Source organism: Bubalus kerabau, chromosome 3 (assembly GCF_029407905.1).
Source record: "Bubalus kerabau isolate K-KA32 ecotype Philippines breed swamp buffalo chromosome 3, PCC_UOA_SB_1v2, whole genome shotgun sequence".
In the NCBI taxonomy this organism is placed as follows: Eukaryota; Metazoa; Chordata; class Mammalia; order Artiodactyla; family Bovidae; genus Bubalus; species Bubalus kerabau.
This window is the reverse complement of record NC_073626.1, coordinates 43,810,554-43,951,718: the sequence shown is the minus strand read 5'-3', so window position 1 is coordinate 43,951,718 and position 141,165 is coordinate 43,810,554. Positions and strand designations below refer to the sequence as shown.

The following is a 141,165-nucleotide window of genomic DNA, read 5'->3' as shown; positions in this document are numbered from 1 at the left end:
GATGATCTGAACATGGAAGTAGAGGAACCCAGCGGGGGTGGTGATATCTAGGTTGCCGTACTTCTGGACTGCCTCTGTGAGGCGTGCCAAGAGTAAGGCTGGATTTCTGTCCGCCCCTTGGGTGATTTCCCTGGCTTTATCATAATTGACATGGATATGAGTATTTTTCTGCATTCCTTCTAGAAGGCAGGTAATCATATGATTGAGTCTCCTGATACCTGGGTCACCAGGCTGGTACGTCCATTGGGGATCTAACTGAGGCACCGCCTCATCAGCAACTGGGCTATCCCGGTCTTGGTTATGTAAGTGATCGGCATGGGCTTTCGCTGCTTGCCAGATACGGTCCTTTTCATCTGGGGTGAGAGTGGCATTTAGGATATAATACACGTCACTCCATGTGAGGTTATAGGCCTGGGAGAGTATCAGGAATTCTCTTCTGTATCTGGTAGGATTTTCAGAAAACGATTCTAACTTTTCTTCTATCTGGCTCATGTCTGACAATGAAAATGGTACATGGACTCGGGTGGGGCCCTCTGGTCCCACCACCTCTCTTAGGGAAACATGTGTTGGGGACGTGATCGCAGGGGGAGACAGAATGGGGGAAGGGGAGTTGGGGAGATGGGGTGGCGGGGTTGAGGGGGAGTCAGAGGCTTCAGGGTCAGTAGGTGAGTTGGATGAGGGGGAAGGAGAGGGTTGGTGGGGTGGCGGGTAGGGAGGGGGCTCGTCTGCGGGGTCGAACTCCGGGGGTGCGGAAGGTCGCCATGGGCGGTTAGTCGAAGAAGAAGAGCCCTTTTGCTTGGGAGGCAAGGTGCAGAGAAGGACCTCGTGGGTGGAGCAGGCCTTGCATAGGGAGGGCCTGCTCCAAAGGGCCCAAAAGGCTTGGGCATAGGGGACCTCCGACCACTTGCCATTCCATTCAAGGAAGTTGGTGAGATTTTGAAGAATGTTAAACTCAAATGTGCTGACTGCAGGCCAGCAGTCTTGACTGTCCAATTGGTATTGAGGCCAGATCTGTATACAGAGTTGTTTTAAGTGGTTAGCTTTGAGTTCAGTGAGTAAGAGCGGTTTGAGATTTTTGAGAACACAGGCCGGGGGCAATCTTTTGGGACAGATTGGCCAGACCCCATAGTTGAAAGGCAAACTCCTATTGGGAGCTCGAGTCGTCACCCATAGTCGCAACAGGAGTTATGAGAAGAGGGCTCTGTGTCAAGGTGGAGCGTCTCCTACCATCGCCTACAGAGTGGCCCTGGGCCGGGGCTCCCCGGGACCCGGAGAGGGCTGGGTTCTAGGGCGCCTCTAGAACACCGTCCGGATCTTACCTTAATCTAGGGGCCTGCTTGAGTGCGGGGTTGTATGTAGAGTGGTTGAATGGCAAGAGTTCCCTGTTCCGGAGGTTGTCAGAGAGAGAGAGAGGGAAAGGGGGTAGAGCTGAGGCCTGGGGATACGCAAAGCACCAATAAAGCCTTAGGACAAGGCTTGCACCTCTCCCAAAGGCACTAGGCGTCTGGAGAGGAACTTATGAGCCCTAGCAGAAAGGGAGCTCAGCAGCAGGGCGGGTGTTCAGGCTCCCAGACTCCGGGAAAAGGGAAAACAATGAGAGGGAGGGGGAGTGAGAGAGAGAGACGAGTGCCTCGCCCCTCCCGGGTCTCAGCACCAAGAATGTAAGGTGTAGTTCAGGCCCAGGCAGAAAAGAAGGAGAGAAGACCTCAACGGAGGTAGGTTACCTTTATTCAGGCAAGGAGGGGCGACAGGCGGCCTAACGACCAGGCTGAGTGCGGAGAGGGATCAGGGAGGCTTCATATTTAAAGGGAGGTTTGTGGAAGTGACTTCCCCGGTGACTCAGACGGTAAAGCATCTGTCTACAATGTGGGAGACCTGGGTTTGATCCCTGGGTTGGGAAGATCTCCTGGAGAAGGAAATGGCAACCCACTCCAGTATTCTTGCCTGGAAAATCCCATGGACAGAGGAATCTGGTAGGCTACAGTCCACGGGGTCGCGGACATGACTGAGCGACATTTATTTTACTTTACTTTTACTTGTGGAAGTGATAAGGGAAACATTAGTCAGGTGGGATGTTTTGGGTAATCTTTAGTTGAGGTGGCATTTGTAGTTGAACGAGGGGCGGTGGGGGGAGGTTTTGGGCAGGGGGTGATAAATCACGGGCAGATGTAGGGGGTGGGAGGTTTCTGGGCAGAGGGTGACAAGTCCCAGGTAGATGCAACCAGCTGGGAGCATCAGGACAGGACTTAAAGTTCAGTTTTGTTTTCCCTGAAGTTAGATGACTCCGCAAGGGCCTTTGAGACCATTTTCTTTTCTAGGCCCAAGGACTCCTTCACCATGCATACCAGAGACTGGATGGATGGAAGGAAGGAATGCAAGTGAATTGAAAGAATAAACAGTCTAGTGGTAACAAGAGGAGTAAAAAGTTAGTATCAGGACTTCCCTGGTGGTCCAGTGGCTAAGAAGCTACACTCCCAACACAGGGGGCCTGGGTTCAATAGAAGCCCTGCTGCTGCTGCTAAGTCGCTTCAGTCGTGTCCAACTCTGTGCAATCCCATAGACAGCAGCCCACCAGGCTCCCCCATCTCTGGGATTCTCCAGGCAAGAACACTGGAGTAGGTTGCCATTTCCTTCTCCAATGCATGAAAATGAAAAGTGAAAGTGAAGTCGCTCAGTCGTGTCCGACTCTTAGCAACCCCATGGACGGCAGCCTACCAGGCTCCTCTGTCCAAGGGATTTTCCAGGCAAGAGTACTGGAGTGGGGTGCCATTGCCTTCTCCATAGAAGCCCTAAGCCCCCACTAAAGGATCAAAGATCCCACATACCACAGCTAAGTGAAGGTGAAAGTGAAGTCGCTCAGTTGTGTCCGACTCTTTGCGACCCGTGGACTGTAGCCCACCAAGCTCCTCCGTCCATGGGATTCTCCAGGCAAGAATACTGGAGTGGGTTGCCATTTCCTTCTCCAATACCACAGCTAATAGCCAAATAAAAAGTCTTCAAGCTACTTGAACCAGGCCTCCCACACTAGTCAAACTTTCTGCACACATATCATCTTTCTTTTTCCATCTCTTTGATTACTAAGGCACACTCTCAGTTTGTCCTTAAAAGGGAAAAAAAAGCACCACTGGAGGGAGGTGGTCATGAGCCTGGTCCTTTCTGGTTCTGTGTCCACATTGGTGGCATCGGTCTTCCCTTGAGGGCAGAAACAAACACCAATATGATTTCTCAAGTACCTAATAAGTGCAATACATAATCTTCACTCCTCACGTCTGCTGTCTCACAGAGACAACACTCCCATTTCACAGATAGGAAAACTGAAATGAAGTGCTCGGGAAAGTGCTGAGCTTGGAGACTTCCCACAGAGCAGGGGGGTGTCCAGGGGTCAGGACTGAGGCCGGGGTCCCAGGTGCCCCCTTCCCTCCTTAGATCTCTCTACCCCACCCTCTCCTTCTCCCAGGACCTCGTCCGCCCCTGGGTTTCTCTCTGAAGAGCTGCAACAAGACGACAAACTCCCTTCAAGCAACAGCAGTCACAGGGATGGGAGTTAATTTCCACCAAGTGCCAGAATGCAGTGGGGTTTAAAACAGAAAGCAGAATGCCGAGAGAAATTTAGGAAGACATTCGTAAATGGAGAGCTACACCGTGTTCCTGGACTAGATGACTCAATATTGATAGTGTCAATTCTCCCCAAAATGATCTGTAGATTCAGCACAACCCCAGTCAAAGTTCCAGCAAGTTTTTTGTGGAAATTGATGAGGCTATTCTAAAATGTGTATGAAAATGCAAAAGACCCAAAACAGTCAAGATGGATTCCCAGGTGGCACAGTGGTAAAAGAATCTGCCTGCCAATGCAGGAGACCCAAGAGATGTAGGTTCGATCCCTGGATCGGGAAGATTCCCTAGAGAAGGAAATGGCAACCCACTCCGGTATTCTTGCCTGAAAAACTCCATGGACAGAGGAGCCTGGAGGGCTACAGTTCATGGGGTCGCAGAGAGTCGGACAGGACTGGGCGTGAGCGTGCATGCCGAGTATGAAGAACAAAAATGGATGACTTAAACTACCTGATTTTAAAACTTTCTATAGAGCTACAGCAATTAAGACATTGTGATAACGGTTTAAGGGTAAACAGACCAACAGAAGAGAACAGAGAAAACCCAAAAATAGACCCACCCATATACGGTCAATTGAGTCAGGACAAAGACACCAGTGCAATTCAGCAGAGGCAGGATTTTCTCTGTGCCCCCAACCAGCCTGGCCCCATGTCGGGCACCAGAGGTGGGGAGGAAGCTGAGAAAGATAATGGGGGGAGGGGACCCCCTGCTTTTGGTGAGAGGGGCTGGTCTTATGCTGTGTGTGTGAGTGTGTGTAAGAGGCTGACCTTCCTGTTGAGAGACAGCTTGGGAGCTCTGGCCAGCTTGGGGAGACCCTGAGAACTGAACAGCTTCCTGCGACTTCAAAGCCCATTTTTTCCGCAGAGGGATACTGCACTGTTGCATTGCTGGGCCGAGCCACACAGAACCAAAGGTGCATGCTAATGAGGAGCCGCTGCCAGGAGGGGTGTAGCCTGGGCCCCCTGGTCCCTCCAGCTCCAGAGTCTGCTTCATCCAGAAGCCAGGCCAGGCCAATTATTCCCCACCCCACCCCGTGTCCACTAAGGATCTCTCTGGAGACCAGAGCAAAGGCAAGAGGCTTCAGAGGCAGCTGGAGGGCTTGAAGACAAAACCAAGGGGCGCCGGGGCCAGAGGATGGCAGTCGGAGAGGCCAGAGAGTGGTCAGGGAATGGTGGTGAGAGGCGACCTCTCTGCCCACACGGGTGTCCTGTTTCACAAAGGCTGGAGCACAGAAGGAAAACATGAGCGAGGTTTGCCCTGCCCCTGCTTCTGGCGAGATCTGGAGGGACCAGGAGCTCCTGGGCTGCACTGCTCTCAGAGTGAAAAGGAGAGACAGGCCTGGGAGGCCCCCCCCTCCATAAAGACAGCGGCAGAAGGCTTGAGACAGAAGAGCTGGCACTTCGGGAGGACGCCCTGTGCGCCACTCCTTGCATGCCACCCCTCCCCCTGCACTTGAATCACTTAATCTCCAGGACCGAGGTCAGCACAATTACTAGCCCCACTTTAGATGAGATAACCGAGGCACAGAGATGCTAACCAGCCTGCCCAAGACCACACAGTACTGAATGGTGGAGACAGGATTCAGACCCAAGTAGCCAAGCTGACCGCGACGGCCGGGATGGGGCGTGGGGGAAGCGCTGGAAGGGTGTTGGGGAGCAGAAGGCCCCCCACCCCGCACCCCGCAGATCCGCCGGAGTCGAGTTGGGCGTGGTGCCTTCCGCGGTCACCATGGCAACCCGAGCAGGGTGGGAAAGAGGGGAGACAGTGGGGGAGGAGAGCGGGCTCTGCGCATTGATCTCGCTTCAGTCAGATTCAATCTCGAGTGAAAATGGATTTTTTAATGCGTCTATTAGCTGCTTTGAAAACGCAAATTGAGTTCAGGAGAGACGGAGGCCGCCATCAGAAAACAATTTGGCGTCTGAGGTTCTGGGGGGCAGGGGCGCCCCAGAACGAGGTACCCACCCCTCAAGCGGGAGCTTAAGTCTTGACGAGAGGAAAGGGAGGAGGTACCCTGCGGCTGTTACCCCTCCCCAACCCGCAGGGTAAGGGGTTCTAGCGGGAGACAAGGGGCAGCTCTTCCACAGAAAAGAACAAATTGCGGGCTCTAGAAAGAAGCTAGTTCTCATGAAGGGCACAATCCCGGAAGGCTTCCTGGATGAGGCAGGATTCTGAGGGGCCTTTGAAAATTCACCTTCAGCAGATCCCAGGCTCAGGCGAAAAATAAGGCCCAGCAAGCGTTGGCCCAGCGCTTTAGAATGTATAAAAGGCTCCTTCGCTAGCTCTTCCTTACTTGAGTCATGCTAAGGGCTACGGAGAGTAGATTGCGAACCCATTTCACAGTTAAGAAAATCGATGCGGGGCAGGTGTGTTGCCAGTATCTCTCAGGAAGGGCCCAGGCTGGCTAGAATTCCCCCTCCTTGTTTTGTGAGACCCACATCTCGGGGAGGGAAAGGAGCTGCAGGAGCAAGCCTGGGTCGAGGGCCTTGGGGAGCAGGGATTGCTGGCTGCAGGTGGGGAACGCCGGCCTCTCCACCAGAGTTCAAGAGAGGTGAGGAGGGGGCTGACGGGGCAGGAAGTGAAAGGGAGGGAAGAGGGGTGCGGGTCAGATACCCCATTACTTCTTTCCGTTGTCCTTGCTGTGTGTGGAGGCTTCTTTGCATATGCAAATGAATCCATCCTCCCACAATTATAGCAGTAATCAGGAGCAAATTACCTTCTTGCTGTTTACTTTCAGTGTCCTTAATTAATCTGGTTATTAGACGATTAATGAAGCTTGTTTGGTGAGAAATTCATAGCAAGAATGGAAAAGGGGATGTGTGTGTATGAGGTGTGTGTGAAGTGGGTGGGAGATGGTGCACTTAGCCAGAAATAGAGGCAGTTCCCAGGAGTCCCCTCAGCCTCCCCGCCTCTGTCTCCCTCCCTCGGCACACACCCTCCTCTCCTTCCCCCAAACTACCATTCTCAGCTTCCTCATGCAGCCCATCACCTCCTCCAGGAAGCCTTTGTGGATTGGAAAAGTGGCCCCTCACCTCCTCCAGATAAAGGCCGTGGCTGCACACAGGGTGGGAGGTCCAGAGGTAGTTCCCTGGCCATCTCTATTGCCCCCAGAGCCCACTCCAGGCCCCCTCATTCTCACACTGCCTCATGTTCACTGCCCACCCCCCAGACGGTGTCCAGAAAGTGTTCCAAAGATGGCTCTCTGCCTGCCAGCGGAAAAAGTAGCCTCTCATAGTCTGTGGGCTGTCCAGAGGGTACTGTGTCCACTCCACCCCTACACAACACGCTGGGCTGAGAAACCACCACTCGGCTTGGGAGAACACTAAGATCATATTTCTTTTAATAATTTACTAGTAACAGTCTGAGGCTCAACCTGCTCATGCAGTAGTCAGGATTTCTCCTGAGGTACCCTTTCCCTAGGTAATATCTGGGGTTCCCAAGGACAAGTGTTCGTGTTTCACAGTTTTATCCTGGAGTCATTTGTAATATTTTTTTTTTCTCTCCAGTTTCTTTTAACGTCTCTGGACTTCTACAGTTCTGCCTCAGCGTTTGTCTGGGTTTCTCTTTAGTTACTCTGCTTGAATTCTTCATGCTTCCTTCCCAGGATTTGTCTTTTTTTTTTTTACAATTTCTGGAAAATTCCTAATCAACATTATTAAGTGTTACTTCGCTCAATCCCCTCAATTATCTCCTCTGAAATTCCTAGAAGGCATGTGCTAAATTCCTTATTCTATATCCCATGTCTTTTTTTCCTCTTGTTCATATTTTTCTCTCTGTGCTGTGTTATGGCTAATGATTTCTTCAAATCTATTTTCCAGTTCACTAACTATCTCTTCAATTGTATTTAATCTGCTATTAAACCTGTCCATTAGGTTTTACATTTCAACATTATCATTTTCATTTCTGAGTCTATGTCACTTTCATATTTGCCTGCTTTTCCTGGCCACATTTTTATTTCTTTAAATAGTTTAAACAATTCTTTTTTTTTTTTAATATTCTGGATCTGACCATTCCAGTATCTTAAATCTCGAAGGTCTAGTTTGGCCATTTGTTGTTTTACTGACTCACTCATGAGCAGTTTTTTTCCTCATGTACTTTGTAATTTTGCAGATTCAAGCTTGGCTGGGTTCTACCCATACAAAACCTGCACAGCAGGAGTTGAGGGAGACTGTGTCCTTCCCAAGAGAATTTGCTTTTGCCTTTGCTTTAGCCAGGTGCCTCAGGGGCTACCAATGTACTTGGAGTTAATTTCACTACTGGGAGTTTCCTTGAAGGTACAAATGTTTCCCCTAAACCTCTGCATGGGCAAGCCTGTGGTTATAAACCAAAGGCTTTTCTTTCTACCTAGAACGCAAGCTGAAATAGACAAATGCTCTTATCATTTCTCTTTGCCACTGGTGAATTTTTTTCTCTATCCTTTCACAAGAGGTGTAGCTTTGAGAGCCTTGTTTTATGTTTTGTTTTGTTTTTATAAAGGTCTCAATTATGACTCCCTACCATGACTGCTCATAACCTCTCTCTTTCTTCCTCATGAAGCCTTCAACACCCAAGCCTCTAGGCCTTTATTTCTGGGCCTGGACAACTGTGTCCTCCAGGAGACATTTCTGGTTGTCACAACTGGGGAAGGGAGTTGCTTTGGCATCTAGTGAGTAGAGGCCAAGGTTGCTGCCAAATATCCTACAAAGCACAGGACAGCTCCTCCTCAACCCAAAATAATCTGGCCCAAAATGTCAACAGTGCTGCTATTGAGAAACTCTGATCTCGGTCATGGAAATGTATGTGCAAAGGACCCGAGGTCTCCCCAAAGCTTCAGGGCTCCCTGACACTCAGGCTTCCAGCACCCCCCTTTTTTTTTATTTTATTTTTTAACTTTACAATATTGTATTGGTTGACAGCCTAAAGATTTTCCTTGCATTCATTCATTCTGAAAACAGACATGCATTTAAAAAATAGTTGTGTCTTAAAAAATCATTCTCTTACAGAGCACCCCTGGGTATTCTGTGGTGGGAGACACCTCAGGATGTCCGCTGGTCACTCCCGTCGGCGTCCACCTCTCTACCGTTTGCTGCTCCCGCTCACCTCTTACCTTCTCTGTTTCATCCCTTCTCCCTGCACCAGTGCACACCTGGAACCCCCAAGAACGTTACTGAAGGTTTGGGAGACAACTGAAAGAGCCCTGAGAGGTTATGATATGTCCCCACCAGCAGCAGTTACTGTTCCACAACTTCCCTCCTGCTCAAATCTCCAGGTCTCCCATCACCCTCACCCACAACCTCAGAAAGAATGTCATTTCCTCCCTTCAAGCCAAGACTCAAGCCGTTCCTGCAGCAAGAATATGCATCTCATCCCTTGGAGTCTGCATCACGCTTGTCTACTCTGGAATCCAGAGCTGGGCCTACAGGAGGTGCTCAGTATTGACTAGTTGAATGAATGGATGAGGCCCTGCTTCCGGGTCTGGCAAGGCACTCATACTAAGTGTACGCATATTTCCTGGCTTCTGGGTTATTCAGCTTCAAAGTGACAGCATGTTGGGACAGCCACAGCTTTGGTCTAAATGTGCATTTAGGAGAAGCATTTCTCTAATGCTTCAAGGGCACAGCCAGGCTAGAGGAGCTCCTGATCTCCATAACTAAATAGCACACTTAACCTTGCAAACTGCAGCATCTGTGCTCCAATTTGTAGTGACTTTACAGTTTCCTCCAAGAACAAATAGGGTGGATTTTTGCTTGTTTGTAACTACAAGGCCCAGCCTGGGATGGAGGAAAAGCCAAGGCAGCCTGTTCCAAAGCCTTAGTTCTCCACCTTCAGAAACCCAAACTGCTGCCACCCCCAACTGGCCTCACCCTGGAAAGAGCAAGGCAAGGTCTTTGTGACCCAAGCGGCCCCTGGAATTCCAAGGTCATTCACTCCATTCATTTGTTTCAATAAATATTTGCAGGATAACTCCATGTGCACTGTTTCAAGCTTTGAAATTTAGTAGAAAATAAAGTCCCTGCCCACTCAGCACTTTTGTTCTCCTGGGAGAGACACAATCAATATACTATGGGATGGGAAGGGGAGGGGGTGTAAGATCTGTGAAGGAGAATGAGGTGAGTCAGTGGCTGGAGTGATGCAGGGTGGCGAATGGGGGTTTCTATTTGAGGAGCGGTCAGGAAATGCCTCTCTGGGAAGGCTTTGTTCGTTGAAAGTTAAGTCAGCCAGAATTGGGGGAGGGGAGAGAGGATTGGGAAGAGAAAGGGAAAGGAAGGAAAGGGGACCGGACAAACATCAGAAGGCTGCCCCATTGAGTCTCACAGTCCTTGGCTAGAGATCTGACGGGAAACCTGGAGGGTTTAAAGCAGGGACCTGAAAGATTGTAATTTACATGTTCACAAGGTCCCTCTGGCTGAAGCATCAGACCTATATGAGGGAGTGGGGGCAGGAGGGGGGTTCTAAATAACCCAGGTTAAGTGAAATAGGAGGGAAGGGGCCAGGGCACAACTCTAAGAATGACACAGCCGTCACGGATATGACATAAACTGGTTAGAACCAACGAGGTCCAAGATGGCGGAAGATTCGCCTTCCAGTAGACCTCGAGGCTCATTATACACTGATTGTAACACAATTAGCTAAATGACACACCCACAAGCACCAGGACAGTTCCAAGGCGGGCCATAAAAGGCCAAAAAGCAGGCAGTGGCCCAATTCATGGAAGTTCCACCCTTTCCTTGAAATAGTTGGAATAATCCTCCCACTCATTAGCCTATGAAATTACCCAGCCCATAACAACTAACCACACCATGTTTCAGGGCCTCCTGCCTTCTAAGATAGCCCACATTCTGTCTATGGAGCATGTTTCTCCCAGAACCTCTCTCACCTTCCTAAATGGACTGCTTTCTGCCTATGGGATGTATATCTCTCTAAATAAATCTGCTTACCTATCCCTTTGCCTCTCACTGAATTCCTTCTGCGCTGAGACATAAAGAACCTGAGCGTCATTAAGTTAACCATTAACCTCCTGAGACCAGGTGTACAATCTCAATTAAAAGACAGTAGGTTCGTGTCCCAGCCCATGAGTTCAAATCTGGTTTTTGGCTGGGTTCGAGACCTATCTGAGCTGTGCAGGTTTATAAGGATAATGGTGGTTTGCACCAGGTGGGAAGAAGTGGTTGGATTTTGAAACTCCTACAGGAAAGTCATCAAGGACTGGCTGGCACATTCGATGTAGGGTGGCAATTAGGGATCAGATTTGATCCCATGGTTTCTGACCTTGAGGCTGATGGGGCCTCTTATTGAGAGGAGAGAGGGGCAGGTTAGGGGGTGGTCAAACGTCTGGATCTGCACACGCTAAGGTGGAGCTGCCTGGTGATGGGGTCCAGAATGTGCTACCCCAAAATATGGCACCTTGGATAGTAAATATTTTAAGCTGAGCATGTTTAAAAATAGCAGAAGCAGGACGGTCACCCGGAGGAAAGGAGCTTCCTCATCTCCAAAGACAAAATGATGATAAGGTGGAATCTAAGAAACGGGCCTTGCCAAGTTCCCCTAGTTAATTACATTTACCTTTCACTCTAACCTGTCACATTTCTATGCAACTGGCTACTCTTCATCAAACCTAGCACAAAAACACTCAGGTCTAACTGTCTCTTCTGTTTTTTGTTCCTTATGAAGGCTCCTGTGTCATCATGTAAAACTTATGTGAATTAAATGTGTATACTTTTCTCCTGGGAATCTGTCAGCTTAATTGTCAGACCCAGTCAGGGTCCTAAGAGGGTCACGGAAAACTTTTCCTTTCCCTCTCCTGGCAAAACTGGGGACTGGGGAGGGGGCCACACAAGTCAAGTTCAGGTGCAAGAGCAGAAAGCTGGAGATGCACGACTGGGAACCAAAGCCACAGAAGAAGCCTCTAGGGAGAGGGTACAGCCGGAGAAGTAAGGGAGTCTGTGGTCTGAGCCCTGGACACACAAACATCCAGAGGTCATTAGCTGGGGCCCCATCCTGCTTAAAGCTTCCCAGTGGCCCTCTGGCTGCATGCTGCCAGGTCCTGGGTGATCTCTGCTTGGGGTCTCTGACTAAATGCTGCTCTGGTCTCGTTTAACAAAGCCTAAAAGCAACACAAAAAGATTGAACCATTTCCAAGTAACTTGACCACGTTCTAGACCAACCTCAAGAATATTTCTACGTATACAAAAATTACCAGCACCCTAGGAGGTAAAATTCACAATATCTGGCATCCAATGAGAAATTACCAGGTATACAAAGACAGAGGAAAATGCGATGCATAATAAGAAAATAAATCAATTGGTTGAAACCAATACAAAATGACACAATGACAGGATTAGTAGACAAGGATATTCAAATAGTTCTTATAATGCACAAGTCATTTGGGGGGCTTGTTCTACCTCAAGGACACTGGTGCTGGGAAGCACCATTTTGGACTCTTCCATCTAGTCTATTAGTGCCAGGAGCTTACCTACCAACCAGCTGGCCAGTGCTAGTTCCAGGGCCCCCTGAACCAAAGAGACAGCCACACGGGGACCTGCCCACCTCATCCCATCAGTGGGCTGGCCCCACCCACCAGCAGGCAGCAGTCAACCAGGCCGGGGGTCGGCCCCACCCACTTGTGCACCCACAATAACCAGCTCTGCCACAGGAGAAGGTCCACATAGGGGGCACCCCTTGAGCATATAGGTCTGGTGACCAGAGGGGACGTGCGCTGCTGGGCCTCACTGGACATTTCCTACATAAAGCCACTTTTCCAAGATTAGGAAGTTTAACTGACCTACCTAATACACAAACACAGAAAACTAGGCAAAATGAAGAAACAGAGGAATATGTTCCAAATGAAGAATCAAGACAAAATCCTGGAAGAACTAAGCAAAGTGGAGATAAGCAATTCACCTGATAAAGAGTTCAAGGTAATTATCACAAAGATGCTCAAAAGGGACTTCCCAGGTGGTCCAGGCATTAGGACTCGGCACTTCCACTGCAGGGGACACAGGTTCAGTCCCTGGTGAGGGAACTAAGATCCCACATGCCACACAGCACGACCAATAATAAATAAATAAAGATGCTCAAAGAACCCAGGAGAAGAATGGATGAATACAATGAGAAACTTAACAAAGAGTTAAAAAATATAAAGTAGAACCAAGCAGAGGTGAAGAATACAATAACTGAAATAAAAAATACATTAGAAGGAATGGGTTAGATGGTAAAGAATCTGCCTGCAGTGCAGGAAACCCAGGTTCCATCCCTGGGTTGGGAAGATCCTCTGGAGAAGGGAATGGCAACCCACTTCAGTGTTCTTGCCTGGGAAATCCCATGGTCAGAGGAGCCCGGTGGGCTACAGTCTATGGAGTCACAGAGTCGGAAATGACTGATCGACTAACACTTTTTTCAATGAGCATAGCTTAGGAGATCTCTGGGACAACATGAAGTATACTAACATTTGAATTATAGGGGTCCCAGAAGGAGAAAAGAGTAAGAAAGGGGCAAAGAATTTATTCAAAGAAATAGCTGAAAACTTCCCTAGCCTGGAGAAGGAAACAGACATCCAGGTCTAGGAATCACAGAGTCCCAAACAAGATTAGCCTTCAGAAGTCTATACCAAGACACACTGTTATTAAAATAGCAAAAAAAAAATTAAAAAGAGACACTTGTGAAAGCAGAGAGAAAAGGGAACCCTCGTGCATTACTGGTGTGTATGCCAGTTGGTGCAACCACTATGGAAGACAGTATGGAGGTTCCTCAAAAAATTAAAAATCGAGCTACTGTCAGTTCAGTTCAGTTCAGTCGCTCAGTCATGTCTGAGTCTTTGCGACCCCATGAATCGCAGCACGCCAGGCCTCCCTGTCCATCACCAACTCCCTGAGTTCACTCAGACTCACGTCCATCAAGTTGGTGATGCCATCCAGCCATCTCATCCTCTGTCATCCCCTTCTCCTCCTGCCCCCAATCCCTCCTAGCATAAGAGTCTTTTCTGATGAGTCAGCTCTTCGCATGAGGTGGCCAAAGTATTGGAGTTTCAGCTTTAGCATCAGTCCTTCCAGTGAACATACAATCTAGTAATTCCACTTCTGGGTATTTCTCCAAAGAAGACAAAAACATTAATATGAAAATGTATATGCACTCATGTATCATTGCAGTATGTGCACTAAAGCCAAGACTTAGAAGCAACTGAAGTGCCCATCAAGGGATGAATGGATAAAGAAGATGTGGTATATATATAATGGAACATTACTTAGCCATAAAAAGGAATGAACTCCTGCCATCTGAGACAAGTGGATGGACCTAGAATGTATTAAACTAAATAAGGTAAGTCAGACAGAAAGACAAATACTGTATCATTTCACATGTATGTGGGGTCTAAAAATATAAAACAAATGAATGCTCATAACAGAGCCACACTCACAGATACAGAGAGCAGACTGGTGATTGCCAGACGGGAGAGGGACCAGGGGATGAGTGAAACAGGTAAAGATGAGTGAAACAGGAAGATTAAGAGGTACAAACTTCCAGTTATAGAATAACTAAGCCATAGGGATATAACATACAGCATACAGAGTATAGTTAATAATAATTATAACTTTGTATGGTGACAGATGGTAACTAGACATATCATGGTGATCAGTTTGTTATGTATAAAAATATCAACTCACTATGTTCTATGCCTGAAACTAAAAAATATTGTAAGTCAGTTTTACTTAAATAAATAATTTTAAGTTAAAAAAAATAGAAACTATACAAAATGAAACACAGAGAGAAAAAAGATTGGAAAAAAAAAGAATAGAGCATCCCTGAGTTACTGGAACAAGGTCTCACATACATGTAATAGAAGTCCCCCAAGGAGGACAGAAACAGTTTTGAAGAAATAATGACCAAAATCTTTCCAAAAAAGACTATTAACCTACAGATCCAAGAATCTCAACAAAATGCAAGCACAAGAAATGCAAAGAAAACCACATCGGGGCACATCATAATCAAACAGCTTAAAACCAGTGATAAAGAGAAAAAGTAAAAGCAGCCAGAGGAAAGTGACATTACATACAAAGGGACAAAGATAAGGATGACGGCACATTCCTCCTTGAAAACAACAGAAACCAGAAGACAGGGAGCAACATCTTTAAAGAACAAAGATGAAGGCTGAAAGCTGGGAGAGGAGCTGGGAGACTGTGCTCGCCACCCAGGGGTGACAGGTGGTGAGGAAGTGAGCTCCAGAGGTGGCGGTGGGCGCGGAGGAGAGGGCGGAGAGGGTGGTGAGGACTCAGCCACAGATGAAAGGTGGGAAGCGGAAGTCTAGGGGAAGGTGCCGGCTGCTGATCACCAAAATGGGGAGCAAGGAAGCAGACCACGTTTAGGAGAAGACTGAGTTCCACTGTGGACCACTCACAAAGAGAGAACCCTGTACAGCTGCAGCTAGTGGGGTGCTCAGAAGGTTTGGAAGCTAAAAGAGAAATTTGGCATTTATTTGATGATCTATTAGGCAGGATAGGAAAAGCTACAACTTAAAAAATGATCTTGGGACTTCTCTGGGAGTCTAGTGGTTAAGACTGCATGCTTCCAATGCAGGGGGCACAGATTCGATCCCCAGTTGGGGAACTAAGATCTCACATGAGGCATGGCCAAAAAAAAAAGAAAAAGAAAAGGAAAGAAACCAATCTTGATATCCCAGCATCCTAGCAAAAAAGGATATTTATCTCCTGTGCAAACGAAGTTCACCATGGGACGGCAGAAGCTCTCCCCCAACCAGTGACTCAGAGAGCTAGGTGACCTCCATGTTACGGGCCACCACCTCAACCCCAACTTCTAAGGTTGCCACAGGAAGAGAAGGAAGGCCCTATGGAGGAGGTAGACCTGTGAGCTTCCGGAAGCAACAGGCACAGCTGCTGCCCACAGTTCACTGACCAGAACAGGTCACGTGGCCTCAACCCAACTGCAAGGGCGGCTGGGGTGTGTCCGGGAGGACACGGAGTGTTGGGAAAGTGCTGAAGAAGAAAGGAGCAAATGGGCCCGGCCTGGAGCCCCAGAGGAAGCCCTAGCATATGAGGAGCGGGGGTGGAAGGAAAGAAGCCCCAGAGGAGGGTGGGCGGGTGGGCAGAGAAGGAGAGGAGGGCATGTTGTCCTGGAGGGTGAGGCAGTGGAGGCTCCAGGGTGGGCCCGTGTCCCCTCCTGACCGCCCGTGCTTTCCCGATGCTTTTGTTGTCCTGAAATCACCTTCAGGAGACATTCTCTCCATTCACAGGTGCAGACACTAAAGTTGGGAGAACTGAGTGCCTTGGGCGCCTGTGTCACAGAGGCCAAAGCCGGGGTTCTAGCTCCAGACCCCTCAGTAGGCCTGTGTTCACCCCCTGCCCCTGCCAGGGCTGGGTACAGCTGTCCACCTCCCTGGATGGTGTGCACAGACTGCCCCTGCCCTCCAAGCTCAGACCACCCCCCCCCACCACCCCAACTTTCCCAAGTACAAGCTCAGAAGGAACAGTGTTTACCAGGGAGATGGTTTACAGGGCTCTTGGAAAAGCACACCTCCCCTAAATTCTTAGATTGACCAGGATGGTGGTTCAAATCTTGACAAACTTCTTGACTCTCCAGGCCTCAGTTTCCTCCTCGGCTACTGTATGCATGAGGGGGCAGAGAAGATTGTTGTTGGGGTCCTGCCCTACTTACATATCAGTTCTATACCTGCTTCACCAGTGAGTCCATCTCCCACCCTGTGACAGAGGGCAGGGCTGGCAGGCCCACCCAGGACTGGCCCCTGGCTCCCCAGCCACCCCCATCGTTTCTCCATCCCCTTCCACTGCCCCACAACACCAATAAAATCTCTTCCTCCAATCACACACAGGCCCGCAGGGGCTGGGGATGCCAACCAAGGGCCTGATTTGCATACTCATGCCCCTCCCCCACCCTTAGTGTGTGCACAGTTGCCATAGCAACCAGCCCCAAAAGATTCTCCTTTGCAGTTGCCTCCCCTTTCTGTACCGCTGGAATGCTGGCTGCCTACCCAGGCTCTGGGGGCTCAGAGCTCAGTACTTCCGTACTTCGTTAATGAATGAAGAAACTAGGGCCCAGAGAGGGAAAGCAACTTGCCCGATGGTACACATCGAGTTAGCAGCCAAGCCTGCACTTAGAACCCAGGTCTCCCAGTTCCAAATCCAAGCTGTCCATCATCCTGGGGTGGGGGGGCGGCGGGTAATGGGGCAGATGGGGGCTGTCCCCTATCCAATGACCAGAACACTACATCCATGCTCCCCTTGGTCCTCCAGGGAAGACCTTGAGAAACTGCAACAAAGAAAGGAGCCATTGGACTTTGGGCAGAGACTCGGTGATAGAACTGAGCGCTGGGGTTGGGGGTGAGGCTGTGGAGGTGGCGATTCAGCTATCTAGGTCCCTCTGGGTCTCTGGTCCAACCCCCTCCCCCTAGTCCAGTCATTCAACAATATTCATTATATGCTGTGTGCTGGGGACTGTTCTAGATTCAGCTTAAAGTGACATTTGTGATTTGTGATCAAGCTAACAAAAAATCCCTGCCCTGGTGGGGCTGACCTTCTGGCGGGAGGATGAAGACAAGGAACAGGCCACAGGCACGTTAGGGTGATGTCCGAGATAAAGCAGTGGGGGGAATGCTTGCTACGTGACTGAGGGTAATCTGGGAAGTTCTTTCAAAACCTACCTGTCCCCATTCCACACCTTCAGAGCAGCTGATGTCTTGAAACATGACTCCTATATGATGACCAAACATTGCCGTGTTTCGGGAGAACGTGCTTTGACCCAGAAGCCTGAGGCTTTAGCGGTAGACTTTGAGGTAGCACAGATGACAGTTTGGAAGACGTTTGGGGGCGGGGGCCCCCCTGAAACGACCTGAGCAGCCTGTTTCCAGCACGGCCTGCAGGCTCCAGAGTCTGATTTCAGATTCCTAGAAAGGATCGCCCCACCACCACTCACGGGCACCAAAATCATGACTAAAGTGCAGTAAATGGGAGATAAAGAGCTCAGAGCTAGAGAGAACACCAAGTCACAAGTTCCTGAGCGAGCACCAGGTGCCCAGCTTGGCTGGCAGACCCCTTTCTGGGGAAGAAATTTTGTTGATTTATTAAGGACATTTTCAAACATACGTAGCAGGAGAATAGTATCATGAACTCTCAGATGCCTGAGCACAGCTCAAGAATCATCAACTCGGGATCTGGTGGTCCAGTGGTTAAGAATCTGCTTTCCAATGCAAGGGACACAGAGGTTTGATACCTGGTTAGGGAATTAAGGGGCTTCCCAGGTGGCGCTGTGGTAAAGAATCTGCCTTCCAATGAAGGAGATGCAAGAGACAGGTTCAATCCCTGGATAGGGAAGATCCCCTGGAGTAGGAAATGGCAGCCCACTCCAGTATTTTTGCCTGGAAAATTCCATGGACAGAGGAGCCTGGTGGGCTACAGTCCATGGGGTCGCAAAGAGTCGGACACGACTGATCACAGAAAGAGCCCACGCGTGCAGCAATGAAGACCCAGAGCAGCCCTCCCCAAAATTATCAACTCAGGGTCACTCTGGTTTCAGCTCCATGCCCTTTCTGCCCACGGGAAACCTCTAGTTTTTCTGGAATACTGGGACTGGTTTTATAAGGAAAGAACTGGAAGAACAGAAGCTCCCCTTCCCCAAACCTAACCTGAAAGAGGAGGACTCCAGAAGCGGAGGTGTGGGGCAGCCAACAAGGGGGGAGTCTTGGGCAAAGTAGTCAGGGCAGACCATGAAGTTAGGGGGGCCCCTGGGGTACCTGCCCTGAGGATAGGGCTCCTAGTCCAGCTGATGGAGCAGAGGGTCCTGACTGAGGGAGCCAAGTCCCGTTTCCTGCCCCAACCTCATCTCTTTGTTTTCTTTCCCTCCTCTTCCCCCCCTCACTCACAATAAAAACATAATTATGGGCTTTATAAAAAAAAAAAAGGCAAATTATGGTGACATGCTTTAATTATCTGCCAAGCAATGGCGGCTGAATTACACAGGCAGGGCCCTGGAGGTTACCTAAAAATAAAGCAAGAAGCCTCATTAGATGCTAATTGCTGCTTTTGCCAACTGAAGTGAGATCTTGGCACCGTGCACCATTCAGCCCTGGGGTGTCTGTAGAGAAGTCTAAGCCCTGGAAAGCTCAGAGTGCCAGGGCCAAGGCCTGTGGGGCATTGGGGCAGGGCAGGGCAGGCACAGGGGGCGGGGGTGGGGCTCTCATGCCAGGGACAACCCCTCAGTCTCCCCTCAATGCTCAGTGGCTGGATGGAAACCCCAGGCTGGGGCAAGGGCACCCAAAAAAGAAAAGGGCCTATAGGACTTCCCTGGTGGTCCAGTGGTTAAGATTTTGCTTTCTGATGCAGGGGGTGCAGGTTTGATCCCTGGTCAGGGAACTAAGATCTCACATGCCTCATGGCCCCCCAAAACACAAACAATATTGTAACAAATTCAATTCAGTTCAGTTCAGTCACTCAGTCATATCTGACTCTGCAATCCCATGGACTGCAGCAAGCCAGGCTTCCCTGTCCATCACCAACTTCCAGAGCTTGCTCAAACTCATGTCCATTGAGTTGGTGATGCCATCCAACCATCTCATCCTCTGTCATCCCCTTCTCCCGCCTTCAATCTTTCCCAGCATCAGGGTCTTTTCAAAGGAGTCAGCTCTTCGCATCAGGTGGCCAAAGTATTGAAGTTTCAGCTTCAGCATCAGTCCTTCCAATGAATATTCAGGACTGATTTCCTTTAAGATGGACTGATTGGATCTCCTTTAAGTCCAAGGGACTCAAGAGTCTTCTCCAACACCACAGTTCAAAAGCATCAATTCTTTGGTGCTCAGCTTTCTTTATAGTCTAACTCTTACATCCATACATGACTGCTGGAAAAACCATAGCTTTGACTAGACGGACCTTTGTCTGCAAAGACATGTCTCTGCTTTTTAATATGCTGTCCAGGTTGGTCAAAGACCAAAGATTTTTTGGTCTTCATTGGTCCATGCATGCTAAGTCACTTCAGTCATGTCCAAGTCTTTATGACCCCATGGACTGTAGTCCTCCAGGCTCCTCTGTCCACGAGATTCTCCAGGCAAGAATACTGGAGTGGGTTCCCATGCCCTCCTTCAGGGGATCTTCCTAACCCAGGGATTGAACCTGCATCTCCTGTGGATCCTGCAGGTGGATTCTTTACCACTGAGCCACCCAGGAAGCCCCAAAATGGTCCACATCAAAAAAAAGAAAAAATCTTTTTTTTTTTTTTTAAAGGGCCCATATTCTGACCTCTGGCTGGGGAGGGGTCTCACAGCCCCCTAGAAGATAAGCATCCTCCTGTGGCCTTCCAAGGACCCTTCCCTGGGCCTGGAGGCTGAAGTAGGGCAGTGCTCCCGGAGTGGGGCTAAGAGACAACTGTCTGGGTCCCCTACCTCTGCTTCCAGGGACCAAGAAGGCAGGATGGGAGAAACAGACCCTAGCACATTGGAACTCAGAACCAGCCCATCTGAGCTGGAAGGGATCCAAGCTTGGATACTGCTCCTGAAGCTTAGCCCCCAGGGTCCTGGGAATTCCACAGAGGTGGCCTGTGTGCCCAGCTAGCCTGGGAGCCCAGTGAACTCCTGTTCAGGACAGTTAGCAGCTTAGTCTTCGTTTTGAGCCTCAAAAAGCTTTTTAGTGGCATTGTTCCCACCCTGACTACAGAAACCCCGAGGGCTGGTACCACCCCTGGCTTGCTCACTACTGCATACCAGGGCCTGGCTTGTACATGCATGAGTGCACGCATGCCCAGTCGCCTCAGTCGTGTCCGACTCTTTACTACTGCCCTATGGACTGTAGCCTACCAGGATCCTCTGTTCATGGGATTCTCCAGGCAAGAATACTGGAGTGGGTTGCCATGCTCTCCTCCAGGGGATCTGCCCAACCCAGGATCGAACCCTGGTCTCTCCCATTGCAGGAGGATTCTTTACTGTCTGAGCCACCAGGGAAGCCCACACAGTACACAGTAGGTACTTAATATCTGTTGAATGAAAAAGGAAAGTGTTCTTACCAGATTTGTCTAGTTTTCCCCAGACTTTCTTGGTTTTAGGACTGAAAGTCCAGCAGCCCAGGAACTCCCTGAGACCCCAGAGACCCTAGGTCTGAACTCCACCGTCCATCTGCCCCACATAAGCATATTTCAATCCCACATGTTGGCCTTTTAATACACAGCTAGTGTTAGGTAGCTTGGCCCTGCACTGGACTGAACTACAGGGCCTGTAAATGGACTTAAGGACCCTACCCCCAGAGCTTCTGGTCCAGCCAGCCTGGGGTGGGGAGAAACCCATAATTTGATTTCCTCCTTTTTTTCTGCCCATGGCCATGCCATGCAGCAGGCAGGATCTTAGTTCCCCGATCAGGGATCAAACCCATGCCCCCTGTATTGGGAGCACAGAGTCTTAGCCACTGGACTACCAGGGAAGTCCCCCATAATTTGATTTTCTAACAAGTTCTCAGAGATGCCGATGTTGATTTAAGATTCTTCTGCCAGAACACTGATTTACCTGGCCCACTGAGCTGTCCCTGATCCCCTGGGGAGCTTGTAAAACAGACCTGTGCCAGCCCCACCCATGGGACCTCAGATCCAGTCCTTCTGAATGACCATCCACCATCTCCATGGTCTAAAGTTCTGATGGGGGTAGAACCTCCACTAGGTAATTTTGTTACCTTGCCCTGGGCAGGGCAGGGGCTGCCTCTGACCTCACCCTGGGGCCTCTCAGAGGCTGAGGCCCTAGGGGAGGGCTGAGCACAGAGCAGAGAAAAGGTTTCCAGGGGGTCAAGGACACTGCAAATCCCCCCATCTTATTGAAATAGAAAATTCTGAAGATACAAATATCTGTCCACATTTCGTGCATGTCCCTTGAGCCTGGGAGTTAATAATATGGGATGGAGAGCAAAGATGAGCAGCCAGCTGGCCCTGGAAGTTCTCCCCACCACGTGTGTCAGGGCCAGCCCCATCTGCAGCACCTGGGGGACCCCAGCCCCAGCCTCACGGGCCTAGGCCTCCATCGTGATGGGCCCCTGGGATGCCCGCCATCCCACAAGCTGCAGCAGGCTTGCCTTCCAAAAGTCCTGCTGGGAGCGGGTCCTTCCTCCTCATCTCTGGACCACAGAGCCTACTCACCTCTCCTCTGTACACCAGACCCCTGCTGGGAATGCACACCCCACCCAAGGCTTCCCCACTTAGCCCACTCACCCCCATTGTCGTGTTTCTTTGGGTCATCAGCATTTCTAGAGCCCCAGGCAGGCCGGCCTAAGGCCCATGCAGAGCCCACCCGGCTCTGACCCTCAGCCTCCTCCTCCCTCGAGGAGGCCTTGAACTGCCCTTGGGCCCCACTGCCCTCTCCTGAGTGCTAGGGGGACAGAGGGGGCAGCACCCACCTTGGAAGGAACATGACTCTGCCTGGATCCTAGAAGGGGGCTCCACAGATACGGGGGGCACCTGGGGAAGTCCTGGGCTCAGTGTCAAGCCCTTGGGTTCCAGGCCAGGCCCTCTGTCCAGACCCAGCCCAGCAATCACCATAGAGGGACCCGGACCACTGAGGGGACAAGGTGCCCAGGCAGGGGGTGCGGTCAGAGAGCTGCCCCTGCCCCTCAAATCCAGCTCCCTCACTCCACACCTGCCTACACTACCCTGGGTACTGAGTAGACTCTATTCTGGGTGGCAGCCTCAGGGACCACCCTGCAAAAGCAAGATGATGGGTGTGAGAGCTCCTTCTCCACTCCCTCCCTTACATACATATTTACTGAGCACATAGTAGGCGCTGTACACACACACACAGTCTCACACGGACCCCCAGGAGAACAGACTCCCGAGCCTGGCCCCCAGGAGTAGCCCCCCAGGCGGATAGAGGGGCCTGACACGTGATTGAACACCCCACCTCACCTCTCACACACACCCACACCTGCTTCACACCTGGGCCCCGCCAGCCCCCTGTCAGATATCAGAGGAAGTGGGGCGGGGGGAGCCGGCAGGAAGGGGCGGCTCAGGCAGCTGCCGCCTGGGGCCTCGCTGTGTCTCTGGCTCTGTAATTTACCCCTGGCAGGGCCCAGCCCCTGAGCAGCTCGCTTCCCACCTCCCAACCTGCCACGGACGCCAGCTGCTGTGAACACACACTCCCACTTGCCGGGGACAGCATCCTCGTGACATGGGTGTGATGTGGACGCATACCCACTGGAGCCTAAGCAGACAGACACTCCCACAAGACAAATAAGCTTGCCTGTGGAGGCACAGGAGTGCGCGCGCACACACACACACACACCCCCACACAGACAAAATGGACAGATGCACAGGGCTGGGGGGGAGACACACACATACACAGAGATACACCTGTGCCACACACCTGGCCCACCTAGCCACGTGCCACACACTCATCTCCAGGACAGCCATCATCCCAGCACCTGTGACCTGGAGACAGGACGCACAGGAGGGGAGGGCTCTGGATGCTGGGAACCCTGTACCCACTGTCTCAAGAGGAGCGTTTCCTGGCTGGGAGGGAAGGAGGGGATCAGGTTATGGTTGGCCCCTCCCTGCCCAGGGACTCTCCAAGACCCCACCCGAGGCCAACCCAGGAAGCAGCCTCCACTGCCCTCCAGCCCTACGTCCCTGTCACCCAGTTCCTCCTTCCCTGTAACTGCAGGCCTTCCAGCTTCGGGCTGAGCCAGGGGTCCGACCGCAGGCCCCTCAGTGGATGTGGAGCCAGGGTGCAAAACCATGTATTTATTTTTATTAGAAATGTTCTTGGTATAAAAACAATCATGCGCTACACATTGTCGTCAATAACCATCACCAGACACCCAGGCACTGAACTCCGTGTCATCGGCGGGAGGGGCAGGCGGGCAGGCGGGCAGGACACACAGCAGACGGCGGGGGGCAGGCGGGCAGGCTGCGGGCCACGGGCACGCACACAGAGGCCACCGAGAGGACGCAGCACTTGGCAACAGACTCGGGATTTGCTTTTGTTTTGGCTTTTTTGTGTTTTGATTTTTTTTTTTTCCTCCTTTTTTTCTCTTTAGCGACATGTAGGATTTGGTGAATCGGCAAGAGATGGCAGGGAGAGGAAAATGAAGGCGAGGAGGGGGCTGAGGACAGGAAAGAAAAATGAGAGACGGGCGGAGCACAGGAGAAGAGACGGGAGAGAGCTGGAGACGGCAGAGACGGAAAGAGAGGAGATACAGAAAAAGCAGAGAGCACACAGAGACACACAGCGAGAAAAGGTGATACTGAGAGAGAGAAGAACTCAAGACTGGGATGGAGACTGAGGGAGTCACCAACAGGACAGGCAGAGACGAGGGGGAAAGCCAGTGCCGCGGGGGCCTCCCAACCCGAGCCTCGGTGGTTTGGGGCGGGGCGCGGCCGTGGCGCAGGACGCAGGCGCTCGTGGCCTGAGGCTTTCCAGCACCCCCAGCCTCCTCCTAGCCCCGGCCCGGCTTGTCCAGGCCACCCAGCAGTGACTGCCGGGGGTCCCACTGTCAACAGCACCAAGCCACGTCCGCGGGAGCCCGCAGGCGGTGAGGACATCAGCTGGGCCCCTGGGCGTGGCCCTGTCCCGACGCACCATCCACAAGGGTCTCCGTCCTCCTCCTCCTCCTGGGCGGCTCCGGGGGCCGAGCTAGATGGCATGGTTGGTGTAGGTGACGTAGGTCTGTTTGGTGGCCAGCGCTGGAAGGAGAGAGACCGGGGATCGAGGAGTCAGGGGCTGTCTTCATCCAACGCCCCTTCCGCAGGCATGGCCCTGCCCGGGGCATCAGCACCCACCCCGCCCACTGAGCACATCCCCCCCCACCCCACTGCCCACCCCCCACCGGTCCCGCCCACCCCCACACCTGGGCTGCCGGCCTAGCGGGCCCATCCGTCTTCACCTCGTCCCCCTAGGCGGACCCTCCTTGGAGCTCTCCCTGCTGACGCCATCCCTCTGTGACTATCGCCCCCCAGGCCCTACCCCACGGAGTCCCTGCGTCCTCCTGATCCCACAAGGCTTTAAGAGGATCGTGTTTATTTCTGATATGATACAGTCTTCAAGTATGACCAGGGGAGAGTTTTTCAGACATGCAACACACACTTTGGAAACACACATGTGAAGAATATATACAGACACACCGCCTTGGGGGAATGAGCAGAAATGCGGACAGAGGAGATAAGGGAACCAGAGAGGGGCCTCAGGGGGCTGGGCACTGGGGCGTGTGCCTAACTTGGCCCTACTCCCACGCCCGGGGAGATGGTGGGAGATGGAAGTCCTCAGGACCCCTCCCCCTCCCCCGCCGGGGGTCCTGTCTCACCCCAGCCCTGAGCCCCTCTTATCTGCATGCATCAGTCCGGCTTCCGCTCACCCATCACGGGGCCAGGGCTGCCTCTCTGGGTGTCTCCCCTCCCTGCAGCCACGGTCAGGGAACCATGCCAGCCCCCCACCCCACCCCGGGCATCCCGAGTGCCTGCACCGCCACCCCACTGGAGTTCACACCTCACAGCAGCCTCAGGAAGAGGCCAGGTAAGCATCACCCTCTTGGAACACTGAGGAGCTGAGGCCAGATGGGTGAGGAGCCTAGCCCGAATCCTGGGGTTTTTCCTGTCCTGCCAGGGCTCAGGGTCTCCCTCCATGACCTGCAGACAGCTCGGGGGGAGTTGGGGAAGCTGCCTGTGCTGTCTGCCAAGAGAGCAGAGTGGATGTGGGACATCGCTGTGCCCTCGGTCATAAAACTGCCTTGACTCTGTCAGGACCCTAACAGCTCAGAACAGGGGGGAGCATCTACCAGGCACAGCCAGGGGCTTCTGCCTGGAGAAGGTGACGTGGAAGATGGCAGGATGGTGGGTGGCACCCTGACCACCCCCAGCCGTCTGTCTACCACTTTTCACTGCCAAATTAAGGACCATATTTCCCAGACTCCCTTGCAGCCCAGAGTGGCCTCATGTGACCACATTCCTGCTAATGACAAGTGTCAAGGGCTGTGTGCAGCGTCCATACATTTGATGAAAATAGACTGTTCCCATGCACAAGGAGTGGGAAATGGACCTTTATTGTTTTAAACCACTGAGATTTGGCAGAATTATTTGTTACCATAAAATGATCAAGCTCATTCTTTGGGGGAAAAAAAAATAGATTGTTTCCTCCCTACTTCCTCTCTTTTCCGTCCTGTGGCCAGAAGCGACATCTAGGTCGAGTAGCCCCAGGCATGAGGACAAGGACAACCCTCTAGGATCCAACGGAAAGACAAACAGAAGGAACCCAGGTCCCTGCTGCTACCCGCCATGCTCTACAAGATCAGAGATAAACAAATCTGATTTGACCACTCTGTCCTGGGGCCTCTTTGTCATAGCAGCGTGACCGGAAGCTCACTCATACAGCTGGAACTGCAGCGACCCTCTCTCAGAGGGTCCCCCGGGTGTGGAAAGAAGCAAGGTTGCCAGGATGGGGTGAGCAGGGGGGACACCAGGGGACCAGTGGGGAGGCTAAAGGAAGAACTCTCTCCTGGCCCGGGCTGAGAGTGGCCTTGGTAGGCAGATGAGCTGAACTAGCCCTGTCAACGGAAATATCCAAGCAGAAGATTAACGATCACTGGGCAGGGGCAGGGAATTTCAGGTTTTAGGTGCCACCTGGACAGGTGCTACTGGAAGGCAATGGTGTCCACGACACCCAGGACAGCATTAAGAACCCAGCACAGCACTGCACAGTGTGTAAAGGACACCCACCTTCATTTCTAAAACAGCCTACGTCCCTCCGGGAGGCTGGAGGACTGAGGGTGGACAAGGAGCACGGCTGTGACCTCAGCCAGTTCCTCCCCCGCCCTGCGAGGTCTCCGGGCCTACAGCAGGAGGGGAGCGGCCCTTTTTGCTGAGACTTCCTTCCCTTCAGCCGCCCCTACATCCCCACCCACTCTCTCCCCCAACCTCAGAAAAAGAGCCGGCCACTGACTGTGACTCTCACGTCCGTGGGCCAGGCTACTGAGCATCAATTCCCCAGGGCTCCATCACCCCTTGGGTGAACTGATAAAACTGAATTTCCAAACCTGTAAACCCATCTGCAGCTCCTGGCTCAGAGGGGAAGGAAAACCTCAGCAGCAAGATCGCCGCTGACTGCAGGGGCCCGGGAGCCTGAAGTGGGGGCGGTGGGGGCGCAAGGAGAGTGATGGGGACAGAGAAAGTGGTGGGGAGGGGAGGGACAGCTGGGGCCCTCCTCTCCCTCCAAGACCAGAGCTGCCTCCTCTAGAAAACCCAATCCGTGGGTTTCAGGACCCGGAAGCACCTTCAGCCCTCCGCTATAAGCCAGCAGCCCCAGAGTCCTTCAATGGAGCCTCAGTCTGACCGTCTGGAAAATGGGAGCAATGATTCCGCCCACTGCCCCCAGGAGCTGAGGCTCAAAAGGAAGAGCTCTGGCCACAAGTCAGGACACTTGAGGTCCAGTCCTGCCCTCACTGGTGTAGGGGATCTCAGCCTCTGCCATGCAGACTTTCTAACAAATTGAACCTCTCAGAACCTCAACTCCCTCATCTGTAAAATGGGGTGATCATAAGCCCTTACCTGCTCTCAGAAACCGGGTAGATAGAAATACTCCCTAAACCCTGAAAATGGTAGGTGAAGGGGCCGGGCTAAGATATCCATGAGGACTGGATGGGGCCAGCGACACTCCAGGGGCGGCAGCAGCGTGGAAGGGGGCGGGGAGGAGGTGTGGCCCAAGGGCCCAAGCCCATCCCTCACTGATGACGCCCGGCTGCTGGCTTTCAGTGTCCCTGTCTCAACTAACAATTAGCTGGGCAGTGGCGGCAGGAGCTGTCAGCCCCCATTTGTCGTCCCCGTGTTTTCTTGCCTAATCTGCCTGCAATCGGGCCCCTGAATTATTTATTCTGTTGTTTGTTTAAAGATACGTGGCCTGCCAGTGACAGAGTGAAAAATGTCCCTGCTCCACGGAATGACACCTCCCCACTCCTCTGGCTCACACCCCCACGATCTGGCTGTTCCCAGAATTAATCACCCAGCTCCCGCCCAGTGCCTCCATGGCCGCTATTGTCCCCGAGCTGAGAAGGTGGGGGCGAAGGAGCCGGCCTCCAGTCCTCAGTGCAGGGGTCGGTGGGGAGGACCAGCTCTCACCCTGCCCTCTTGGGAAGCAGGAGGCTGGGAAAGCTGAGTCTCCCTTGCCAGGCCCGCACCAGTTCCCAGGTGCCAGTCTGAGTAGAGGCAGAGGCAACAGTGTCAACGAGGTGCCATCAGTCCCACCCCTGGGGTTCCCTCTGGCCGGTCACAGCGCTATGCGTGCCACCCTCCGGGGTCAGGGTGCTCTCTCCTATTAGACACAGGGGTCTGAGCGAGCTGATACCCACTTGCTCTCATGAGCCCTGGAGCAAAGCGGGGCCTGGGGGCATGGGACCCAAGAAGGGTGAGTCTCCCTGGGAAGGAGGAAAAGGAAGTCAGGAGTGTGGGGTGGGAAGCAGCGGGGGTCCCAGCTCAGGACAGAAGGACCTAGTTAGGGGCTGCCCTGGGGGTTTCTGCACATCTGAGTGGACGTGAAAGACCAGAGGTGGGAAGGCCCCTGAGGACACTGCCCCTTCCCATCACAGGCAGAGGGTCCACATGGCATCTGAAGGGAGCCCCAGGCTGTGTGTAGGTACAGGGAAGTTGATGCCCTGGAAAGAAGAGTACAACCATAGGGAATAAAATGTCATTTGGTGGAGGGTGTGGCCAAGAGTTATCAGAGGTGTTGAGCAAAGGAGGGGCGTGCTGGAAGCCAGGTACTCGGCTCTGCACAGAGAGACAGGGAGGCCGGATGGAGTCAGAGTCAAGAGAAAGACACAGTATGGCCAGCTAGTCACGACCTTGCTCTGTGACCTCAGGAGAATCACTCACCCTCCCTGGGCCTCAGCTGGGGATCCAGCCCAATCCAGGCCTCACAGGACAGCTGTGAAGACCACTCAAAGGGGAGAGATCTCTGGGAAGTGAAAAGTCCTGTTTGGATGTGGGGAGGGACTTTCCTCCTTTCTACAGCTGATACTTTTTCTACAGGTGGGAATGACTGATAACAGAAGATGCTTCAGCCAGAGCCCCAGGGCGGGGAGCCTGCAGGAGGGGCTATCCCAGCCCAAACACCTGCTAGGGAGGTCTCCTGTTTCTCCTGATCTCTTGGTGGGTGACAAAGGGGCCCTTCTCTGGAGCCTGTGCTCACCAATCTCCCTCCTGGTGTTCCCAACAATGTCCACTTGCGGCCTTTCCCTCAGGACTAGAGGGAGGAAGCCGAGCATTGACCCGAGGGGCCACCGGATCTGAAACTCTCCTGGGAAAGGGGCTCTTCACTCTGCCGCCACCAACAGAAGGCCCCCAAGACTCCCAGAAAGCAGGGAGGCAGGAGGGACTGCTATTTTAACCATTCAGACATTTACAGGGGATCCAGGGAGGGAGTCCAGGTCTGCGGTGGGACCACAAGTTCCCCTCCACCCTGTCCACCCGGGAGCAGTCGGAAGCAAGGCCCGTACAGTCCCAGCCCACAGGTCAGAGGCCTCAGTCTCTACTTGGAGGCAGCGGGACATCACCTGCTGCCATGTAGCCCCGGGGAGTCACTCGCCTATCTGAGCCTTACTTTTCTCATCTGTTGTTTAATTGTTCAGTTGTGTCCAGCTCTTTTGTGATCCCATGGGCTGTAGCCCTCCAGGCTCCTCTCTCCATGGGATTTCCCAGGCCAGAATACTGGAGTGGGTTGCCATTTCCTTCACCAGGGGATCTTCCCCACCCAGGGATCAAACCTGGGTCTCCTGCATTGTAGGCGAATTCTTTACCATCTGAGCCCCCAGGGAAGCCCTTCCTCATCTGTAGCCTCAAATAATTAAAACCCACTGCTTTCAAGGTTGCTGTGAAGATGAAAACTGGTTCCTGCAGGGGTGGCCCAGAGTCGGGGTTCAAGAAATGGTCACCCAACCTGTCCCTCCCATGCCCTACCTCTCTCTCCTTGGACATCCCCCTACCAATCACTCTGCAGGCCCTGCTCCCCACCCTAGGCCTCACTTACCCATCCCAGGACCAGTGTCCTGAGTCCCCCTCTCTCAGGACCCTGCCTTGGGGCAGCTGGACAAAGCCAAGCTGAGGGATTTCAAATGCTTCCAGACAGCGCCCCCCTACCCAGGGAGACTGAAAGGGCACAGGCCCAGATGTGGAAGCCAAGGTGGAGAAATCTCAGAGTCTCGGGTCACCCTGTCTAACCAGGCCCCCCACGGACTCTTCCTAAGTGGACACAGTTCCCTGGAAGGGAGAGGCAAGAGTCCCCTTCCCAGGACGGGGCGGGGCAGGGTGGGCTAAGCTGGTGCCTCAAGGCTCTCCTCTGGGTGGGAAACCCGCACGTTGGCCTCAGGGCTCTCCCTGTGACCCCATTGGACCAGACTTGGTTGGGAGCGGGGAAGCGGGGACCGCTCCAGGAAGAGGGCGGGGCCTGGGCTGGTCCAGAGGAGAGGGGCGGGGCCTGGGCTTGTCCAGAGGGAGAGGGGCGGGGCCCAGGCTGGTCCAGCGGGAGAGGGGCGGGGCCTGGGCTGGTCCAGCGGGAGAGGGGCGGGGCCTGGGCTGGTCCAGAGGAGAGGGGCGGGGCCGGGCACTCACCAGGGGCTTCCAGGTTCTCGCAGAGCTCGGACTTGGCCTCGCCGTTGGGCCGGAAGCTGCCTTTCTGGGTGAACTTGTTGGACATGGTGGCGGCGGTGACGACGGCTTTGAGACTGCGCTTGCGCTTGGGCACGTTCTGCTCCGGGTGGAAGAGGATGATGTACACCTTGGGCATGTAGAGCATCCCCAGGGACACCGAGGCGCTCAGACTCACCGAGACCGTCAGCGTCGTCGTCTGGATGTACAGCTGGGGGCGGGCCGGGGGCGGCGTCAGAGCGCGCTCTGCCCCGGGCTCGCGGGGGCCCTGTCCGAAGCCCACCCCTCAGACAGACACAGCTGGGGACCCCGCCCTGTGTCTTGCTGGTTTCTGGCGGAAGGGAGCCATGGTATAGAGCCTGAATTCAGCCTGGCTCTACACTGTCACTATGTGATCTTGGACAAGCCACATCCTTTGGGCCTCAGTTTCCTCGGGCATGAGAGTTCTAGTCCTTACCTCATAGGGTTGTTGTGAGTTTGAAATGATTTAATAAATGGCAAAGGCATGTAAAATATCTGGTATGTGGTCGGTGCACACAAGTGTTCACCACTGTTACGAGCTATCTGGGAGAGGCCCAGGGTTGGGGCTCTCAGGGGACAGCTGACCCTCCCCTGAAGCAGCACCCTGCACAGGGCTGGGAGTGAGGTGAACATCGGGAGGTGCCTTGTAGTAGCTCCCGGTGGCCACGGCACAGCACTGTGGCCAGGACCCCCATTCAGTGACTGTACCCCCCATGCCACTCTGAACAGAGCAGGCAGCTGGCGCAGGAGCCATGGCACACATCGTGATCCACTGATGGCAGCCCAGTCAAAGCTCATTTCACGCTCACTCGCCAGGACTAACAGTGACAGATGTTTAGCAAAATGAAAGCCCATTAATCTGGGTGTCGGGTAATCCATTCTTCAATAGTGGGGCCTTCCAGGCAGGGCCCGACAATTCCCACTGCCCCAGCCTGGGATCCCCTCCCCACCTCCTCCTTCCCTCCTGGGCCTCCAGGTCTCAGCTGCCTCTCTGGCCTCCTCCGCCAGGGTGGGGCCAGGGGAAGCCCAGGCTGTGGCCCCCAGGTCTGGGTATGGGAAAGCAGAAAATGCTCTCTGCCTCCTAGATCTGCCGTTTCTGAGCCTGGGATCCCTCCCCTGGGGCCTGGTTAATGTACCACCTCCTCCAGGAAGCTCTCCCTGACTCCCAGATCCTAGCCAACCCCCCAAGACAGTCTTCATTCCTTGCACCCAGCCCAGCAGTGGGGGACCTGGGTCTAGACTTGAGTCCTGAGGTCACAGGGGCCCTGGCCTCCTTGGAAAGTCTCCTGAAGGGAGGGGCCAGGTCCTCCTGTTCTCATATTCTCCCCATCCCCTGCCCCTCTCCATAAATACCTCATGACCTGAATCTGAAGGCCTTCATCTCGGCCACCCTTCCCCGGGGTTCTTGGCTTTGGAAGGGGGCTGGAGAAGCTGGAGGGTCTGAGAGGAGAGAGCTGTGTGACACTGGGGAAGTCTCATCCCCTCTCCAGCCCTCAATTTTCTCATCAGCACAATGGGATGATAGCACCTACCTCACCCAAACCACGAGGATACCCAAGCACAGACTATGAGGTCACATGAAACTTACAGGGGGTGTGGAGGAGGAGGCTGGGAGTGCAGAGAGGCCACTGTTCAGAAAATGTCACAGACCCAGGAAAATAAGAGCCTGCTCCCCAGTGAGCACACACGCCTCTGTCCTCACACACAACCCACACTCTCACCCATGGGCATAGCACTACCCCCCCCAGCATGTGGACAGGAAAGGCCATGACTAGCCAGTGGAGAGTGCCAGCCACCTCGCCCACCCCTGAGATGGCATTGGGGCCCCAGGGTGGAAGGGGTGGAGGGGTCCAGGCTCCAGAGTATCACAACAGACCCTTGGAGAAGATAGTGGAGGTCTGGATTCAGCAAGAACAGGCATGCTATCTTGGTCTTCACCATTGACTGGGGGTTCCCTGGGGACAAGGCATGCTTCTGTCATTAGATTTGGGGGTCCCTGAGGGCAGGGGTGTCTCTTCTTTCACACTGGGGATTCTTGGGTGTATTTCCAGGATAGATTCATCTTAGGTCATTTGCCCCCACCTTGGTGATGAGGTTGGGCCAAAATGAGGTTGGTGGGACAGGGCTCAAAGACCCCTCTCTGGGCGGAGTGAGGCCTGCAGTTGACACAGTCCTGTGTCGGGGTCCAGGGGCTGGGTTCCAGACGCCACTCTGCCCTGACCCACTGAGGGATGCTGGGCCCCCTCCACCAACACAGGCAGAGCTTGTTCCATGGGCGTGAGCACTCGGTTTAACGCCTTGAGTTCTGAGTAATTTTTGAACAAGAGGTATTCATTCTCATTTGGCACCAGGCCCTGAGAACTATGGAGCCAGCCCTGCACACAGGTCTCAGTGTTTTCAGCCTAGGAGCCTTTCAGTACACAAAATACAAGGAGGGGCAGAAAAAGACCAAACCTGAACAAAACTGCCCCCAATCTGTTGGAGTCCCTCTCCTGGGGGCTCCTTTAGCCGTCCCCAGGCTGGGGGTGGCCGGCCCTGTGCACAAAAGTGGGGTTGGCACCCCACCACTGGCTCCAGCACCGATCGGGAGCCCCCCAGGTGAAGGTATACATGGCCACCAGGAGGTGGTAGCGTGTTAACCCTATCAGAGAAACAGCGGTCCTCTGAACCTCGAGCCACAGGGCGGGGGCCTGGCACAGATGCAAGTCTCCAAGGCAGGCTTCCAGGGTGTACTGGCACCTGCTCTCCCCTCCGCCCATCCCCCAGCCCAAGCTGCCCCCCTTCCTGCTCCCCTCTTCGACTTTGGTCAGGCCCTTGCTTCTCTCAATCCTCTGCAAGGAACCCTGCACCAGCCTTCCAGGTCCCCCTCCCCGAGTGAATGAGGCTGTCAGAGCCAGGTTTGATGGGGGAGGACAGAGGTCACCTGGGGTGGGGCAAAGGACGTGGACAGGAGCCTCTGTGGAGGTGGACGGCGAATTTCCTGGTTTTGCCCTCAGCCTGGTGGGAGGCTCTGAGGAGTTCCTCCCACTTTGGAACCTGGTGGGTCCTGAGATTGTCAGAATCTATGAACCAGACAAATGAACTTCCCCACAACCTGGCTGGCCTCCGAGGCCCACCTTGACCTGCTGGAACAGTAATCCCACTGGGTGGACAGAGCGCACCCCAGTCTGCTCAGGGTGATGGCACGTGGCTGTGGAGGTGAGCCCTGGAAATCCGGCAGCCTGCTCACCAGAGAGACACCAGTAGCCTGGGGGATGGGTGGACCAAGCATCTGTGAATGTGCACACTACTAGACACACACACCTGCTCACAGATCCACACCCATGTCCTCGAACGATGCCACATTCATTCACACATCTGAACTCACAGCCACACATTCCTGACTCAGATACACCTGGGCTCTCACACACACACACTCCTTCATGTACCTGGATACACACCTGTGTACACACACAATGCACTCACATAATCTGTACACACACCTAAACACACACCTGCACCTACATACCTGCACACATACCGTTGACCATGCACACTTTATCTGGACACTCAGACACATTCGTACAGCCACGAACCCTAGGTACATACACCTGCCCCTCCCCACTCAACCTGTGAGCGTACACACACACACACACACACACACACACACACACACACGCACACACTGCCATCCACTGCTCAGTGTGCACAAAAAGGCAGGGTGCACAGTGGAGTGGGGCTACTATGGGGAGCTGTGTTACGGGTACAGAAGTGCATATATACACACACACTCTACATGCACACTATACACACACACACTACACATACACACTATACACACACACTACACACACACACTTCTATACCCATATACCCATAACACAACTCCCCACAGTAGCCTCACTCCACTCCACCCCATCTACACATGTGTGCATGCACACATACACAAACATACACACACACACGCACCCGGCATCCAGCAGCCGGGCCTGCAGCTTTCATTGGGGCCATTTGTAACTCAGATGTGACACAGCACAGATCCAAATCCAGGTTGCCTGAGCCTCTAAGAAGCCTGGTGTTCTGAGCTGGAGGGACTTCAGCACTCATGTCCCCACTCTTGCCTCATGCAGAAGCCCAGAGGAGGAGGGGGCAAATCCCATGTCAGTGCCACCAGGGGCAGACCTGGTTGTCACGGCCACATGTTGGTGTGGGCCAGCCTGCTGTGTGACCCGGGGCAGGTCCCTGTCCCTCTCTGGGCCTCAGAGGAGATCATTTCAGAGGCTCCTCTTCACAATCAGTACTGAGGGGCGCCTCCTACAAAGCGAGAAATCAGAGGCAGGTAGGGTGGCCTGGGGTGCTGAGAGAGGGCTGGGTGGTGGAGGGGCTGGGGCCAGGAGGACAAGAACACACAGGGAGCCGTGTGCTGGCTGCCAGCTGGGGGAGTTACAGGAAGGCAGAGTCGGGGCCCAGACCACCCTGCTGGGAGCCTCCCAGCTGCGTGCCTTACTCCCCAGGGAGGTGAGGGAAGGGGCCTCCTGGGGTTGTTGAGGGTGATTTCTCAAGCTGCCAGCTCCCTGGGGTGAGAGCGGCCTCCCCTGCTGGCTCCATGGGCTCACTGGGTGCTGCGGAGCCCGGGGGCCTTGCCTGCACCTGCTCACAGTGGGGGCCTCCTGCAGGCCCCAGGAGGGGAGATCCAGACCTGGCCTGCAATGCGAGCTGCTCCCCAGTGGCAGCGGCTTTGGCCTGGTCCCAGGCCTCGGGGTCTGCGTCTCAGAACCCGCAGCCCCCCAGAAGCCCCAGGGCCACCGTTAGAAAAAGGGCCACAGGCGTCCCTGCGCCAGGCCCAAGGGATGCAGGGCAGAGGCTCCTGCCTTCGAGGAGCTGCTGGAAAAGAGGAGGGCACATCCTGAGGGAGGGCCAGGCCTGAGCTGCCCCAGAGCTGCAGGGGTGGGGGGGTGGGGCTCCTGATCTAGAGCACCGTCATCCGTCATCCGGTTGGGTGACCTTAGACAAGTCGCTCCAGTTCCCTCTGCCTCATCTGTAAACACAGATGGTGAATGTACCCTGGCCCGTCGTGTGGCACCTGCCGACCACCAGGCCCAGTGCCTGGCACATGACAAGCAGCCAGCCGTGGTGGCTCTGACCACAGCCTCACTGGGGCCCAGCGTCCCTCGGAGCTCAAACACAGGCTCGCCCTTTAAACGCCGTCCTCAGGATGGTGACTCCCCTGGGCACAGGTCGAGCCTGGCCCTCGCCCCTGAACCCCAGACTCACACAACCACTGAGTCAACCGCGGTCCAGTGCCGCTGCGCCAGGCCATCTCAGCGGCCTCCTAAACTCAGCCCTTCCACAGGAATTCCCCATCTCTGCGCCATAGGCTCCTCCACTGCCTCCCCAACCTTGCCCCCGCGTGGGGAGGCTCCTCCCTTCCCACTGCTCACACCAACAACGACAGTGGGGGGCAGGGGGGTGTCAGCTGAGGACCCCCTCTGTGCTCCTCACTCACACGCAGGTGCTCCTGCGGGCACCATCACACCGCCTCCGCCCTGCTGCCCTGCTCCCCTGCTCACCCTCCGAAGGGCTCACCGCCTGCAGGGCTCACCCCAGAGGGGTTCTACACCCCACTGAGGCCCTCCCGCTCAGAGCCTGCAGCGGCTCCCTTCTCACTCCCAGGAAAAGCAAGCATCCTTGGGCCTCTGTTTCCTAGACCAGCTGTGCCGTCTCCCCACCACCCCACCCTGAACCTTGTCCCCACCCTCCCCCTGATTTCCCAGCCCCAGCGTCCTTACAGTGGGCAAGTGGCTTCTACACCTCTCGTGCCGAGTGATTACAACACCTGTGAGGACTGCAGACGGGGGGTCACGGCCGATCTACAATGAAGACGCGGAGGCGGAGGCCAGCTGCTCGCCCAGGATCCCACAGTCAGACACGGAGCTAGGGTCCTCGGTCCCCCCGATCCGCCCCATCTCTGGCCTCTGACTTCAGGGACTCCGAGTCCTCCAAGATAAAACCCCAGAACCCAGGCAGCACTGGGGCTGTGATGTGGGCAGAGTCCACAGGGCCCTTGGGGTGTGTGTGTCTGACTTGAGAGCCTGGCGGAGCCAGCAGACAGCGGCCCTTCGGCAGCTCCAGCAGGTGGAGTGAGGGCCCTGAGCTGAGGCTGCCAGGCCTCCTGATCCGATCCCAGGCTTTGGGGCAGCTTTGGGGCTGGAAAGGGAGGGAGCCAGCACTCGATACGTCACCCACCCCGGGGACCCCTGGGGCTCCTCGAGGGCAGCAAGGAGGCCACAGAGAGGGGGAAGAAGAGAGGAGTGGACAGAAAGGAAGCTGGGCTGAGCAGGGAAAGAGAAACGGGAGAGCCTAAAAAAGAGTGTGAATCCCCTGAGCGTCCAATGGTCAGAACTCCACACCCTCACTGCCAATGGCCTGGGTTCAATCCCCGGTCAGGGAACTAAAATCCCGTAAGTCACGCGGCACGGCCAGAAAAAAAAAAGAAAATGAAGAATGGAAGAGCACGCAGCATCCCGGGGGGCAGAGAGGAGAGAATGAGACGGGAATGAGATGGGGAGGAGGAAAGGATGGGGTGGGAGAGGCAGGGATGAAGAGTCGGGGAAGGTGGAGGGTGGAGAGAGGGCGGGAAGGAGCAGGAAGGACAGAGACGAGATGTGGTGGGGGGCGCAGAGAGAAAAGGGAGAGGAAGGGAGAAGAGAAGGGAGGGAGGCAAGAGAGAGAACGCTGGAGAGAAAACTCAGCGCAAGAAGGCAGGCACGTCCGGAGGGGCCGGCCAGCCCTGGGAGGCTGCCCCTGCTCGCCCCCAGCCCCCCAGCCTGCCCCCGCGACTCACCTTGTCGGCCGACTGCGAGGTGCCGAAGAAGATGGGGATGAAGGCGAGCCAGACGATGCAGGTGGTGTACATGGTGAAGCCGATGGGCTTGGCCTCGTTGAAGGTCTCGGGCACGCCGCGTGTCTTGATGGCGTACACGGTGCACGTGACCATCAGCAGCATGCTGTAGCCCAGCAGGCAGATGAGCGACAGGTCCGAGATGTCGCACTTGAGCACCCCCCTGGCGAAGCGGGGGTCCAGTGTCCGCTGGTCCTGGAAGTCCACCACCGAGTGCGACGGGTCCACCACGAACCACACGCAGATGCCCAGCAGCTGCAGGGAGATGAGGCTGAAGGTGATGGCCAGCTGCGAGGCGGGGCTGATGAAGCGCGGGGCGCTGACAGACCGCTTGCCCTGCTCGAAGATGCGGTAGATGCGGTTGGTCTTGGTGAGCAGGGCCGCGTAGCTGATGCTCATGCCGAGCCCCAGGAAGATCCGGCGCAGAGAGCAGGTGCCCAGGTCGGGCTCGGCGATCATGAGGAAGGTGGTGGCGTAGCACAGGAAGATGCCAGCCAGCAGCACATAGCTCAGCTCACGGCCCGAGGCCTTGACGATGGGCGTGTCATTGTAGCGCACGAAGGTGACCACCACGAACAGCGTGGCAGCGATGCCCGCCACGGCCAGGAAGAGGGGCAGCACGGCCCAGGGCGAGTCCCACTCCAGCTTGATGATGGGGATGGGCCGGCAGCCCGTGCGGTTCTCCGTGGGCCGCATGTCATAGGGACAGGTCTTGCAGGTGTAGCGGTCCACCTGGTACTGGTACCCCGTGCAGGGCTCGCAGTGCCAGCAGCAGGGCATGCCCTTCACCGTCTTCTTCCGCTCGCCTGGCTGGCAGGGCAGGCTGCAGACGGAGCGGGGCAGGTGCTGGCCGCTCCCCGGCCAGAGCATCCGCTCTATCTGTCAACGACAGCGCGGGGGAGCCGGCCTCAGGACACGCTGCCCAGGGCCCTGGAACGCCCCCTGAGCTGGCATCCTGGAACCTCATGTCTGAATCACTCAGTCAGATGGCTAAAATCCAGCTGCCCAGCTGGCCCTGCCAGGAGCAACCGAATCCAACAGCTGCATTTAAATAAGCTCCCGGGCACGATTTAGACCTAGATGACCTGCGGGGGATCCTGCTCCAATACAAAACCCCCAAGGGTCATACAGAGACCAGCAGTGACAACCTCGAGTCACAGGACAGAGCATGGAGAGCCAGCAGCCCGGACTCCTAGCCCTGTGAGGCCTCGTTACTCACGGTGGTCCCCGATCGGCCGCATCAGCGTCACCCAGGAGTGGGTTGGAAATGTAAATGTTTGGCCACCCCAGGCCTACTGACTCAGAATCCGAGTTTTTGGTTTTTTTCTTTTAATATATTTTTTTAATGTGGACCATTTGTAAAGTCTTTATTGAATTTGTTACAATTGCTTCTGTTGTTTCATGTCCTGGTTTTTTTAGCCATGAGGCATGAAGGATTTTAGCTCCCTCATCAGGGACTGCACCCTCATCCGCTGCGTTGGAAAGTGAAATCTTAACCACCGGACCAGGGAAGTCCCAGAATCTGAGTTTTAACCAAAGCCCACAGGTGACTGGTGTGCGCACACAGAGGGGAGACCCACTGCCCTGTGGCTCAGCCCCCAGGGCCTCCACGTGGCACAGGCAGTCAGGTTCAGCAGAGAACAATGAACAAAGGTTCAATCAGAGAACCTGCAACATGTGCCCAGGGGTGAGTGTTTCTTTGCCTCTTGCTTTGAATGAGTGCATTCTGTTACATGCCTCTGAAGACACAACTGCTGCGAGCAAAGGAACACAGAAGCTGGCATGCCCTACTGATTGTGTCATGAAGTTCTGGAAAGTAAGCGAGAGCCCCCAAGAGCTCCAGGCTCTGGGCAAAGCCACACTTGGGAGCCATATTCCAAGCATCAGCTCTTAGGAAGGGTCATGCTTAGAGAATGGCTTTGGGACTTCCCCTGTGGCTCAGAAGGTAAAGTATCTGCAATGTAGGAGACCTAGGTTCAATCCCTGGGTTGGGAAGACCCCCTGGAAGAGGCATGGCAACCCACTCCAGTATTCTTGCCTGGAGAATCCCCATGGACAGAGGAGCCTGGTGGGCTACAGTCCAGAGGGTCACAGAGTAGGACACGACTAAATGACTAACACTTTCACTTTCACGCTAAGAGAACAGCAGGCCCTTTGTCCTGGGAGCTCACTCCAGGAGAAGGAATAGCCAGTTGGTTTGGGGCTGAAGGGAGGGTTTTAGAGCTGAGAAAAAGGGTGAGTGAGGTGGGTTGGAGTAGGCAGGGTGGAGAATCCAAAGATGGCTTCATGGTAGATGGGGACAAAAATCTCAAGGAGGAAATTCACCTTGTGGCTCTGGGCATGACCATCCCCTAAAAGCCAACGAGCACAGCAGTGACCAGGGCCAACTACCATCCTGCAGGAACAAGGGGGCAGGACAATCTCTGGGCACCAGACCTGTGATGCTGCAGGGGGACCCAGGGATCCAGGGGGATGGGAGGTGTTCTGGAAAACTGTGGCTCCAGTGGAAAGAGCAGTGAATGAGGTCAAATGTTGGGATCACAGTTCTGTTGCTAGCTGGCTGTGTGCCCTTGAGCAAACACCTCAGCCTCTCTGAGCCTTTGTTGTCCCGCCTGATCCAAAGACAGCAGATGCAAGGCCACCAGAGCCCTCTGTGACTTACGGTGGCTTCTACTTGGAAGTTCTGTCTGCTTCTCCAGAGCATCAGCCCCAGGAGGACAGAGCCTTTGAGTTACTTCCCTGCTGTCTGCAGCCCCCAGCCCAGGGCTGGCCCAAGGTGGGGCCAATGAATTGCGGTGGAGTCTCCAAGAAGCAGTGAGGTCTGGCCACCGGAGCGAGAGCCCTCGGGAGGGACGGGGAAGGTGTGGCGGTTGAGGACCAGTCCTGCATCGCCGCCTCCCTCCTCCCAGCTCCATGCTGGTGGAGGGGCTTGGATTCCTGGGGCGGGGACCCAGGAATCACTCCCACCCCCCAGGCCTGCCTTCACTTACCATACCTGCAGAATGGGGTGATAACAGTGCCCACCCCACAGGGCTGGCATCCCCACAGTAAGGGAAGTTGATGAGAACAGGAGCCGTCACAGCGGGTGCTCCGTAAGGATGAGCTGCCTGCCACCGCCAGTGAATGGAGGCCCTGCCCCTCCCCGCTATGCCGGATCTGAACGAGACAGGCCTCCATCTGGGCTGGGGTCCCACCCTGCCCACACTGTTCCCACCCACTCTGTTCTGTCCGTCTGTCTCTGCTCAGCAACCCAAGGAGCATCACTGTAGGAACGGGCTCTATCCCCGCCACGCTGCGTGGCCTTTGGAACCTCCCTAGGGCTGGGTTTTGAGATATTCCTTCTGATTTGGAAGACTGTTGGGGATAAATGAGATCATGGGCAGAGAGTGCCCTGAAGAGCTCCAGGGCTTGCAGCCGAAAGAGATGCTTACAGGAGCGGATGGCAGGGACGTGACGTGACTCTCCCAGATCTGGGCCTGCTGAGCCTGTCCGGTCCACCTGGACGTCACGCTGTGCCCACCCCACGTGCGGCTCACCCTCCACCCAGAGAGGGGACCAGTCAGTCCACAGGCACCACCTCGAGGCACCAACCATAGGTCCCTTTTATCCCCAAAACATGGCATTATTTGTAGCCAGGGACATTGAGGGCAGGAGGGAGATCCCAAGTCCCTGGGACAGCCATGACCTGGAACAGCATGGCTGGGGACCCAGGAGAAGCCCCTTCATGCCACCGAGAAAGATAATGGCCTTCCCATGTGGTCTGATGGAGTCATTCTCAAACAGCTACCCGCCAGCAGAACCCCACTGCACGACTGTGCTCTTCTCAACCTTCTCTGTCCAGACACAGCTCTCTCCCTCCTCACCTTTCTCCCCATCCCCACCCCCACCCCCAAGACTCTGAGCCCCCGCACCCCAGTGTGAATTCATCTGTCTGCAGGGTTTGCCCTGTGAGGGGAGCACGCAGGAGGGCCCAGGCGACGGGAAGGACAGGGGCAGGGAGGGCGGGAGCCCAGCTGCCCTGCTCTTCTGTTCTGGAGTTTGGGGGCTCAGGGCCCTCTGATGGAAGGAAGCCTCAACTCGGCAGCACCAAACCCAGGCATCAGGGCTCCCCTCCAGGGGCCGGGTGCCCTCTCCTCCCCCCACCCTGCCCTCCCTCCGGGCACTTACCCGGAGGTGCAGGTGGTCTGTCCAGGAGCCGATGACCTTGTACTCAGCAGAGCCGTTACGCAGCTGGTACTGGTAGATGTCATAGCGCCCAGGTGCATCTCCATTCTCATTGAAAGTCACAGGGTTCCCCGCAATGCCTGGGCGGGGGGGATGGGGGTCTTAGCCCAGAGACAGGGAGGAGCGTGAGCCCTGGGCAGCAACACCTTTGCATGGAACATCTCAGGGGGGGTGTACTCCCTGGAAGCATTCGAAGAAGTTCCCCCACTCCCACCCCATGGAGCCCCGGGACCCCTTCCCCAGGGTTGGGTGGTGCCCCCACCTGAGAAATTGACATTGCGGATGTACTTGAGCAGCTGGGTGCCATCCACGGGGTCCATGCGCGGGCAGAGCCCCACGCGGCCTGGACACAGGTCTCGGTGCATGGCGTGCAGCGCATGGCCCATGGCGTACACAGCGTCGATCACAAACTGCACCTTCCCCTCCTGCTCATATGCCGAGTCCTGCCCGATGCGCTCCCGGTCTGCAACGAAACGTTCAGGGTGGGAGTGCCCACGAGGCCCATGAGCGCGCACAGATGCACGGCGGGAACCACAGCGGCCCCCCCGGGATACAGCCGGGTCTCCAGGACCCGGGCCCAGGGCTAGCTTCATCACCCCAGGGGATGGTCTCGTGGGGGCGCCTGGGGGATGGTCCTGAGGGCCCACTGCCCTCGTGACTGTACGGCTGGACCCTGTGTGAGCTGGGAAGTCACCAGGGCAGAAACTGCGTCTGTGGATGAGAGCAGTGATGCCCTACAGCAGCTCAGCCATGGGCGGCCACCAGCCAGGGGCTCCTGCCCCACCACGGGGTACAGGGTGGGGGGGAAATTGAGGCCCAGAGAGGGTGAGGGGCTGGCTGGAGGTCCCTCAGGCTTCAGGACACCCGATGCCCTCAGTGGCCTCCAGATGCCCCAGACATCAGGGGTCAGCATCATTGCTGCCCACCCCTCCCCCGTCAGTGGCCCCCCAACCCACCCCTCCTCCTGTCGGTGACCCCCCTACCCACTTCTCCCCCGTCAGTGACCCCCCAACCCACCCCTCCCCCATCAGTGACCCCCCCTACCCACCCCTCCCCCGTCAGTGACCCCCCTACCCACCCCTCCCCCTTGTCAGTGACCCCCCTCCTTAGCCAGGGTGAGTGAGCTTTGCAAAATGGGGAACGCACCGCACCGCCTTCTCACTGCAACCAGCCGTGGCTCCCTAGGGTGCCAGGCCTCCTGTCCTCACCCCCTGGGCGCTGGACACACCCAAGCCCTCTGCTCTGGGTCCTGTACAAACTCTCTGACTGCCTGAGGTCTTGATGTCTTGTCAGTAAAAAGATCATCATCTTGCCCCACAGAAGTGCTGTATATGAGATGAGCTACAGCTAAGACCCCCATCACCCCCGCCCAGGCACAGAAAACCCGTGGCACAGAGGAGCCGACCAAGCCACATTATTATGGTACTTAAGTGCTCAGAAAAGAGGGCTTCTAAGCTGGGCTCCAGAGGCTGCGGGGCTAGAGCAGGCCAGCAAGACTTTCTGGAGGAGGAGGAGCCCCAGGCCTGGGTCATAATGATGATGGAGAATACAAGCTGCTAACTTCTAAGGAGCATCTACTCTGTGTCAGGTGCTGTTTTAAGCTCTTTATGTATGGAAGTCATCAGATAATCACAGCAATGCTACGAGGTAATGATCCCCATTCATTTCTACAGAGATGAAAACACTGAGGCACAGAAAAGCTCCCTGGCTTCCCAGGACCACACAGAGCTGGATTTGACCAGGTGCTCCGGCCCCCGCCTGTACACCTGAGTGACTGAAAGAGGCGGATTGCAGCAGGGAGGGCAGGGAAGTGGGAGGGGCAGGAGCTCTAAGTGGAGAACCGGGGGGACGGCAGAGGAGAGGAAGGGGGAGGATGGGCAGACTGCCAGGGACCCCAGCTTCCCCTCCCAAGCCCACAGCCCTGCACAGAGCCTGCCTGGCAGCCTCCTCCCTCACCGCTAGGATGATGAAATTAACCCTTAAACACACACAGACACACACCCATGCCTCCCTGCTAGAGGGCCAGGGCCACATCTTACAGAGGTAATTCCCCAGTGGCCAGCAGGGTGAGTGGCACCCCAAGGGGCCACGGGCCTGGGACTTCAATGGGTGTCACTTGGGAGTCAGGTTGAGGCCTCAGGGATCCACAGGTCACCCCTAAGTTCCTCTACTTTTAGCTAATTCATGGTCACTGAGCCCTGCTGCCCAGGGCTCCCATGGAGCTGATGGAACATCTCCTCTTCCTATCTTGGCCACCAAGAGACTGTGACCAAGGTCAGAACCTGACTCCAGTACCCTAACCTCGGGGTCACAGATCAGAGGCCCCCAGTACCCAGACTGGACAGTTTAGGGGCAGATTCCCGGTTGGCTCTGGGGGAACTGCTGGCTCTAGACATGCCACAGCTTCTGCAGCATGGCCTTGGGGCTGGAGACAGGGTGGTCCTCAAGGCTGAGCCCTTGGCTACCCACTGCACCGCATTCGCACCAGACTGTCTGGGCAGGAACCCCAGCTCGAACACATCATCTAGCTATGACCTTGGACCTGCCACCTCACCTGGTGGGCTTCAGTCTCCTAGACTGCAAGATGAGGATGCCAATGGTACTTAGCTCATAGGGTCGGGATAGGGCCCCCACGAGGATAAACGGGTCGACGTTCGCAACAGGTCATAGATAGCCCCGGTGCTTGCCAAGCGCTGCAGAAGCGCGTTAAACACGAGGGCACAGAGGGGTCTAAGCCCCGCCCGCCTCGGAGCTCCGGGGAAGGCAGAGCTGTGCCAACAGGCAAAGCTGTCTCTCGGCCACGGCACAACAGGTGAATAGACGGGAGAGGCAGGTTCTCCGGCCTCAGCAGCCTGCCCTCTTGTTCAAGGCTTCTGATCACAGGTTCCAGTAGCCAGGAGAGAAGCTCAAGGGACAATCTTGCTCCCAGAGGGTGACAGAAGAGGCTGGGATAGGGTGGTGTGGAAAGCCCCAGCTGCGGGCCCTTCCCTCACCCCCAGCCCCTGGGTCCTGTCCTCTGTCTGCATCCCGCCGTTCCACGTCCCCAGAGCTCCCATCACACCCTCATTTCATATGGATGAGAGACTGAATTATTAACCAGGATGGAGGGGGCGGCTGTGGCCGCTGCAGAGAGCGGGTAGGGCTCTCCCCAGGCCAAGGACACGCCGGGTAAGGCACCCTGGCGGAGCTGCCCTCTGGCAGAGAGGCCCTCTGCCTCTCCGCTTCCAGCTTCCCAGGGGTCCCCCTTAGCGGTCCAGCTGAAGCATGCATCCTTGGGCCATGCAGGTCCGGGACCACATGATCTCAACTGGGGTCACACATGGAGTGCAGATGACCTCACGGGAGCCCCTCACCAGGGGGGCCCACCTCTGCCTGGCTCCGGGGTCCTGTGGGCTGTCAGCGGCCCTGGAGCACAGCCCCTCGGGATCCACCCCCCCACCCCCAGAGTTGCCACAGGGCCAGCCGTCGATTTCTGGAGATTCCCCAACACACTTTCACATGGTTGACTTTTGTCTCAAGTCTGCCCCCAATGACAAATGAGATAACAGGGCAGTGAGGTGCCCTGCAAAGGGTCTCTATTTGTAAGGGAGTGGCAGGCCTTGAGTCTGCCCCCTACACACACTCCGTCTCACACACACAAGGCTCCTCCCCTAAGCCCCACAAGAAGCAACAATGACGGACCCTAAGTGTGCTCCCTTTGGGGGAGGGGGCAGGGGTCACAAACACAAGTTAAACAAGGTCAAGACGCGCTGTCCTGAATGTTGGAAGCTGCACCCGTAACCAGTGAGGCTCTCTGTACACCCTTGACTCCAGCAAATAACCCTGCAGCGTGGCCAATGCTTCCTTTGTCCTGAGCCAGACCGGCCACCCTCACAGAAGAGGAGGGTCGCAGGTAGTCGAGGGCAATACGGAGGCTTGCGGTAATCCTGACCACCGGCAGGTGTTCCTACACACCTCGGGACTGGCCTGGCCGGTGAGTGGCTGGGATTTGAACCTAGATCTCTCTGGCTCCCAAAGAGTGTCTGCCACCCTGAACTGTCCCCTCCTTCTTCTCCCTCCATCCATCCTCATTTGCCTCCTTCCCCTTCTCTGGGGCATCTGACCAGGCCTAAGCAGGAGCCAAGCATCCCTGTCTGCAGGGCTAGAGGAGGCAGGGGGCTGTGGAGGGAAGCTGGGGTCAGAGAACCCCCTCTTGTCGGGGGGAGGGAGGGACCCCCAGGCCAAGGTGTGGGAATCGCAGTTCTGGGAGGAAGCAAGACACAGATTTCCGAGAGCTCCTGGAGATCAATTCCGGACACATGGCAGCAACGGCAGCAGCGACAGACTGAAGATGTCCTAATTGTGTCCCGAGGCACAGTGAGCCAGAGAGGCGTTTGGCTCGGCCACGGGTGACAGCCAGCCCCAGAACCGTCAGCGAAAGGATTTTCCCCGCGTCAAAACGCAGCTGCGGTTACTACGGCGACTGCAGCCTTTGTCTGCAGGTTGTAAATTGTAATTGAAATGAGTTTTCAAGGTTGAAATAACCATAGCTCCTCCCGGTCTCCCCCCTCACCTCCTCGAAACTCACCCCACCCAGCCACATTCCTCCGGAGGTCTAGGCTCACGTGTACACACACACAAACACACACACACACACACTTTCTCACAGATAGGTATGGCAAATCAACCACATATACACTCACACATTTTCACATCTGCACACGTAGAGTCACAACACAAACGTGCCTGCATTTATACACATCTCTATACACACATCCACGTCCAAACGTACGGAAACAGAAGTGGCCATATACACACATGCTCTACAGACACAGCTACACGATTAGCACAGCACCTCTACACGCATGTGGTTATTCAGATTCACTGCTGGCGGAGAAGCCCCACAAACAGGTCCTGACAAGGATGTGAGCACAGGCATTTTATCTGGAGGTGATGCTGAAAGCACAAGTCAGCGGTAAGGAAGTGAGACGAGGGCGTGAAGGGAAGGCACCAACGCCAGGTATGAGGCTCGCCCACAGGGGCTCCAGAGAATGGTGGGGCCTAGTCCTCAGGGCGGCCCATCTGAGGGAACACACAGCCCCACCCCTGCCGGCTGAAGGCTGGAGGCTGCTCCCGGGGTGTTCATCCCACTGGCAAAGTGGTGCTGGGGGGCCACCAGGGGGACACCTCAGGGTCCGCAGCCCCAGGTTCAAGTCCACATGAGTAATTGACATAGGTGTGTGGACATACTGCACATATCTACAGATCTGTACACTGGCATCTACGTACAGACAGGCCAACATCCACACCGGTTTTCATCTGTCAGGCAAACTTTCAGGGAGCAGGATAGGAGGATCCCAGGATCCCCCTAAGGAGAGCTGGTGCATGGCTCTGCCCTGGACCAGCCCTCTGACCGGTTTAAGCAACGCTTACATAGCTAGATGAGAATCCAGGGTAATCATGCTTACTTTGTGGGGCCGCTGATAGGATTCAAGGAGGCACAGATGTATCAATAAGACACACAACGTCATACCATGTACCTACTCTTCTCTAAGCTTCCCTTTTCCTCTCCTCCCTAACACTCCCCCAAGGGATAACTCCCCACTGCCCGAGGCCTCCACCCAGCCCGGCTGCCCCTCTGCATGCAGCCTGGCATATGCTGACTCTCCCCGCCCTCCTCACGAGATGAGCGTGGGGTGCTCACCCCACGGACAGGGCCCAGGTCAGCTTGTCCACTGATACAGGGGTAGGGGAGGAAGCTGACACCTGTCCTTTCTGGCCACCCCCCCCTTTCCTGACTCCACCTGTGGCTGAGCCACCCCCCTGGAACATGCAGGTTTTTCTTAGGGTCCCCAGGTCCTACCCCCATGTCCTGCTCCATCACCTGGGCCTGCTCGGCACCGCCAAGTCACATAGCAGGCTCCCCCTCCTCATCTGCGGCACCCTTGTTCTTCAGCCCCACCCACCCCACCGTGTCTGCCATCCCCTCCCCTTTTTCAACCTCCATCAAGCCACCTGCTTTCCTGGTTGGTGCTGTTGTTCAGTCGCCCAATCGTGTCCAACTCTTTGCAACCCCATGGACTGCAGCACGCAAGGCCTCCCTGTCCCTCCCCATCTCCCAGAGTTTGCCCAAGTTCATGTTCATTGCATCAGTGATGCTGTCCAGCCATCTCATCCCGACAACCTCCTCTCCTTCTGCCCTCAATCTTTCCCAGCATCAGGGGTTTTACCAATGAGTTGTCTGTTGGGATCAGATGACCAAAATACTGGAATTTCAGTTCTAGCATCAGTCCTTCCAGTGAATATTCAAGGTTGATCTCCCTTAAGATTGACTGGTTTGATCTCCTTGCTGTCAAAGGGACTTTCTGGTTAGGGGACCTCTAAACAACTCAGCCTGGTCCCCTCTACCCCAGGTCTGTTCTCCCAAACTTGGCCTCAGCTCTGTGTCAGCTCTCATCCTGGGGAACCCTGAGCTAGCCCCAGTGCCTCATGGGCCCTTAACGACCAGCACCTTCGGGGCAGGGAGGTGAAGGGGGAGAGGGGAGCTCCTGACTCCCTCCCAGGTGCTCCCTTTTGGGCTCTCATGGGTGGTACAGCCCAGGGCTCCCCAACCTTGAGCCAGCCCCAGTCCCCTTCTGAGGGAAGGTGGTTCTGTCCCAGGAAGATCCCAGGGTGAAAACACATCAGAAGCTGAAATCCTGGTGGTGACATTGATTTCCAACTGCAAATAATCACAGGAGCAGAGAAGCTGTCTTCACAATCAGTAAAGACCACTTCTGGATGGCCATTGAATGAAAATGCAAAGTTCAGAAATCGTCAAGGAACTCCTGGGTCCCTGAGAGTCTGACCTCAAGAATGCATCCCCAGGGTCTTCCCTGGTGGTCCAGTGGTTAAGACTCCGAGCTCCCAGTGGAGGGAGTTTCGATCCCGGGTCAGGGAACTAGACCCACATGCTGCAACTAAATGACCCCCGTGCCACAGCTAAGACCTGGCACCGCCAAATAAGTGATTTTTTAAAAAGCAAACAAACAGAACAAAGAATGTATCCCCAGGGTCTTCCCTGGTGGTCCAGTGGTTAAGACTCTGAGCTCCCAGTGGAGGGGACCCAGGTTCCATCCCAGGTCAGGGAACTGGATTCCACGTGCTGTAACTAAAGGACCTTGCCTACCACATGTAAGACCCGGCACCACCAAAGAAATGACTTTTGAAAAGCAAACAAACAAAACAAAGAATGTATCCCCAGATGTCCACTGACCCAAATTCAAGAAACAGGATGTGGATGTCCGGCCAGATGGGAGCAGCCTGAAACATTGTTCCCCTCCCCACCCCAATACAGCCTCTTATGGGCTGAGTTGCATAGTATCTCTGGGCTTTAGTTGGCTTGTCTGAAATGAGGGTAGCTCCAGGGACCATTAGAATAGAGTGACATGTGCAGCAGAGTCCACACTTGGCACCTGGACAGGCCAGCTCCGAGGGAAGGCCCTTCTCTCCCCTTACTGGTTCTGAGACTGCAACACCCCCCCCAGCCCAAGAGCTAGGGGCCACACTCACAGCCAGCCCCTCACGTGGATGTCCCTTCTCCCCCCTCACCCAGCCATGCTTCCTCTCCCACCAGCAGCTTCTAGATTTTCCTCTGCTGGATCTTTGCTGGCAACATACAAATATGCTCTAATGTCTCCCATTTAAACAAACAAAACCCTCTCCTGACCCCGCTTTTTCCCCAGCTAGCATCTCTCTCTCTGTTTACAACAAAACTTCTCAGAAGAGCGGTCCTTACTCACTTACTCATCATCAATTTCTCTCCTCCATTTTCCTCCTGACCAACTTCAGCCTGGGTTTTGCACCCACCTCTCCAAGGAATCTCCCCATGACTCAGCCTGACTCTCCATGCTCCCCCCCACCCATCTCAAAGTACAGCCAAGAACCTCAGAGTCCTCCTTGATTTTCTGTCATCTTTCTCTCACCGCAAATCCTTCAGCAAACTCTGCAGCCACACTGCAAAATTGATAAAGAATCAGACTCCTCACCATCTCCACGACCACCACCTGCTCCAGGTTCCCATCACCTCCTACCCCAGCCTACAGCCCCAAACTTGTCTCTGGCTCTGCTCCAGAAGGCAGCCAGAATGAGCCCACTATTACATAAATCTTATCACGCTAATCCTTTTTCAAACCCTGCCATGGCTTTGTCTCATTCTGTGTTAATAATGACTAAAACCTTACTAATGGCCAACCAGGCCCCACACACACACTGTGTCAGCCCACCGTACCTTGGACCTCAGCTGCTACCTGTTGCCCTCTGTTTTAGCCATGTGGGCCTCCTCACTGCTCCCTCAATCTGCCAGGCCTGAGCCTACCTCAAGGCCTTTGCACATGCTGTACTTTCTGCCTGGCAAGTTCTTTCCCAGTGACTTTCTCGGTGAGGACTTTGGGCCTCCTGATTTAAAAATGCCACATCCCTGGTCTCCCAGCACTCTCAGTTTCTCTCCAGGAGGAGGCCTCCTGGATCTGTCTTCTCCTGTCTCAGGATTAAGCCTCCAGAGGCCCTCGGCTCTGACCACTGGGACCGCACCATCGTGTACACCGTCCGCGAGGCCACACAGTCTCCCACCGGCAGGGGGAGCTCCACGGGGCAGGTCTGTTCCTGTCCAGAGCCCAGCACAGGGCTGGGGGCACAGTCAGCCTGAGAAAATTCCAGTTGAACAAGTGAGCAACAGCACAGAGGGGAAGGGCTCAGGACCCCTCTGGCCACCACATGGCTGATGGCTTGAGCAAACGTGAGCTCCCCTAATGCATGGCACAGCCTGGCGCATAGTAGGTAATCCCAAATGTGGGTCTTCCTTCCTCTCCCCAGTTCCCTTAGGAGTGTAGAGGTGAAAAAAACTGTTAAAGCCAGGCTGCAAGAACCAGGAGGGCCTTGGGGATGGGACATCAGCTGGCTTGAGGCAGGACATCCCTGGAGCCAGATGGCCAGGGTTCAAATCCCAGCTCTGCTATTTACTCCTGAATGATCTTGGGAAAATCTTTAGCCTCTCTGCACCTCAGTTTTCCTTTGCTTCCACTGGGGCTCAAATGGTGAAGAATCTGTCTGCGATGTGGGAGGCCCAGGTTTGACAGCTGGGTTGGAAAGATCCCCTGGAGAAGGGAATGGCAATCCACTCCAGTATTCTTGCCTAGAGAATTCCATGGAAGAGGACCCTGGAGGGCTATAGTCCATGGGGTCACAGAGGCGGACACGACTGAGCGGCTACACTTTCACTTTCCTCATCTGTAAAATGGGTTGCTGTGGAGAGTAAGTGCAAAATATCAGAGCAGAAATTGACATGTAATACACGCTATACAAATATCAGCTGTTACTATTGTTACTGCTGCTAACACAGGCTGGGTGATTGGCACCTCCCCACACATCCCCAGCAGCCACACAGCCGCCCTCCCTCTCACAGCTCCCAGCCCCTAGGAGCAGCAGGCAGTAAATTCTCCTATCTCCTCATAAACCAGACCTTCCTCCGCTCAGCCATCACCTGGCTGGCAGAGCTGTCAAGAAGACAGATGCCACATCTGCCTTGTTTACAGCTTTAATCCCCAAACCCTGTTCTGCAGGCTCCCAGGGAGGGGCCAGGAGAAGAGGAGGGAAGCAGGCGCTGCCCTCCCACAGGCCTTGACAGCTGCCGAGACGCCCGCTCAATGACCCCTGTCTCGCTCAGGTGGGGGGCAGGCCGCAGGCCACCTTCCTGTGCTTCCTGCAGACAACTTCCCCCTCCTTCCCCAGGAAACTGTGAGCAAGGCAGCTCTGCTCAGGATGGGGATCAAGGGATGGGAGTGGGTAGTATGATTCCCATTTTACAGATGAGGAAACTGAGGCCTCAAGAGATGACCTGCCCAAGGTCACACAGCTAGGAAAGTGGTAGCACCAGGATTCACACCCCGCTAAGGGGGACTCTCACAGCTGTGCATTTGAGAAAGAACGGGTGCCCACGACCCCTTGCCATTTTGAGACACATCAGCCCAATCTCCTGGAGAAGGAAATAGCAACCCACTCCAGTATTCTTGCCTGGAGAATCCCCATGGACTAGAGGAGCCTGGCGGGCTACAGTCCATGGGGTCGCAAGGAGTTGGACACGACTAAGCGTCTAACACACAGACAGCCCAATATCTGCCAAAAGACTGCCAGTATCTGCTGCTCTTCTGAGGCTCTCTGGCCACAGAAGCCCTCTTTGCCATTTGGACACGGCATTGAAGGGTTAACATCCTCCAGGGAGAGCCAGCAACGCCTGACAGGAGGGGCTCCCCTGCCAGGTCAGGACTCAGCACTGTCTTTGCTGGGCCCCAGGTTCAATCCCTGGTTGGAGTATTAAGATCCCACAAGCCACACAGTGGAGCCAAAAAAATATTAAATAATCAATTTTTTTAAATGATTGCAGGAGGGAATGCCCTGGCAGGTCCAGTGGTTAGGACTTGGCAGGGCCCAGGTTCAATCCCTGGCTGGGGAACTAAGAGCCCACAAGTCACATGGTGCAGCCAAGAAACAATTTAAAATTGATCAGTTTTTTAAAAAAGATTGATGAGAGTTGGTATACACACACCCCGGCTCCCTCCCACCTCCAGTGGGATGACTGGCAGGCATGCTTCATTCTGTCCCCAGAGACCCCAGGGGAGTAAAGCTCCAGCTGTTCGCGGGGTGACCTGCTTGGTATTACACCCTTGATGGCCTCCTTACCTCTGCAACCAAAGTTTCCTGGGATCCTCTCCCAAAGAACAACTAGCCGTCAAATCCTAGTCTGGAGGGGAATTCAATTTAACACCTTCAGATTCTGAAGGATGAATCAGATCTTCCCAAGTGTAAGACCCCAGCATGAGATGGTCCTTCCCACCCTCTCGGAAGGTCACCAGGCCTGTTCTCGTCCTGGGGCAGGAAGGCATGGATTTGGCAGAGCACAGGGCAGGGGAACACAGGAGCTCCCAGTGAGATCGTGGGCAGGGCAGCAGGGCCCGTGGGACTGACAGGCAGAGGCCAAGTATCCAAACTGTTAGCATCGAAGGGACCAGAGTGGACCCACCCAACGCCACCAGCGTGGACAGCCAGCATCCTGGGAGAGTGAGTGGGAAGCTAGGCTTGGGAGAGAGAGTGAGGCAGGTGGAGAACACAGGGCTGGCTGAGGGCCAGCAAGAAGAGGGGCTCGGACCATGGACGGGAAGGCGGCAGGACAGGCAGGCGGGAGAGCCAAACCGCCTGGGTACCAATCCAGTTCTGCCCATTCTCTATTACTGCAATGTTCACCAGTCACCTCAGTGTCCTCTTCTGTAAAATGGGTGCAACAATATGATGCTGTCCTCTGTCATTGGGGATCCTACAGCTAACAGAATCCTTACGACAGACTTGAACTGTTAAATTACCCAATTGCATCTAAATCCCACCTTTCCCCTTTCCTCTCTATCAACAACTACCACGAATTTTTTTTAAAGAAAGTTTGGAAGTAGGCTATTTTATTTATTTTTTGGCTCTGCCTGAGGCATAGAGGGTCTTAGTTCCCACACCAGGGACCAAATCCTCGCCCCCCGCATTGGTAACACAGAGTCCTAACCACTGGACCGCCAGGGAAGTCCCCAGCAATCACCATTTTATGAGCACTTACCATATGCATCATTTTTCAGCCAGCTTCTTCATACCCTTCAAACACATCACCTATCCTCCCAACAACCTGTTGAGAGGGGTGTTGGCTTCCCTGCCCTCTCCGGGACTCAGGTTACTTGTCCCAGGTCACAGAGCCAGAAGGAAGCAGAGTCCGACCCAGCCCCTGACGCACTAACAGGTACCGAGTCCCAAGCCCATAGTCCATGGGTGTCACCCCGGCCCTCCTGGCCTAAGATGTTCTTCCAAGGGACCAGCTCAGCTCAAACCTGGGCGGGGCCACTGGAAGACAGGGCTGCCTCCCCTCATCCAGGGTGGTCTCAGCTTCCACAAATGTTCCCCCCCACAGCTCCCCCACCCCTCACATTACCCAGACATGGGTGAGTTCACTGTGCCTGGCCTGGGGCCACACAAGGACCCTCACCAGTCCCTGCTGGGGCTTCCAAGGCAGCAGGAAGGATCCAGGTCAGCTGGAACATGCTGTCCTTCGGTCCTTCCTGACCACCCCGCGTTCACTCCAGGCTCTCCTGCTTTGCTCAAGCCTTCCCCTCACCTGGGGCACACACCATTTCCCCTCCTATCACCCACTTCTCCCTCTAAGCTAGTGGTTCCCATACTTGGCTGCACAGTAAACCACCCGGGGCACCTTTTTAAAAATCCCAGTGCCCTGGTGGCACACAGGACCAATTCCATCAGAATGTCTGGGGCTAGGAGCCAAGCATCAGCATTTGAAAAGAACCCCAAGTGACTGGATGTGAACAAAGCTGCTCTTGCCCGATATTCCCAGCCCTAAATACACACTGGGAGAGCTTGAAAAACAATCCACTCCCAAAGTTCTGCTTTGTGGGTCTGGGGGTGAGGCCCTGGTAGAGGTCTGTTGTTTTTTTTTTAATTGGAGGATAATTGCTTTACAATGTTGTGTTGCTTTCTGCCATAAAACGTGAATCAGCCATAAGTATACATACATCCCCTGCCTCTTGAACCTCCCTCCCACCCTGCACCCCACCCCTCTAGGTTGTCACAGAGCACTGGGTTGAGCTCCCTGTGTTAGACACAACTTGCCACTAGCTGTCTATTTCACATATGATAATGTATACGTTTCAATGCTTCTCTCTCAATTCGTCCCACCCTCTCCTTCCCCTGCTGTGTCCACAAGTCCTTTCTCCAGGTCTGCATCTCTACTCCTGACCTACAAATAGGTTCATCAGTACCATTCTTCTACATTCCATATATGTGTTAATGTATGATATTTGTTTTTCTGACTCACTTTACTCCGTATAACATGCTCTAGGTTCATCCATCTCCCTAGAACTGACTCAAATTTGTTCTTTTTATGGCTGAGTAATATTCCACTGTATATATGAACCATAACTTCTTTATCCATTCATCTGTTGATGGACATCTAGGTTGCTTCTATGTTCTGATTATTGTAAATAGCACCACAATGAATGCTGGGCTATATGCGTCTTTTTGAATTGTGGTTTTCTCAGGGTATGTGCCCGGTAGGGGGATTGCTGGGTCATATAGTAGTTTTACTCCTAGCTTTTTTTTTAAGGAATCTCCATACTGTTCTCCATATGCTATGCTAAGTCACTTCAGTCGTTTCCGACTCTGTGTGACCCCATAGATGGCAGCCCACCAGGCTCCCCGTCCCTGGGATTCTCCAGGCAAGAACACTGGAGTGGGTTGCCATTTCCTTCTCCAATGCATGAAAGTGAAAAGTGAAAGTGAAGTCACTCAGTCGTGTCCGACTCTTAGCGACCCCACAGATTGCAGCCTACCAGGCTCATCCGTCCATGGGATTTTCCAGGCAAGAGTACTGGAGTGGGGTGCCATTGCCTTCTCCGACTGTTCTCCATAGTGGCGTATCAATTTACATTCCCACCAGCAGTGCAAGAGAGTTCGTTTTTCTCCACAGCCTCTCCAGCCTTTACTGTCTGTAGACCTTTGATGATGGCCATTCTGACCTAGGAGAGTATTAAAAGCTCCAGGAGATGCTGAGGCACAGCCAGGCTTGAGAGCCACCATCTTACGAAGTGCCTCCCATCAGCCTTCTCACCTGCATCCCCAGACACCCTCTGGGCTGGCTTTCAGATGAGAAAGTCAAGGCCCCGAGAGGGCACAGCTGGCTCAGGTTGAGGGCTACCCAGAGCCCTCCCAAGGTCCCTGACACCAGGTCCTGCTGCAGAGTTACGCAGACCAAGAACTCACAAGGACCCACATCCAACCATATCCATGTGGACACGCCAAGGCAGCCACAGTAGCGGGCCGAGGATTGAGAGCTCAGTTCTGGGTCCACATCTTGCTCTACTGCCTTCCATCTGTGGGAACTCAGGTCCCTTTACTTACCTTCTCTGAGTCTCTGTTTCCAATCTGTGAGAGGCCCGTCGTCCCATCCTCCCACGGCTCATTCCCTGCCCGTTTCAGGGCTCTGCTGAAACGCTGCCTTGCAGGGAAGCCAGACTCTTATCTATTTTGTTTCTACTGCACATTTTCCTTCTGACATAGTCTACAGTTTACTTTTTTTATCTTGTTTATTGTCTGTCTCCCCATTAGAATAAAAACGCCAAGAGCTTTTTGGCTTTCATTCCCTGCTACATCCAAGATGCTTAGAAAAGGGCCAAGCTCTGGGAGTCAAACTGATGTCTGTAGAGTGACTGCGGGACCCTCAAGGAGTTAGAGACGCTCAGACCAGTGAGTGGCAGGGTGCATGGGGCAGCTGGGGTCAGTCAGTTCTGTGGGCTCGCCATATGGACGTCCGGATGAAGCCCAAGGTGGTCAGCCAGAGGGCGGTTTTGCCCAGATCCAGGAGGCCCTTCCCCTATAAGCAGCGTCACCGAAGGCTGGTGGCCTGAGAGAGCCCACCCACTGGACCTGGAATCAGTCCTGGACCCGCCCCTCCTGGCCCCACCCCCGCTCCCGGCCCCGCCCCTCCTGGTCCCGCCTCTCTTGGCTCTTTCCGACCCCGTGCTCCCGGCCCCGCCCCTTGCACCGCCGCCTCCTGGCCCCGCCCCCCGCGCGAGCTCACTGGTGCACTTCTTGACGTGGCTGCCCTTCTTGAGCGCATGGCGGCTGAGCTTGCAGTGGAAGTTGTCCTCCCAGAACTCGGCAAACCATATGTTGCGCCGGTTGTTGTCCAGCGTGCGGCTGGAGAAGTAGCGGTCGAAGCCTGGCGGGGAACCAGGATGTCAGGACCCGGCGCCCCTCTTTCCACCCGCCCCCAGCCCTTCCGCTCTTCCCGCCGCTTAGACGAGGCTCGGGCGGATGAGGAGGGTAGGAAGAGCGCACCCTCTGATCCAGGACCCAGGGGGAAACGTGAGACGTTTCATTTCCTTCCTGGTGAAAAGAGCTGGGTTGAGTTCCAGGGGGAGCCTGTGTCATCAAACAACGGCTGCCTTTATGGAAGAAGTACAGGATGAGGGTGTTTGCGCTGGTTCTTAACTACCGAAATGCTAATATGGGACTTCCTGGAGAAGGAATCACCTGGAGGTCCTGGGATGAGAGCAGAGAGGCTGGTGCGGGCGGGGGGTCGGCGCCCAGTCCTGGGAATACGTGAGCTCTCTGGTTCTGAAGAGGAGAAGGAACCAGAGAGTGTAGGGACTGGCCCAGGTCACACAGCAAGACAGGAGCCTGAATCGTCCTCCTTCCAGTCCAGAACTTCCCCATGGCTCACTGAGGCAGTCTCCTTCTCCGAATGCTCCAGAGGACTTATCAACTCTGCTCTAAGCCCAGAAAACCCGGACCCAGGCTGGCAGGCTGGTGGGTGAATAAGGCCTTCTCTCCCCCAACTGCCTTCTGACCCACAGTTGACCAAGCTGCTGGGAACAGACCCGAAAGCCTAAAAGTTCACCCAGCAACGAGTTCCTGCTGGTGGCAGGGCCCAGTGGAGGCTCAGTGACCGCTGGAGCTGTCAGGGAGGCGCTGGCACTGGTGGAACGCTGACTTTCTCAACCTGGACACTAGTGATGCTGGGCCAGTTCACTCTTTGCTGGCAGCGGGGGGCCGATGGCGGGCGGAGGCTGTCCTGGGCATTGCAGGATGTTGAGCGGCATCCCTGGCCTCCACCCACTAGAAGCACCACTCCCTGATCATGACAACTAAAAATGTCTCCAAACAGTGCCAAATGTCCCTGGGGATCAAAATCACCCCCTGCTGAGAACCACTGCTTTCGTGGTTTCTCTGGTGCCCCAGAGAGAAAAGGGCTTTGTATGGCAAGTCCTGGGTTCAGATTCTAGTTCTGCCACTTAATAGCAAGTATGTGTGACTTACTGCCATCAAATGGCACTTAATCTCTCTGAGCCTTAATGTATTCACTTACTAAATGTGGGGTTGCTGGAAAGACTAAATGAGATGTCTGTATGGGGCCTGGCATTTGTGGGTACCAAGAGCCATAGTTTTTGTTTTTTTGTGTTTATTATGGCTTGAAGCTGAGAGGGGCAGTGTGGAAACTCCTGGCACCTGTGTTCCTTCTGCCTCGGGGTGAATAGAGGACATGGTCATGTCCCTCCCCTACTCAGACCTCGGTCTCTTGGAAAGTTTGGTGGAGGTAGATGTCTGCAGGCTTCCCAACTCCATCAATGCTGATGTCTGTTGACCTCAGTGAGAGCAGGGGAAGAGCCCCTGGGAGCCTGCCGCCACTGTGGGGAAGACAGTGAGGTCCCTGCCAAACTGGACCTTTAATAGGAACTTCGCATCTCACTCACAGCAAGGCTCCAGCCAGAGCAATCTGTTCCTGCCCAGGGCAACTGAGTTCTGTCCCAGGAGTAAGGGCCCACCCAGGGCCCAGCAGGTCTCTGCAGGGAGGTCCCTACCCCATCATGGCAGCCTGTTGGCAGCTCCCAGGGCTCTTCTAGCAGAGGACACACTCCCAGTGGGGCAGGGGTCTCACTTCTTCTGTCCCAGATGGGAGAAGGGATGAGAGTATATGGGGGTGAAGGAGAAGTCTTGATAAATGAGTCTCCTGTACTTGCCACCACCCCCAACACCCACAAATATCTGAGACAGGAGAAAGAAGGACCCTGAGCGTGGCTTCTAACCCCACTGGGACGAGTGTGGCCAGGAAGGCCTCCCAGCCCAGAACCCTAGCACAAAGAAGCTGGGAGCCAAGGAAGAAGAGAGGGCGCAGGAAGACGAGGAGCTGGAGAGGGACAGTGGGGGGGGACGATAAGAAGGACCCGTCAGGGTGACGCTGAGAGTGGGGTGCACGGAGCGGGGGGTGGGTGGTGGGCGCGCCGTTGTGGCTGCCAGGCCTACCTCGCACGGACATCCTCTTGGGGAGGATGGTGACGGCGCCCTCGGCCACCTCCTCCAGGTGCAGCACAGGGGCGATCTTGGAGCCCCAGCTGTCCGAGCCCATCCAGAAGAAGTGGCCAGTCTGGTTGGCCTTCCGTGCCGCCTCCAGCACACGCCTGTGGGGACACGCACCAGCCCAGCCCAGCCGTGTCTGCCCACAGGCTCCCCGCCCTGGCCACACCTGCCCTTCCCCCGGGCTCATTCCTGTCCCCCTCGCAGCCTGTGCCTGGATCCCCCGTCCTGACCCATAGGAGCCTGGGGCCCACAGCCACCCCAGCACCCACGCCTGGACTCCCAGGCCCCCGGGTCCCTGTTGCCCTGATCCACACCTGCCTACAGGCCCACGGCTGCCCTTCACCCACACTGCATCCCTATACCTGCCTGTGCCCTGGGCCCACAGCTGCCTTCTGGCCCAGCGTGGTCTCCCAGACCCATTCCTACCCCTGGAGCTACCTCTGTCCCCGCCAAGACCATGCCTGTTTCCCTCTGGTTGGACCTGCCCCATGTCTGACTCAGGTCCCCAGAAACACATCTGCCTCAGCTCTGTCCTCTGAGGCTCCCAGACCCACACCCCCTGGCCCTTTGTCACATTTATATCCACTGTCACACACACACACACACACACACCCCAACACCTGTCCCCCTCTGCACCCCACCTCCTTCTGTGCCAGAAGTCCAGGTGCTTCAAAGAACCGCTCCCACTGCCCTCGCAGATGGATGAAAGGGTGCAGGTAGCCAGGGGCTCCCCACCGCCACCCAGGCCACAGTGACAGTGGTCCTAGTCAAGTCAGGGGCCCTGGAGCCCTGCGCAGGGTCCAGCCCACAACGGCGCTCAGTCAGTGCTAATGGATGCTTGAACTAAGTGGCCCCTCAGAGACAGCTTCTAGATGGAGAAAAACAGGAAGGACTGGGCAGAATTCCCCGCCATGTATCTCATCCCATGGGGACAGACGGGAGCAGAGAGGAGGCAAGCAGCTTGCCCAAGATCACACAGCAAGTGAGAAGCCAGGATACTAGAAACTGGCCAGCCCGTCCCATGGACGAGGCCAGGACAGACGGCGGGGCTTGGGGCGACTGCCGGACCTGTGCAGGAGGCGGCCAGCTGGGGCAGGAAGCCTCGGGCTGTCAGGGAGGAACGTGTTTCCTCACCCCAGGGCCCACACCTGCCCTCCTCACCAAGGCTGCTGCAGCCCCTGCAGAGTCCCCTAATTGTAGGCGAGGCTGCTCTCAGAACCCACACCGCAGCCCTATTAATACCACCTGTATCCGGCCAGCCAGAGATGACCAGAGCTCCCAAGGCTCCATCTCTGCAAAGTCACCTGGGTTTATTTTTACCTCTGTTTGCTTCTGAAAACGCATGTGGATTTCCAGCAAGGCGCCCCTCTTCCCACATACCCCGCCCAGCTGCTCAGGGGGTCAGTCTAAGGCCCTTCCCCTGCCCCCCCCCAGGTGACCCTTGTCTGGGACCCTTGGCCTGGCACCCTTGTCTCCCCTCCCCACGTGTGAGTCCGTCAGAGCCGCTCAGGAGGCCGCGAGTGGGGTGTGTCCCTGGATGGGCTGGGAGCCCCGAGTAGTGCTGGGCGTTGACATGGGCGTGGGGGCAGGGCCGGGGACTGACTGAAGGGAGGCTCAGAAAGGAACTCCAAAGGAGCTCCTCCTGCTCCAGGTGCCACCTGACCTGCGGCAACAGGGACCCAGGGCCAGAGTTTAGGGACCCTGAAAGCTTTGTGGGGACCAGGAGCAGCTCAGGGGTGCCAGTTGGACCCTGAGGACTCCCACACCCTGGGACTTTGCTGCCTGAGAAACACCCATTAGAGCTGGTGCTTGTGGCTTTGGAGGCCTTAATGACCTTCCAGAACATTCCCCTCCATCCCCCCTGGCACCCAGCAACATCTCCTGGGAGAGAATCTGTTTTGCCGCAACTCAGGAGTCCAGGATAAGGTCTTTCCAAGTGGGAAAGAGTTTTGGAAAGAAGAGTGGACCCAGCGTGGATGCTGATTAGTAATGGGGAGGGGGCCTCATGGAGGCAGGGTGGACCGGGCTAGCTGGGCTGGGCAGGGGGGCAGGTGGGCCGGTGGGCCAGCTGTCTGAGGGAGGTGGTCTGGGGAGACCACATCTCCTCTGCAAACACAGGGCATGACTCCCTAACCAGATTCTCAGCAGGAGCTGTGTCTCCCCCTCAGTCTAGGGAATCAAGGAGGCCGGCCCTTCTTGGCCACGACATCCAGTCTTAAAGAGGTGGAAGGGAGAGAAAGAGCAGGAAGAAGGAAAGTGCATTAGGAAGGGTGCTCAGGGGTCATCTTTTAAGGGCACCTGAGACTCTGACCTGTGACTCAGGACCCGGGGGCAGGTGTGCAGGGAGGCAGACTGCTCCAGGGTGTCTGTACCGCATGGTTCTGGCACCGGGAGTCCACCTGCCCCCACTCTGCAAATGCGGACACTGAGGTCCAGGGAGGGGATGATACTGCCCACATGAGTGTGTGCCCAGATCAGGACTAGAACCACAGCCCAGGCCTCTTCCCACTACTCTGAGCTCGCCGAAGGGAGGACGGAGGGGCTGAGAGACAGCCACCCCACCTCCTGCCAGCCTCTGCGTCTTCGTTAATGCACATTCCTGCATTCAGCGCTCCAGCAACACTATCAAGCAGGCTTCATTAGCTCCGTTTTTTTTTTAAGCAGAAAAGAAGCCCAGAGAGGTTGAGAAACTTGCCTGAGGTCACACAGCTAGTTGGAGGAAGAACAGGATTCCCACCCAGGGGCTCTCACCCCAAGCCCATGGCCTTAGCCCCTCTGTAAAAGGACCAGCTAACCATCCTGAGTTGGTAGAGTGGATGCAGGAAACGGGGAGGGGGAAAGGAAGGGGAGTCCATGAGCCATAGCCTGCGCCGCAGCCAGAGGGGTCTCCCCACCACAGCCTCGTCGGCTCGCCCCACCTCTCTGGACCCCAGGGTGGGTCAGGCTTGCCCAGAAAGGTCTCCAGCAGGGGTCCCTGGTTCCCCAGTCCCGCCCCACTGCTGCCTGTCCTCACCTGATGTCATCCTCGTTGGCGAAGATGATGACCGCCCTGGCGTTTGACGTCTCCAGGAGCCGCCGGATGATCTTGTCGAACTCCCCAGGCTTGGGCTCCCGAGGTATCTTGACGGACTGGGCGATGCACACGCCCCCTGCAGGAAGGGCAGCGGTCGGCCTGGGGCAGACAGGGTCTTCCCCTGAGACTCACACTCCTGGGGGCTACTCACGGTGCCCTGGCCTGACTTGCTCCCAGGTCCCGATCCGGCATGGGCTGTGCAGTCAGAACAGCCGCAGTGCAAATTTTGGCTCCACCAAGCTGAGTGACCATGGACACGTCACTTAAGTTCTCTGTGCCTCTCTTTATAAAATAGGTTGCTAGCAAGAAGCAATATCGTATTGGGCTTAAAGCTAGACTTCCTGGGTTCAAATCTCAGTTCTGCTGCTTACTGCTGTGTGATCTCAGGTTAGTTACTGAACTTCTCTGTTGTCTCAAATACATCATCTGTAAAGATAATAATACCACCTATTTCATAAGGTTGTTTTAAAGCTAAGGGAGTTCATGCATATATAGTAATATCTGCCACACAGTCAGTGCTTAGTAAACATTGGTTCTTTTTTGATGTAACTACCTCATAAGACTTTTTGGAGGCGCAAATCTGAGAATGAGAACAAACTGCCCCCCTTGGGCCATTAGTGCCTCTGGTAGCCACATCCACACACACCTGCCAGGGCGCTTGGGCCTGGGCCCCACGCTCGCCATCAGGCCCCTGTGTAAGGGCGGCGCAGGGTCGCTGACTCATGCCTGCGCATCCCAGGCACTGCTGCTGCAAGCCCAGCTACTGCCCGTATGCGGGCGTTCCTAAGCTCCCCCCTGGGCACTCACAGGCCACTCAGTGTGCAGGCTCTCCAGCTTCCTCCCTGACCCAACAGGGTGCGATGACACCCAGCCTCCCTCCATCTTATTTAGGACCAAATTCCCAGCAAGGAGCTTAGAAGAGCCCAGGAAGGCCATTCTTGAGGGACTGCTTTGGTGGAGGGGCTGGAGGAGCTCTGATTGGGATCAGAGGGTCTTTAGGGGCCTCCTGTCATTCCTTTCTCTCTGGCCACTGCCTACCTGGCTGGATCCTGGGGAAGGGGACCCAAGGCCTGCCTACCTCTCAAGCTTATTCCTCTACAAGAAGCCGCCAAGCCTGCAGGCGCCACCAGGATGCAGTCAACACACCCCGGGATTCACAGCCAGGCCGCGTGGCTCACAGAAACCCTGCGCGCACTCTCCACCTCACCCGGGCAGTTCCCGGCCTCAGCTGTGTCGCCCCAGTGCTGGCGGGGGAGCTGGCAGCATTCGTGTATCTCAGTCTCCCCTCATCTCCTGCTACAAAAGCACCTGTGGACCCGTTTCTAGTATCAACCGTGTTTGACGGATGAGGAAACTGAGGCTCGGAAAAGAGGTGATTTGCCCAAAGCCACACAGTCCCTTGCCCCACTGGGATACAGAGTGGTGCCCCCAGGGAATAAGACGTCCAGCACCTCTGGTGGCAGAGTCAGGGTTCTGTTGATGGAAAAGGTTGAAGGAGTATTCTTGATGAAGGCGGATCCCGAGACCATTGCCTTCCTCCGGGTCCCACTCAAGGGCCTCAGCCCAGCTCCATCTCACACAGGATCCTATTGGGTTGCAGCCAAACTACCCACCTTAGCCAGGCACCTGGCTGCCACCCTTGGGCACCCCCAAGCCTCCATACATCCTCTCAGTCCAGGCCAGGGTCACCTGAGCCTTCTGAGCAGACTCCACGCACCTCTGTGAGGAGAATGGGCTGCAAGGGTCCCTAGTGTGGGGAGACACCTGTTTTACCCAGAGGAAGAGGGGCCAGCACCCAGCTCCACCCAGGGGGGGCCCTCTATACTTAGGGCGGTAGGTGGAAACCAGGGAAGGCTGCCCAAGGGTGGTGGCCCTGAGCTGAGCAGCTGAGTTTTAGTGGCAGGAGGCCCGAGCAGATGGGAGCGGGGAGGGGGCATGCTGAGGAAACAAGGCGAGCTGAGGAAACAACTCGAGAACGGGGCTGCTCTGTGCCCGGCGCCCGCAAGGCCCGGAGCCGCGTGACACAGGCTCACTCTCGCGTCGCCAGGAAATGGGCCCTTGGTTCTGTGTAGCAGGTGAGGCAGCCACAGCCTCTGTGCCCCACCCTGACCAGCGCCCACCTCCTTTACTTTCTGCCTCTTCCAGGCAGAACAAGAACCTCAGGTCCTCCTAGGATGCCCACAGAGGCACCAAGCACAGAAGAAGAGCATGGCTAGAGGGGCTCCTGGGCGAGGGAGGGAGTGGGGTCTGGGGGCAGGACCGGGACCCCCCCCCAGTCCCAGCTCACAAAGAGAACTGACGGGAGCCAGTCTCCTGCCCCCAGCGCTGGCCCTGCCCTAACAGCGGCCGGGCAGACACTCAGCTTCCAGCTAAATCCTCCATATGGCTCCTTTCCAGTTAGAAAGTGGGCCAATTGCTACAGTTCTCCCCCCATCTGGGGAGACAGATGGACAAGAGGAGGAGGCTGGACAGGGGGTTAGGACGAGCCACCTGGCTCCAGGAGGGAGGAGGGGGCCAGAGGGCAGAGAGGAGGGAGGCAGAGAGTGGGAGCAATTGTTCTCAAAGAGGCAGAGACTCTTAGGTTCAGTCACATTTCTGGGTGATGCTCCCCTAAGAGGGTCCACCCTGTGGTACATGTTGCAGGCTTCATTTAGCTTCTTCTTCGAAAGAAGATTCAAGTGACCACAGTCTGGTCAGCAAGTCACAAGGTACTCAAGATGAGAGAGACTCTAAGCAGGAAGCAATGTTCTTACAACTGCAAGAGTGGGGGGACTTGAGGGGAGTCTGGGAGGTTTCGAATGGAGCTCAGTAACACTGAATGTTGATAATGTCTAGTGCCTTTGAATATTATGCTGCACACTCTGCATAGACTCACCCATCTGAAGTCAATATCATCAGCACAACTCCAGCTTATTTATTTATTTTTGGCCACACCATGTGGTCTATGAGATCTTATTTTCCCAACTAGGGAGCAAATCTGCACCCCCTGCATTGGAAGTGCAGAGTCTTGGCCGCTGGGCTGCGAGGGAAGGCCAGCACAGTTCCAGTTTAGAGATGAGGATGCTGAGGCACAGAGCGGCTGAGTGGCTTCCCCAGGTCACACAGTCAGGCAGAGAGCAGGGTTTCAGTGTGGGCCAGCTGCCTCCAGAGGCCACCCTCTCACCCAGTCCAGTGCCACGACCGGCCACCCAGGCCAGGGGCACCTAGGGCCCATGCACATGTCTGGGCGCAGGGCCTGCCCTGGGGTAAGTACTCAGTGGTGTCACTGGCCCCACGAGGAGGAACCAAGCACCCTCTGGGCCCCTTGGTGTCACTGCCTGATTGTCAGTTTGGCTGCTCAGGGGACCGCAGCACAGGACCAAGGCTCTCCCAGGGTGACACAAGCTTCCAGGAGTAAGTAGCACAGCATCTGGCTCCACAGTGCTCCTGTCCCCTGCCACAGCCAGCGAGGACTGCAGTGCTGCAAGAGGGACCCTCATTTACTGAGCACCCACGGCATGCCTGGCACTCATTGAGTGTCTGGGGCAGGTGCTAATGGCCCCATCTTACAGATGCAGAAACTGAGGCTCGGAGGTGCTAAGTAGCCTGATGGAGGTCACACAGCCAGCTGGTGGGTCTGTAATCCAGGTCTGTGTCGAGAGCCTCCCTTGGGCAGAGGAAGAAAAGGCTCCAGTCGCTGGGTCTCTGTTAGCCCCACCCCCTGCAGCCCATCCCCACTTCTGGGAAGACCCCAAGTCCTACACCAACCACATCAGTCCTCCTGTATCCAGCCCTTGCTTCTGAAGCCCCATCACTGTGGAGACCATGGCTAGCACACCCCTGGGAAGTCCTCTCCAAACCCTTCTACCATGGTGGGGGCAATTTTTTGCACCCCCACTCCTTTGTCCCATGGTCTCTCTCCTTGGATAAAATAAGAATCCATGAGTCTGTACTGAGAGCAAATGTAATAAAATTAAATCCAAGCAGCAAGGAACGTGCCCAAGTCCTATCTCTGCACAGAGGCTGCAACACTTCACCTCTCCCAGGCTCCAGGAACAGGATCATAAAAAGAGGGGTATGGAGGAGTCTGGTGCTCCCCATGGCCCACTTAGGCCCTTCTGGGTCACCCTTGGCAAGCCCCTCACCCCACACACAGCCCCAGCCCCATGGCAGGCACCGGTTACCCTGTGCCAGCTGCAAGCTCCACCGTCTGTCCAGCCAGTGCCTCCGTGCAGGGCCAGGGGCAGGAAGCCACAAGCTCATGCCAGGAGCTTCTGAGCGCAAGGGAGCAGTCAGGACCGTGGAGAGCTCCCGGCCCAAGCACTCAGGGAGTGAGGAGACTGAAGGCAGCCTGAGCCAGGGAGTCTAGAACCCTACAAGCCAGCACATCCCCTTCCACATTCTTCCCAGAGAAACTCGCACACGGGCACAAGGAGATACGCCCAAAGATGATCACTGCAGCACTGTTTGAAACAGTGAAAACATGGAAACTACCTAACTATTTTCCAAAGGAAGATTGGAATGTAGCTAAGATATATAAAACAGCTCTCATGACAAAACCCTGAAAATGCAAAGCTGACTGATAAAGCAAGGTGCACCACTCTCTGTCCCTTTCATGTGGAAATTAAAGGCCATATATAGTACAATGTCTTATATATGGACACACACATAGATATGAGCAAAAGCGCCAAGAGGGCAGGAGATTTTCTGTTGTACACACTACCATCTCCCCAGTGCCTGGCACACACTAGTTCTCCATAAATGCTTGCTGAATGACTAAGACAAGAAGGGACCCCAGCCCCTGCAGGGTGTGGGCACCTCAAGGGAGGCAGGGATGGAACAAGACTGAGGGCTCCATAGGAGGGCTCCCAGGCATGATCTCTGTTTTATTTCTTGGAAATAATCAGAAGCCAATATGGCAACATGTAAATGCTTGGTAAATGTGCACCTCAGGACCCAAGGCAGACCAGACGTGCACACACAGTGACAGAGAAGGCAGCCTAGTCCCCACACGTGCCGCCCCGAGCCTCTGTTCATCCACAACACGGGGCCACCTGGCCACTCCCAGGCCGGAGGCCTCCACGGGACGCTGCAGGGAAGGCACATGGGGCCGCCCTCCCACGGCCTGCCCTCCCGGTTCTGAAATCCCGCCTCCCGCTGAGGACAGGCTCTCTCCTGGCCAGCCCTCCCCTGGCGCTGGAACCCTGCACCTCCGCCAGGCTCCACACACCTGCCCTGACTTAAACGTGCTGTGGAAGTTCCACTAGTGAAACCTGACACGGGTTTCCTGTTGTATTTTGTGGTCCCTGCGCCCTTTCTATTTGTGGTCTGGTGACCTTTCCCAGTATTCTTTGGGTCCAGCTGATATATCTGTGTTAGTGTCTGCCTCCCACTGCGCTCCTAATGCCCCAGGGGACGTGGGTTACACAGTCTGATCACTGTCTGACTCACCAGGCTTAGCTCCCTTCTTTTCTGGGCACCTCCCTGCCCCCACGGGATGGGACTCTCTCTACTCCACCCACCTGAATAAGTCCTCCCCACTCTCTCCAAGCAGCCCCCAGACCCCCTGCCTTCAGGGCCCGCCAACTTGTGGACAACCCTGGTGGCCCAGAGAAGGCAGAAAGAAGGGGCCTCCCCCCAGAGTGGCCTGCTTCTGCCCAGGCTCACCCAGGTATCGGGCAGCTGAGGACCTGGGCTCCCCTGTGCCTCTGCAGCGCCGTCCGACACATCCTCCAGGCTTGGGAATCCTCTCACTGCCCCCTCTTCCTTCCTTATCTCACTCACCAGGAGGCCCGCCCCTGCCAGGAAGCAGCTAAACAGCCAGCCCATAGGCAGTGGGCAGCGAGGTGACTGAGACATGTACCGTGCCCACAGATCCCGGGGGACTCAGCACCTGTGCCCTCCTGCTCTGGCACCCAGAGCCCGGGGGTGCCATTCCACAAGCCAGGCTGCTCCCTCATCCCAAACAGCACCCCGGGCTCTGGGCTCCAGACTAGGCTTGGCAAAAACCCCTCCAGGGAGTCGAGAAACTTCCCTGCAGCCCAACAGCACAGGAGCCCAGGGACACTGGGCTCGTCTCCTCTCTCTGTCTCTCCCTTTCTTTTTCTGGCCTTTCAAATTTAAAATTGGAGAAAAACAATGAGAGACCAACGCTAGGAAATCAAGTGGAAAAAAATCTACATTAAGGCAAAATGTGAAGGCAGCAAATTACAACACAGAGAAAACGGGGGTTGTTAAACAACCCAAGGAGGGGGTCCCCTCCTCAGCTTCCCTGGGTTCCTGGCAGAGAGAGAGGTAAGGGGAAAGGCAGGAGGGAGGCTGGGGGAGACCCTGGACTATATGGGGTCACACAGTCACACACACACAGACATACACACACAGACACACACGGAGTTCTTCCCCCCAGCCCCCCTTCTCTCTTCTCCCCCGCCCTCTCCAAAGTCAGACCCCCTCCCTACACCTGCTCTCAGGAGAGGGAGCTCTTCAGAGGCATCAGTGACCAACACCGTGTTGCTTTTGCTTTCAACCAGGAACGAAGCCCTGGTCTAAGGAAACGGAACCGTGCAGCAGATTCCAGGAAGCGGAGCTGTGGCTGAAAGGGCATCTGAGGTCGGGGAGACGTCCAGGCCCTGGAGAAGTCCCCTAACCCGTGGCTGTCCAGGGGGGCTGGGGCTGGGGGCAGGCAGCGAGGGGTGGCTCTGGCTTCAGCCAGGGCTCGAGGGCTCTCCGGGGCAGGGGACGGGGGGTGAGCCTGGCTCACGGCCAGCACCCCTTTCTGCTCCCACTGCCAGCCCTTCTCCCCACCATCCAGTGTCCACTCCAGCCCCCTTCCTCTCACAGTGTGTGTGTGTGTGTGTGTGCGCGCATGAGTGCACGCGTGTGCATGTGTACAAGTGGCATGCAAGGCCCACATCTCCCCCTCAGGTCTGGTCCCAACAAAACCCGCCGTCTGACCACATCAGGCCTTCCTCTGCAGAGGCCGCCCCCTTAGTCCACCTCCCTCGCTTATCTTACCTCCTCCCCGTCTGTCTCTGCTCCGGCCCTCACGGTGCCCAGCACACACGCTGCGCTTGCTCGCGACAGGCCATGACCCACGCTTGCCAGATGAATGGGCCACCGAGCACCCGACTACAGGGATGGGAGGGCCAGTGGGGCAGGAGCTGCTGGCACCAGCCTGGGGGTGGAGGCGCTGCAGGAATCTGAAGTGGCCACCTGCTCAAACCTGCCCACTTCCTCTAGGAACCTCCCTGACCCCTGCAGCCCACTGTGACCTCCCCTCTGAGCACCACCTGGTCACACGGAGTGCCCGGATATCTACGTGTCTACTGGCACTGGGCGGCCGCATTGTGCCAGGCTCTGGGCTGCAAAGGTCATCCAGGCACAGGGCCTGCCCTGTAGTATGCACTGCCAAGTTCCAAGCCCACGTGGGCGTCAGGCACACTGGGACCTCTCTCTCAGTCCTGCCTTCTGCTGGGAATTTACCTATCCACCTAGATGCAAATTCCTTGTTATGAGTGCTCAAGAAATGTATGTGCAGAAGAACAAGTGGAGAAGTATAAGATAGCTGTGCAAACTGGCAGGGCTCCAAAGGTCCAGGACCAAAGACAGCTGGGCCAGTAGAGACGGCCGGGGAGGGCAGGGCAACTCCAGCCCGAAGGGACACAGTGGGCTCACTAGGAGAGATTTGGCTGGAGCCAGGAAGACCCAGGTACCAAGGGAGAATGAAGGGGGCACAGTCACCCCGCTTTCCCACCTGCAGGGTCCCCATGATGCACCCCACCAAAGGTCCATACAAAGTATGGCTCTCACACCTGCTCTCAGCTTCCTCTTCCCCGCCATTGTGAGACAAAAGGGAAGTCCACTCCGCTGCTTCCTGGCTGTGTGACTGCTCTTTTTGGGGTTTGCCTGTTTTCGGCTGTGCTGGGTCTTTATTGCGGTGCACAGGGTCAGTGGTTGCGGTGTGTGGGCATAGTCGCCCCAAGGCATGTGGGATCTTGGTTTCCCAACCAGGAATCGAACCTGTGTCCCCTGCACTGGAGGGCAGATTCTTAGCCACTGGACCACCAGGGAAGACCTTGGCTGTGTGACTTCGGACAAGTTACTTAGCCTCTCTGAGCATCAAGCTTACCATCGGTAACATAGGGCAGGACTTAAAAAAACTCCGCCTGGTGGGGCTGGAGTGAGGGTCAAATGGTATTTGTGAAAGCCTGGGTCAGCCTCCGGGAGCCAAAGCCTCTGGGGAGTGAGCAAGTCCTAGTGGGGGTGAGGCTGCAAAGGCAAGGGCCAGGGACCTCGTCAGGACGTCCCGTCAGGACCCAGGGCTGTGAGGATGCTCTGGGGGCCAGAGACACCAGACGACACTGACCACTGTCTCCAGGGACAGAACCTGCTGGGCAGAATCCGAGGCCCGAGCCTAGAGGCCCAGGGCCTCTGTCCAAGGCAGGACACACATCCCTCCTTTCCCAAACACGCTCAGTTATCTCCCCACCTCGCCCATACACGTGGTAACACACACCCTCACAAAGTCACAAACCACACATCACTGCCACCCCACACAAGGTCACAGCAACACAAGCTCACACAGTAACCACACCGCCTCACACAACCACACTCACCACACCCAACCTCCGCAAGTCACACCCTACACACAGCCACAGACCCAGACACACAGGTTAGCTGCCCATACCTCCTTGGAGCCACCAGCCAACCCTTAGCACCATCAACACCTCACCTTTGCTACCAGTGCACGGGGGCCTGGCTGGGGGTGCCGGCAGGGGCTGGGGTGGCCCCTGGGGGAGGGGGACAGCAACTGTCTCCCAGCAACTACCCGCCCAGCCGCCTCAGTACCCAGCTCTGGGAGAAACCCGCATCTTCCTTCTGCAAGCAGGCCGTCCACTCACGCCCACCTGCCCCTGGGGAGACCCGGGCTGGACCTGCGGGTGCAGGGTCACCGCCATCAGAGAGCCAGCGTGTTGCGAAACGGGGGCCGAGGCTGGGCACAGACAGGCCCTCGTCCCACGTCTGGCCCCTACGTGATGACGAGAGCCAAGTCACCCAGCCTCTCCGAACCTCTCTGAACCTCTGAATCTGTAAAATGGGACGGCATGCTCACCACCCTCCAGACACGTCGGGGGTGTTGTGAGGATTAAAGGGATCACCCATGGACAGCCCGGCCCCTGGGGGGATATTTTGGGGACTGGGAAGAGGCGGGCTGCGGGAGGACCAGCCAGGGCAGCTGTGGGGCTCAGAGCCCTCGAGCTGAGCGCTGCCGCCCCCTCCCTGGGAGGCTGCTGGGCAGCAAGGGCTGTTCAGAGCTGCATTATTCATGGTGTGCAGCTCTGAGCAGAGGGAAATTTGCTGAGTGATCGACCTAATATCTTAACACAAACCCATTTAGGCAAAACACCTTTGAAGCGAGAAAAGCTGGGAGAAAAAAGATAGAGAGAGAGAGAAGGAAGCGAAGGTGTTTGGAGGCAGGAGGTAGAGGGGGGAACTGTGGGGGAAGGCACGGGGAGGTGTCTGGTTCCAGCCCCAGCCAGCTCCAGGCCACCCGCCGGGAGACCCCTGCCCCAACCCAGTCCCCTAGGGCCCACCTTCCTCTACTCTCAGTGGCCATCCTGGGCATTCTTCTTGTTTTGTATACAATAATAATAAATTTTTTAATATTTATGTATCTGGCCGTGTTCTTTGGAAGGAATGATGCTAAAGCTGAAACTCCAGTACTTTGGCCACCTCATGCGAAGAGTTGACTCATTGGAAAAGACTCTGATGCTGGGAGGGATTGGGGGCAGGAGGAGAAGGGGACGACAGAGGATGAGATGGCTGGATGGCATCACTGACTCGATGGACGTGAGTCTGGGTGAACTCCGGGAGTTGGTGATGGACAGGGAGGCCTGGGGTGCTGCGATTCATGGGGTCACAAAGAGTCGGAAATGACTGAGCGACTGAACTGAACTGAACAAAGTCTCAGTTGCGGCACGCAGGATCTAGTTCCCTGACCAGAGATCAAACCCGGGGCCCCCTACTTTGGGAGCTTGGAATCGTAGCCACTGGACCACCAGGGAAGTCCCCAGCTATTCTGAGTTCCTAATACTGAGTAATTCCCCAGTATTCCTCAGCTGAGGGAATCCCACCGACTTCTCAGAGTTGGTTCAGAGAGGAAAAGGAGTCTGCCCAAGCTTCACACGGCAAGTTGGGCTGGTCAGCAGTCAGACCCAGCACTGCTGAGAGGTAGTTCAGAGTCCTCCGCTGAAAAACCCCTTTCAGAACAAGACCCCCAGCTCCAGCGATACGCCTGGAGGGTGAAGTCACAGAGCAGCTTTTCAGCCGCTTCTCTGGCCTCACAACTCCCCACTCCACAGCGAGACCACTTTCTCCGAGGCAACTTGAACGTCCCTACCCTGGAGCCTTGGCTGGTCCCCCTGCAGGAAAATCCCCCGTCTGCTTTCCCGCCTGCCCAGCCCTGCCTCGGAGCTCCGCTTCTCCACCGCTCCCCCACGAAGCACCCCAGATGCTCCCGCAGTGGGGATGTGCTACCGCCCACCCAGGTTCTCACCACATCCCTCTCCCCTGGAGCCTGCCATCCTCTGCCTAGGCTTCTGGTTTAGTAACGCCTGCGCTTTAAGGCCTGAGGGCTGGAGCCAGGTTGCCTGAGTTCAGATCCTGCTCTGCTGCTTCTTAGCTGTGACTCTGGACAAGTTACTCACCTCTCTCAGCTTCGTCTCCTCATAGTAAAGCATGAAGAAAAACTGAATTAATATATGTAACAGTGCCCGGCACACAGCTACTCGATAAACGTTTGCTCTTGTAACACTTGATCGTTTTCTCCATCAGCCCATAAACCCCTTCAAGGGCAGACTGTTTTTATCTTTCCTTACTCCCTGGTTTCCAGCACAGCAGGTGTTCAGGGTTGGTTGAACCGACTCTAGTTTCTGGCAATGTTGTCTGCCTGGCCTCTTCACCCCAGACCCCTTGGGAAGAGGAGCCGGCTCTGGGCTGGTGGTGGGGACACCTGTTGAGAGGCAGGGCATGCAGAAGATGACCTCTGGCCAGCTCCAGCCCGGTAGCCAGGCCTGCGGTTTGGCGGGAGAGCAACAGGAGGCTGCAGACTGGGATGAAATATTTAGGAGCCCACATCCCCAGGAAGTGGAAACTGACAAGCAAAATGAAATGTTGAGATGTAATTACCCAGGCAGGCCAAGCATGTCTCCCCGCCGGCGGCGGGCCCTCCCAAGGTGCCCCAAGCAGGCACTGGGTAATGAAGTCCTCCTGGACCTTCCCACACCAGCCCTCACCCCCTCCCCAACAGGAGCCTGACTCGGGCTCTTCAAGCCAACCCTTCTGATGGCAGAACAGCAGGATGTGGAAGGAACGGGGGGCTGAGCCCAGCCTCAGCTCTGGATGTACCCCGGGTGAGGCTCCAGCTTCCTCAGCCAAAAAACGGGGCTGCTGACCCCTCGACTGGGAAGAAGGACAGACAGTGGGTGTGAGTGTGCCCCCGAGACTGGCCATGGTAGAGGGGTGTGGCGAGGACAGAGCAGACCCCAGCCAGCCCTGTGGACCATCAGAGGCTCTCCTTAGGCTCTGAGCTGCCTGTGACTCGGGTTAGCAAGAGCTCATGGACAAAGGTCAGGGCCAGAGGCCCAGATGTGGCCCTGAGCTGGAGAAGTGCTCAACCCACCACCCCCAAAACCTGTCCCAGGCTCTCCTGATGATGTTGAGGAAAAGCTTGGAGCCCCATAGCCTGCAAGCTTGCTTGGCCAGATCTGGGAGTGGGGAGACAGGGACCAGGGAGGGATGGGAAGGGGACTCCAAGCCTGGATCCTGGGAGCAGCCCTTAAGGGGGTCTCAGGAGGGCACCTGGGGAGGGGATGTGGGGATGGGTGCTCGGCTGATCTTGCCCTCTCTGTGGAACACCAGAGCTGGGGCAGAGGACTCAACAGTCTACTGATTTTTCTCAATAGGCCTTTGGGGCTAGACATTTTTCAGAGTAAGAGATGGTTCCGTGTTGCAATACAAAAGGACATCCTGGGGCTCTGGGCACTAAGTATGAGAGGGGACTTGAGCCACTTTGATATTTACACTGACATTTAAATGCACCCCAGGCACTCTGGCCTGGGTGGGACTGCCTACAGTTGAGAGGTCCTTTCTAAAATCTAAACCAGAGCCCAGAGAGGCTCGTGACCTGCTCAAGGCAGTCACAGAGATGCCATCCCGACCCCTCTCCAGGCTGGCTCCATGCCCCGGGGACAGGTCCAGCCTCACCTGAGGCAGCAGCCAGCTGACCTCTCAGGCTCAAATCCCCTGTGCCCCATCCCTGACTCCTGTGGACACCACCTGACCAGACCAGAGCCCCAGGCCAGCATGACAACCTCAGCCTGCCCAGCCCGATCACCCACCACCCCACCAAAGCCCATCCCACCCCAGCACGCCCTTCCCTCCCACCTTCACTGGCTCTCACCTCACCTCCCTCGGGTCCCGAAGCCCTGCGGCCTCATCTTTCACACTCCCTGCCTCCAACAGGACCTGCAGTTCCCAACACCAGACTGTCCCCTCTGCTTTATGCCCAGTTCCCCTTCCCAGACTCCTTCAAGTCAGCTCCTGTCAGTTCTTGAAGATTCAGCTCAGGTCTCCTCCTCCAGGAAGTCTTCGTAGGTGTCCCCAGGCTCCTTCTCTGCTGGGTGCCCGTAACCATCCCAATAACTCAGGTATTGCATGTAGCACAGGGAAGGAAAACTTTTGGACTAGATGCCTCCAGGGAGTGGCCACTGCCGGTCACACTTCCTGGCCCACTGCTGGGCCCACTGCTGAGCACAGAGCATCCACTGATTCAGCAATGACTTACTAAGGTCCTCCCAGTGCCCGGTGCTGCCCTGGATGCTGTGGGGACAGCCATGAATAGGACAGACGAGAATCCTGCCCTTGTGAAGCTGACTTCCGTCTATGAATTAGACCACAGCTGCTGAAGAATGAATGAATGAATGTACAAATGAGCAAACGGACTAACTAGGAGCTGGCCTATGTGCAAAAGGCCTCGTACCCCGTCTTCAGCTCCTGCCCCTCTGCCCTCCTTTCCCTGGCTCCCCACCCAGTCCCCTGCCCCCTCCCCCTCACACACACGGGTCCATGGCCGGAGCATTCTGGTAACACTGTTCAGTCATGCAATGTCTGCACCTGTTCTCTCATTAGCCCCTCCCAATCAGCCCATGACTTAGACGCTGTGACCATTATACAGAGGAGGAAACCGAGCCCCATAAGCCAGAGCCTGGTCCCATATGCCTCCCTTTCTCCAACCCATCTGCTCCCTCTCCCCTGCCTTTGTGTGTGTCTCTCTCCCAGTTTCTAGGGTGTCTGGCGAGTTGCCACCTCTCTCTGAGCCTGTTTCCCCATCTTAAAACAGGGCAGGCAGAGCGGTTTTGAGAGATGGGAAACAGCCCCTCCCCTCACCCCACCCACAGCCCCTACTGCGTCCCACCCACCCACTCTATCCCCTTCCCCATCCCTCCCTCCTCTCTCCTCTCACTTGTCACTTTGTCCTGCTTCTTCCCCCATCCCAAGGCCTCCCTTGAGCCCCAAGACATCTGCAAGATGGTTGTTAGCTTTCCTCTGGCTCATTAAAAATGAGAATTTGCATAGAATATCCATATGATCACTCTGTCTACAGCAAAACGGGGCACAGATGTAACACACCATGAGAGTCAGGGAGAACGAGGAGGATGGTCACAAGGGGTGGGGGAGCAGCCAACCAGGAAAAGGCCAAGTGCTCACCCTTGGGGTCTGAGGCCACAGAGGCAGTCCCTCACCCCTCCAGCCCTTTCTTGGCCTTTCTGATGGCTAATCCACCTATTTTTGTCATACAATAACCAGCACAGTAAGGAATGCAATTACCCCCATTTTACAGATGGAGAAACTTAGAGTCAAAGAATGGTGGCTTCTCCAGACACACGGCAAGTCCATGGTAGGCCTGAGGGTCAGCTTTGTCTGCCGTGAGGCGGTCCACCCACCTTATTGTCAGGAATGCAGCCCCCTCCTTACTCTCAGAAGGAAGGCATCATGAAGAACCAAGTTTAGTCACCCAGCTCCCCTACCCAGAGCACCCAGCTGCTCCTCTGGGACAGGCCCACGGTTCTTCAAGGCTCTCCTCTTACCAGTCACTCTTCAAGGAGGCTCCCCTTCTCCCTTCCCCCAGTTACCTTTCTGTACCCCCCACCCCACCCCACCCCACCCCACCCCCCAACCCTGTACAATAACAATTTGGCCAGATGCAAAGATTTTTGGAAACAACTGCTTCCAAACCTCATCCCAGCTATATAACTGCATTCAGATCTGCGTCATCACAAAAAGGAGTCACAGCAATGCCCAGAAATAAACATATTTGGCTAAAAGAGGAGTTTATAACAAAACTGAGGGGAAGGGACCAGCACTTTACAGATGAGACTCCGAGCAGCGTCCAGGGATTGGCCATTCTTGGGGACCAGAGCCAACCAGGGCTTCCCCCAGGTCTGGTGCTGGCGCTGTCCGTGGTGCTGAATCCAGGGGCACCTGGGCCATTCTCCTCCCCTCTGCCCACACACAACCTGGGAGCAAGATGTGAGGGCTAGTGCTTCACAACATACCCTAGACCTTTCTCTTCTCACCACTGCCACTTCTTGGTCATCACGTCTCGCCTGGAGGACAGCAGTATCCTCCTCACTGGCCTTCTTGCCTCAGGCCCACAGTCTCTTCCCTACACAATGGCCAGAGGAATCCTAGTAAACCCAAGCCCATCCACATCTCTTCTCTGCTCACAGCCCTCCCACAGCTCCCATCTCACTCAAATCAAAAGCCAAACACCTCAGAGAGGCCAGGAGGCCCCCCATGATCTTCCCCTCCTCTTCCACTTCTCTGCCCCTCACTCACTCTGCTCTTGCTGCTTGGCTATCCTCCAAGTACCAGGAAGGCTCTCAGGGCCTTTGCACTTGTGAGTAGCCCTCCCTGGGGCACTCTTCCCACACATCTCTGCGTGGCTCACTCCCTCACTGTATTTAGGGCTCTGCCCAAAGTTCACCTCTGCAGAAAAGCCTTCCTTGACCACCCCCTTCCCCTTCCTGCCCCCTCTGTCTACTTATGTGGCTTTCTTCTTCTTTATGGCAATGCCCATCAGTTCTTATCTGAAAGTCTATTATATGGTGAAGCCTTTGCTTGTTTACAATAAGTTGCCTCTATCCCTGTCCCCAAACGTGAGTTCATAAGATCAGGGATCCTCATCTCTTGAGTCCACTGCTATATCCCCCATGTCCTGGCTCAATGCCCAGCACACAGTAGGGTCTCAATAAATGTCTTTCCAGCAAATGAATAAATTACTGCATAGAAATGAGGGGTGAGAGGGCTGAAGAAGTGCCCCCCCTGCCCTCCTCGCCAGCCACATCCCCACAGAGCAGGCTCTATGATCTGGAGGCCTGGACTCCCTTCTTCTGAGTCCTCGAAAACCCCAGGAGCCCGAGGGAAGCCATCACTAAAAAGAGGATGCGTTCCTCCTGACCTCCAGGCCCTGTGACACCCACTTTTAGACAGAGCCCCTCGTAGGCTCATCCACAGCCACATGTGACTCAGTAACTCCCGTCACACTCACATTCCGCATCACAGAAGCTGCTCCCCCACCCCCCACTCCTTCCCTGGTCCTTAGAGAACCTCTGGCCTGTGTGTTTTGAGGGGCAGGGTCGTCCTCTGAGGTCCGTCCATCTGAATGACCCAGCAGTGCTTCCTGGGAGAAGCTGGATGAGACATCATTGAAAGGACGGCCCCTCCCTCCTTTCTTCCCTTGGGCTCTGGAGTCACACAGACCTGAATGCAAAGCTCTGTCTCTGACACACTGCGAAGGCCAGCCTGCAGGCAGCCTGGGCCTCGGCCATTTCCTCAATAAAACAGGGACAATTCTCAGGGTGTCTTTGTAGGGGCTGGGGCCAGGGCCCAGCAGCTGCAGTGGGTGTGGTTAATGAAATGCTCCCTGGAAAATTGCATATTAAAATGCAAGGAGGTCCAGCAGGCTTCACACAGGCCAGGCTGCGCTGGCTGAGGAGCCGGCACAGGAGGCAGACCCTGGGGCTCAGAGGCTCTGGGAAGAGGGCCGGGTGGATGACACAGGGTAACAAGGGGAAGAAATAGCTGCAGACATCCCTCTGTGTGTCCACAACATGCATGTGCCCACTGAAGAAGGTGCACAGCCCCTGCCTGGTCTCACGAAGAACTGGAAAGCTCAGGGAGGGGCAGTGACTTGTCTAAGGTCACACAGGAGTAGGGGGTGACGCTGAGACCAGAGCCCTCCTGGGACACTCAGCAGCCCCTGAAGAGGAGCCTCAGGACAGGAGGGAAGGAAGCCATGAGCTCACAGTGTCCCAGGGCTGCAGGGAAATGGGGGCTAGGGCTTGCTTTGATGATACCCCTAAGGAGCCCAGAGTAGGGGGCTGGGAGTTAACTGGGACCTCAGATAGGAAAACAGGCTCAACCTCAGTAGTCAGCAAGGAGGTCAAGAGGGCTTTCTGGAAGTCAAGGCCCAAACTGGGTCAGTTCAGTTCAGTTCAATCACTCAGTCGTGTCTGACTCTTTGCAACCCCATGAATCGCAGCACGCCAGGCCTCCCTGTCCATCACCAACTCCCGCAGTTCACTCACACTCATGTCCATCAAGTCAGAGATGCCATCCAGCCATCTCATCCTCTGTCATCCCCTTTTCCTCCTGCCCCCAATCCCTCCCAGCATCAGAGTCTTTTCCAATAAGTCAACTCTTCACATGAGGTGGCCAAAGTACTGGAGTTTCAGCTTTAGCATCATTCCTTCCAAAGAACACCCAGGACTGATCTTTAGAATGGACTGGTTGGATCTCCTTGCAGTCCAAGGGACTCTCAAGAGAAGACTCAGTTCAAAAGCATCAATTCTGGGTGGGGACAGGGAAAAGTCAATGCCTTTGCCACCTGCTCTTTAACAAAGGGGAAAAAGTCAGAAGGGATCCCTAAACATGGGAGCCTGGAAGGACAGAACCCAGCGCGCTCCCAGTGCAGAGGCTCAGAGAAAGGGAGGAGGAAGAAACAAGGGCAGGAAATGAACTCAAAGACAGTGGGGTTCAGACCAGGCTGAGAGATTCACTCGTCAAAAGGCTCAGAGGTAACACAACCAAAGAGGCCAAATGAGCTGAGGAAACAGGTGCTGTGTGTGTGGCTACCCTGTGGGCTCAGGTCTGGGCCCGAGAACACAGGCAGAGCGGAAGCCAGAGGCCAACCTGGTGATACCCAGACCCCCACGTGGTGAGGACGGAAAAACCAAGAGAGGTGGAGGAGGCCCAAACTGGGGGTCTCCTCTGCCACATCACCTTCACATGGGGATGAAGCTGAGGCTCAGAGATGTACACAGCCACCCAAAGGCAGGGCCAGGACTGGAACCGGGACCCGCTCTGCAATCCCCACTCTGGTGAATAATCGCAATGGCAGCAACTCCAGCAGCTCAGTGCTCAGAGCTCAGTTCGCGGCCCCAGTGGCACCAGCGCTTTATGTACATTAACTCATTTAATGCTCATGGCGAGCCAGAAGGGAAGTGCTATTAACTTTCCCGTTGAATGAGGTGGAAACTGAGGCCCAGAGCCCCTAAGTGACTGCTCAAGGTGGCACGGTTCATGGTGGCTCTTAAGCCCCCCACCCTACCACACCATCTGGGGAAGATGGCATGAAGAAGGCCAAAGCCACGAAGGGGCTGCAACCAGCGAAGGGAAACGTTAGACCCAGAAGAAATCTTCAAACGTTCCACAGAAAAGGCTAGTGAAAGAAAAAGTTGCTTCCTGTCAAGGGACAGGGAGGCCTGGTGTGCTGCAGTCCATGGGGTCGCAAAGAGTTGGACACGATTGAGTGAATGAACTGAACTGTCCAAGAGGGAAGGGGTGCAAAGTTGGAGCGAAAAGGGCTCGGCATCTACCATCTCCTTCCTCCTGCCAATCCCATCAAGGTTAGAGGCGAACTGGGGTGGGAGCATGTCCCCGTCGTGATAAGTCAGGGCAAACACATCAGAGATGAGTCAGAGAGAGAGAGGAGAGGTGGCTTGGTGACACCCAACCCACAGGACTCACAAAATCAAGAGGTGCCAGCCTCGCACCAAAGGCCAGAGGGCAGAGAAATTAAAGTGGACAGGCGAAGTCCCCACAGCGGCCAGGCAGCTCAGGGTTTATCCTCATAGCAGGACAGAGACTGACGTGGCCATCATACAGCAGTCACACTGGTGCCAGCACCTTGCCAATCTCCCAGGAGGCCAGGAGACACAGCTGGCACATGGGAGGCCGCGTGGCTCCGAGCAGGGTGCCCAAGCCAAGTCCACTTAACTTCCACCCACAGTATGGTGACGGGCAGAAGACACAACTGGTCTGAGGTTTGGGGCAACCTGGTTGATAAGCTAGAATGGTGGGAACTGGCTCCAAAGAAGGGCCCGCCCCACTCCCACATCCTTGGAAAATGCATGGTCTGTGGGCAGGGGACGCTGGGCCCCAGCTGCAGGTCCCTGGGCAGCAAGGCTAAGTTCTACCCCCAGGAAGATGCTACCAGCCATCATATACACCAACCCAAAAAGCCAGTGGCAGGACCCCTCCCTGCCTCCAGCTCCCCTCAACCTCGGCTAATCTCAACCACATTTCACCTGACTAAGAGTGAGAAGGTCACATGCTCCAGGCTCTGTCTCCGTGCAATTGGCCCCAATCCCTGAACCAAAAGGCCAAGCCTGAAGTGCCCCCATGATGAGCCTTTACTTACAAGAAGGATGCCTGGAGCCAGAGACCTCGGACTAGGGGCACCCAGCCTGCCGGCTGTCAGAGCCAACCCTGCAGGTGAGCTGACATGCCGCTCCTGTTACAGATGAGAGACGGAGGCCCCGGAAGGGCAGTGACCTGCCTGAGAGCACAGGGCTGCTCTTCTGTTCATCCTACAAACATCTGCAGAGGCCCCGTCGTGTGTGAGGGAGGGCAAGGCGCACACAGCCAAGGAGGGAGGGGTCCTACCCTTCCCCGGCCTCAAGGGGCCCAGCCAAGTAGGAGAAATTCAGCAGGCACTGGGGCAGGGGTGACTGGGGTTCCCAGGAGGCCAACGGGATCCCGGGAAGATCACAGGCCTGCGTGGGTCAGCAAGTCTGCAGGGAACCTTGGCTCACAGCTGCCACGATGGGCAGAGAAGACTCCCCAGGGCCCTAAGGAATTTGGACATGGCAAGTGGACACACCAACTCCAAGGGCCAAAAAAATTGTTAAAGGCAAGGTTGGCCTGAAAGAAACCGCTCAGCTCCGCCTCACATGGGTCCCCATTCCACGGTCACTAGGACCAGGCCAGGCCCCTCACTGGGGTCCCATCTGTCTGCTCCCTCCTCCTCCAGGCCCCTGCTCACGCTGTTCCCCCACCTGGCACGCCCCCTTCTTCCTCCCCACTTATCCAAGCGTGCGAGCCCCCTGCGACCCTGGAATTTATCTCTTCACCGCCACACACGCATCATCACATCCCTTCATTCACTTATTCAACCAGAGTCTCCCCGGCCCCTCCTGCAGGAGGGCAGGGTGCCAGGTCTGACTGGGCACTGCTCTTCCCACACTTGCTGGGAGCCGGCAGGGCCCACAGCCTCTCTCCTCTCCTTGCACGGGGGCTGAGTACCCAGCAGATGTGAAATAGATCCATGAAGTCCAGGCCAGCGGGGAGACTCGAGCAGGGTCTGGAAGGCTGAGTCTTCCTATTCCTGTCCTCCGGGGAAGGCATCAAGCCACGATGAAGCATCCCAAGGCAGGCGCTGCAGTGGGAAGGATTTCTGTCCTCGGTGGGTCAGGATAGGGTTGGGGGTAGCTGGAGCACAGAGGGGAGGAAAGGGTCCCAGGGCAGCCTGACCCCAGAAGCCCGTGCTCTGTCAGCCTCCGTCTGCCTTTCTGTGGACTGGGAGAGCAACCTTTCAGGCCTGGATAGGAAGAAGGGCTTACGAAGGGAGTAGCTGGCTGAATTTCACGATCAATCACCCATCCCACCAACATTTACTGAGTGAATGCTGTGCCAGGGAGTGTGCTAGACGCTGGGGAGGCACCAGAGAACAAAACAGGCAAAAAAAAAAAGCTCTGCCGTCGCGGACCATAAACAAATAAAAGTGTACTTGTCAAGTGCTATCAAGAAAAACAGGGGACTTCCCTGGTGGTCCAGTGGTTGAGAGTCTGGCTTGCAATGCAGGGGACGTGGGTTCAATCCCTGGTCAGGGAACCAGGATCCCACATGCTGCAGGGCAGCTAAGCCCGTGAGCCAAAGCCAGAGTCCATGCTTCGCAACTAAAGGTCTCCCATGACACAGTGAAGATCCCGCGTGCCAGGACTAAGACCCAACACAGGCAAATGAAAGAAAGAAGACAAAGAATGAGTCTTTAAGAAAAAAACAAAAATGGAGCAGGAAAGAGGGAACAGAGAGTTTTGAGCTGGGGACACGCTGGGACACAGAGGCCCCCCTGAAGCGCGCAGCTGAGAAGGCAGCCAAGTGCCCTGAGGAGGAGGACACCTCGACCGCCGGGGACAGAGCTTTCCGGGCCGAGGGAGCAGCCAGTGCAAAGGCCCTGAGGCCAGCCTGTGCCTGGGGTGTCAGAGGGGCCGCGAGGAGGCTGCGGTGACGGAAGGAGAGACTGGAAGCAGAGCGGAAGGAGACAAGGTCTGGGCGGGGCGGGGTGGGCAGCAGAAAGGCGAGCAGGCACTTCCAGTGGCCTCCCCTTGGGGGTTCTGGATCTTGGGGGTGCCCTGGGGCAAACCTCCTCTCTACTCTCCCAGAAAAATGAGCCGCACCAGGTCCCCCCAGCCCCCAGGCAGCACAGCTCTTTCCAGGTGGCCAAGCTCTTCCCTTAGCCCCTCAGACCCTCCGTTTACAGCCTGAGAAGCTGAGTCTAGAGATGTCGCAGAGCCAGAGGGAAGAGGTGCCCCAGCCCTGGGACTCCAGCTGCCAGCCCTGCCAGCCAGCCGCGCGGACAGGGGCCATCTAAATGCAGGTCCGACGCTCCGCCCGGGGAGCTGGAGCTGGAGGTCAGAGCAGTAACAGCTTGACGCACCCGCGTCTCCGGAATACCAATGGGGGACACGGGGACACAGCAGGGAGCCGAGGCTTTAGAATTTTCCACCGTGCGAGGGACAAGGCATCCTCCTAAGGCCCCCACGCCTCCTCCTGCCACACTCAGGAAAGCCATCTCCTTCCCACTGTAGGAGCACAGGCCTAGATGTGCCCAGGGAGCAGGAATCACTCGCTGGAGTACCAGGCTCCCCAGGGGACCCCACGGAGAGGCTCCTGCCGAGAGCTGACCTGTGTCCCCCCGTCCCATGCGCCAGAGACAGGGCGGCCAGGCTGGATGCATTCCCCTCCTGCTACCCGCCAGCTGTGTAGCCTCAGGAGAGTCACTTAACCTCTCTGAGCCTCAGTATGGCCCTCCATAGAATGGCGTTGTCCTGAAAGATAAATGAGCTAGCTATGAAGCCCATAAAACAGGGTCTGGTTCACAGCGGGGCTTCGTACATGTCACCTATTAATCACCCCCTCACCTGTCACCCACACAGGAGCCTTGGGCTCTGACACTCCACTTCCCCATGACCTTAGACAGGCTCCTCGACTTTCCTGAGCCTCGGTTGTCCTCATCTGTGAAATGGAGCACCAGCACAAGTAAACAGGCTCACACAGGCCCCTGCAGATACAGAAAAGCTGTGGGGGCACAGAGGTTTACACTCCAGAACCCACCGCCTTGGAGCACCAGGGACAGAGGTGGGGGGCACCGAGGGCGGGCCCCCCCCCGCCACCCCCTCTAGCCTGCGTCCCCCTCTGGGGTGACTCACACGGTCTCTGCATACCTCATCCCAGGACTGGTTGTTGCCACTCAACTCATCCTCGGGCAGCCTCCACCTGGCAGAGAGGGGGGAGCCCTGAAGCGAGAAGGGCTTCACCCCGCACACAGAGGGGGCACCCACCCACACCTCACACAGGGCCTGCTATCAGGGCAGGCCCACCAGGCACAAGCCCAGAGATCACCTAGTGTACCACACACACACACACACACACACACGTCCTGCCCTGGCTGCCTCGGGGCTCGTTCTGCTGCCCTCTTGCCACCAGACCAGCTCTCCTTCAAGAACCAGGCTGGCCTGGGCTCCCATGGTCTTGTCCCTTATCCTGTCCCTGGACGCGGCCTGCAGCCCCCTGCAGGGCCCAGCACGGCCCCCTCAAGCCTTCCAACACTCCCAGGCCTCCCCCGGAATGCCTAGCACCAGGGAGGACCCCTAATGATAACCCTCTGATGTGAGCTCCTGAGTGCCCATTTCCATGGGCCAGGAGCACATTTAATTCTGATAACTGGTTTTATCCCATTTTGCAGATGAGGAAATCAAAACCAAGAGCTGCTGATCGTATGGCCAGTGAGTGGCCTAGGTGGAGCCCAGGTCTGCCTGTTACGGCTGCTCTCCTAACCACACGCTGCTACCGCCGTGTGGGGGAGGCGGATAGCCTGGGGTGGGGGCACCAGATCTGACAGCCTGGCTCCAAGTTGCTCCAGCACCTCGCTGTATGAGCCTGGGCAAGCACCTCACCCCTCTGAGCCTCGGCGTCCTCACCTGCGAAAGAGGACAAAACACCAGGCCCACAAGGCTGTCACCAGGATCCGTGCAACGAGCGTGCCTGCCACAGGGCCCTGGCTGGCTCAGGGCAGAGTCCGCACGACAGTGACTGGGGCAGGAGGGCACTTCGATGGAGACCAGGAAGTGTGGCATCGGGGCTTTCTCCAAGGCCTCTGCCAAAGGCCCCATCAGGGCTGGGTGCTCAGGAGCGCCCCGCCCAGATGGCAGAGCTGGCTCCAAACCCAGCTCCTCCATATTCTGGCTATGTGGTCTTGGCAAAGCCACCTACCCTCTCTGGCCTCTGTTTTCTCATCTATGAAATGGGCATAATTATGCTCCCTGCAGGACCCAGAGCCCAGCACACGGTTGGTGCCCAGGGCTTGCTGGCCCAGCTCCGGCCAGCACCCTCAGCCTGCCCCACCACTCCACTCTCTGGCATGCCTCTGAGCAACTCAAAGATGATTTATACTTCAGAGGACAAATCAATACAATATACAGCCAGAGACATCTTTAATCTCTCACAGGGATTAGGCTACAAGGTACAGCGGCCCCTTTCTGCTGGCCGCTCAATTCTGATTTCAATTTGGGCTGCTGAAGCGCGGCTTTTTCTCCCCTTTTCTTTTCACTCACTAAAGACAGTTCTCCAAATCAAATTTCATTTGGCAGGCAGGGCAGGGAGACCCACTGGAGCTGTGGGGGTCTGTGGACGCAGGAGGTCCGGCCCGGTGGGAAGCCAGATCTTTGGTGGCGGGATGGAGTGCAGGGAGCAGGGGGCACTGTGAAGGCGCAGCTGTGGCCCTGAGCTCTTATTTTTCTAGAAGTCCTTTACAAAATCTTAAGCAGACTTTCTATTTTCTAGAAAGTACTCAATGCTTGATTAGATGCTCACAGAAACTTCAGACAATAGCCTTAGCTTCAGCTAAAACCCAATGCGCAGACCTCACCCCAATCCCAAGCCTCTCCTACAACAGCACGTGTCCCTCCAGGCCGAAGGTGTGTGTATGTATGTGTGTGACTATCATACCCCCACCCCTGCACAGGGCTGGTCCACACGGGGCTCAGTTTATGCAGCTGGGAAATGGGCAGAAGACAGAGTGACAAAAATACGACACAGTTAAAGCCTGTAAGTCCTGAGCCGCTCTCCCGGGTTCACATCCTTTCTCCACCTCCAACTTGCTCTGTGACCTGTCGCCAGTTATTATGTGGTCTCTGTCTCTCTGCGCCTCAGCTTTCTCCCCTGTGCAATGGGGGTACCTACTTCACCAGGTAGGGTGGATGACTCAGGACACTGGATATAAATGGGGTCTCAGCATGTGCAGGGGCATAGAGAGGGCCATGTGAGTCCAGGGGTTGTCTTCCCGGTCCCTCTGGACACTAAGATTCTGGACCTCTGTCCCTCCCCCGTCCAGCACCTCTGTCCCCAAATCTGACCAAGGCTGCAGCTGAAACAGCCCGTGGGCTTGCTTGGGAAAGGATTTAAGCCATCAAGGAGGAGAGGAGCCTGCCGGGGAGGATGGATGGAGCCAGGGCAGAGAGGAGCCCAAGTCTAAGCAAAGGAACCAAGGACTGGCGGGCCCTCAGAGGGAGGGGCTGGGGACTGGGGTCTGATGTTGCCCAGCCTGCCTGCAGGTGGGATTGGGCTCTATCCACCCCGACTTCCTGCCGCGGGGGCCCAGCTGCTGGAGCGGAGGGCGGGGGCGCGGGGGCCCGGAGCCACAGCCATCCGTCAGCCCTGCCCCACTTCCACCACCCTGCCGCCCTCTCCGCCAGGTTACAACCACCCGCGGGCTTCGGCTGTACAATTAAAGGGGCTTATCTGAGATTTATAGCAGGATTATACCCGCAGGGTGTTACCGACGCCCGCCTCTGGACACTCTTCGGTCCTTAGGAGAAGCAATTAGAGTCCCGGGGTTATCCGGGTATAAATATATAGACGCCATCCCCAAGGTCGAGGGCTCCACAGCGAGCTATTTAGTGACAGGGCCTTGGGAGAGGAGGCGGAGGGGCTCCCTCTGCGGGGGTGAGGGGTGTCTCCCAGGAGGGGAGGGGACCCCTCCTGCTTTCCTCCACGCCCCATGCACGAGGGGAGCCGTCCCTCTAGCCCACTGCCCTGAGTCAGCCAACCCAGCAGGAGCCCCCAACCCAGGGGCCAGTCTGCTGCCCTGGACGCACCCCCCACCGCTGTCCCACATGGCTGCCCTCCCCGGCAGGGCCATCGGAAAGGCCGGCTCAGAGGCCCAAGTGTGGGCCTGCCGGAGCTAACCCTGTCTTAGCCCCTCATTACTCGCTGATAACTAAAACCTTTATCACTTTGAAGACAGCAATTTGGGAGGGCAGGGAGCTCCGTGGGGGAAGGGGGGCTGGCGGTAAGTGGGGAGGATCTGAGGACAGCAAGCCACTGTCCCATCATCCCCCCAGATGCCACCCACTGAGGCCACACAGCCCCACCCACGGCACCTGCCTCTCACCCAAGCAGACGGCTCAGTTGTAAGGAGTCGTCTGAATTCTCAGTCCTGCGAACAAACCCTTGCTCCCAGGATGGCCCTGGCTCCTGGGTCCCTGAGACCCCCGTGAACAAGGCCCCCCTCCATGCCCATCTCCTTCCCCTCCTCTCTGCCCAAGAACAGGGTCCCGTGCCCGGAATACAGACGGTTCCTCCATCTGCCTGGCCGTGTCCACAGGAGCCATTCGTGCCCACCCCCCACCTCCAGGAGCCACCCAGCCGCCCGCCCACGAGGCCACAGGCTCAGGCCCATGAGGGGGGCCCCAGGGCAGGAGGAGAGCACACGGCAGGACCCGGAGCGGCCCCCGCGGGGACAGCCCCGCCCCGGCCCTGAGCGGGAGCCCGCGGGCAGACTCACCGTCCTCTCGGGACTTCTGCATGAAGGCCTCCACGCCGCTCTCGCCGTAGCTGCCCTCCGAGGCCAGCGTGGACACGTAGTTCCACTTGAGGGCGCGCACGATGTCCACCATGGCCTGGGCCTGGTGCGTGTCCGAGGGGACCACCCGGGAGAAGAAGTCGTACCGGCTGTTATCACTCAGGTCGGGAGCTGTGGAGGCGTAGCTGATCTGGGGGATCTGGGGGGCGAGAGGGGCCGCTGATGGGGGTGGCTGGCACCCAACCCTGCCCGGCCAGTGTCAGCCCCTACACCTCAACCGGCCTCCCGCCTGGGGACCGTCCCGGCCCTTCCCACAGGCATGGCCTCCTCTCGACCCAGGGGAGCCCTCTTGACGTGGGATGAGCAGGTCCCAGCCCCACCCAACAGAGGAGGAAACCGAGGCTGAGAGTTGGGCCAGCTGTTGGTCAGCCCTGCCCCGGCTCTGCTCAGGGTCCCGATGCCTGCCCCCCACCTCTCGCTCAGCTCCCTGATCCTGCGTCTCCCCAGATACCCCCCAACTCCCAGCAGGAGTGAGGCTGGCACCAGGGTGAGACGGGAGTGGCTGATACGCATCAAGCCCTCCTCCTCCAGAAAGTCTTCCAAATAATTTGCCTCAACCAAGTCCTGGGGCTGGTGGGCCCTCTGTCACCCACACATACACACCCCAGAGCCATCGTGGATAGCACACACACACGTACACACACACACACACACACACACACCGGGAGCCTCTGGGGGCCTCAGCTGACAAAGAGCTGGGAGATCCCGGCTGGGGAGCAGCCCCGGCTGGGTGAGCGTTGGCCCGGGGATGCAGTGGGGACCCGAGGGCTTCTCCAGTCCAGCCCCTGCCCCCCAGGAGCCTTCCACGTCCTCACAGCTCCCTCTGGGCCCTGGCTCCTTCCTCCCGCCCAGCTCAGAGGGCACAGAGCCCAGCTCCAGCTCCCCCTGCCCCCTCCCCACCCAGGATGGACTCCTGGGAGGCCAGAGGGAGTGGAGCCTCTCTCCACAGCCTGGGACCCAGAGCCCCTGGGGGCAGGGCTGGCCCAGGGCCACAGCCACTCCCGCAGACTTGGACCTCATGGTCCTCGCCCAGCTCCCCCCAGTCACAGGGTGCCTTCCTGCCCCCAGGCTTCCCACCTGGCCCCCCAGGCAAAGGTGGGACCCGGAGGCCCGAAGCCGCCCTTCCTCCGCGGTGGACATCCAGCATCCACAGAGACTGGACGGGGCTGCGTGCACTCTCCCGAGCCCCCCTCCACCTCTGCTCACTGCCCTGTGCTCTCCTCACAGGGTCCTCGCCTGCACCCAGCTCCCAGGGCCTGCCAGTGGCCGCCGCTGTCCACCCCCTGGCTTGGTCCACACCAGCACGTACCCTTCCTGTGTCCCCTCTGCCCTGCTCTCAACTGGCCACAGTGACAGGCTGAAAGGTGGGCATACCAATCTGGGCAGATGTCGCCTCCAAGACTGATCCCCGAGGGAATCATTAAGACTCAAGCCTGGCTGGAAGAACATCACGGCCAGAACTGTAGTCTGCATGGCAACTGGGGATGGGAAAATATTCCAGAACAGGAGGACTCGAGGAGCCCCCTGCACATGGGTTTGCCCACCTGGCCTCTGCCTAGGGGTGCCCATCCCCAGGGACAGTGGGGGTCCAGCTTCCACGGCGGAATATCCTCAGATTGCCCTGAAACTCCGCAGCACAGCGCTGCCTCCCTGGAGAGTGCAGGGGCCGGGGGCGGGGTTGGAGGAGACACACCACCCTACACGCTCTGCATTTTTCCCATGTTATTGTTGGTTGGTCGCTCAGTCACATCCGACTCTTTGTGACCCCCGTGGACCGCAGCCCACCAGGCTCCTCTGTCCACAGGATTTTCCAGGCAAGAGTATTGAAATGGGTTGCCATCTCCTACTCCAATTTTCCGTGTGGAACCGTGCAAATACAGCACGTGTTTAGAAAGCAAACCCCATTGGAATGGTCCGGAGCACACGGGTCCCTCTGCCTGCCTGAGTCAGCAGAGTCTGAAAACTGGCCGAGTCCTCGCGGCCCTAGAGAACACTTAGCATGAATGCAGCACTCCCTACAAGGTGGACTCTGGCTGGACACTTGATGATTAATTCAGAAAGTATCGTTATTTTTAAGGTCTGACGATGGCGTTAGAGCTGTGGTTGCTTGGTTGGTTTTTAAGAGTCCCTAGCTCTTAGCGCGGTTTCCCAGCCTCAGCACTATTAATGCTTGTGGAGGGAAGCGGGCCGCGATGCTTTGCTGGGGGGCTGCCCCATGCACCGTAGGGTGTCGAGCAGCACCCCTGTCCCCTATCCACTGATGCCAATAGCTCGTTCTCCCCCAGTAACAACCAGAAACGTCTCGCGACGTTGCCAAATGTCCCCTGGGGGCAGAACTGTCCCAGTTGAGACCCACTGTTTCAGGGGCATGTACTAAAACACTTAGGGATGGCATGACGTGACGAAGCCTGGGATTTCCTTCAAAAGAACCGAGGCAGGACGCGTGGAAGAAGAAATGACGCTGGCCGAGAGCTGACGGCTGTCCGGTGACGCGGGCGTGGTGGAAGCACACCGCCCTGCTCGCTGTGCTTGTGTGCGCGTCGGAAATGGCCGCATTTAACATTTTTGGACAATAAAACAGAACAAAATAAACGTCACCCCAGGGTCATCGCTCTGGAGAGACGCGCCCTGAATCTGGAGCTGACAGCAGAGACGCGGGGCCAGCACAGCAGGTCCCCGAGAGAGGACGGAGCTTTGTTTGTTCGCCAGCTCACCTCTGCCGGCCCTGATCACACACCCAGAAACGCACTTGCCTCCTAATTAGAAGCAGCTTGTCTCCTGCTTTTGATGTTTTCTCCCAACACGGGGCTGGGGCTGGAGTCAACGGCGCCTGCCCAGAGGAGGGCCAGAGCGGCTTGCAGGAGGCTCAGCCCCGCTTCCAACCCCCTCCCCTCTCCCCCTGGCTGGGCACTCGGCCTGGGCCAGGCCAGTGGGCGGGCAGGCGGCTGTCCAGGTGCCAGGACTCAGAGCCTCCCCCAGGGGGCCCCGGCCCTGTCCCTGCACACACACTGCCTCCCACAAAGGGTGGAGGACCAAGGGTGGGGTCCCCGCAGGGTGTGTGTGCCAGCCTACAGGAGGGCGAAGGGCCCCTGATCTGCCCGTGAGCCTCCTGAGAGCCTGGAATAGGGAACCTGCACTGAGAAGATGGGGTAGAGACAGCATCCCAACCAGGGTCCAGGGATAGCATCCTCTTACACGTGGTCCCCTCTGCCAGCTCCTCCTGCCGCCCCCACAAGCTCCCTCCCTTGGCTGCAGACCCTCCTGAGGGTCCCAGGAGGATGGGTTCAAGCAGCAATTTAGGAGCTAAAGTGCTCAGGTTCAAATCCCAGGTGTGGGAAACCTGGGTGCAGGTAACGTCACCTCTCTGGACCTCAGTTTTCTCAGCTGCAAAATGGAAATAATTCCAATCCCTTTCTCCTGAGGTTGTGAGGGGCACATGCGGGAATTCACGGGAGAAACCCAGGCAGCGCCTGGTGGGCAGTCAGCACTCGAGGGTCGGCGCTGATGAGGGCAGTCGTCCGTCCCCTTGCCCTTCCTCGGGACAGCACCCTCTCTGACTGCTTCTTACCCCGGACTGTCCCCGGGCCTCCCCCCAACCCCTAGCTCTCTCTCTCTCTCTTTCTCTCTCTCTCTCAAGGTCACAGAGTTACCATTGTGCTTAGTGGGGAGACCTCCTGGGACTGGCTGGCCCTCCAAGCCCTCTCCCTCTCGCCCCCACCCCAGCCTGGAGTTGGGTGGCAAAAGCAAGGAGCCCCCCATGGGCAGGGGCCTGTGACAACTTGGCCCAGTGGACTTCTGGCGTCTCCTCAGCTCTCATCGCCCTGCAGCTGGTGTGTGCAAAGTCGCTTCGGTTGCATCCAACTCTTTGTGACCCTGTGGACTCTAGCCCACTAGACTCCTCTGTCCATGGGATTCCCCAGGCAGGCATGCTGGAGTGGATTTCCACGTCCTTCTCTGGGGGATCTTCCTGGCGCAGGGATCACACCTCCTCGAGTCTCCTGCACCCGTAGGCGGTTCCATTACCTCTAGCACCACCTGGGGAGCCCTGCCCTGCACCTTCTGCGCACATTCCTCTCCTTCAAGACAGCCACGCCCACCCCACCGCCAGCATTTCCCTCTCCCTGGCCCCCTCCTCCTCTCACCTAACACCCTGTGCACCTACTGTGTGTTGAGCACTGTCCTAGCCACTGGGGATGGCACACCCTCCTGTCTCACCCTCCTGGGGCAAGAGTCAGCCAGAAGCCAGGTTTCAGCAGCAGCTGACAACTACGGCCATCCTACCCTGGGGCCATTTGTCCACCTGTTTCTCCCTCCTCTCTGCCTGTCTTCCTCTGCCCACAAAGCCCATGACCTCATCTCCCCACATCCAAATCTTCCTAGTGCATCAAGGCCCAGCTCGTGTCACTTCCTCCGGGCAGCCCCCCAGGAGCCCTCATCCTCCAGGCAGCCCTCTCAGACCTCACACAGCGCCGAGCCCTGTGAGCACTCGGGCTACTCTGGGGCACAGAGCACAATCTCCTGAGTGTTAGGATGCCTGACCAACAATTCAGCAAGTATTCTGAGGCTCCCCCCGTTGTGCTGGGCAAGGTCACTGGGGAGATGCCAAGGGAACTGGGCTCATCGCACCCCCAAACCCAACACTCACTGCATCTGGGGGTCGCCCTGCAAGGGGAGGAGGCAGTGGGATGACCAGGAGTGTCACACAGTGTGTCTGCAGCTGGTACCCAGCCAAGTCTCACCCGTATGGAAGAACAGAAGGGCTGAAGGGCTGCAGGGGCAGCACTTGAATAAGCGCCCCCTCACCCCGCCCCCTCTGGCTTCTGGGAGTGACGAGGAGGCCCTGCCACGTGGGGAGACAGGAGCTGCTTCCGGGCTTGGGCAACAATAAAGATGGATGTCAAGCGTGTGCGTGCGTGTGTGTGTGTGTGTGTGTGTGTGACATGTGCGCGTGTGAGCCTGTGCTGGAGCATATGCCCTGAGCATGCCGCACACGCATCAGTTTAGTCCTCCTACCAAATCACTGAACACCAACAGCCTGCTGGGCCCAGCTCAGAAAGCAGGCGCGGGTGGTGAACACTGCCCCGTGGGGCTCCCCGTGGGGCTCCCCGTGTGGACGGGGGCAGACGAGGCAGAGTGGGTAGATGGGGCCAGGGGGCCAGGAGGAAGAGGAAAGCAGGGCGCGGGGGAGGTGTGAGGGAGAAGGGCCGGGGATGCCCCTCTGGCAGGGCGACACTGAGTCGGGACCCTAAGGTGGTGAAGGAGGGACCACGTAAGTGAAGGGGGCCTTTTCAGGCAGAGGGGACACACGTGCACTTGTGTGCATGTGTACGGGAGCAGGTACAGGCATGCGTGTCTGTGTGCTGGACCTGAGCCTCTTCTGAACTCGCCCCAGACCCAGCCAGCAGCCCCACACACCCATCCGGGCATGGCAACTCCGGCCGGGATGTGAGTGGTGCCCAGGTGCCAAAGGCTCAGACGCGGCCACTGGCTCCCACACCAGCACAGCCTGAGGACCCCCTGAGAGTGGCAGGTCCCCGCCATAGCCCCCTCCCATCCCGAGGAGGACGAGGGGGTGAACAGGCTGCCCAGCATCTCAGAGCCCACCAGGGACCCAGACCCCATGGCCTCTGAAGGCCAGGGCCCTGTCAAGGCCAGCGTTTTGTTCAGAGCAGTCAGTGCCCCACCCTGGCCTGGGGAAGCCCGAGTCACACAGTGGGATGTCCGCGGCCTTGTCCGTTCCCTGTCACCAGGGAACCTAGGACCACCTGCCAGGAGCCCCAGCCCCCTTCCCCTGAGTGTATGTGCATCAGCGCCCCTCCCCCTCCCTCTGCCTCCCTAACTCTGGCCTCAGACCTCTCTCTCTGGAGCCAACCTGCCCAGGGCTCCGCCACCCAGCTGTGCCACCTTAGACAAGCAAGCAGCCTCCCTACCCCTAAAAAGTGGCCCAAATAACAACAGAGAGGATGGTGCCAGAGAGGACACACACAGGGCTGAAAATGGTGCCTGGCACACGGGGCCCTTGGCAAATGCTAGATATTATTAGACGGGAGCAAGACTAGGACCATTGTGCCCATTTTCCAGGTGAGGAAACTGAGGCTCAGAAAGGACACAGTGCCCAACGAGCAGCAGAGCCATCAGGAGGAACAGAAACAAGATGCAGACCCAGCTGCTCTTTTTTTTTATTTGGCTGCACTGGGCCTTCGTCACGGCGCATGGGATCTCCATGCTGCGTGTGGCATCGAGTTCTCCAAGGACTGAAACTGGGCCTCTCACATCAAACACTAAGACTTCTCTGAGGTCTTAGCCACTGGACCACCGAGGAAGTCCCCATACCCAGCTCCTGGCCTGGGGCCCTATCCACCCTCCCAGCTGACTCTCCTCTTTCCATTCCACCCACAAGCCAGGCTGGGCAGCCACTGCTGGGGGCTGCAGTCCCCTCTGACCGCCAGCACAGTCCAGGCCAGGACCCAGGTCGACCTCAGGAGCCCCACCTGCCTGGCCGCAGCGCCTCTCACTTGGGATGTGGGAGACCCTGTGTGAGGCTGGTCAGAGCCCGGGGTGGCCGCCTGATCCCTGCCCTTCTGATCTTGGCTGCATGGTGCCTCCACTGCCCGGCTCTCAGCATCAGCTGTTTCCTTCACAGACAAAAAGGCAGCCAGGCTTCTGGGTACATGAAAGCTGCTCAGGCAGGAAAGTGTGGTTCAGAGAGCCCGCGAGAGGGAAGGCCAGCTTCCAAAGGCTCAGGGCCCGGCTTCCACCCCGACCTCCCTCGCCAGCTGAGCCGCGCACCCTCCCCGAGGCCTTTGCTGCAGAGCCGGCACCAGGAGGAGCAGAGATGCCCTTGTCCGCCTCCCCCCCTCCCCGGAGCCTGGAGGGGTAGAAGGCGTCTCACTGAGAGCTGGGCACACAGCGGGCGCCCCCCACACCCTTGCAGATCAGCCACCATCTCCTCTCGGCCAGGCGCAGAGGACATGGATTTAAATAACCCACCTTCAGAGCATCAGCTGCCAGAGGAGCCAGAAAGGAGCTCCCCAGAGTAAGATGCCGCCAGGCTGAAGCTCCCGGCTGGGTCGGAGGCTACGGGGATTCATTGGGGGGAAAGTGGGACTGTGAACCGGGAGGAGAGCGTGGAGGTTGGCAGGGTGGTCCAAGGGTGCAGACAGACTGGGGAGGAGAAACGGGGCACACAGAGAGGGGAGGCAGGGGGCACTCAAGGTGCCTAGGAGGGCGGTTAGGGGGAGGAACTGGGGTACGGCAGAGGGGTGCACGGGGTACACAGAAGAGCGCCTGCCTTCAGTCCTGACCGGCCTTCTCCGAGAGGGGCCCCAGGGTTCAGGAGCAGAGAAAGCAGGCTTCCAGAGCCTGGAAAGTGGGGGAACCTCTGGGGGGAGGCTGGGCTGGCGTCTGGGTGGTCTGCAGAAGGGCTGGGGTGGGCCCCGATGGAAGGACGGTCTGCCCCCTGCGCTGGGCCTTGTCCCGGGCCTTCCCCGAAAACGACCACCTTTCACCACCCCCCAACCCACCCACTGGGCCAGCTGGAGGCCACCAGCCACTGCCCCACAGACCCTGAGGGAATCCAGGCCAGGCCAGCCTGGGCACTCACTTCAGGGCGCCCTCATTAACCAGACCTCACTCCCCTGCGGACACAGCCCGGCCACTGGCTCCAGACCCCCGAGCGCCGGGTCACTGGAGGCCCACCGCCCTGTGCCCCAAGGCGATCCATCAACCTGCTCACCACCCTGGGGCTCCCGGACTAGGCCTTCTGCCCCCCTCTCTGCCCCCGCCCCAGGCCTGGACACAGATCTGTGCCGGGGTCACACAGGCCCCTCAGGCTGGCAGCCTTTCCCCTCCTGGACTGAGAAGTAGACATCAGTTTCCAAGGCAGCAAGTGCTATGCTAAAAGACAGTAAAATCTGGGGCTTCCCTGGCAGTCCAGTGGTTAAGATTCCAGGCTTGCAGTGCAGGGGACAAGGGTTCAATCCCTGGTCAGAGAAGTAGGCCACATGAGCACGGCCAAAAAACAAGCGGACAGTGAGATCTGCCCACAGCGCCATGTGGCCCCTCGCCTGGCTGCTCCGTGGCCACCAGCCTCCCCTCCCACAGAGGGCCCAGCCCAGCCCCAGAAACTCTGCTGATGCCACTGTGAATTCACTTACTCAGTGCTTTTTCATACTGTTCATGGGGTTCTCAAGGAAAAAATACTGAGGTGGTTTGCCATTCCCTTCTCCAGTGGACTGCGATTTGTCAGAACTTTCCACCATGACCTGCCCATCTTGGGTGGCCCTACTCGGCATGGCTCATAGTTTCATTGAGTTAGACAAGGCTGTGGAAAAGACGCTGATGCTGGGAGAGATTGAAGGCAGGAGGAGAAGGGGACGACAGAGGATGAGATGGCTGGATGGCATCACTAACTCAATGGACGTGAGTTTGAGTAAACTCAGGGAGTTGGTGATGGACAGGGAGGCCTGGCGTGCTGCAGTCCATGGGGTCGCAAAGAGTCAGACACGACTGAGCGATGGAAGTGACTCAGTGCTTCCCTGAGCACCTCCTAAGCGCTTTGCAGCATGTTTGACACTGGGGCGAACCCACAGAGCCCAACCCCTGCCTTCACAGAGCTGACATCGTGGGAGAGACGATGCTCAGTGAGCCCACACGTGGCTAACATGGGTGCCGGTCCTTAGAGACACGTCCCTCCCTCACTCCCCGGCACCTGGCAAATCTGACGACGTGCCCCTCATGCCTCACCTGACGTGTTCTGGCCCCTGAGCTGCAAGCAGGAAGTGCATCAACTCAGGGTCAGGGCGTCTCATCACCCTGCTGCTGTGACTGGTAGCGTTCCCGGCCAGCCTGGTCCCTGAGGAGGTGGGACAAGCACCCAGCCAAGCCACGTGGACACACAACACGGCAAGCATATTCAGTTTACGTGTTTACAGCCGCAGAGAAGCGGGAGCCGTGTGCTCTTGCAGCGCCTCCTCCTGATGCCGATGGACACGGGGGCGCAAGCTCTAGCTCCCCAAGAGCAAGGGGGGAGCTCTACTTTTCTCCACCTCAAAAGCCTGGATATGTCAGGCTCACACCCGTCACAGGCTGGCTTGGGCTAAGCTGAATTAAATTCACACACACACACACGCACACATGTAATCATCATCTTCCTGAGGATAAGCATTGATTGAGTGTTTACTGTGTGCCAAGAACTCTGCCCAGTGGTCTTATAGGACTAATACCTTTAACCTTACGACAACCGTATGAAGGAGGTGCTCTTCTTCTCCTCAGTTCCCCTAAACCTGGGTACGGAAAGGTCCAGGAGCTTGCCCAGTACACACAGCATTTAAAGCCAGAGGGACGAGCTCCAGAGCCCATTTTACTTTCCAGTGAAAGCTCAGCCTCCCCGCCTCACAAGCGAGCCTACATACACGTGTGCTCACACACAGGATCTGACAGAGACACTGGCAACCTCCAGGGACTCAGAGGGCCCCGCTTCCCCTCTGCTCAGCCACCGCCTCCACTCCAGACCAGCACACCATCCGTCTCTATTACAAAGGATCGGGCAGGGGTCGGGGCCAGCCCCTGAGGGTTGTGTAAATGGCTTGGCTTGGCGCAACAGCTAATTTCTAAACGTAATTATTAATTTCATGCTTATCATATGCAAACCTCTGTTTCCCAGATGAGATGAAATTTATTTAATTAGAAATTCCCTCATCAAGCCTTTTGGATCCAAGCTTTTAATTAGGATCACCAACCCCACCCGTGGCTGCCAAAGAGTGGGTTCATGGCCCCTGACTCCCCGCTCCCTGAGACCCCAGACAAGTCAGCATGTGTAGGTCCCTCCACTGTCACCAGGACCCCACTGGCCAGGTCAGGGCCCCTCACCAGGCCCCTACACCTCCCACCCCTGCAGCACGGCACCACAATCATGACGGATCTCTTTTTCCTGCAGGCGCCATAATAGGGAAATAGCTTGGAAAGAGCTCATATCATCTTGCAGCTGGAAGGACTGAAATGTTTAAGGTGCTGGAAGACAGAAGACATCACAGCTCTCCCCTCTTCCTGCGAAACTCACACAGCAGCCTTCTTCGGGGAGCCCCTGCCGGGTGCTAATAAAATGCCCTTTACAGCTAAGCCTAGGGCCCACTGTCAAAATGATCAACAACACTTGGCATTTGAACAAAGCATTTTCAACACATTACCTCTGACTTTATCTCCAGTCCCCATCCTGGCCTCCCACCTCAGCCTCAGCTCACACAGCCACAGCCACAGCGGCCTCCTTGCTGTTCCCTTGAACACGCCAGGCACACTCTGCCTCAGATCCTTTGCACTGGCCATCCCCACCACCTGACCGCAATCCCCCCAGATCCTATCTGTGGTCCACTCGTTCACATCCTTCCCTTCAAGACTACGCAGACATCACCTTCTCAGACCCCCGTTATTTAACACCAATCTGGCTTCCCCCTCCCCTGTACCCCATCTCTACCTCCCCTGCTTGAGAAAGTGAAAGTCACATTCGACTCTTTGTGACCCCATGGACTACAGGTACCCTGCCAGGCTCTGCTGTCCAAGGACTTCTCCAGGCAAGAAAACTGGAGTGGGTTGTCATTTCCTTCTCCAGGGGATCTTCCCAACCCAGGGCTTGAACCCAGGTCTCCTGCATTGTGGAGCCACCAGGGAAGCCCGGCTTGGATTCCCCCAAGACAATGATTACTCTCTAACATGCTCTATATTTACTTGCTTACTTCATTTATTTTTAAGTGTTTTATTTATGTATTTGGCCATGCAGTCTTAGTTGCAGCATGGGGAATCTTCAATCTTCACTGTGGCATGTGGATGTTAGTTCCCTGACCAGGGATTGAACCTAGGTCCCCTGCATTGGGAGCACGGAGTCTTAGCCACTGGACCACCAGGGAAGTCCCTTATTTCAGTTATTATCCATCTCCCCCTAAAAAGTCAGCTCCATGAATTCAGAGGCCTCTCTTTATTCCCTACTGTGTCCTCGGACGCCTGGCACAGCATCGAGCCCAATGAACGCAGGGAACACTTCACTCCCTCCACCCCAAGCTGAGGACAAGCCCAGCAGACCCCTGAGCACCCTAGATGAGTGAGGAAACCGAGGCTCAGAGCCTCGGGGCCTTGCCAAGGTCACAGAGATACAGCCAAGTTCTGCCTCTCACGTGGTCTGGTGCCTCATCTGGGCAACTGAAGGGCGCTGCTCTGCAGAAAGGGGCCACTCCACAGCAGTGCCCGGCTCACAGATGCTGAGGGCTCCCTCCTCCCACCCCAGGGCTCAGCTCCGGCCTCTCCTGGGGCCTGCTGTGCCCTGTCCCCCTAATTTCATGCTGATATCCGAGAAGGCAATCACGTGGGGGGCCATCCCCCACCCGCCTGTCTCCCCTCCCCGGGACCCACCCAGCCTCGTATCAGGAAAGCAAGCGGACACTTGGATTAATTTCCAGGCCTGCTCTGAATTATGTTTTCCAGGAGAGAACCAGACAGATGCAGGCAACAGGCCTTTGAACAAATATTTCCCCAGAAAGCGCTTTATTCAGTCCCTTGTCTCACCCTTTTAAACATTATATGTTTTCTTAGGAGCCCAGGAAAGGGGGGCCCCCCCGATAAGGCATGGGGGCTGGAGAAGAATAGAGGGTGTGGAGTGGAGAGCCTCGCAGGGCTGACAAAGAAGCGGGTTCTGATGCAGGCTCCGAGGAATTACCGCAGATAAGAGCGCCTGGGGGGCGGGCGGGGGAGCCAGCGGCACAAGGGCGAGAGCAAACAAGATCCTCAAACCAGCACTTGTCCTATTTCATAAGCGAAATGTAGATCAATAAATTACACTCATTTCTGCAGGTCTTACATGCTGACTCCGTAACCTTGTCAAGAGCCATATGTGGGGGGAGGCGGAGGGACGGAGGAGCCCAGAGGCCGGGGAGGAGGGGTGTGGCCTGAGGGGGTAGCCCTGTGGGGTCACAGCAACTACACCCCCTTCGCCTAGAAGGGTCCAAGGCCCAGGTTTCCAGAGGCGAGAAGCAGGCCGCCTCACCCTCTACCCACTACCTCACTGCGTGACCACAGGCCAGTCACCGCCCCTGTGAGCCTCAGTCTCCTCATCTGTCAAGTGGGCACAGTGGAGCATTGTGGGGCTCACATGAGTGAACAGATATGAAAGCCTGGAAAGAGACACAAATATCCAAGTTGCCAGGAGCTGTTGTTACGCATCTGAGTCAAACGAGGCAGCAGCCACTGACACAGACACTCCTGTTGGCTCTCCCCGCGCCCGGAGAGAGGAAACCTTCACCCTGATTGACACAAGAGGCCGCGGCTCAGAGCTGAGGCCTGCGCCCAGGGTCACATCCCACCCCAGCCCGCTGGATGGCCAAGCAGGGCTCTCTCTGTGCCACGAGGCTGCCTGTGAGCCAGGGTTCTGGGCAGCACTGGGCACCAGGCCATGCCCACATGTCCAAGGGCCGGGGGCTCGGGACCAGCCCAAGGTGCTGCTGTACCCCGGGGGGCCAAGCTGAGGGTGAGGCTCAGCAGGGACCTGACACCTGGAACAGTTGGGCCAGGACCGGGCGTCCTGCAAGCCGGGCGGGGTGGCAGCCGGCAGAGGCTGCACAGGTGTGACTGGAATCCGAAAGGACCCAGGAACTACCATTTCAGGAGCACCCATTCCACGCCAAGCACCCCATGGGGACTTTCACATTTAACGTGCATACCACAACCCCATGAAGCAAAGGCTATTATTACCTCCATTTTTCAGATGAGACCACTGGAGCCCAAGAAAATATGGAAACAAAATCACACAGCAAGAGGACTTCCCTGGGGGCCAGTGGCTAAGAATCTGCCTTCCGATGCAGAGGACACAGGGTCCAATCCCTGGTCAGGGAACTAAGATCCCACATGCCAGGGGGCGACTAAGCCTGTGCTCTGCAAAGAGAGAAAGCCTGTGTACTGCAACAAGGAAATCACTTGCTGCAATGAAGACCCAGAGCAGCCGAAAATGAAAGAAAATCACACAGCAAGTGGCAAAGCGTGACCTGAACTCGAGTCTGTCTGACTCTGGCCCATGGGTCCTCCCGCTCCGGCGTGCACTCCACTTCCGTTGCCAGCCTCCTGCCCTCTGCCCACATCGCCCACCCCCCTGGGAAGCAGCCAGCACAGGGAGCCAAGAGTCCTTGTTCTGGGCCTTTCCTCATCACATCTCTAGATCCCAACACCTCCCATCTCTGAGTCTCAGCTTCCACATCTGTTCCATGGAGGTTTAATGACCCCCTGGGCTTGCAAGGTAAGGGCAGAGGCCAGGGCCTCCATAATGTGGGGGTGACATCCAGAAGCCTGGTCCACAGCACCCACTGAGCCACCTCTCCAAGCTGCGGGAGCCGGGGGCAGGGCCGGGACAACCTCTGAACAGGGTGCCTCTGGAGCATCTGGAAGGACTCATCTGGGGGGCAGTGATGGGGGCGTGGCCAAGGGGGAGAGATCAACCACGGCATCTGCCCAGTGTCCTACCAAGTCAGGTTAATGTGCTGCGCTGCGTGGAATATAGGGCTCTGTATTAATATAATATGATATAATGGGACATGTGAACGTTATTGAACACATGAGCTGATAAAAGTCACAGCATCATCGCTCCAAGTAATTTATGTCACAGCCTGCCCACTGCCAGGCTGGCAGGGAGGAGGTCCCACTGGAGCAAGGGGGCCTGAGTAACCGGCAGAGTGGGGAAGGGGCTGGCCAAGTGCGGCCATTCAGCCAAGACCACAGGCAGGCTAACGGCAGCCACTCACAGAGCGTCACCTCTCCCTGCTCCCTGCTGTCTGTCCCCAGCCCAGACCCCACTGGCCCTGGGGCAGAGCCAGCTGCTGAGAACCCAGCCTGCAGGGCGCCACCTACCTCCAAGGACCTCCCCCATTTCTGCTGCCCCCCCGCCGCTGTCCTCAGGCTCTGGGAACGCCTGGCGCTGACCCATCTCTCACCAGCACCCTCAGGAAGGAGGCCATGCCACCCCAGGGGCCCCTCTAGGGAAGTCCCATCTCCAGCTCCACCCCCACCTCTCCTGGGCCCCGGTAAGAACGGAGGTGATATGGGCCTCTCATCCCTTCGCACATTCATTCAGAGTATACTTACTGAGCACTCACTCTGCCCCGTGCCACGGTGGACACCAGGGAGACCACAGTGAGCAAACGCAGACCAGCCCCTGTCCTCATGGAACAGAGTCCTGCGGGAGAGATGGTCTCTAACTGGATGCACATAGCAACACATCCAGCCTCTGAGATGTGCTGGGAAGAGGTCTGGGGCCTGTGAGAACCTGGAATAAGGCCCTGAATCTGCTTAGGGCACCCCCCCTGAGGAGGAGGCGTGAGTTGACACCTGAAGAGCAGGTAGGCAATACCCAGATGTAGAAGGAAAAACAGCCCAGATGGAAGACGAGGCAGGTGCAAAGGCCCTGTGGCCTGGAGCCCGTGGCTGGTTCAAGGAAAGGCAAACACAGAGAGGATGGGAGAGCACAGAACGAGACACAGCTGCACCAAAGCAGATCCAAGGCTCAGACAGGCACCACCAAGTGCAGAGGGGCGCTTCCTAGTCCAGGTGAGAGGTGAGGGTGCATGGAGACAGGCAGACGCATAAAACTTCCCCAAAAAGCCCTCCAGCTCCAAGCGTTTCCCTCCTGTGACAAACTCTCAGTGAGCCCTCCCCTAAACTCTGAGTCCAGCCAAGACCAGAGGAAGAGTCCAGAGCTGGGACCCAGGCAACCAAGTTGTCCAGGGCCAGCTGCCTGCTTATCCTCTGGGCTAAGCCCGTTCCCTCAAGGTACCCATGCTCTGGGGGTTCTGCAGCTGCCCCAGTGGCACAGCAGGGTGAGGAGGGGCCAGGGACTCAGCCCAGGGCAGCGGGGAGGCCACCCCGCTCTCAGCCCTATTGCCAGCACCCTCTGCTGCGCTGGAAGCTGGCCCGATGGAAGAGCCTGAGTTCTGCCTTTCTCTAAGTCACCATGTATTCTCAAACCAGCCCGTCTTCCATCCTGGGCCCCGGGTTCCACCTAATAACCGTGAAACAACAATCACAATAATACCTAACGTTGAGTGGGTGCCTCCTGTGCGCCAGGCTCTGGTCTCAGCTCTCATGTTCCTCACCAGACACCTGTCCCCGGGGCACTAGCATTCAGCCTGCTGTACAGGTGAGGGAACTGAGGCCCAGAGGAGTTGAATCACTTGCCAGAAGACCTGCATCTGAACCCTCGCCACCAGGCTCCCCCTGCCACCGCACTCTGCCACCTCCCCGGGGAGACAAGGAGCGACTGATTCACCTGTGACACCCTCAGCTCCATTGTGCTACCTTTGTGATGCTCAGTCCAGAAATTCGGCCTCACCCTGGAAGGGCCCAAGGACAACAGGTGTGATTTGGTGGGAGGCTCTCTCCCCAGACCCTCCATCTACTGCAGAAACCTGCAAACGTTTGATTCCACGCAGCGATCACATTCCTCCTGCTCCCAGAGTGCCCGGTACTGGGAGAGGGTGGGGACCGCAGGGCCCTGCCCAGCGCTGAGGACCTGCTCTCGGCTATGCCCCAGCAGCCCCAGGGTGCGGGTCCCAGGCCACCAGCAAGGGACCAGCTCACGGAGGCACTGGCCCCCGCACTTCCCTCCCAACCTCTCCTCCATCCAGAGGGCACCTCTCAGGAGAACCGCCCACCATGCTCAACCCAGGTCTGCTCTGGGTTCTGACCTGCGACCGTGCCCTTCAAGCTCGCTCCTTTACTCCGGACAACACCCCTTCCAGGTGGACATTACTATCTGCATTTTAGAAGCAATGACCTGCAGATGGGAGAGAAGTCGTTGGCCTCAATTCCTCAGCTACTGAGGGAAACCCAGGTCCACCGATGCCAGAGGCGGGAATCCTTCCACCCTGCTGCCCAGCCTCCCTCCAAGCCCACGGCGAGAGCCACCAGCACGTCTGGGGCCTGTCCAGACCATGAGGAGACAGGCAGGACATGCCCACAGGCTCCCCCTGTCCCAGCCCATGTGTCCAGTTTCCAGCCACTGGTGATCTGAGCTGACACTTCTCTCAGAGGGAAGCCCGGAGTGGATCTTGGTCCCTCCCACCGTGTCCACAACCTGGGCCCCTGCCCCAGAATCTCCGTAAAAGCCAGAGGGGTGGCAAAGGTCTGCCTCCTTTTTATTAAAATTGGTTTACTCATCTGTTTATTTGGCTGCGCTGGGCCTCAGTTGGGGCGCGCGGGATCTTTGATCCTCACTGCGGCACGTGAACTCTAGCTGTGGCATCTAGAATCTGGGGTCTGCCTGGTGGCTCAGATGGCAGACAATCCGCCTGCGGTGCAGGAGACCTGGGTTCGATCCCTGGGTTGGGAAGATCCCCTGGAGCAGGAAATGGCAACCCACTCAAAAATTCTTACCTGGAGAATTCCACGGACAGAGGAGCCTGTGGGGCTACAGTTTATGGTGCCACAAAGAGTCGGACAAGATTGAGCAGCTAACACACACAGGATCTAGTTCCCCGACCAAGGATCGAACCCTGGCCCCCTCATTGGGAGCATGGGGTATTAGCCACTGGGCCATCAGGGAAGTCCCCAGAGTACTGCCCAGGAAGCCAGGCCCCAGCAGGTCCCGCTGGGAGAAGAGCCCGGCAAGGGATCTTGCCTCAGTGCATCCAGGCCTTTCCTAGGGGCCAGCGGCCACAGGCACCGAATTCAGAGAGTCCCCCACGCACCTTCCCTACACCTGCAGCCTCGCGGACCTCAGCTCTTACCGACCTCCTGCCCCGACTCGCTTCCCTCCGGCCACACTGACCTCCCCGAACAGTCCCTGAGCCCCAGCCTGGTCTGGCCTCCGGGCCTTTGCACCTGCTCTGACCTCTGTCCTGCTGGCTCCCGCCCCCCTCACACACAGGGCGCACCCCTTCACTCATTCACGTCTCTGATCAAACATCACCTTCTCAGCCAGGCTGTCACGGAACAGCTCACCTGAATCAGCCCCACCCCCTCCTGTCCCCTGACCCTCGGCCCTTCTCACCATCTTAATATAACTCCTCTCTCTTGGAGGAGGCGTCTGAAGTGAGCTGCGCCTCACAGGACTGGCAGCCCTACCACCTGTGAGTCACAGGGACAGAGGCATCTCGCCCGCTCCTCAGCTCAGGAGTCACAGGTCAGGCTGGCCCCCTGCCCTGGCCCTGGCTGGAGGGCCATCTGCTCTGCCTGGCAGCTCTCCTGCACCCGCGCCTTCCTCCAGCTCAGACCTGGAGATGAGACTGCTGGGTGATCCTCCAGGGCGCACTCAGGGAGTGGAGGGTCAGGAGCCAACTGGGAGCAGCCTCTCTCCAGGGGACTCCTGTGGTCCCCAGGCCACAAGAAGGTAGGCGGAGACAGGTCTCCCCACGGTCACCCCCAGGGTGGCGGGGGCAAGGTGGACACTCCAGATAATTCAGCCTCACGCTGCAGAGTATCAGCCGATGGGAGCAGGGCCGGGAAGGAGGGACCACACACAGACACAAGCACACCTGCAGGCCTGCCAGGCCAGGGAGGCTCCGTCAGTCCACCCAGACCGGAGGGCCCGCTCACGTGCACGTGCTAAGGGCGTCCCGGAGAGGTGCACACACACACGCACACATGCACAGAGGCGCTCACCCCAGGCCACTCCACAGACACCCAGGTACACAGCCATGCACACACACACACGCACAGAAGTATCAATACATCTGAGTCACCCACAGATACACCTAGAGACACGCCGCATGCTCTGAGCCAGGCACACACACTCGGTCTACCAGAGGGTCCCTGACACACCCAGCCCCATGTTCAGGAACACGAGCTCACACGGGCACACTCTGGGTCACACACACACACCCCAGACACACAAACACACACACGCTGACAGTGGCTCATGGTGATAAATAAACCTGACTGTGTGTGCCCACCCACACACACACACACACACTCCAGTATAATCAGTACTGGCAGGGGCAGCAGGGACAGCATTTACTGTACATTTTGGGGAGCACAAAAGAATGTTCATAACATCCCCCGATACATCACCACCTGCCCAGCTGCCCATGAAGCAGCTGGAATTCTCAACTGTCCACAGTGAGCAGGAAAGAGCTGACCACGGTCACCCGTTACCACCCAGCAAGGGGCAGTTTCTCTGGGGCCGATCCAGCCAACGGGAGATCCAGTCTGGCAGGGCCAGAGCTCAAGGCGGGCAAGGGCTAATGGGCCTAGACAGGGTCAGTGGGGGTGGACGGGGGCCAAGGGACTGGGCACCGCAGGGAGCGCCCAGAGGCTGTGTGTCTAACCGCCATGCTCGCCCACCTGCCCTGCTACCCTGAATAGCATGGGTGGGGTTGGTGGCTGGACTTGGCAAGTCTGCCCCTCACCCCAGGAGGCCCTGCTGGAGGGGAGGTGCCCTGGCTAACCAGCACCCCCTGACATTCCCTCCGTATCCAGCTCTTCCATGAGACTGAGGGACATGAAGACCCCCAACAGGAAATGAGGGCCTTGTCCAGAGACCTTGAGATGGAGAAGGCCTTGTCCCCCACCCCAAATTGTACCTAAATAACTGTAGTAGAAAAGGGGGGCAGGGTCCCCCCTGTGAACCAAGCTCCCCTCCAGCCCAGGGAGGAGAGAGCAGTGTCTATAATTTGTTTTAATAATCCTGCTGAACTGGGAGAAAATTAACAAATGAGAAACCAGCTCGAAATTAATCAAACTTCCCGGTCCATCCCCCACCTTCCATCTTAATGAAGGTTATTTATCCAACGAGCAATAAAACACAGAATTAAATTAAACGGGCCCTTTCTTTTAGTCCCCCGTGCCCCTGCCCCAGGGAGGCAGTGTCTCCCTGCTCACAGTTCTATCAGTGGCGCGTGGAGGACCTCAGCAGGCCCGCAGCTCCCCACAGCAATTGGACGGCTTTCCCCAGAAGCAGCCCCATGATGAACGCACCCCCAGTCTGGGCCTCACTGCCAGCTCTCTACCAAAAACACATGCTGGGTACTTAGTTGCTCAGTCATGTCCAACTCTTTGCAACCCCATGGACTGTAGCCTGCCAGGCTCCTCTGTCCATGGGGATTCTCCAGGCAAAGATCCTGGAGTGGGTTGCCATGCCCTCCTCCAGGGGCCAGAAATACAAGCAACAGTTAACTCAACCACCATCCCAGGGAGGGATGGAGCCTGCTGTGTGCATTGGAGTGTCTTCATTTGGGGGGGGGGGGAGGGGCATTGCTCACACTCCCCATCTTCCACCCCACAGAGAAACTGGGGAGCCCCCAGTCACCAGTCAGCTCAGGCCTGACTGCAGGGACCACTCCACCCCTCCTGATGCCCACAGCAGGCTGTAAGAGGAAACACCCTCCTGGCTCCCACCTCTTGGTGGGAAGGGGCTGGAGGGCACTCAGGGTACAGGGGAAACTGAGACAGTACCTCCTGCAGGGATGGGACTCAGTCCCCAGCTTAGGGCACAGGCATCAGGGGTCACTGCTTCACCCTCAGGGCCAGGGTGCGCCCCGCACCCTCCATCTCCTCAGCAGTCTGTCCAGCATCCGCTTCCCTAGACACCTCCTCCCTGCAGGCTTTGAACCCACATATGTTCCAGCCAGGGCTGGAGTCACAGGTTCCTAAATAACTACTCTTGGGCCCCCCCTGGACCATTCTCGTTTGCTCTGCCCTCCAGCTCTGATATCTATAATAATCACGGCCTCCCCTCTACAGCTTCCACAGACATTCTCCCACTTAAACCTCACACCAGCTCCGTGAGGGAGACATTTGCCATGATGCTCAACGCATGGTGCCTGGGGCTCAGAGAGGGCCCTGGACCAGGCCCATCGAGGCAGGCTGGGGGGTCCCAGCTGTGGCAGCTCAAGTTTGGGGACAAAGGGTGTGGGGCAGGGGGCAGGAAGAACAGGGCTCTGCAGAATTGCCAGGCCTCTGGGAAGCCCCCTCGGGGGCCTTCTGGGGAGTGGGCCGGGGGCTGGTTGTCCCTGTCAGGAGGGGAGAAAGGGAGGGAGGGCCATTGCACACAAACTCCTCTGTGCCTGCCTCGGACATGGCGACACATTCAGTCCACACACGGCAGCCTCTGAAACCATAAATCTGATCCCGTCACTTTCTGCTTAAGACTCTCCAAAGGCCACTCACACCCCTGGAGTGGACAGTCACTCTCTGTCCCGGGACCCAGAGCTCCTGCGGACCCAGCTCAGCAGCACTCTCCTCTCCAAGCAGTCTCCACATTCCTCAGATGGACCAGGGCTGCTCCAGCTTTGGGCCCTGACCCCGGCCGTGCCCTTCGCCCCCACACCAGCCAGGCACCTGGCTCCCTTCCTCACTTGCCTCAGTCTATATTCAAAAGCCCCTTCCCTGACCACCATAGACTAGCCCTTCGCCTCCTCCGTCACTCTCGAAACCTCTGGCCCTCTGCCGTTTTCCTCCACGGCACCTGTCACCACATGAGTTATGGCGTGTTTACTGTCTTTCTCCCCTGCTAGAAGGCCAGCTCCATGTGGGCAAGTATTGCATGTGATTTTGTTCCCTGCTCTATTCCTAACCTAGTCTAACATATGACCCACTGATTGGCAAATGAAGGAATGAATGAGTGAACGAATAACATTACATTTAAGGCTGCCATAACCTCCAATCCAAAATGTTCCATTGGTCTCCTAACCACTCTCTCCGCCTCGGGTCTTAACTTGCAACCAACCCTCCACTCCACACCCAAAGAAATATTTTAACCCCAAACTGGACCAAGGCACCATCCTACTGGATCAAATCCACACTCTTGGCCTTGGGTCCTAATCCTTCCCAACTCTCTCTCCAGTGACCCTCTCCCAGGTCACAAGCCCTGCTGCATCCATACCAGACACACCTGAAGTTCCAACCATATTTGTCCCTTCCACTGGAGCACCGTCATGGCTCCCTCTCTGCCTGCAAGACACCTCCTCCAGGCAGCCACCTATGCATGCCTTGTCAGAACTGACCTCTCCCTCCTCTGAGCCCCCTCACACCCTCACCTGCGCCTCCACCACAGCCCTCCCACACCTCCAACTTGAGCTGTGACAAATCAGATGCATGTCCTACCACCCCATCCAGGAAGGACCCAGATTTATTCACTGGCACTCTCTCCCATCCCCACCACCTGCTCCGGTATCTTGCATAAACTTAGAGCTCCATAAATATTTGCTGAATCCAATGGAACCCGTTCAAACACAGCCCAGGGAGAATGCCCATTAAGAGGGGCTTTTCCTCCAGGTTGCTGCCATTTCAGGCTGCTCTGAGGACAAACGGACCTTTAAGTGCCACTTAACTGCAGCACATGGGAGCAGCTGGCCCCACGTTCCACTCACCTCTCCTCAGGAGCTGCCTGGGAGGATACCGATTCTCAGAGGTTGAGAGGTGACCAGAGCCCTGTTAGAATGGCAACGTGCCACCTCTGGCCCAGCCACCAGCCCATAATAGCAGCTCCTGGCTCACCCGGCAGCTTGCATGTTGGGCACATGTGTGGCCACCCCCATGGGTGGGAACAGCAGGCACAACACAGCCACCACTGAATTATTTATTCTGTACATTGTTAGCGCAGCAGAGAGAGCAACTGTGTCTCCAGGCTTCAATTAAAATATCAAGGCACCCGCACCGTCTGCCCAGCCACATGCCCAGCTCCCACCAAAACTGGCAGGATAATACCTCCTGGGACACCACAGCGCCCCCAAGGCCAGCTCTACCGCCCTCCTCTGCTCCCCAACAGCCAAGTCCAATTTCAGGACCACGGACAGTGGCCTCCAGGCTCCTCTGGGGATCTGCCCCTGAAACACCCAGCAGAGCTTTGGGGGCTCTAAAAGAGCACTTAGTAAATCAATGACCTGAAAGAGCCTTTTCAGCTCCCCAAAGCAGCCCAGAGACAACCCTTGCTGGATTCTCAGCCTAACTCCCATTCTCCATCAGCTCTCAGACCACCCCTACAACACTACAGCACATGCCCGGAAGGCCGGAGTTCAAGGCCAAGGCCCTCACCCCAGGCTCCATGACAACTCTAGGCAGGTCACATCACCTCCCCGGGCTCCAGTTTTCTCACTTGGAAAATGCGAGTGACGGTGGCCAGCCTGTGGTCTCTGGGATTGTCACACCCGATGGAAAGGGACTTTGGCCATGCCAGAAAAGGGCTTTAATTTCATACAGGTGGGCTTCTTCGGCCTTCCCACCCTATCCCAACCTGGAAAGCCCTGATTCTAGGGCACAGACTCAGGATGGAGGAAAAGCTGACAGATCCTTCAGGAGCTGGCTGGGTCACAAGCTAACTAGGTCACCCACGAGATTTAATTCAACAACCCCCGGACTAGAATATGAGGCCGAGTGAAATCAAAGTGGGCGAGCTGAAAAAGAGCAAGAAATTCCAAACACATGCCGCCAAGAGCTGTGGAATGAGCAGAGGCTTCGGGGGGAGGCCGTGCTGCGGGCTTCCCCTGCTTTCCGGACAAGCCTCAGTTTCCTCACCTGTAGAACAGGGCCAGGACTACCGACTTCCCAGCCAGTGACTCACATCAGATAACCTATGTGAAACTCCAGACATGGGGCCAGGCATGTAAATTCATCTATTCGTTTTACGAAGCACCCATGAGGCTCCAGGCCCTACAGATAGAACAGAGAAGAAGAGGGCCACAGCTGCGTCTTCAGAGCTGACACCCAGTGACCAGGGCTGTTATCCATCAGGGTGTCAGGAGAGCTGGCATCTGAGGCGGGCCTTCGAAGCAAAGGTGGAATTTCCAAAGCAAAATAAAATGTAGCCAGAAGGTATCATTTCTTTGGGGAAATGTTTGGCAGTTCCTCCTAAATCTAATCATTCATGCAGCCAAAGAGTCAGCAATCATATATACCAACATTTATAAATATAATATAAGTGAACGCTTACGTCCACTAAAAGACATATACACAAATGTTCAGGAGAGTTTTATTCCTAATAGCCAAACACTGGCTTCAGCCCAGACATCCAGCAGGATGGGTAAATGAATGCTGAACTATTGTACAACAAGCTATTGTTAGCGATAGTCCCAACACAGTGGAATAGTACAGAGTAATGAAGACGAGAAAATCACCAACATGTCCAACTACGTGGGGGAATCACACAGATAATGTGAGTGAGAGAAGCCACAAGCAAAAGCCCGACTGTATGATTCTGGTTCCATGAAGCTCAAAACCAAGAAAACTAATCTATGCTGTTAGAAATCAGGCTATCAATTAGCCTTGGGGAGAGAGGGATATGGACTGGGAGGGGCTCCGAGGAATGTTCTAGAGAACTGAAAATGTTCTGAATCTTTCTGTATCTTGATGCCATACAGGTATGCATTAATACATTTATAGAAGCTCATCAAGTAATGTCTTGAAGTTTGTACTTTCCTGTGTATAAGTTATACCTGATTTTTTTTTAATGTAAAGAAAAGATGGACAGCGCATTCTTCAGGGGCTGAAGGAACATCTGAAGCAGAGGCTAGCAGATTGTACATGGTAGGGGAATTGGGGAGGGACCCAGGAGAAGTAGACAGGCAGTGGCAGGCGCTGGAGTCAAGGTGGACAAGACAGGCTGCCAAAGCAATGCCACTCTGGGAGGCCAGGGCTCCTGCCTCCTTCCCCACGCAGCCCTTGTGTCCACAGCAAATGATGCCAGTGAGGTCATCTCCCCTCCCTGCCAGCCTGGCCCCCTGCCCACCCCCTCCCTCAGCCACCACACTGGATTGCAATCCCAGAGCTGAATTTCCTGGGCTTTGGGGGTTTTCATCCTGAGCAGGAATCAAGCAAAGCCACAGTCCCCAGCCTCAGTCCTGCAGTCCAGCTGGGCACCTCTCCCTACCCCTGTGTCCGGCGCCCATAGTATCCCATGGACACCTGGTTCTGCCTCCTACGCTCCACCTGCCACATCCACCTTTCCACCCGCCCCTCCAGAGAGCACCTGCGCACCTGTCACTCCCAGGATAACCGCTCCAATGAAGTAGGGCCCTCCCACCTCCTGCTTCCCCCCACCCAGCACCCCAGCCTTCCCCGCCACATCTCCTGGTAAAGAGGGTCCACTGGACATGCACAGACATGGCCGAGGAGGAGGCTCAGAAACCTCACGCCCCCCCAGCCATACAAGCCCACTGGCTCCTCTGGGCAGGTCCTGAGCTGGGGGCCAGGGTCCAGCTTGGCCCTGCCTCCCACAACCTGCTACCCGAGGCTGCGTGGATGCCAAGTCAGAACCGGGCACAGGGCCGCCTCTGGGGCCACGCTCCTGGCCACCGGGCACCATCGAGTCCAGCCCTCACCCCTCGCTGACACGAGTGCAAGAAGTTACACACACACTTGCCCTCTGGCCCAGCACTCGTTAGTAGGAATCCCCCTACAGAGATGTGTGAAGCAGCCGATCATGAAGTCCCCCGTCGAGGCTGTTTTATAAAAGTACAAGATCAGAAACTAGCAAGGGTCAGGCCTGAGGAGACGGGAAGCAGGCAGGCAGTCCTGGGAGCCACACGCCATGAGCTCACCCAGTGGGGGCTGCAAGTGCGTGAAAATGGAGGTGGGGAACACGCGTGTGCACACACACCCCACATGATGGTGAATGGTGCCCAGAACAGGCTGACACAGCAGCCACGCCCAGGCTGAGAGCTCTCTGGAAGGCACACAGGGAGGGGTGGGGCCCCCAAGGGGGGCTGGGGTCCAGCTTGGGCCCCCAGAGGAGACTGGACGCACTCACACAGTGATGCCCTCGCTGACCAGGAGGCCACCCCAAGAGTGCTCCAGGTGCCCCGCAGCCAGACAGAGGCTCATTCAGGAGAGAGAAACATCATTACAGGAGACCCTCTCAGGACCGCACCCCCTCTCCCCCCATCCACCTCTCTCACCCTACCTGAGATGCTTGGGAAGGAGGCCAGGACTCAAAGTCAGGGGAGCCCAGCACTGGGGGTGTGGAACCCGTGGTCTGGTGCTGGGAGGAGAGAGAAGGGGGTCTGGGTCCAGGCCCGGGGGAGGGGAGGCAGGGGAGGGGCTCTCTCCCCCTGTGAGTGTGGTGTGCTCTCCTAATTGATTTTGTGTCTGTGTCACCAGGGTACTTAGGACCATCTTAGAAACCACTTAAGCAATTTAAAATAATCAAAGTACTTAGAAGGCACTTAACATTTCCTCACACTTCAAGCTTCCCATAAACCCCTTCCAGCTGTGACCAAGGGCCGCCCCCCCCCACCCTCCACCCCGCAGTCAAGAGCAGCCCCTGCAGGGAAGGCAGGTGCCTGGTCTGCCCCAGCCCCGCGCCCAGGTGGGCAGCACAGCCACCCCCCACTGGCACGCCGGGCTCCCCCACCCACCTCTTACTCTCACCACCAAGTCTCTGGACACAGATCCCTCTGCCTGGAATGCCCTCCCCTGCCCACCAGCACGCCCCCAACCTAGCTAACTGTCTCCTGGCTGGTGCGCCTCAGCTAGTTGTCCTACAGGAAGCCTTCCCTGATCCCTCCCCCAAGGCGGGTCAAGGGGCCCCTCTCACCCACCTTCAGGGCACCTAGCCCGCCCCCATTAGAGCACTCGTCTCTGTCATTGAATCACTGCCCATTTAATGCCCAAGCTCAGGGTTCTCTGCGCAGACTTCGTGTTTCTAGAGCATGGCACAGTCTGCACAAAGCAGGGGGCCCTGATGCTTGTGGAGCAAGACAAAGAATCCAAGCCTGACTTCACAGGGGGCATCAGAGGGGACACTCGTCCTCTGGATGAAGCCAGAGCTCAGCCAGGCTGCAGCCACCCTGGACACACCACAGGCTACACCCGAGGGGTGAGAGCCAGCCTGACTGAGTCCTCACCATCACTGCCATCCCCGTTTTATACATGAGGGTACCCCAGCTCAGAGAGATCCGGCAACTGGCCCAAAGTCGCACAGTGAGAACACGGCAGACCCAGGAGGGGCAGCTCTAAAAGCAGGTCCAGGAAGCCCCCAGGGACTGATAAAATAAGACTCCATACCCTGAGGGTCTCCTTACAGGGCTGGCTCAGGCCCAGGCACCCCGGCAACACCTGGGTTAACAAGGCCCTGGGGATCCCAGTGGTGAGGCAGGTTTGGAAACCAGTGTCCTGCCACCGAGTGTGGGGAGCAATGTGGTAGCCTTGGGAAGAGTAAAAGAGGCATATTGCCCATGAGTCTATAATTCCGCTCCTGGGCGAGACCCACAAGAAACTGTCCCAGAGCACAAGGCAACACTGGCAAAGATAGTCACACGAGACCATCAGGGAACTTGCCTAGGCGACCACACGGAGCAGACACTGGGCAGTGTCACAGTGGAGCTACACGACAAAGGAGAACAAAGCAGACCTCAGAGGGACTCCCCTGGTGGTCCAGTGGTTAAGAATCTGTCTTCTGACTCAGGGGATGCAGGTTTGATCCCTGGTCAGAGAACTAAGAGCCTACATGTCATGGGGCAACGGAGCCTGCGTGCCCTAGAGCCCTTGAATCACAACTAGGGTCCGTGTGCCTCAACAGAAGACCCTGCGTGACACAACTGAGACCCGACACAGCCAAATAATAAACATGTTTAAAAACAGGCAAACCCAAGCAGTGTGACATTACTCACCCCTAGAACACACACGTATGACCCTGTATCCATCATCCTACCACATGCAAAACAGAGCCAAGCATCATTTATGGAGAAATACATGCATATATATGGGCTTCCCTGGTAGCTCAACTGGGAAAGAATCTGCCTGCAATGCAGGTGACCGCGGTCAATTCCTGGGGTGGGAAGATCCTCTGGAGAAGGGTTAGGGTACCCACTCCAGTATTCTTAGGCTGCCCTGGTGGTTTAGATGGTAAAGAATCCACCCACAATGTGGAAGTCCTGGGTTCAATCCCTGGGTTGGGAAGATCCCCTGGAGAAGGGAAAGGCTACCCACTCCAGTGTTCTTGCCTGGAAAATCCCCATGGACAGAGGAGCCTGGTGGGCTACAGTCCATGGGTCTCAAAGAGTCGGACACGACTGAGTGACTAAGCACACACACGTGTATTTTTTCAAGTGCACAGGAACTAAAGGAATTAAAAACAACTCATCCAGGAGAAGGTTGGGGGCTATCTCTGAGGAGAAAGAAGAGAAGTGGGAGGAGGCGTAATCGGGGACCTCTGATTATATTTGCAATGTTTTCTTTCTTAAAAGGAAAAGTTTTGACACAATTAGAGTAAAATATCAATATTTGACAAAGCCAGGGGCAGTTCATTATTTTATTCTCTATAATTTCCCATATGCTTGAAAGAGTACATTATTAAAATATATGATGCCTGGTGGGAGAGGGAAATCCCTTTCTGTCAGACCCACATGAAGGATGCCATTCATCTTTAATGAAATAAACGGGGCTCTTTGTGCGAGTTGGGGGCACCCCACTTCCCTGCACCCCACTTTCCACTGGTCTCTTCTCTGAACTGAGCTAACCCTGAAAGCCACATCCCTCAGAGCCCCACCACCCAGGCCTAAACCTCAAATCTCCCACCTTGAATTCACTCCTAAGGGTTAAGCATTGCCCTCTTCCTGCCCCTCTGAGGGGGGCCACCCTGGATACTCCCGCAGCTTCCAGGACTTGACCCTGGTGGGGAGCGCTGCTCAGCCCGGGGGGTTGGGGGGAGGCACTGACCGCAGGCACCCCTACCACCCAGCAGTCCTGGCACAGGCTGGGGGGGCAGAGGACAAGGTCGCCTGTCTTGACTGTGCAGCCCTGACAGGAAGCACGGAGGACCGTTGGGGCCCTCCCCGCTCTGCCCCGAGCGGGGGTGGGGCTCACAGGGCTCCGGACCTCCAGACAGCTCAGCTGTGAGGGTTTACATCTCCCTGGGTCCTGGCCTTGTGGTCCCATCACTGCCCCGGCGCTGGGACTGCGCTGAGCAGAGCATCCTGGGGCCCTTCTTGGCACCGCAGGGAGAAGGCGAGGCCCAGGGAGGAGGGAGGGGGGAGGGGAGAGGAGGAAGGGGGGAGGGGAGAGGAGGGAGGGGGATGGGAGAGGAGGGAGGGGGGCAGGGAGGGGGAGGGGAGGGGAAAGGAGGGAAAGAGGGGGAGGGGCAGGGAGAGCCACCAGCCTCGCCTCACGCATGCGCACAGGGCACCCCCCACCAGGGCTATGGTCTCTCCAGCAGCACTCCTGGGTACAAGGCCCGGTGCTGGCCGCTCTGCTGCTGCTGCTGCTGCTAAGTCGCTTCAGTCGTGTCCGACTCTGTGCGACCCCATAAACGGCAGCCCACCAGGCTCCCCTGTCCCTGGGATTCTCCAGGCGAGAACACTGGAGTGGGTTGCCATTTCCTTCTCCAATGCAGGAAAGTGAAAGTGAAGTCGCTCAGTCGTGTCGGACTCTTTGTGACCCCATGGACTGCAGCCTACCAGGCTCCTCCGTCCATGGGATTTTCCAGGCAAGAGTACTGGAGTGGGTTGCCTTTGCCTTCTCTGGCTGGCTGCTCTACAGCGTTCCAACTCATCGCACAGACCGGAAACTAGGCTCAGAGAGGTTATGTGCCCTGCTGAAGGTCACCGAGCAGTCTGTGGCCGAACCGGGATATTCCCCTTTGGAAGCAGGCCCACACGCGTGTGCCTGGCCTGGTCTCCGCTGGGAAGGACGCAGAGGCAGCCCTAGTCACCCGCAGGCCGGCAAAGTGGAGCCCTGACCCTGGCCAGGCCTACTTCCAAGGGGCTTTCTGGAGCTCTGTCGGGGGCGCCCTGGGGGAGGGGAGCCTGCGTGGGTCGGGCATGAGGTGGGTGGGAGTCCAGGGTGGGCGCAAGGCTGGGGGGTGCGTGGCCACGAGCAGGTGGGCTTGGCAGCCACTTCCAGCTCCTGCCTGAACCACACTTCCAGAAGGAGGCCGCCCCAGGTCACCTGGTGAGAGAGCCAGGCAGAGCCAGAGAGAGTCCAGAAGGGACCCGGAGGGAGAGGAGGAGGACATGGAGGAAAACAGAACGACAGACACAATGAGGCAGAGAGCCGCACCCAGGCACAGAAAGAGGGCCTCAGACCAAGGGCGTCCCCTCTCCCTCCCCCAGCCACTGAAGGCCGCGCCTGCATATCCTCATCCCGCCCAGTCCAGGGCCTCTGAGCCAGGGGCAAGCTAAAGGTCAATGGGAATATAAAGTAGAATATGCCTTCTTTTCATTTTCTCCGTCATAAACATGCTAGTTTAATAAATTGGGGGCGGGGGGACTGAAAAGCACACAGCTCCTTCCAGGGTGGGCAGGGGGCTGTGTGGTGGATTCAACCCCCAACCCCGAGAGCCCAGCCCCTGCCCTGGCAGGCCCAGTTCCCCAACACCTGGTCCCAAGGCTGGCAGGCTCTGATTTGTCTGTCTTCAGGCCAGGCACTGGGGATGAGGGGATGACCAAGAGAGAACCACCCTAATCCTGCACTCGACATGCTGCTGAACTTCGGGGAGACCCACAAGTGCCACACGAGAGACCCCCAGTGTACCCCCAGGGTTTCAGCCCTTGGGGGTCAGGAAAGCCTTTGGATGTTGAGTCAGGGCTTGGAGGAATCAGACTCTGCCCATCAGACCTCAAGGAGAGCATTCGAGGAGGAGGGCCTGGTCGAGGCATAGTCACAGAGGTGGTCTTTGGAAAGCCTGGCCCATGATCCAGGAAGGCCCAGGGTGGCAGCCTGGACCCTGGGGAGTGAGCTGAGTGCTCCTGCAGGGAAGGCTCCAGGTAAAGGACCAGGGTTGGAGCCCACTTAATCACACGCCCTTGGCTCACAGAGAGGGCAGCCAACCACCTAAGGCCACACAATGAGTCAGCAGCAGAGCCAGGCCCAGGACGCAGGCCCCTGAGCTGTGGGAGGCTTCTGGTAAGGGGACCCTCAGCCCTCCCCCGAGGGAGGAGCCAGAGACACCCTACCATCCCCCTCACCTAACAGTGTGAGAGTCAGGAGGACGCCAGGGCCATCTCACAGGGAGACCTGGGTGCGCTCACCAGTCATTTCTCAGACAAAAGCCAGTGACCTGCCCCTCCACCCCACAGAGCCCCGACCCTGCCATGGCTCAGACCACAGCCCCCCCAAAGGCCCCTTGGATGCTGACAGCAGAAGAGAACAAAACTATTGACCCTACTGTGCGCTCACCCTGCTTTCAGCTGCCCGTTCTTATCACGCAACATCTGCACCCTGAAAGGTAGTGACTCTGCCCAATTTACAGATGGATGGTGAGGTCCAGAGAGGCTGAGTGATCTGGGGGCCAGGATCTGAGGGGCCCACTGTGTGGCTGCCTCTAAGGTCATTGCTGTGGGCTGACCCTCATGACCAGGGACTCAGCTAGTATTCAGAGTCTCTATGCCAGGTACCGCCCTGAGCACTTTCTGTGTATTCCTCGTGTAACCCTCACAAGGCCCTGTGAGGTGGGGGCAACAAGGGCTCCACCTTATAGACAAGGAAACTGAGGCACAAAGAGGTGCCTCTCACATAATGAATGGCAGGGCAGGAGTATGAGCCAGGCCATCTGGCCCAGGGCACAGGCTTTAACCACTGACTGCCACTTCCCCTGAGGGTCCCCACCCGCCTCCCTCTAGTCTCCAGCTCTGTTTGTCCTCAGGCCAGCAGGGGGTGGGTGGGGAGAGCGGGGGAAACACAGGGGGAGGAGTTGGAATAGGTACTGGGGGCTTGGCAGTGAGTGGCAGCAAGGAAGAGCCCAGGGGAAGCACACGCCTCCCACACGGAGGGCTGTGTCCTTACGTCTCCTCCCCATTGCCTCTGCAGCTTCACAGAGACTGGTGAGGAAGCACCTTCCTGTCTTATAGGTGAGGGAACTGAACTCCTGAGAGAACCAGTGACTTGCCAAGGTCACCAAAGTCCTGGTGCCCCGCCCCCACAATACCCTTTGTAGACAGAAGGAACGGGATGTGGATTTTAGAGCCCACTTGGTCCTCCCCTCCCTGCCCCCCAGCTTGCTGGGTCCTCCAGCTTGAGTTCCTGGGTCAACAAAGCACAGTCTTGCCCCAGGGCCTTTGCACGTGCTGTTTCCTGTGCCACTCTCTCTCCAGATAGCCACAGGACAACCCTCTTCACTCAAGTTTATGCACAAATGTCCCCTCTTCAAAAAGTCCACCTCCTCATGTCCACACTGCTATATTTAAAATGGATAACCAACAAAGACCTACTGTTGCACATGGAACTCTGCTTAATGATATATGGCAGCTTGGATGGGATGGAGGGTTTGGGGAGAACGGCTGAATCCCTTTGCTGTTCATCTGAAACTATCACAACATTGTTAATCAGCTATACCCCAATACAAAATAAAAAGTTTAAAGAAAAAAAAAGTTCACCTCCAGCCATCCTCTCTAAATGGGCACTCCCACCCACCATGGCTCTCCAGCCACTTCCTGGCTTTGTCCCTCAGGGAACTGCTCCCCTCTGACAATTACACATTTACGGGTTTTACCTGTTCACTGCCTGCCTTCCCTTCAAACATGGAAACCCTCAAGGGCCAGGCCCCCATCTGCTTTGTTTCCTGGTGGATAAAGTTGCTTAGCGTGGCGGTTCTCCACCTGGGTTGCACATGAGTATCAGCTGGGGAGCCCAGGCCCCGTCTCATAGCATTTAAACCTGAATTCCTGCGATGAGGCTTGGATACCTGGGTATTTTACACTCCCCAGCTGATTCCAACGTGCAGCCAGATGGAGACCACCGTGCCAGCAGAGCGAGGCCCGGAGGAGATGCTCAGTACAGATTCAGTGAGTGAATCAATGAACGAATGAGTGAATGAATGGATTCTTTTCTTAAATATGTATTATTTATTTATTTAGCCACGCCAGGTCTTAGCTGCAGCACTCAGGATCTTCACTCTTCGTTGTAGCAGGCAGGATCTTTTTTTTTTTCCAGCTGTGGCATGAGGAATCTTTAGTTGAGGCATATGGGATCTAGGCGTATGGGATCCCTGGGCAGGGATCAAACCCAGACCCCCTGTGTTGGGGGGCAAGGAGTCTTCGACACTGGACCACCAGGGAAGTCCGCAGCGAATGGATTCTTCCACATGGGTCAACCAAGGTCCAGATCAGGTACAGGGAGCCAGAAATCAATAGTCATAAACTTGAGTTTCCCCAGGTTCAGCCCCTCCACAGTGTCACTCACCTCCTTCCAGCACATCTCCAGCAAGTTGACCCAGATGCCCTGAAAAGCCTCCACTCACTCCTTTCTATCCCTCATAATAAGCCTGTTTGCTGATCCAGTGACCAGGGCTGAAACCGTCCTGCTTCCACCCCCAAACTTCCCATATTCAGACAGGTCTTGCAACCGAAGGGTACACCGGGGAGGAAGTGGGCTCTAGATGGCTGCAGGGTGGGCAGGAGCGCTCCCTGGAGAAGCCAGACGGGACAGGAACACCGGACACGGAGGAGGGCTCAGAGGTCTGTCCAGTGGCCTGCCGAGCCTCCCTACAGGTCTGCAGATGCAGACCGGGCCCCAGGGCTCCTCAGCAGCTGAAGGCCCAGGAGTCCAGTGTTCCCAGGTGACTATGATGAGCCGCCAGGCTTGAGAGCTGCCGGGGCAATATACCCTGTACTGCAGTGCCCCACCCGCAGGGAGGGACTTTCGGGACAGAGAGAACTGGCAGCCCAGGCGTCAGCGCCACCCCCCACCCCGGGCTGCATTTTCCCTCCCCTCACCCAGCTCCCCGCTCGGTTCAGGCCTGGGCCTGACCCTGGCTCTTGAGGCTCCCTCCCCAGACTCCCACCACAAAGAGACACCTAGGGTTTGGGGGAAGGAGAGTCTGTAACAGCAGAGAGAGGGCTGATCCTCCCCCCAGGGGAACAGCCCCTGACGGTCACCCTCAGCAAGTGACCCTCAGGTCACTTCCCACGCCTCCCCCCCTTCACCCCACAGTGTCATCCGACCTGCTCTGGCAACACCAGCACCGTCTAAGCACCTGCTAAAGGCTTTGCCCACATTATCCCTGCTGCCAGATGAGGACCTGCACACTCCTTTACAGATGCATAAACTGAGGCTCAGCAAGGGCTGCACAGTGAGCATGGGGCCAGGTCTCACCAAGCCTACCTGCTGGCCAAGAGGAAGGAGAGCAGAGTAGCAGAAGGGCAAAACAAGTGGTACAAAGATGCAGCCACCGGGGCTCCTCCCCGAGCTCCCCACTGACTAGCCGGCGACCTCGGGAAGCCGCTTAGCTTCTCTGTGCTTCAGCCCTGCATCTGTAAAACGGGGATAAACACCACACGCCGACCCTGGGTAGGCGCTGTGAGGACTGGGGCAGGCCCTGACGCAGGAGGTGTGCTGTGTGAATGCTGGGATTACTGTACCCCAACAACCTCTTCAGGAGAACCCCTCATTCACTCCTCACACATTTGCGGAGCGAGACTTCTTGGGACAAATCTCTAATAACAGCCAACAGTAGGACATGGAGGTATGTTTTAACAGGGAACAAAACCTTAAGTGAAAGGGATTCCATAGAGGAGCTGGAGGTATTTGGAGGGTGGAAAAGCCCCCGATGCTGGAAAAGACTGGGACGACAGAGGATGGGATGGTTGGATGGCATCACCAGCTCAATGGACGTGAGTTTGAGCAAGGTCCGGGAGATGGTGAAGGACAGGGAGGCCTGGCGTGCTGCAGTCCATGGGGTTGCAGAGCTGGACACGACTGAGTGACTGAACAATAACAACGAAACACAACCAGGTGTCCTGTGCAGTGTCCCTGGCTGCTCAGTGGTTAAAGAATCTGCCTGCAGTGCAGGAGACCTGGGTTCGATCCCTAGGTCAAAAAGATCCCCTGGAGAAGGAAATGGCAACCCACTCTAGTATTCTTGCTTGGAGAATCCCATGGACAGAGGAGCCTGGTGCGCTACAGTCCATGGGGTCACAAAGAGTCTAACATGACTTAGTGCCTAAACAACAACAAACACATCTAGGTGGCCCAGGGCTCACCATGGCGGTGGGCACTAGAAGCAACGGCAGGCCGTGACTGGAGCCCACAGCAAGGCGGGCTCAGCTACACTCAGCCCCACAGCCAGAGGCTCACGCAGGCTCTGCAGACCAGGCCACCCTGCCGTCATCGCAGAGTCTGGGGAGACCTGGGGGTGCCCTGCTCTCCATGAGTCCATTCAGCTAAGATTTCCGGAGGGCCCCCATGGGCCTGGCCTCCAGTGGGGTCCTATGGGTGCTGCTTACAGGCCAGCAGGGCTCAGCTGATGGCATCTGTCTCATCTACTCAGTTCCAAGGGCATAGCTCAAGAGCAGTCCTAGACAGCGCATACATAAACAGGCATGGCTGTGCGTCCATAAAACTTTACAGACACTGAAATTTGAATTTCACATAATTTTCCTGTGTCATGACTTGTTGCTTTTATTTTTTTTTCCAACCATCTGAAACAAGGAAACCATTCTCTGCTCACGGGTCGTACAAAAACAGGCAGTGGGCCAGAGGAGAAGCGAAGAAAAACAGGGAAACAAAGAAACATGGACATGACTACAAACTGTAGTGAAGGTCGTGAAGGGGAAGATGTGAAAATAAGATAGAATAACTGGGGGTGGACGGTGTTCCTCTGAAGACAGTCCATTTAAACTTTAGGTTGAATAAGAAGGATCAGCATCAGAGTAGGAGGAGGACATTAAAATGTCCCGCTGTAGAGGGGAAAGCAGGTGCAGAGGCCCTGTGGTGGGAAAACAGCCGGTGTTTTCCAGCAACATAAAGCAGTGGGACGGGTGCAGAGTGCACCCAGGGGAGGCTGAAACATGCAGTCAGGGCACCAGGTCTCACAGGGTCTCAGACTGGCCAGCAGTGTGGAGGTTTGCATTTTAATTGAAGAGCAACACAAAGCCAAGGAAAAGTCTAAGTGGGGGGTGAGCTGGTTGGATTTGACCTTGAGGAAGATCATTCTGGCCACTGAGCAAAGGTTTGGCTGTGGAAAGACCTGTTTGGAAGCAGGGAGAGGAGAGAGAGGTTTCAGCAGGGACCAGGTGAGAGAGCACCCGTGGCGGGGAGTCCCCAGGACACGTTCAAAAGGAGAGCCCGCAGCGTGAGTGACAGCAAATGGAGGGAGGTCAAAACGCCATCAAGGTTGCTGCCTGGGCCCTAGGAAGATGAAGCTGTCTTCACGGCAGACAGGCAGGCCGCGGGAGAGGGGGCGGACCCTCTCCAAAGTTACTCCTGCTTGTGCAACGCAAACATTTTGAAGACACAAAGGCCACGTCCTCAACAGAGCATCGGTATCAGCTGAGCCACGTTTCCCCTTGGCTGGGCTGGTCAGCCAAGCACCCGGCAGGCAGCTTTCTCTAACACACGGTCGTGTGGGGTCTCAGTCGTGTCTGACTCTTTCGCGACCCCATGCACTGTAGCCCACCAGGCTCCTCGGTCTGTAGGATGTTCCAGGCAAGAACACTGGAGTGGGTTGCCATTTCCTCCTCCAAGGGATCTTCCCAACTCAGGGGTTGAACCCACGTCTCCTGCGTCAGCGAGCGAATCCTTTACCACTGCGCCACCTGGGACGCCCAAGCACCCCAAACCCTCCCAGCGCTTCCATCCCCAGGAGGGGCAGGCCCTCGCAGGCAGGCTGGCGTGGCACACAGAGGGCCAACGCCCTGCATCCGCGATCCTGGCCCGGCCTCTCCTAGGAAGCGGGGCACCAGCCCCCGCCTGCTGGCTAGCATCCCCTCCACCCTCTCTCCTGCGGCCCCTTCCTGCCCTCCCTCCACTCCAGCCCATCCCTAGTGCTCAGGCCCCCCTGTGGTGACAGCAGAAACCCTCATTATCTGCGAGTTATGCTGGCCACTCAGGCTCCACACTGCACGGGGCCTGGCAGATGGTGGGGCCTCTCCAGGATCAGCCGCAAAGGTCACCGTCTGTCCCTGCCCACCCAGTCCAGCCTCTTCCACGTCGACGGAGTCCCTCATGCTGACTTAAAGTCCGGCCACAAGCTGTGCAGTGACATTTCCTGCGGGCTGACTGTGTGCCAGGCACCAACCAGGCAAGTCTTTTCTAGACATTAACCCTTAACTCCTACACCTGGCTGAGGAGACCACTATCACCCCCATTTTACAAAGGAGGAAATTGAGGCACAAACAGGCTAAATGATTTGCCAAGGTGGCAAAAGTTGTCTGGCCCCAGTGTCCAAATTCTGGGTTTTTTTTGTTTTTTTTTTTTTTTGGCGATGCCGGGTCTTAGTTGCAGCACTCGGGATCTAGTGCCACAACCAGGGATCAAACCTGGGCTCCCACATGAGAGGTGCAGAGTCTTAGCCACTGGACCACCGGGGAAGTCCCTCCAGTGTCCAATTTCTTAATCACCATGCTAGCTCATATTCCCATCTTCAAGCCTCAGTTGTTTATTTCTCCACTTCAAAAATGAGGGACTCAATGCAATTATTTCTGGATCCTTCTGAGCTCTTATAGGGTCAAGGATTCAAAAACTGCTTTCTTCCCAGGCACTTCCTATGTCCTTTCTCCTCCCAGAAATATTGCTTTCAGGAAAAGAGCGGATTGGCTCATTCATACTATGGTGTAAATGACTGATACGGTGATTGGATGTGGTGGACATGGTGAGGTAACTCTGGTGGCACAGAGATTCAAACCCAGACCTGACTGCTTTCAGAACCTGGGCTGTCCCCACAACATGATACCACACAAGCCACTTCCTCTGGGTTAGGCTCTCCTCCAAAATGTATTCCTTACCTGCATCAATATTCCCTGTCCTAGGAGAATGGAGCCAAAATGAAGATGAAAGTGGGGGTGGGAATAGAAGGGTAAAGAATACAAGCTGTCAGACCCACAGAGCCCCAAAGTCAGGGCTTCTGATCTCGAACGAAGGCCGAGGTTCGAGACCCACGTCCAGCCCTGCGGCTCTGCAGAGGCAGTCTGGGACCTGACCCCCAGCCCTGGCCCATCTTTTAATCAGGGCTCAGTGTCCACTGCTGTCGGATGCAAGTTGCCCCTCCAAGCTCTGGCAGGTGTGAGTTTTGTTCATACCCTGGCCTTGATGGAACCCTATGAGCATTCTCCTAGCAGGAAATCACCCTCTCTGAGCTGTGCACCAGAAATCTACCTCCTGGGGGAAGGAGAGAGCTGTAAGCACAGCCTCTGGGGGAGTTCCCAGCAGGCCCCACTAATGGCCTTGGTGGAGCGGGCTGGGCACGGCGGTGCCCTCTGAAACAGACCCCTGGCATGGCAGCTTCCCCAGCCTCGACAGGCCCCTCCCTCACCCTCTCCTGCTCAAGGCTCTGCTCCTGACCTCCCTCCCCAAAGTTCAATCTTTCTGCCTCTGTAAATGGCTTTTCAGTTTCTCGCCCAGCCTCTCATTTCTATCAGTTTAATTATTGAGGAGCCCTCTTGTCGCCAGCCTGGAACATTAACACTGTTAAAAGGGACCCAGGGACTTCGGACCACAGCCAGCTGTCTCCTTCTGGCTCTCTCCCCATCCCCCCACCACTCCCCCACTTTCCTTTCCCAAGAGCCCCCTCTGTTCCCCCCTTCCTTCCCCCAAGCCTCTCCCTCCCAGTCCCGTCTCAGTCTCCGTGAGCCTGGGGGTCTCCTGACTCCCACTCCCACCCGCTCATCTCCCTGTGATCTCAGGAGGTGCAGACAGAATGGAGGGCACGGTCACACTCACATGTGACCGGATGGTCTGGGGAGAAGGAACACCTGAGGTCCCCCGGCAGGTGAGGCCCTTTGGCCCCAGGCCTCCTCACCAGGACCTTTCCATCTAGGAGGGGTCAGCTCAGAAGTCGCAGCCCACTCCTGCAGGGGACCTCCAGAGCCCGCCCCAAGGCCTGATGCTGACAGCAGCCCTTCTTAGACCCTTTTTCCCATGACACCTCTCAGCTCCTCTGATGTCTCCCACCTCCCTGTAGAGTGGGGACTAGCTCTCCTCTGGGAGACACTGGGGTGGGACCCTCACTGATGTCTTAGCCCCAAGGGCCTGATCACGTTGTTTTAACATTTTTACAAAACACTTTTTAATATTTATTTGTATCTGTTTTGTTTCCTTTGGCTGCGCCAGGTTTGGGTTGTGGCACGTGGAATCTTCCATCGTCTTTGCAGCATGCAGAATCTTTAGTTCTAACTTGCAAACTCTTAGTTGTAGCGCATGGGATCTAGTTCCCTGGCCAGGGATGGAACTGGGGCCTCCTGCGTAGGGAGCTCAGAGTCTTAGCCACTGGACCACCAGGGAAGTCCTCATAAAACACCCCGAGTCACTGCAGCAGCCCCACCTGCGGTCTGGCTTTCTCATAGGTGGGGGTTGTGCCCACTCAGGTAGGTGGCCTCTGCTCCATGACACCTGCTGGCCCAGGTCGCCTCCCCTCCCAACCCCGGGGCAGGCAGGCTGAAGTGATGACTCAGCTGGCCCAAACCTCAGTAGGCCCAGGGCTGGGACCACTGAGCCCTGCTCCCTCTCCCCTCTGGGTCTGTCCTCCTCACTACAGAATTGGGCAGAGGGGCTGGACCAGGTTCCCAGTCCCCACCCCACCAATGAATGACCACAGGCAACACTGCTCCCCTGGGGTTGTTCAAACTGTCCACTACCAAGGCAAAGTTTCCTTCAAGTCTCCTTCTGCATCGTGATTTTGCATCCTTCATGATGCATTTGTTTTTAAAATTAAAATAGTGCTTTCATCCAGATCATTAAGCAAAACCAGCACGCCAGGAAGAAGGCCCCAAGTCAAGGGCTGCACAGCACCCGTGGTCCCCGACCAGCCCGTGGCAAAGTTCCAACCCCGCTCCACTAGACAGGACAGCCAACACGGGACACTCACACCATTCACCCCACTTCTACCCCAGCCTCCCCAGAAATGCCCTCAAGTACTAATGCATCATGGGACTGGGCAAACGGGTTCCAGAAAAGGCCCAGGAGAGAGGGCTCCAGCCTCAGCACTTCCCACCCTGCATGAGGCCAAGAAAGCTCTCTGTCCACTCCCTAACTCTGGAGACTTTGAGGAGACAAAGAGCCAACTCCAGAGGCCAAGAATCTAACATGAGGGTGAAGGAGGGACACAAAGGCTCCCTTTGCGCCTCCCTTCCTCTCCCCTCACCCTGTCCTCTTTCCCTCTCTTTCTCTGTGTCTCTGTCTCTGTCTCTCTCTCTCTCTCTCACACACACACACACACACAGAGCAAACGAGGAGGCTCCCGGAGAAGAGCGGGCATATAATTATTGGTAAAATGCTTGTAATGTTTTTCTCTCCACCCGGTAGCTTTCAGTTGTTTTAGCAGCTTAGCGAAGCACTTGGCTCCAATTGAATTGCAAATCAGCAGCTCCTGCCCCAGGAAGAGAGGAAGGGGGGCGGCAGAGAGGGGGCAGGGAGGGACTCCAGAAGGGAGAAAGGTGTGCAAGGAAGAGGGGCAGAAGGAAAGGAATGAGCCGGGGAAGCTCCGTTGGGGACCCAGGGCACCTGCTCCTCCAGGCCTTTCTCATCCACAGCTCCAGTCACTGCGGGTGAGAGCTAATGCCTCATGCAAAAAACCAGGACACATTTTCTAACTATAATCCTGAGGTGGAGCGGGAGGGCCACACGGGGCTTTCTCAACTACCCAGAGGAAAAAAACAGATCTTTCTTGGGAATTGCAATTATTGGAAAACAATGTCAAAACAAAAGTCTTGCTTTTTCTCCCTGGCAATCTCCAACATTCACACTTGCAGTCTATGTCTATCTTTTAACCTGTGTACCTTTCTATCTACCTATATTTCTGTCCATCCATCTGTCTGGGGTTTTTTTTATACCTCTGTCCGCCTGTCTCCTCCTCCCTCCTCCTGTTCAGCAGCACTTCCTTTCCCTCCTGGTTCAGAATTCCCCGCAGAGGAGCAGAGTTGATCAAAAGGCTGCCTGCAGCAGGTGCTGTTTCAGCACCACGGTCAGCACCACCGAGCTGGGACCTCCTCTCTGACCACACGCAGGTCAGCCCCAGATTCTCACACACCACTGTGGGTACCGGGGGGCAACACACTCTCTCCCAGGGATTCAGGAGGAGAAGAGGGGAAAGGAGCTGGGCAGGCACTAACCTTGAAGAGGCGAAGGATGTTGGCCACCATGATGGAGACGGAACTCCCGGAAGCACCAATGACGCCCACCACGCGCTCAGGTTTGGTGATGATGGGCGGGCCGCCACTGCCACAGCGGACCTCCGTGCCGTCCTTCTCGATGAGCGCCTGCACAAAGGTCAGCGACTGCTCCAGGGCATGGGTGTCCCTGGAGCAGGTGTCCAGAATGCGGGCGCCCAGCGTGATGTTGGGCAGCAGGTCCGGGTCATTGTTGATGCGATCCAGAGCAAACAGCATGGCCTCCAGCCGGTGGATGCCCTTCTCCTTCTTGAGTTCTCCACAGGCCTTGCCCTCCGAGCCCCGGCCGTGCACTGGGAACAGGCCTCCCAGAGTGATGTCCCCGTCTATGCGGATGGAATTCATGTGGGGGTGGCCTTTGGGCTTCCCCAGGGAGGAAGGCACCCAGGGCCCGGAAAGGCTGAGGAGCAGGCAAAGGGGCAGCTGGGCCCACCACCAGCCCCAGCCGCTCTTCCCAGGCATCTCGGAAATCCCTAGAGACCCATGAATGGCAGGCCTCGCTCCTAGCCTTGGCGGGCCCCAGGCCCCACAGCCTGGGCGAGCATGGGCACAGCGGCCCCCACCAGTCTCTCCAGGGCGGCTTCAGCAGCAGGGTGGCTGAGGGCAGCCAACGGGCAGAACTGTGCTGGTGCTCCTCAGCCCTCGGCGATGCTCAGCTGTGGAACAGGCTGCACTCAGACAGCAGGGAGTAGCTGGGGTGCAGCAAAGCTCTGGTCTTGGTCCCCACGTCCCTCGGGCCTGTTCTCAGTGGATGACCGTGAAAGGTGGAGAGTGCTCCTAGCTGGGCAGATCTTGGCATCAAGGAGAAAACAGCTCCAGAGCTCTCCTCTTACCAACCTAAGAAAGAGAGAGAGAGAATCAGAGAAGCCCGAGAAGACATTAGCTATTCGCATCTTTCATCAGGAGCCTGGTAGCAGGAGATGCTGGAGGTTGTGGTCAAAGACGCCACAGACCTCCTGAACTTGGCTTCCTCTCCACTGCCGCTCGACTTTGGTGCAGATGAGAGAACTTAAGGCAGAAACTGGGTTATGTCTGAAGGTTCCTGGTGCCCACTGCCACCAGACCAGAGGTCTCAGAGAACACACCCCCAGGGGACCCCCGGAGACCTAGGAAGAAGAGGGGTCTCCTCTCAACAGGCACCCACAGGAAGGAGCAAGTGCACAAAAACCAGCCCCGCTGGACACAACCCATTTCAGAGATAGGAACACCAAGGCCCAAAGCAGGAGAGCACTTGGCCCAAGTCACATAGGGGGTGAACGCCACCTGGAACCCAATGCCCGGCCCCCAGTTCTGGAACCAGACACACAGGTTCCTTGAGGACTTAGAGATGAGGAAAGAAAACAGGGCCTCAGAAGAAGTCAGGCTGGGAGCCACTCAGTCTGAAGGCCAAGAGAAGCTGGGGCTGGCAGAGTTGGGTAGGGTGGACCCTCCATTTCCACCCCAGCCGCCCTGCTACCCCGCCAGAGGGTCAACCCCGCGGAGGCTCCTTTTCACTTGCTGGGCCCCCCGCCCCACCCCAGGGGTCTTTATCTCTCCATTTCTCTTTGCCACCTCCTCCCTCTGAGAGGGGGCTCAGGTTCTGGCCTGAGCTAGTGCACATTATTATGATGACCGTCATTATTATTGTTGTTGTGATTAAATATTTATCTGCAAGGGAAGAGGAGAGAACACCCGCTCTTCCTCATTCTCATTGCTAATCTGGGCTAATTTCCCCAGGGCTTCCTTCCCAGGGCCCAGCCTTCCCTCAGTGCCAGCAACTTCCCTCCCCTCGACTTGGGAGGCCCCGGGGAGAAAGGCTAAAAGCAGAGTCAGGGTGGGGTTGGGGTGGGGGGGTGACTTCAAGGCCCCCTTCCCTGTGCGTCTGTCAAATGAAGACCAGCAGCCGCTCGCCCGATCTGTGCCTCGGTCTCCCCAATCGTGTGAAAGGGCCTGTGTTTGGGTTGGGAGGCTTCGCTGGAGACCTGGTCCCTCCATGAAGACCAAGTGGGGTTCTCAGAGCCACCATCCCCCCACCAGAGGCTTCCAGGGCTCTGGAAGGGGCAGGGAAGCATGGGGACCCGCCCCCCAGGATCCAGCCTTGGCTCCTGGGCTTCTCCAGCAAGTGCCTTTTGGACGCTCACCTCATATCTCGCCCCTCATCCAAATGCTGCCCCCTCCATTAGCTCCTCAGAGGCCAAGAGGAGGGCTTGTAATTCTCCTCAGCAGCCTTCTTCGGGTGAAGCAGTCTCCCAGAGAGACCAGGTGACTCCCCACTCAAGGCGGGTGAGGACTCAAATCCAGCACTGGTCACGCCGAGCGCGCCTGGGGAGGCCGGCAGGAAGCCAGGACCCAGTGACCTAGGGCTGGGGGTCAGTGCTCTGGGGAGCGCTGAAGATCTGTCAAATACAGGCAAGGGACAGCTACACCTGTGCGGACCCCTCAAGAGCACTCACACCTCCAGGAGAGTTATCTGAGGCCTCTCCCAGGTGGCTCTGGGGAGTGAGGGGTGCTGTGGGGTGCTGGCTGCCAAGGCCAGTTCTCAGCAATTCAGACAAGACAGAGTAGGAGTCCCAGACCAGCCTGCACTCCTACTGCTGCCCTGCTGGAGGCCACGCTTGTCCGCCAGGGAGTCCTCAGTTTCAACATCTGTAAAATGGACGGGCTGCAGTAAGACGCAGTCCGGAGGCCATCCTGGCCCTGTGGGGCATTTCAGTCATCACCATGAAAGGAGGGAGTCACCTAGTAGCCTGCATCCAGGCAGGGACGTGGGCGGGACAGTCCATGACGAAGCACGGTCTTGTCCCAATGCCAGTGGTGCCCCATGGAGAAAAAACAGCGAAGGACAACAGCGCGGTGCGCCAGGCACCGGCAGGCACTCGGCCTACATCGGCGCAGGTAACACGTCCCTGTGAGCCAGGTGGGATTTTTAGCCCCACTGCACAGATGATGAAGCTGAGCTACCAAGCCTCACGTGGTGACACAGCCCAGGAACACAGAGCTTGTGTAGCGCCCTGACCGCCCCACCACGCTGGCTTGCCAGAGGGTCTCTCAGGCCCTGCCCAGCTCTGGCATCCTGGGCGGTCAGGGGTGGTTTTTTTTATTTCAATAGAGGGATTTGGGGCATAGGGACAGGCAGTGAGCAAGGCTGCAGCAGGGCAGATTCAGGCTGCAAGACCCAGTACACAGCAGCTTCTGCCGGTCGGGCCTTCTCAGGCTTCCAGATCCTTCATGAGGGATCAACACTGGCTTCTTCTTGAAACCCGAGCACCTCCGGGCTGAGCGGAGCCCAAACATAAGCAAATAGACACACACACACACACACACACACACCCGCAGGCAGGAGAAAGCAGGCATGTGGAGAGAAGGCCTCAGTGAGGAGAAAGGCAAGCACTTGCGAGATGAGAATCGAGGCCCCAGGCCACCCTCCACCGACTGGGTCCCAGCCGCCTGCAGCGGGCCCTCTGCATCCCCCAGTCCCACCAGGCCTGCCCTTTCTGAGCTCCTCCAAGACCCGGGCAAACCACCGCCTCTGTCATCCTCCCCTGCTTGCTTTGATCCTGCATAACAGGCACCAGGGAAAAGTAAAAATACCTGTGAGTGAAAGGAGCCAGCAGAACAGAAGCTGGGGGAGGGCAGGGAAGGGTGGGAGCCAGCCTGATCCGCCCTCCCCGCCAGGGCTGGGCGCTTCCCTCTGCAGGGGAGGGGGGAGCCCTCAGACCACTGCCCACCCCCCAGCCAGGTTCCAAAACAGCCAGGAAAGCTCAGCTCTGGGACAGCTGGAAGGGTCCCTCCCCAGGTGAACTCACCAGGACCGCACAGGTGCGCCGGCCCACCCCCAGGTGAGTCTCCTCCAGGTGTTCAGTCTCGCTCCCCCTCCCCACTCCCCAGCCGCTGGAGCACCTCCTTCTGTGGCACCTGCCAGATTCTGCAGGGAGGGAGGAGGGGCACAGGGTAAAGCAATAGTTCACTGGCCGGTGGGCTTTTTCCAGAACATTCTCTTCAGTGAAAGGGGCGGGAGGGGGGGTGCTCAGCAGATGGTTGTAGTCTACCCCACTCCAGCCCAGCCACCCCACAACCCGAGGGTCTCTCAGACATCTGAGGAACTGGCCACCCCCACCTCTCCCAGGCCTCAGCAAGCAGGACTCCAGGCTTTCTCCTGCCTAACCTCAGTCCTTCGTCTCCAGCCAGGGCCTGGGCCAGAAAGAACCACAAACCACAAACTGACAACCAGAAGAGCTGCTGCGATTTACTAAACTCCAATTTAGTTTTCACCGAGCTGCTTTTGCTTCTCCCAAAGCAAAAGAAGAAACAGACTTCTCTCAAACATGAAATAAAGGACAGCGATACAGGGAAGGACCCTGCACTTGGCTCCCAGGGGTGGGGAGCATGTTCTTCCCTCCCCGCTCCTCCCCACCCGCTCAGGCTTCCGGCTCCTCTGCAGGCCAGCAGACCAGCCCCTAGAGTAGAGCCAGGAGAGCCAGGCCCAGAGAGGGTCCCACAGGCTCCCCTGGGCCCCCAGCGCCCCCTCCCCACCTTCCTGAGCCTCTGGACCTGTGGCGGCCCCTCCCTCTCCTCTTGCCCCCATTCCCTCCAGCACCTGCCTGGGCTGGATTCACGTTGACCTCTGCAGTGCCTGGCCCAGCCCAGGTGCTTGGAGAACTCGGGGGACTGTGAATAGATATGTAGGATCGGGATTGAACCTCCTGAGCTGTTCAGATGCCTTGTGGCCCACATCTCACGTTTCCACCGAAGGAGGGGCTGGGGCTCCACTCCCCACAGGGAACCGTGAGAGAGAACCTGAGGCTTCCCCCTCCTTCCTCCACCGCCCGCAGCCCCACCTGCACGGGAGTCCGGGCCCATATCACTGCACTGCAGGCCACTTCTGAGGCCCCCCTCTCTCCTGTCCCCCTGGGGAGCTGCAATGGCTGGGCAGAAGTGAGGTTTGCTAGACAGTCTCCTCTCAAATGGGCAAGGCCTAGACCCTGGGAGCAGGTCATCAGAAGTCCGTTCCACCCCAGCAGCACCAGCAACAAACCTCCAGCTGTTTGAGTCCCAGGGAGAGGGGATGCTCTACTACCTTCCTCAAACCCCAGCAGCACAGCCCTCTCCCCACCTGGACCACATCTGGGGGAACCACATCCTCCTCACCTTGACGTCTCTGCACCCCAGCCTGCACCATGCCTGGTGTCCCCCACCCGGGTGTGGGGACGTGAACGGATGATCCCTGGGCCCTTCCCACCCTCCTCTCCCAGGTAATCTATTTCTAGATGAATAGAAAGGGCAGCCCTGCTCGCAGGCACTCGCCCAGGCTGAGCCATGTTCTAAGAGCAAGAAGGAGGCCACAGTGGGGGCGGGGGCCCTTTTCCTCCATGGTTAATGCCCTAAAGCCTCTCTCTGTATGTGGTTATCTGGCACTGGTGAGCCTGGGAGCACGTCTGGGGCCACATGGACAGCATCACCTTCATCTCTGCATCCCCAGGGCCTGGCTCCAGGCTCAGAACACAGGCAATTCTCCATCAACAACCAAAGGCAGGTCCCTGCCGCGAGCCAGCGTAGCGCCACCCTCACCAGTGGGGACCCGGGGCAGGGGGCGGGGGGCGGCAGCAGCATTCCAGGTCCACAGAGTGGAACTCAGACCTTGCACTGAATTCTCGCAACTCGCTTATATGATCAGGCGTGAAACATAATCCCTGACCCTTCAGTTATGCAACATGCCATCCGAGTGTGTACCAAGTGTGTACTGAGCTCCCGCTGTGTGCCAGACTCTGCTCTCGGCACTGGGGAAATGCTGGGAGTGAAAACAGATACAGACACCTGCCCTGTGAAGCCCACATCCAGTGGTGGTGCAGGGGAGACAACAGATACATCTACACACAGATGGGGATCCAGGGCTTATGAAGAGACACAAGGCAGGTGAGAAGAAAGGAAATGGCCGGGCGGTGGCTTTGTGAAGGAAACGATAGTCAGGGAAGGCTTCTCAGAGGAGGTGGCATTCAAGCAGAGACTAAAAGCAGGAAGGGCATGAATCATGTATCTGAGAGAAAAGCATCCCCGGTAGAGTACAGCAAGTGCAAAGGCCCTGAGGTGAGCATACAATTAGCAATCATTGTTCAAGGAACAGCAAGGAGGTCAGGATGACTGGACGGCAGTAGGAAGGCGGAGAAGCAGGAGAGGAGGTCAGGGGGCCTCCAAGCACAAAGCCAAGCAAGGCCTGGTGGGCCATGGTATGGATGCAGAAAGCAGGGCCCACTTTGAGCACAGCATCCAGGGACTCAGGACAAGAGAAACCACAGGCTCCACGCCAGCCACCCGCTCAGGCCACAGCAGTTCGCATCAGTTGGAGGGCTAAGCAAGCATATCTCATTGGCACTGGGGCCCACCAGTTCAGCCCAGAAAATGCCCAGCCTTTTTAAAAAAATATTTTTGGCCATGCTGCACAGCATGTGGGATCTTAGTTTCCTGACCAGGAAGCAAACCTGCACCTCCTGCTTTAAAAATGCGGAGTCTTAACCACTGGACCACCAGGGAAGGCCCCAGAAAATGCCCAGCCTTGACCGTCCCCCTCTCCCAGGGCAGAGGGGCTAGCCACCAGCTCCTGCTTGCTCGGTGTCCCCTACTGCAGCAGCTCCCACCTCCATGCAAACCCTCAGACCTCTCCTTCCCACCTCAACCCCACCCCACCTCCTCTTGCCAGGACCACCCAGCTTTCTAGCCCAGCGCCCAAAGGGGCAAGTGTCTTTGTTTGCAGCTGTTGCTATTGAGGGCTTCCCACTAATGCTGTTTCTTCCTCTCTCCTCCTCCTTCCGGTCCCCGTTCCTGAACCCCAGCACTGCACTGGGAAGCTGGGGCCCACGAGCTTGGTGAGTCCACGCCCAATTCCTCCTGCCTCACACAGCCACAAGTAGAACCATGGTTGTGGGGAAGACTCCCCACCCTAAGCCACCCTGAGGTCGGGCATGAAGAAGGCGCTGTGACATCTGAGCAGTGATCACCCACCAGAAACTTCAGAATCCAGGTCAAGTCCCCAGCCTTTACTTCTATATCCAAATCTAAAAATAACCCTGTAGCGATGCGGTGTGTTTACTACAAGTCACGGCCCAGCCAGGACGCAGGTCCACAGGCTAGTTTCTTTCCCCCTGAGGGACAGGGTGGCGGCTGGGCGGGTTGAGGGTGGGGGACGGGGCAAGACCCAAACCTCCTGAGCCCTGTGCGGGTGGCCCAGCCTGGGACAAGCAGCCAGCTGAGTTCTCTGAGGGTGTCATCAGAGCCCCCAGGTGGCTGGGGCTTTCTCCAGAAGAGGGGGGCTCAGGGGGACACCGCAGCCTGCCCGTCAGCCAGGCTCGGCCCAGAATGGCCCAACTGCCATCACAGGCTGGCATTTCCCAATTACCACAGATAATATCTGCCTTAATTGAATGGGGTCCAGATAATGTCATTATGCACCACATTCCCCAGTTTATTTAATATACTTGTGTACACATATATTTATGCCTCGCTGCTGCCATGAGATTGCTCAATGGTGAGGCTGATAATAAAACATTTCGACGGGAGCTTTAATTTAAGGGGTGATTTTCACTATCCTTGTGGTGCTCGGTTTTCCCAAGGAGCCAACAGAAACTCGGACAGGCCTGCGGGCTGGAGGCTGGTGGGGCAGGCTGCATCCTTCCCTGAGCAAGTCCCTAAGTTCCTAAGCCTCCCTTTCAGGAGCCAGGCTCGGGCAGGAAAAGAGAAGGGTGGGTGCGAGGCAGAAGCCCAGAGCCTGACTCCAGGCCTGGTGGGAAGAAGGAAGTACATTGGGAAGGCAGAGCTGCAGCCTGGGGTTGGGCAGAGGACGGAGGGAAGCCAGAAGCTGCACAGCAGGGAAAGAACTAGAGCGCCCAGGAGCCAAGGCAGTCTGCATGCCGGCAAGGGCCAAAGGCAGTGAGATCTCGAAATTAATTTTTGATAGTCCCCTGCTAACTAGGGCAGAGTGGACCGAGACACAAGCCCTCCCTGCTCTTTCCAGGAGCCAGCACCAGGCTGGGGGGGTGGAGGGAGGCAGAGGCAGGAGGCACCAGAAGCTGGTGCCCTCCACTCGGGCCCGCTGCCCACCAGGGGAAGCCCCCCCGGCCTCCTCCCTCAGGTCAGCCTGGGCTGTCGGCAGCTCTGCCAGCCCCAGCGAGCCGGGCCAGCGCCCAGATGCCAGCGCCCCCACGCCTCCTCCGGGTGGCACAGGCAGCCGCACTCTGCAGGAGTGAGATAACCTTCCCTCCGGCGGCCGGCGGGCCCAGCTGCCCAGGCTCTCATCGGGGCCTGCCCACTGGAAAATGGGGTGCTAGGCTGAGCAGAGGAGGACAGCCGGGGTGGGCAGATGTCTTGGGGTGGGTGGTAATTAGGGGCTGCCGGCTCCAGGCTGATCTGGGGGAGAGGATATGTCTAGGGGCTGTAATTATAAAGCTCAGAAGTCTTTATAAAGGCTGGTCCTGGTCCCACCATCTCGTGCCAGCTGTCCCCCTGCAGTGGGGTGGGTTTGGGCGTGTCTGAGCACGCCGGAAGCTGGGCAGAGGACCCCTCAGGAAGCAGGTGGGGGCTGCCCCCTGACCGTCCTGGCCAGCACACTGCTCTCTCACAGGCTTGCTTGCCAAGGCTCCCTTGCCGACCTCAGCCGCCTGCCTGCCGCTGTGCCAGGCGCTCCCTCTGGGAGGCACCCAGCCTTGGAGAGGAGGAAGCCACACAGAGGAAGGCGAGGGGAGGAGGCAGGTGGAAGGAGAGGCCAAGAGGCTAGCGCAAACCCCGGCATGCGCCGTCCTCGCCCTCCGCCAGCTCAGGCCCTGTTTTATGGGATGTACTGCATGCCCCCCCAAACATCCCATTCACCGCTCTCCTGGAAATCCACCTCCAGTAGAGCACTCCATTGGGTTAAGCACTGCCTTCCTCCTCTCCAACTCTTGAAACCAAATGCCCCTGGGAGGGGAGCCCTATAAGTGACTCAGACCTCAGAAGAGAACTTTTTGATATTTTTGTCCCTGACAGGGGTGAAGATGTTGACAGCTAAGGGGAGATTGAGGGCTAGAATGACAGAAGTTGGGGGGAGATGAAGACCGCGGTCACCAAATTCACAGGTGGGTGGGCAGAGGCTCAGAGGCACCATCACCAAAGGTTCCACCCACCCCAAGGACAGGACTGTAGGTGCTGGGAAGGCCCTCTGGAAATGGTCCTCCGGGGGCCCCGGGGAGGGGTAGGGACTCTGATCCCTACTCCCCACTGTAGCCTCCTTGCCACTAGCCCCAGGGCCTGCCCAGGAGAGGAAATAAACCCCCTGCCCTGACCGGTGGGTGACCACACCCAGGGGCCTCCAGACTGTTCTGTGGGACTTCTCTGCAACATCAGGAGAGGCCCTAGAAAAGCTCCTGCAAATCCTCACCTTCTCATGGAAGTTCTCCCACCACCTCAGGCTCTGAGCCTTCGCAGAGCAGAGGCACCCATCCAGTGCATGAGGCCCAGGACCCCAAGCGGAGCCGGGGAGAAAGTGGGGGCCAGGGAGTCTCCTGGGGAAGGGGAGGTGGGGACTAGAACATTCTTCACTTCCAGCATGAGCTGGCCCAGGGAAGGGAGGCTGTGGGGACGGGGTGCCCCATATGGAGACTCTTACAGAGCTGCCCCCCCACCGGCAGCCCACAGCCTCCACCCTCACCCCAGAATGGAGTGGGGGGGAATATGAGGATCACAAACACACACGATCCTCCCTCCACCATCATCGGGCTTTCTGCCAGACTGACAGAGGAGCAGACAGACTCACCAAAGCTCCAAGAGACACGTGGCTCGGGGCACCCCATTAGGCGAGCCCGGCGCAGTCCCGCAGAGCAGCTTTCTCCCGCACCAGGGCGAGGAGGGTGAGCAGAGCGGGGCGGGGGCGGGGGGGGGTGGCTGGAGAAACAAGGACCCTCCTCCAACAAGGGCCGAAAGTCTGAAGGCGGGGGTGTCGCTCGCAGCCTGGGGGAGGGGCGCTCCCAGGATGGGCCTCAGGACTCCCTGCGCCGCCACTGCCGCCCCATTTCAGCACAAACAGCCTCAGACCGCCCCGGTGCGGGGGCGCCTCGCGCAGTCGGGCCTCCACCTCCAGCCCCGCCCCCGCTCAGGGAGGGGACGCCTCCAGCTCCAGGGCGACTGGGAAGCCCGACCCCGGAGGGGACCCCCCAACACACATACACACACACTCGGCCCGACCCCGGAGGGGAACCCCCAACACATACACACACACACACTCGGCGCGACCCCGGAGGGGACCCCCCAACACACACATACACACTCGGCCCGACCCCGGAGGGGACCCCCCAAACCCCCCCAACACACACACACACACACAACTCAGCCGGCTGCCCGCCGGGCGTTCGCGTAGAAGCAAAGATTCATCAGGGTCCGAGAGAGGGTCGGTCCCGAGTGTCTGAGAAGCACCTGGCCCCGAAGTCCCGGGGCCCTGGGGAGACCCCAGACCCTGGGGTGCCGTCCCATCCCGCCTCCGCCGAGCGCCAGCGGGCGCCGGGGCCGGCCGGAGACCAATGCGACGCTGGGGCGCCACGGGAGCGGGACGCGGGGCCGGCCCGCGGGAAGGAGCTCGCACGGCTGGCGCTGCCCTCCCGCCCAGAGACCCGCGGGGACCGGGGCACAGAACGGCCCGCGCCCCCGCCGGCCCTGCCTCTCCGCAGAGGGGGCGCACTGACGCCACCGTCCCCACCTGAGCGCGGGCTCGACCCCCCAGCCGGGGAAACCCGACACAACCCCAGGCACAGGGACACTTTCCCCCGGACCCGCAGAAGACCCGCTGCCCCACTCCCGGTCCCAGCCCCAAGAAGAGACCCTCTACCCCGGGTCCCGTGTCCTCCAGCCCCGAGAGCTCCGGTCCACCTGCCCTCCTCTGGGCAGCGCCGAGCGCGGGAGCCAGCCAGAGGCCACCTCTCGGAACCCCAGAGTCCCCGCCGCAGCTCGCGCCCCCGAGGCCGGAGGGCGCCATCCCCTCCGCCCGTACCCGCGGGCCACAACTCACCGCGCGCCGGCGAGCGCTCGGGGGCGCAGAGAGGCGGCGGCCGGAGGCTGGCGGCTCGCGGTGGCCGGAGCCCGGGCCGCGGCGGGCGGCTCTGACGCTGCGGACCGAGCCCGGCGAGGAGCCGCCCGGAGTCCGGGACGCAGCGGGGAGGAGCTGGCGGCCGCCCGGCCCGGGCTGCCTCCGAGCGCGCGGCGGGCGGCTGCTGCTCCGAGAGCGAGCCGGCGAGCTAGGGAGCTGCGGGCGGCTCGGCTCCGTCCGCCGCGGAGCCCGGCGTCCGAGCGCGAGGGAGAGTGGGAGCGGCTCCGGGAGCGGCGTCCGGCCGAGGGCTCCGCGCTGGGAAGGCAGTGGAGCGGGAGCCGAGCCGCGAGCGCCGCCGGCTGAGATGCGGGCGCCCGGCGGCGCCGCGGCAGCCGCACGGCAGCAGGAGAAAAAGGAGAGCGAGCGAGAGAGCGCGCTGGAGAGCGAGCGAGAGAGGGAGCGGGAGACCGGAGAGCAGTGAAGACGCGAGAGGGGCGGGCTCCGGGACCACGAGGGCCCAGGGAACCGCGGCGGCTCAGCCCCGCGCCCACGGCCGCGGCCGCGCTCGGGAAGGCGCGGGCCCGGCCCGCCAAGTTTGTGCGGCAGTGGGGCCCACCGCGCGGCTTCCGCAGGCCTTTTAAAGAGGGAGCTGCCTGGGGCCCACCCCCGACCCCGCACCTCTCCGCCACAAGGCTGGGGCTCACCCCGCGCCCCGCCGCCCCTCCGCACCCGCCCCGCCTTCTGCTCCCTCTCCCACCGCGCCCCACCGGCGCCCTCTCCTGGAAGCCCCCTTCTCCCGCCTCCTCCCGGGGGCGGATGTCTGTACCTCGACCGGAGGAGCTGGCAGGGACCCCTCCTGACCCTAAAGGTCGAGGATCAAGGAACAGAGCCTCCTGAAGCACTCCCGGAGAAGTACCACAAACACAGTGATGCCATGGGGTCACACTGCTCCGCACTCCCACCCTCCCGGAGCATCACTGAGAACCCCCACCTTGGGCCAGCTTCTCACGCATCTGCGCCACATACGTGGCGTGTGCCCCCAAGTGGCATGTTCATTCGCCCACCTCACTGCTCCTGGTTTGAGCAAATGACACAGGACGGGATGGGGCGGGAATTCCATCTGACCCTAGTCACACAGCCTTCAGGGGCGCCTTCCTACTGAGGCCAGCCCCGCCCCAGATCTCCACCAGCCTGGGAGAACCCCCACCCAATGGCCCACAGCCCACTGGTCTCTGTCCAGCATTGGTCTGCAAAGTGTAACAGGTGGCCCGGCCACAAGGTAGGAGGGAGCCTGGGCAAGAAACCCTCAGGCAGGGAGAAGCTGGAGCCCTGGTTCTCCTCCTCCCCAGGTGGAGGTGGGGGGATGCTGTGAAAAATCCCCCAAGAAAATCCCCCAGAGAAGGCTGGCCTTAGAGACAGGCAGGGGAGGAAGAGCGGGAGGGAGCCTTACAGCCTCTTAGGATTGCAAGAGCATCTCGTCCCAGACTGCAGAAGCGTCTTCAATTAGAGCTGTGACGTGTGTGACTGTCCTTGTCCCAGGGAGGGTGCTAAGCACAGTGCCAGGGAGCTGGGGGTGGGGGGCAGTGCAGAGGGGGTAGCGGCTGACCAGCCTCCTCCCTCTCCCATATCAGTCATCCTGGCTGACCTGCAGAGTGCCACTGGGCTCCAGTGTGCCCAGGCCTGGGGGATTCAGTGCCCCCACAACCCCACCCCTCATTTCCACAGATGATTTCTTCTAGATCAGGGGAATGTCTGGAAAGGCCTGGGAATAGCAGGGCCTGACCCTGCCCTACGAGTCTGCCCTTTCTCCCTCCCTGTTCCCTATCCAATACCCCTGTGTCTTCCCAAAGACCCACTCAGGCACTCTCTCCTCCAGAATTCCAGACACCACCCGGCCAGAACCACATCTTGTTCACCATGGTTCATCCAGGGCCTGGCACTGTGCCTGGCCCGTAGCGAAAGCTCAGTGAATGTCTGGTGAATGAATACATGCTGGCAAAGCATGAACTGTCTTTGTAAAGCTCGCATGTGATAGCCCCAAATACATGTTTCATTTACCCAGTCAGACTGAAGTCTCTGATGGAAGGGCCGAGATCATGGACTCATTCATGCCTTTTTTTTTTTTTAATGCAATCAGCACTGACCGAGCTCCCGCCTCATTCCCAGTCCCAGAAATACACAGAGAGCAGCGCCGCAACTTGCCCTTGAAGCCTGCACCCAGGGCCACGTGCACCTCAGCCCAACACATTTCAGAGAGGCATGGATGAGCTAAGGCCATCACAGCTCGTGCTGTCCAGCAGCTCTGCCCAGCCAAGTGTACACTGCTCTGGGCTTGGAGGAAAACTCAAGTCACCCCGGGAGAGGCCACAGCGGTGGGAACAGCCTGCATGGGTTCCAGCCAAGCCCCAGGCATAGCTGGGTCCCCTGCCCAGGGCCCCTCAGCTTCCTACCTGCACAACAAGGACCATGACGCTGGCCTCACAGCAGAACCGCTGGCATGCCATGCACCCAGGGAGGGGTGCTGGAGGTTCAAGTTCAACCTGCTTTGGGCTTGACACACAACACATCCTGTCTTGAGCCTAAGTCTGCTGAAAAGATGGGAGTCTTTTTTCTGATTCCTTTCAAGGTCCACAAAGGCCAGCGCCAGGCCCTACTGGCAAGGCCGTCATGAAGAAGGAATAAAACAATAGATGCAGGGCACCCGGTCCTGTATTTAGGTGCCCAGAAACGGAAGCCCCGGCCATTGTTAACATAGAATATAGTCCTCAATATCCTTTTGTGGAATGAATGAATGAATGAAACTGAACATAAGTGGGCCGTGGTTTATTGAGAACCAAAGGAACTCAGTCGCTCTCCCCACCCCCTGGCCCTCAGCGTTGCCTGCACTCTGGTCATAATTATCCCACCCCCAACCCCCCACCAGCTGTGTCGCAGAAGGCTAGGCAGGCTATATTTTTCAGGGGTTAAAAAAAGAAACACTGTTGGCTGGCAGATGGCTGAGTTTGTAGACTCGTCCAGTTTGAAGTTTCCCAGCCTGAAGCCTAGTGCTTCTGGGCAGCCGTCCTGGCCCACCCCAGGCTTCCAGGTCTCCAGCCTCACTGTGTGTGGTCAGCCACCCAGCCCTCACCTGGGACCCCCAGCCTGGTCCAGCGGGGACACCTCCTTCATGCTGACTCATGGCAGACTTGACTTATCATAACAACACACAGAGACACACAGACACACACACAGACACACCCCTGCCACAGACAAAGTGACACATTCAGATACACATTCACAGACACACACACACACAGACTCTCAGACACACATGCAGAA

At 56.9% G+C, this 141,165-nt stretch overlaps 1 protein-coding gene and 2 long non-coding RNA genes across 3 annotated transcripts in view; 2 read left to right on the top strand and 1 right to left on the bottom strand.

Moving 5' to 3' along the window:
- Positions 1-9,500, top strand: part of LOC129647639 (uncharacterized) — a 17,810-nt gene extending 8,310 nt beyond the window's left edge. Inside the window, exon 2 of the long non-coding RNA XR_008712400.1 lies at positions 8,728-9,500. This is a non-coding gene — a long non-coding RNA (uncharacterized LOC129647639). The remainder of the gene's footprint in view (positions 1-8,727) is intronic.
- Positions 9,501-23,310: 13,810 nt separating this feature from the next.
- GRM4 (glutamate metabotropic receptor 4) lies at positions 23,311-137,966 on the bottom strand. Its single transcript, XM_055571681.1, has 11 exons — positions 137,830-137,966; positions 126,771-127,664; positions 86,755-86,971; positions 61,248-61,383; positions 58,181-58,335; positions 55,956-56,096; positions 41,583-41,783; positions 41,264-41,400; positions 37,040-37,975; positions 30,160-30,406; positions 23,311-24,252 (listed from the first exon to the last, which is right to left on the bottom strand). Exons 2-11 carry the CDS (start codon positions 127,287-127,289, stop codon positions 24,203-24,205), a joined length of 2,739 nt encoding a protein of 912 aa, XP_055427656.1. The 5' UTR covers positions 127,290-127,664; positions 137,830-137,966; the 3' UTR covers positions 23,311-24,202.
- On the top strand, positions 130,163-131,154 carry LOC129646031 (uncharacterized). The gene is made up of 3 exons (XR_008711640.1): positions 130,163-130,399; positions 130,546-130,645; positions 130,991-131,154. It is a non-coding gene; the product is annotated as an uncharacterized LOC129646031 (long non-coding RNA).
- Positions 137,967-141,165: the final 3,199 nt, after the last annotated feature.

Bases quoted from the DNA above. Each gene is read 5' to 3' on its own strand.
- GRM4 (XM_055571681.1), bottom strand. From the start codon at position 127,289: ATGCCTGGGAAGAGCGGCTGGGGCTGGTGGTGGGCCCAGCTGCCCCTT. The intron at 86,972-126,770 runs GTTAGTGCCTGC...CTCGCCCCCCAG, and splicing joins ACATCCTTCGCCTCTTCAAG to ATCCCCCAGATCAGCTACGC. The intron at 24,253-30,159 runs GTGAGTGCCCGG...CTCTCCTTCCAG, and splicing joins CGAGAACCTGGAAGCCCCTG to CGCTGGCCACCAAACAGACC.